The sequence below is a fragment of the Strix uralensis genome, chromosome 2, assembly GCF_047716275.1.
Source record: "Strix uralensis isolate ZFMK-TIS-50842 chromosome 2, bStrUra1, whole genome shotgun sequence".
In the NCBI taxonomy this organism is placed as follows: Eukaryota; Metazoa; Chordata; class Aves; order Strigiformes; family Strigidae; genus Strix; species Strix uralensis.
The window spans coordinates 136,003,082-136,125,788 of record NC_133973.1 but is presented as its reverse complement, the minus strand read 5'-3'; the positions used below and the strand labels follow the sequence as shown (position 1 = coordinate 136,125,788).

At 41.0% G+C, this 122,707-nt stretch overlaps 1 protein-coding gene and 1 pseudogene across 10 annotated transcripts; both read left to right on the top strand.

Moving 5' to 3' along the window:
* The first annotated feature begins 2,135 nt into the window (after window positions 1-2,135).
* On the top strand, window positions 2,136-6,202 carry LOC141940030 (uncharacterized; annotated as a pseudogene).
* A 16,818-nt stretch (window positions 6,203-23,020) lies between these two features.
* UVRAG (UV radiation resistance associated) lies at window positions 23,021-121,141 on the top strand. 10 transcript variants are annotated; one of them, XM_074860510.1, is made up of 16 exons: window positions 23,042-23,244; window positions 24,891-24,956; window positions 25,638-25,754; window positions 40,043-40,160; window positions 43,923-44,084; window positions 46,200-46,274; window positions 52,327-52,412; window positions 65,848-65,953; window positions 68,229-68,355; window positions 69,320-69,404; window positions 69,882-69,969; window positions 70,544-70,604; window positions 72,559-72,724; window positions 88,401-88,479; window positions 105,623-105,714; window positions 117,428-121,141. In XM_074860510.1, the coding sequence occupies exons 1-16, from the start codon at window positions 23,222-23,224 to the stop codon at window positions 118,128-118,130; spliced, it is 2,154 nt and encodes a 717-aa protein (XP_074716611.1). In that variant the 5' UTR covers window positions 23,042-23,221; the 3' UTR covers window positions 118,131-121,141. The 10 variants fall into 10 exon arrangements, with proteins under 10 accessions (XP_074716613.1, XP_074716617.1, XP_074716611.1 ...); XM_074860512.1 differs by lacking the exons at window positions 24,891-24,956; window positions 25,638-25,754 and adding an exon at window positions 41,580-41,614 and having other exon boundaries at window positions 23,021-23,244; XM_074860513.1 differs by lacking the exon at window positions 25,638-25,754 and having other exon boundaries at window positions 23,044-23,244.
* Window positions 121,142-122,707: the final 1,566 nt, after the last annotated feature.

The following is a 122,707-nucleotide window of genomic DNA, read 5'->3' as shown; positions in this document are numbered from 1 at the left end:
CTATGAGCTATGGAAGTGGTCTGTCAGTGCTGGCTGACTTTCACAGGCTGGCACTGCTGCCCTTCAAGGTGAAAGCCAAATGTACTCTTTGCCCTTTTCAGGCTTGACCAGGGGAGTTTGAAAGTCCTGTTCCAGAAGATAAACCTGCTGTGTTGTTCACTTCCCCTTTTCTTCACCCCTGATAGAACTGATTTGGTTCTCTGTTTTCTGCTAGCAAAAGTTAAGGCTGGGTTTCCAGTCTGGAAATGTGTGGCAAGAAAAGCCATGAATACTCTGCCCAAACCATTTTTGACAGTTTGTGACCAGACAAGACCCCAGAAACCACCCTTAGCACAAACTGGTGGAGGTCAGTTCTTGCGGAGCTTTTTCCAAGCAATGTTTTCAATTATCAAGTCTTATATCAAAGCACAGCTGCTGCTTGCAAATGCCCCTAAAGCAGAGGAGGGAGGGAGTTACTTCAAATAAAGATCTACTCCTGCAAAGACCTGCACTAATGCATGTCCTGTAATTGTCCATATTGCAAGGTCAGATCAGCTCTGCCCAAATCTCTTGCCTGTGCTGAAGTCCTATTAATCAAGATCTAACAGGAGATTGCCACGGAATATTGTTCTTTTCTACCTATTTATCACCACTCTATAAAAGAGAAATTTTCCTTTGATCTCATCTTGTGCCCAAGGTAAGAGCCCGGGTCTGAAAATATTCGTATTTGTTAAAGATACTGTTAACAGTATCTTTATTGACTGAAAATTTGCCGGAGAAATTGTTTGTTACTGTGTTGCATGCTGTTTCCACCCTTTCTCTCTCTCTTTTTCTGTCTTTTGTGCCCCCAGAAGACAGCAATATCGAGCCATGGGGTGGTGTGAGGGGCTGTGTCAGCCATTTTGTCTCGGCATTGCTGTTACGCCATTACCCGCCCCCGAGCCATGGGGTGGTGTGAGGGGCTGTGTCCGCCATTTTGTCTCGGCATTGCTGTTACGCCATTACCCCCCCGAGCCGCAGGGCGGTGTAAGATGGCAGCTGTCTGGTTCAGCACCACATGCCATTTCCTAGGCCGGGCCTTGACATCTCATTGCTGGGAGGATGAAATCAGCCCGGAGCTAGAAAGGCTGCGGGTCCGCGCAGGGCCGGGGGATGAGGGGGACGTGCGGAGGCTGAAGGTGTCAATGGCCGACCCCCCCCTCGGTACAAGCACTGTGGGCATCTGGGCATGGGCACGTGGGGGAACACGGGGCGGGATATGAAATGAGCTCTGTGGTAACGTGCGAACTGCTGGTGGGGACTGGATAGAGGGGGCTGTGTGCTGCTTTCTGCTGTAATTTTTCACTTCACTTTATCGCCTTCCCAAGCTCTCGCCTGCTGAAGTTTTTCTCTTGCTTTCTCTCCCTCGCTGGCCGAGCTTTCTCACTTTCACCTGCCGAGCTTTTTCCCCATCTCCTGCACCGGAACCTAGCCAGATGCCGCTAGACTCGTGGTGGTGGTAACTGCTCTTGCTGCATCTCTTTTGTTGCTTGCTTAGGTATTCTGACTTTTCCTTTCTTCTTCCTTCTGTCCTGTCGCTCTTATCTGTTATTTCATGAAAGAAAGCTTACAAGGTTTGTGCAGCATCTGACCTCATTTGCATCTTCATCTCGCTCTTGGGATCATTTAAGAACCATCCCCAATATTGGATGGGGACATTTTAAATTGGCGTCACAGACAGGATCCCCCAAAGTGAGAGTGCCCCACAGCCTTGCTGAAATTAAGTGGGAACCTCTGAGTATTGCAATCAGATGAGCCCTTGAAGTGTTGTATCCGTAAGACGACTACTCCGCCTGTTAGTGATTGTAAAAGTGTTTACTTCTCGGAGACGTAAGGAGTCGAACCCTGTGCTTTGTAACTTTACGTGCTGCCTCTCCGAGACGACCACTCCAATTTTTCGATTGAATAACATTAGGCGTTTACCTCTTAGGGACGTAAGGAGTAGAATACTGTGTAACTGAGGGGCTGTTGTTCTGCTTGGAAGAAAAATGAGTATTGCTTTAGAAAAATCCCCGAAAGAGGAAGAGACCTGCTGAGAGAGAAAAGGGGGAACTTGGATACTAAGGTGTGACCCTCTCAGGACGATAACCCCTTTTGTGTTAGGGAAAAGGAAAAGAATGGCCGCCCAGAAGGCAGCTGAGGCTTGTGACTCTGTGCCCTCACGGGTTGAAGGGATAGATAAATTACATGATCTTTTGAAGGCGCACCGATCTCGCCCCTCACTCCAGGGACAAGATTGGGTGAGAAACCACTGGTTTCAACCATAGAGTGTGGTGGATAGGATAAGAGTATTGCAGAAGGAATTTAAGGTTAGGAGAGGGAAAGGAAATCTATAATTTGTGCAGTGTTAGGAGTGAGTCTGGCAGCTGCGGTGGAAGAGAGAAAGCAGAAGTCTTGTCAAGCTGATACTGTAACAGACTCCCTGCAGATGGTCATACAGACTCTGCAAGAACAATTAAAAGAACGTAAACAATTGCTAGAGGAGGAAAGGAACCAAAATATAATCTTAAAGGAGGAATTGAGGAATCAACTTTTGAGGGAGGCGGATAGACTGGTGGAGGTAGAAGTGAAGCTTTCAGAGAAGGGGATGCAGCAAATTTACCCCCAAGGAGATTTGCAGAAGGCAAAAGAAAACGTAGAAAGCACCCCCCATATGTATCCGCTGGTTAAAACAGAGTACGTGTATGAGGACAATAGCGCTAACCATCCTCAGGTTATCACCAAAGAGGTCCCATTTACAGCAACTGAATTAGCAAAGTTGAGAAAAGATTTTGCAAGGACTGCAAAGAAATTTGCGACACAGTATGTGTGGAGAGTGTCTCTGTTAGGAGGGGATGGAATCTTGCTGTCAGAAGAAGAAGCAGAAGGATATTGGGGCCCGGTTGTGTTTCTAACTACCAGTGGTTGCTGAGCCCCAAGGTCATGGATTCAGAGAGCTGCGTATTGGGCCAGAGGGCTGAACCCCTTGGAGAGGGGCGATCCCCTCGCCATAGCAGGTATGGTGGATCAGTTAGTGGAAAGTGTGCAGCAGGCAGTGTGTCTCCAGATGATGTATTATCGGGAGTGCAAACCCAAGCAGGGCTCCCCAGTGATGATGCCTGTGGACCCAGAAAGGATGGCTCCCCTGATACGGGGACTTCCCGACTCCCTGAAACCCACTGAGGTTCAGCTACCTGATTCAAAACACCCCCAACGGAGAAAGAATTACGGCCGCTCTGGAGGGGATAGTGACCCCTGACCATCAGCGGCGAGGGAGAAAAGTATGGACATGGGGAGAGATAGCCCAGGAATTGATCAATTTTGGGAGAAAATATGGCCCCGTTGGTGGATTTTCCCAAAGGACTGAAACCAGGGTCATACGGGCTGCAGAGCAAGTTAGTGGGCGACAACCACCCATGAGGAAGGGCCAAGGCTTGGAGTCACCCCGAGGTCAGAATTCTGGGAGAGAGAGGCCCCTAACTCGACAGGGACTGTGGCAGCCAGGGCTTCATGAAGGCATTCCCAGGGACCTGGTGGACGGACTCCCGACCCAAAAATTATAACAACTTGTGCAAAAATGGTCAGGGCAGAGGACAAACGGCTTGTTAAAGCGCTTCCTTAAGCCACACAAATCAGGTTGGGCTGAGCAGCTACGTGATGCAGTGACCAGTGTTAACAATCGCTGGGGAGAAAATGGATGCCCAAAGATCACAGCATTCTGCCCAAACGCTCCAACCATCAAACACAACTGCTTTGCTGCCCCAATAAGGGTAAACCAGCTTCTGCTGCAACCTGAACTTGGAGGGAGGATGTCTTGTGACGCCAAAGGCAAATGTTTTAAGCACAGAAGAAAATCCTTGCTGAAGTCTTTTGTGTTAAGGGCAGCTTTTTGAGCTGCTGCTGGTGGAACTTGTCTGTGACCAAGTCTAGTGCTGTCCAGGTCTGTTAACTGCTTGTTTAGTTGAGGAACAGGTTGCCCAAAACCACGCCCAAGCCTCTCTGACCACAGGGAAGCTGGACAAGTCCAGTTGCAATCAAGGCACAGAGTTTTTGGTACAAGTATGGCAAGTGGTGTTTTCGGGGTGATCTTAATCTTGCAGCTTGAGCCTTGTGTCTGTTTGCTGGACATGCAGGTATATGTCCTGTGAACCGCGACAGCATAGACTACATCTTGTCCAAGAACGGCAGTGGCAACGCCATCATCATCGTGGTCGGAGGGGCAGCGGAGTCCCTGAACTGCACCCCAGGGAAGAACTCTGTGACACTGAGACACCGGAAAGGATTTGTGAAACTGGCTCTACGGCACGGGTAAGAGACAGCCTCAGTACTAGAGCAGTGCTGCTAACACAGGAAAGGTGCTCTCCTCCCCTGAAGCAGCTGATGTCTTGGATGGATTCTCCCTTCTGCAGCCTTGCTGTGTAGTGTGGATGTATGCCCAGAGCACCAGCGACAGGGGCCTGTCCTCTGGCTTCTGCCCCTGAGCAGGGGACAGGGTAGGAAGGTGCCCAGGAGAGGCAGGTGTCGATCACCTGCATGGGGCATCCCCTGTGCAGCCCGTGATCTCCAGGGATGCTGTGTGTCTGAAATGGGATGTCCACCAAAATCAGAGATGAGAATAGAGGGAAGCATGTTCATGGCCTGACTGAGTAGCGTTTCATGGGCCCGTGGCCAGTACGGTTCTCTTGCATGCCTTAAAGTGTCTGCTAGATCGTGTCAAGTTTGGCTGACTGATGTCAGTACTGTGTGCTGAAAACAAAGCTCTGGCAAATGTGCAGCCTGCAAGAGTCCAGGGCAGCGAGTGTGATGCTGTAGTATTGACTGCAGACCAGGGATGCGGGGTGCTAACATCTTCCCATCTTTCTAGAGCGGACTTGGTTCCTGTCTACTCCTTTGGTGAGAATGAAGTGTACGAGCAGGTGATCTTCGAGGAGGGTTCCTGGGGAAGATGGGTTCAGAAGAAGTTTCAGAAGCACATTGGCTTTGCTCCATGTATCTTTCATGGCCGTGGCCTCTTCTCCTCCAACAGCTGGGGGCTGTTACCTTACTCCAAGCCCATCACTACTGTTGGTAAGGTCTTGGTATAAACACGCTGGGTGCTTCTCTAGGTAGTGGCATACTTGAGCCTATGCCATAGCCCTGCTCTAGCTTGGTCTTGGAGTCTTGACTGTAAAACTCTGTTTTCCCTTCTATATAAAACCTTCTAGCACAGCTGAGACTGAGCTGGAATAGTTTCCATGGGCCACAAGCCTCTGATCATGCTCTACTGCCAGCCAGTTTTGCAAGTGAGCTCTATGGAGGAAAAAGTGCTGTAGCTGCTCCCTTCTCTGGTCTTGGATGGCTAAGTGAGAGGCAGCAGGCCCCTCCACACTCCTAGGACTGGTAGTGTGGTGCTGTCTGACAGCTGAATCTTAAAGCCACCGCTAAAATTTCCCTTTAAGTCTTTCCAACCCAAAGCAGCAAGGCTTTGAGGGAGAGAAAAAAAAAATGCTGCTTTTGCTTTGTCAGTGTGTGCAGGGGAATACACTAGAAGTGCAGCTTTTAGTCTTGGTTCCTGTTAAGCGAGGAGGGGTTTATCACTCTGTAAACAGAAGCAAGTGGGACTTCCCAACCCCCTTGCACAGTAGAGGCTCTGCACTGCTGGCATTTGTGTAGCTAAACCGGATCTGAGTGTTGCTGCAGATGGGATGAGGGTCCTGGTGGTGGGACAGTTTTGCTTCAGAGCCCAGCAAAACTGGGAGGAATGAGGCAAACCTGCTATAATGGCAAGCTGTGCTATGCCGGGGTGGATGTGCTGAACTGCCTGTGGCCATGGAGGATAAATCTCCAGGCTGTACTGGAGCGTTCACCCTAAGATGTGGATCTTTCCCTCTTTTTATCAGTTGGGGAGCCCATCACCATCCCTAAAATCGATAACCCGTCCCAGAGGGAAGTGGACTTCTACCACAGCATATACGTGGACTCCCTGATCAAACTGTTCGACAAGTATAAGAGCAAATTTGGCCTGCCAGAGACTGAGGTCTTGGAAGTCAACTGAAGGGACTGGCTCAGCAGCACCTCCTTCTCTCGGAATCAGCTCATCTTCTCCAGGAGTCCAAGCTGTCATCGTGTACTTGAAAGCATGTGTGGGTGTATGTGTCTCTCCAAGAAAGTGTTTAAAGTATTGCTAGACCACTTTTAAAAATAAAAGGCTTTATTTTGGATAAAACCCGTTACAAATGTCTTTCTATCCAAAAAAGCACAACTCCCCGTTGCCTGAGCTTTTTCCCTGTCACCTGCACCGGAACCGGATCAGCCAGACACCGCTAGACTTGTGGTGGTGGTAACTGCTCTTGCTGCATCTCTTTTGTTTGCTTGCTTAGGTATCCTGACTTTTCCTTTCTTCTTCCTTCTGTCCTGTCGCTCTTATCTGTTGTTTCATGAAATAAAGCTTACAAGGTTTGTGCGGCATCTGACCTCATTTGCGTCTTCATCTCGCTCTTGGGATCGTTTAAGAACCCTCCATGATGTTGGATGGGGACAGCCTGATAAAGCTGTTCTTGCAGTCCGTTTTGAGAAATGGTCATCTTTGCTTGCCTGTGGCCCTGTCTTCCCTTTAGCTCAGCAACCTCCCCTTCCTCTGCTGTTGTTTAGCTTCATATAAGTGCATTTGGACATCTCTAGTGCTTTAAGACCTCCCCATCCTCCTAACTTTTCTCATTATACCTGCAAGAGTCCTGATAAATCTGTCCTTTTCTCTGCACTGGGCTGTATCAACCTTTTCAGGATTCAGTCTTCCTGCATTCTTTTATTTGCCCCTTTCTGACAGATGCATTTCTCTTCCCTTCCTGCTGGCATTTGTCTCACAAATTTGCCTGCTAAAAACAAGGAAAGTAGTTTGGGGTCTTTCGACCTGTTCTTGTACCTGTTTGTGCCCCCTTACAGGCTGGAAGAGGGGACTTTCTACTGTCGCCTCCTCTTCCTGATGTATTTACATAGTTTCTGTCCTATTTTGTCCTCTTTGCCTCAAATCAGAGCTCTCCCTTTGGCAAACAGAACTGGAACAAAAGGGTAAATGACTAAATTTATGGAAAAAGCAGGCCACCTGCGATGATTTATTCCTTCCTCGACTGCCAGCCATAGGGCATCCTGAGCATGTTGCATAGGTTTACTTGCTGCTTTTTCTCTCTCTGTGAAGCAGGGCAGCAGTATTTTCTCTAGCATCAGCATGTCGTGAGGTGAGATGTCACCTGCTTGCTTTAAGGCCCTCGTTAATTAAAGTAGTATAAGCAGAATAATGCCATTTGTAGTGCGTACACAGCTTTTTTTGATTCAGTCTGGAAGCAGAGCAGGGTCGAACGAAAGAAATGGAAAAAAAAATAAGAGGACATGCTGCCCTCGTGAGGTGCCTGTCAGTAACTCCATGATAAGAATTAAAAAAAAAAAAAAAAAGTGTTTTTGGGGAAATGCCAGGTAGCAATGCCGAGAAACCGCTAACCCAGACTGGAGCGACCTTGTAGGAGGAAGAGGCACAGAGCAGAAATGGATGCATTACCCTCTGGATAAATATTTTGTCAGTTTAGCCCAAGCAGCAGTACCACATGGAATAACAAATTAATTTCTACAGTGCAAGTCCTTCTAAGCTTCATGCTGTAAAATGATCGTCAGGAAAACGGTGCTATTTGGCAACAGCTCAGTCAAATGAAGTTTTTCCTTCTGAAGGAAAATACACACCATCAGAAAAATGGGCAATTTCTTGCCTACTTCTTCCAGGGGTTCAAGGGACCACCTTTTGCAGCTGAAAAGGTGGGAAGAAAAATACCAACGTGGAGCTTTTTCTACTCTGCTCTGTGGCTATCTTCTGGGCTGCAGGACTTAGGGGTGAGGATGTTTTAACAGGTTATAAAAGGCTGTAAGAGAAGTCTGGAAGGAATTTGAAGTCTGTCCATGGTCTGATCATTCACCAGTTCCCTGTTTCTCTCAGATCTGATCTACCCTTGCTAGCTGATAACACATTGGGAGTTTTTACCGAAATAGTTCCTGGCTTTGCTCTACACTTTCTGTTGTGATTTGATTGAGGTTACAGAGTGCAGGATGGCCCTCCTGTTGTGTTTGACCAAGCCAAATATTAGCTTCTCTGCCAAGATCTCATATTCCCATTGTGTGGCATCCCAAAATGACTCTTACTGTGGATTCCTTAATACAAACATTGCTGCCTAATAACCTTCTCCAAGTTTGGCATCAGAAAGAGCTGGACTGACATTTATTTCTATTCTCCCACCCTGAGAGCATGAGTTCTGGGGAAACTACCTCAGTTCTCCAAATATTAAGTTCTCTGACTAGAGTTTGCCATAGACACCGATAGCTGCCGTCCAGCTGTTGCCCATTTTCTCTACCGTCAGATGAGCTTTTCCACCTCAAGCCTATAAAGCCAACAGAGCATGAAGACATCGACCACCATCCTGATCACAGGTTTACCCCTGACTGCTCTGCTAAATATCTTGAGACACGTCTTGTTCAATGAACTGACAGGAGGGTTAGGGAGTAGCATATAGCTCTCCTGTATGACCAGTTGGAGGTAGTGGATGGCAGATATCTTATCCAAATAGGTTGTATAGCAGCAGCAACCATAGTACCCATCCATTCTCCCTCCTTGTCACATCAGAGGGCCTGGATGTCCCTTCCAACAAATTCTTTCTAAATGGATGTACAGCTTTCATCGGTGAAGAGTCAGTCAAAATGTTATGACCTACAAACGACACCTAATAAGTCAAAGATCAAGGAAGTCTTGACTGTTTGGTATAATGCTGCTATATTGTCCTGGAGGCGCCTATAGCTGATGAGAGTACAACGTTGTGGTACAAATGCTGTCCTGGCGAGGCTTCCCAGCCAATGTGTATATTGATTTTATTTTCTCCTTACGTATGCTTAGATTTCATATTCATTAATGGATCTTCCTGCAGAGGCTTTCCATTCAAAGGGCCCTAAAGAACTCTATAAATATTCCATAGAATGATTTATTTTGCCTATTGGTGAAATGCAACCACTTCTGGGGTGGAAAGCACAACCATTACACATCAGATTAAGTGAGGAAATCACAATACCACCTCTGCAAGATGAAAATGCAGATGCAGTAAAGGGTGGGACATTAAGTCAAGCAGAATTCAGAGATAAATTTCCTTCAGGGACTTCTGGCAATGTGACAGGGGATATTTCATGGCCATACCTATACAGCGGCTTTGGATTTTTGCATCTTGCTTGGAAGACAGTCCTTTCAGCATCTTGCAGACCCAGTGCTTATTCAGTGGTGAACCACCAGCCTTTGGCCTTGATACACGGTCCACTGAAAGGAGAAAACATCTTCTGGTTGATTTACATGGGCTTTCAATGTAATATCCAGCGAGAGTGAGTGACTGGTGATGACCACGTTGAGGTGGGTGGGTGTGGTGGACCCCATGTGCTAAATGGTCACTGAGCTGCTTTGGTGTGGATGGTCCTGGGCAGACTCAGTGTCTTGTGAGCAAGCAGAAAGCTGTAACTGATTACATTTTTCTGACATAAAAGATGCTTCGGTGGCTGATCTGAGGTTGTAGAATTACTTTCAGAGCAAAGGAGTTGCTTGTTGTCAGTTCCTTCTCCAGAGCAATGGCTTGTCTTCCTTTGAAGTTAGATACACTGAAACTTTATGTTAAAAAATAATGATCCCAAGGGAAAACAACATTTGAGCTAGTTCTGTGCCATACACTTAGGCTATCAGAGGCTAACACTTCAGCTCAGTGTATGATCTTATAACAGATTTTCTAAATTTTTTTCCAACTTCTATAATTAAAAAAATACAACACGGAAGATGTAGACATGTTACTGACAGTCCAAGAAGCAACATCAACGGCAGAGAAAGCAGAGAAAGAGAGATTCAGTACACCCCTAAGACAGTCCCCAGAAAGATCAACACTGTGTTACAAAAACTCAGGCCTGTAACAATTATATCTGGAGTAATCCCAAAGCAAACAGTTTGGTGATGTAGCCTTCTCCTATAACCAACTGAAAACTCTGGGAAAAAAAACTTGGAAAATACAGTTCCTTATCCCAAGCTGATTAATCCTCCTTTTTTTTTCCTCCTCTGCCTTTTAGCTCAGGACATGTTAATTGTCTGTATAGTCAAATAAATTGGTTCAGCCGCCTCTGTTCACTTACAAAGCATGTTCAGTAATCATGTATATTTACAGCATCTTCCGTTCTAGAGCACATTTAATGACTTGGGGTTTTGGTTTTATATCTGATCTGAAACATTTTCCCAACTATTGCAACAGCAATTCAGAGGGCAAAAGAGCACCTTGCCACTTTAATCAGGATGCAAGCACTCCCTCACTCGAAGCTCATCTATAGTCCCCACAAAGCCAAAACCTCCCGTGTTTAATGCAGACATGACCCTGAGTAAGCACACTGCGGGCTCATGGCTTTAGTCCCAAAGGTCATTTCCAGGAGGCCTTTTAAAACATCCTCATTCCAAACTATCTTGGCCTGATTCTGCCTCGCTTATGAAACCTGGGAAGATCACAGCACGACCTCGCGTGGCAGCAGTTCTCATTTACCGCACTCAAAACATAATGCATCGAGAAATAGCTCATGTTGTTTCCAAACCGAAAAGCTTTTGTGAGGTTCTTTGAACATTTATTGAACTTGTTAAACTTTTTCCTGGTAAAAGCTTTTCTTTATGGCCACAGTGATGAGGTAATAACATCCTTCTGAAGGCAGTTTTTACAACCCCCTGCCACTTGACCCCCCTCCAGTTCTTTTGGACAATAAGTTTTTGTTTGCATTTTTCAACAGGCTAATTCAAACAACTTCTAAACTAATTGGCAACCCTCTCGTAGAAGTAAACATGCTGAAATATCTTTTCCAAATAAAAAAATCCAGGTTCACATACTCAGGTTACACTATAACCAGTGGGTGAGATTCCTGTAGCAAAACTGAGTGAAATTTCCCTGAAGTTTGCCAGTATCTTAGATCCAGGAATTCATCATTCCCTGAAAATAAGGCAAGTAACAATAGATTTTTAAGGCAGCAGGAAAAAAAAAAAAGGGATTTGCTATTAAAGAAAAACTTTCTAGGATAATTAAGAAGGTTGGAACAGACTGACTCCATCACAGGTTGGTGAGAAAAGGTTTAGAAAAAGTGGGTCTGAGCTAATTCAGGTACAGTATTCATCGCTGAGCAGAGTTGCATCATGGTGTCTTGACCATTTGGCAAACCTCATCCCAAGCCAGCATGACTTGATAAGGGTTTTTTTTTTGTAAACCCTCACCATAAGCTTGATCAAAAATCCACCAAAGATGCTGTAATCTGTTGACTTCAGTGGATTTGAGATCAGCCTGGTTGGATGACTCCAGTCTACCAACACGTTTCTCAAGCTACCCAGAAAAACCAGCAAAACAAACAACACCCTTCCCCCCAGACCACAATGTTTCCGTATATTGAAGGCTTTAGAGAAATAATACACACGTGGTTTTAAAGCAATATGGTTTAAAGCAATAAGCGTTTTCACAGAAGCCAGGTTTGTTTTGTGGGCTGTTACTCCATATTTTGCAATTGAGCTGTGAAGACACTGACAGGAGAAGAGCCCACGTGCCAAACGTGAAAGTCCATGCAGCAAAAAGACACTCGGTGCCTAAAGAAATTACCAAAATTGCCAATGACTTCTTGTACAGCCTAGTCGTTATGGGAGTAAAGCTGGTTTGTAAAGGTTGATATGGGGATGACCTTGCTCTGAGACAGTGCTGTTCTTCTCCTTCACGACTGTATCTCATTTAAAATATATTTTGTTTCCCTATCACATTTAAAATACATATTTAAAATAAAGATTTGAGTCCAAGAAGGAAGTTTTTTCCATGAAAATAATAGCTCTTCCTAGCACCAGGATAATAATAGATGTTCTAAGCATCATTTGCACTCCAAAGCACCGGGAATCCCCTTCCGTGTCCTCCGTTGTGAGCTGACTTGAAGATGTCTTCTACTGAAAGGGGATCTCCTCTGTGCACATAATGTGACCAGAACCACTTGATGATGTGTCAAAAACACGATGAAGTCTCTCTATTTGAGGTAAGGTTTATCTATATTGGGACACGCAGGAAACTTATGATATATTAATGAAATCAAATAACAAAATCATTTATGCAGCTGACAGCAATGGTGAAGTGCAAAATATGGCCAATTTACTTTCAAATTAATAAACCTCCCTTGGAGTCTAATGTGGTATAACTTGAGCACATGTTTTCAACATTTTTTGGAACATCTTCATGAGACCATTACTTTTATAGCACCAGCTGATACCTTAATGGCTCTTCAGCTGATGCTCACAGATTTATATTGCTATTAAGTCAAAACCAAGGGCCTTCATAGAAAAAAAGATCTGACTTTTATTGTGCTTTTCACTGTGAGCCTCTGATATATTGCATAGGGATGACTAGAAAGTCTTAGGCAGCTGCAAGTGTCTTACAGCAGTTTAAAAGAAACTCTGGGGATAGAGCAAACATATTCACCTGCACCTAGAAATACAGACACTCAGAAATACCTTGGACATAAAAGGGTCCAGGGTTTAGCACCCGCAAACCCAGTCTCTTATGTTAAGTCGCTGTTGCTTGATCTTGATCTCTCCAAAGGCAAAGCTAAACAAACTCTTTTAACCCCACATCTGTTACTGTAAATTACATTATTTAATAGGCATTCAGTGGTAAAACTTTTTCCTCTTCTTTAAATAGCTCACAAACTTGAAGTATTTTGCTCTGCGCTTGGAATCCTTCCATCCATCAGTGAAGTACGTTTGCTCATTTGAGTGATTTTTCAATGATCTCATACCCCAATAAGGAGCATATTTGACCCAATCTGTGGCAGAAGTAGGAATTACCACTAGCCACAAAATCATTGCTTCCTTTCCCAAAGCTTCTAGCATGCCAGAACTTGCAGTAAAGTCTATTAAATAATCTCCATAATGACCTGCCAGCAGCATCTCTCCACCACATGTCATTTGAAAGGACACTAGCCCATGTGTCTCAAATTCAGTGCCACCAAGCAAAAAGAGCACTGATACAGTAGTGCTTCAAGAAATGGCACTTAAATTTTCAAACAGCATTTCTGACAATTCCTGAGTGGTATTTCATTCAGCTTTCTCCAGAGATTTTTCAAAAATATGCTTTATTCTTCAAGACTGTTTAATTTGTTAAAACTGCATTTTGAAATTCTGTTAATAATAATTTTAGTTATTTTCTGGCTTTGCTTTCCACAAAAAGTGCTCAGAAGAAACTGCTACTGGATTTCCATAAGGTCAAAATGAGGAGCTGCTGGTGTGAGTTTAGATCACATGTGAACACAAGACATGCTCAGTAATCAAATGATGTTTTTGAAAACTTTTTTTTCCTGTTTGCCTGTTGGATTCACTTGAAGAAAACTGAAGATCATAGAATCTTAGAATCACAGAATGATTTGGCTTAGAAGGGACCTTAAAGATCATCTAGTTCCAATCTCCCTGCCATGGGCAGGGCCACCTTCCACTAGCCCAGGTTGCCCAAAGCCCCGTCCAACCCGGCCTTGAACCCTTCCAGGGAGGGGGCAGCCACAGCTTCTCTGGGCAACCTGTGCCAGGGCCTCACCACCCTCACAGGGAAGAATTTCTTCCTTACATCTAATCTAAATCTCCCCTCTTTCAGTTTAAAACCATTACCCCTCATCCTATCCTATCCCTCCCCTCTGATCAAGAGTCCCTCCCCGCTTTCCTGTAGCCCCTTTCAGTCCTGGGAGGCCACTCTGAGGTCTCCCCGGAGCCTTCTCTTCTCCAGCTGAACCCCCCAACTCTCTCAGCCTGTCCTCACAGGGGGGTGCTCCAGCCCCCCGAGCATCTTCATGGCCTCCTCTGGCCCCGCTCGAGCAGGTCCGTGTCCTTCTGCTGTTGGTGCCCCCAGAGCTGGACCCAGCACTGCAGGGGGGTCTCCCGAGAGTGGAGCAGAGGGGGAGAATCCCCCCCTCGCCCTGCTGCCCACACTGCTCTGGGTGCAGCCCAGCACACGGGTGGCTTTCTGGGCTGCCAGCACACGTTGCTGGCTCACAGGCAGTTTTCCACCCCCCAACCCCCCCAAGTCCTTCTCCTTGGGGCTGCTCTCCAGCCACTCCTCGCCCAGCCTGGATTTGTGCCTGGGATTGCCCCGACCCATGGGCAGGACCTTGCCCTTGGCCTTGTTGACCTCCATGAGGTTCAGAGGGTCCCCCCTCTCCAGCCTGCCCAGGTCCCTCAGGTTGGATCCCTTCCCACTGGAGTATTAACCACACTAGTCAGTTTGGGTAGAGGGGCAGGGCGTGGAGGTAGGAGCGCTGCATGCATCCATGCACTTGCTGCAGCCCCAGGAATTTTATCTTTTATGATAATCAACTGCAGGAAAATCCACTGGGACGTAATAAAAGTCATGCTGTGATCTTCAAAACGATGCAGACGATAACACTGGCCTTTTTATGTGGTTAAAAAATTCAAATGACAACTTACTAGGGCATCAGTAAATTACATAGGGTCCTACATAATGCCACGTATAGAGCTGAGATAGGCAGTACTGCTCCAGCATTACTGCTCTGACTGACTGTTCATAAACCAGGGATGAAAGAAGCCACAGTTCTCCCTGACTGCAGCTTGCAAATACTCTGGTTAAAATAATCCACCAATCCTTATTAAATTAACTCATTATTTTAAGCCCAAAAGGGATATTTATTTTGCTCGAATTCAGGCACAATCTGGGTTATTAAATGATTCTCATTATGCTGAATGGTCACTGTGGTGAACTATGCAAGGGATGGAATTAACCTCTCAAAGCTGATGAAAATCAAATGTAAAACTGAAACCTTATCCCTAGAAACTCCTCATTTTATAATGCTCCTTGTCACGCTAAGACAGCAAAAAGCAAAGATAAGTCTGAAATTTAGAATATGAGGCTAAAACCTTACCTAGCATGAGCTGGAAATCTGCAGGGACTTCTTTGGAGCTGTATCAGTTCCACTGCTACAAAATCATTAATAAATCAACATAGAATTTGGGGTCATATTTGAATTTTCCTCTGGGGGAAATTTTGTTTTTTAGGCCCTGAATTCTGGGTTAGAGCTCTCACTGTACATTAAGCAGCAAATTAAATGCAATCTCCATATATAGGGCATGCGAGCTGCTATGTTAAGTAATTCATCTGACTTTTCTAAACATCATTATTTTAAGAAAGTTTTGAGATAGTCATCTGCTCCTGGGGAAATGAAGAAAAATAGGAAAACCCTGCTACGGTAGTGTCATATGGACTTTAAATTCAACAAATCAGCATAAATTAGTCACAGAAAAGTCACGTATCATCCAAAGATTGATTTTTTTTTTAAAAAATCTTCTGATGTTTTGGGCAAACAAGCAGTGGCATCTTCACGCTGTTTCCATAAACTGTTTGTAGTGATTCATCTCAGGAATAACTGTTCTTACAACTGTGATCCTCTCTGATTTTATATATAATTCTGAGCTAGAATTAGTTTTGCTCACTGGAGGAAGCATATCTAAAGAGTTTCAAATTCAGAGAGCATTCCCAAATCTCTTGACGTTAAGATAATTTTTGTCATTCCAAATGCATTTTTCACACCTTGGGCACAAAACCTCCAAAATTTCATCTTAAAATGCAAGTTTTGATCCTCCAAGGTGAAGATGGAAAGTTCAAAAGGAAGGAGCACATGCATTGTAATGAACCAGAAACGACGAGGTGAATCAAACTGATATAGCAAGTCCAAAATTACTATATTTGAAACTCTTGATGTCCTGCATGCTTGAAAATAGCACATTTTGCTGTTGAAAACACTGAAATAGCAGAGGTTTTTTTCATGAGAAAAAAAAAATGAAGATGCACTGGTTTTCAGAAGATCTTCCAAAAAAAGGCCACTGTTTTGGAATAATTTTCCTGATCGGAGACAGTAACATCCAGAACTCAAACACAACTCCAGGCTCACGATGCCCAAAACGTAAGCTTGAGTTATTGAATTTATTGGGCACTCACGTGGAGAATCACACAACTTGGTAAAAAAAGCCCACATGGACATGTTACCATATGGTAAACCAGGGAATTACCGAGGGGAAAAGTGGCAGCTCCATTTTCAACTCCTAGGAATTACTTTGGAGAAAGGCAGACCATGGTGAATGGCTGCAAAGGAGGGTAAGGATTGAAGAGGATGAAGGAGAATGGAAGAGGATGACTTCTGTGAGGAGGGCAATCAAACTCCAGAAAACTTGACTTTCCACTCCACCTTTCACTGTTCTTCCTCTTTTGTTTTTTCAAATTTCTAATGAGTTCACCATTGAATACTCAAGACCAAAATGCATGCTGAAGACAACACCGGTACAATGCATGTCAACATAGCATGAATATTGCAAAACCATGAGTACTTGTTGCATTTAAGGTGATGAATAAATTTGGTAAGAGATAAATCCCCTTGCGTTCCAGCCGGTCCTCAGAGATTAGAGGGGCTAGGGGCTCTTAATAGGTATGCCAATGGGGGCCGTAACCATAGGTCTGACCCAGACACACACACCAGCCCATATGCTGCAAGTCTGGTTGCATTCAAGAGAAGCCGTCAGATTCACGAATAGTACGGTTTATTGTTATGCAACACCTACAGATTCTTTAAGATTGCCTACGATAAATGCACAAACTGCAGGTTGGCTCTAGAGCACTACACTAAAGAAAAGGATTGCAATCACCCACACACAGTTCCTGGGTAAACACTCGGTGTAGCCGAGGGAACCTTACCAAAAGGCATCCCTTGGGGGGGGGGCGAACACAAACCCATCGATCTGTCCCTCCAATTTGGTGTCGGATTATCATCCCTCCAAGTTAGCTACAAACTTGGGGTACTATTTATCTTAGTAGGTATGGTGAGTGGGTGGGACTGCAGTCAAGTCACCATCTTTTAAGTAACGACACAGTACTTTCCCTGGTACCAGGGGTGCAGATGGTTTTTTGGGGAAAAAAGGGAGGATGAGGAACAAGGTCAGCTCGATGCGAGGGGTGCAGCTGGGTTTTGTGAGAAAAAGGGAGGATGTGGAACAAGGCCGGCAGGCTATTGCAAAAATCATCCCTTGAGAGAAAAGGGTAGAGCAGGAGATAAATCTGTCCTTGAGACGAGTGAAAGAATGGGACCGTGTGGCCTAGACCCCGCTTCGCATCCCTGCTTGGCGCCACGACAAGCACAAATCACGGGGACCTCCATCCCGTCCTGTGTTTGCTCTGGGCACCCTGTGCCAAGGAAATGTGTGTTTTACAGATTTCTCACTGTTTTGCTTTTCTCACGCTTCCAACACCTAACACTTCCACCCCGTGACTACAGTCACACCCACACACTTGAATGTCGTCTCTAATTAAGGTCTTCAGGACCAGGGACCTCGATTGGGTTCTCCCCTTCTAAAGGGATATAGTTAGTTTGCTGAATCATTCTTATGTTAACAGTTTCATTATGGTTGATTAGCAACTTATTGCTATGCCTAAGACAACTATAAGCACAATGAACATTAATATATAGTGTATTAGATTTTGGATCCAACCGGTAATACCAAGTCCAAACGAACTGAACAATTTTGAAAGCCAGCTGTCATTCATGGACTCTTGTAGCTCGCAGGTGTCTGCTACTGCTTGCCGTATCTTTAGCTGGAGGTTGAGGTCCTGTGTAACATTAGGGATGTAAACACAGCAGTCAGTACTGGAGAGGTTCAAATAGACACAGAGTCCATTTTGATGTATTAGCATTAAGTCTAGTGCCATGCGGTTCTGCAGAGCTAACGTTGAGGTGGCTTGTAATTGATTGTTGAGCAGATGCAGACTAGCATCGGTAGCATTGGCTAATTTCTCTACTTGATAAGCTAATTTGCTTAACCATGTTCGTGTTCGTGTGGTGGCATATCCAAGTGTCCAAAACCCTTCCAGTCCCCAGGCTAGGCGAGTGGCTGCCCCTGGGTCTTGCCATCCCTCCACATTTCCTGGAGTTCAGGCAATCCAGCCCATAAAGAGGTGTACATATTGCCATCATTACAGGCCCGGATCAAACCAGCTGGAACATCACCAGAGGCAACGTGGCAATCATTGCGAGGTCCAAAATCTGCACTGACTGCTTTGTCACCACTTGCATACGTTACCATCATCCAGATCTGCAGACACTGGGGAGCCCCAGTTGCAGCGAGGATTTGGAGAGCCTTTCCCGGCAAGTGGGGAGTCCTACGGGGTGCGTCCACCCGTAGGTGAGGCTTCCAAAGTCGCTGCAAGCGGGTCCAGCCTCATATACTAAAAATCAGCAAGTCAGAATAACTGACACCTTTGTTTTGAGCGGAAAATACCTGGTTTCATCCTCCTGTTGGATTCCACCCAAAGCCTGGCCAGGGCCCGGGGGGGCAAACCAAGGGAGTTTCTAACAAGGCCAAATACTTGGGTTCTCAGCCTTGAACAAGGCTGAGCAAGGAGAGTTGGACACATTCTCTGAGCATTTCATCCTCACTACTGATTATACTCTGTCTAAGCTGCATCTTTCACTGTGAGCATACATACTTTGTTAATGACTACATGCTAAGTGAGCAGCTTCGGCTCGGGGCATGTTGTTCAGGCTTCAATACTTCAACACTTGAGCACTTTTTTACATCAGCATAGGTGGTTTGTTTACACAAACAGGTACAACTACAAGATGGCTTACATGGACGCTTACAGGACAAACACATACATACCACAAGGGACAATATAGCAAGAGCTAACAGAGCAACCGCCACAAAATTAAGTATCAAAAGGGTATACATTCTGGTGGTTGTTGTAGCTGAAGATGGTGGTCTGGCTCGCTGGAATGGGGGGGGGTTGCCTATGCAGCAGGAAAATGAATTTCCACACCCCCAGTCTAGAGCACATGTGTGGTTTAGGCCTTGGTACTTCCATCTCACCTTCATGGGCCCAGTAATGACCTTTTAGAGTCCAGGCCCCATTAGCAAAGGGACCTTCCCCTGATTTGGTGTCTATTGTTTGCTCATAATATTGGCAACAGAATGACAGAATAAATCCACAAATTCGTTTTCCTCCCATTCTTGGTTAACACTTAGGAAACCAGAGCTTCCCCCGGAACCAAGGGAGAGGAGAACGGTCACCCAAAGCAATTTTTGCAATGATAGACAATACATCCTAAAAACATTAATAAGACAATGAACATTGACACTATACAAAAATTTAGATTTACATCAGGATTCCCCATTGTGACTTAGGATATCTGTCTCCGGGGGGGGTTTACCTGCAAGAAAAAGAAAAGAAGAGCTTCTCGGTTTGTTTTGAGAACTGGAAGTGGGTTATAATTAGAAAGATGGGATAATCCACCTTGTATTAATTTTGTGCTCCTTTCCATGAGCATCTTTGGATTTCCAGGTGTACTTGTTTATTGGGGTATCCAATACGAATGATACTGCTCCCACTGTGGGGAGTTCAGCTAAGACAAGTTGTCCTGGAAAATGAGATGGATTTCTGGGGTGGTCAGGGCCATGTGGGGCTGGCATGATGGTTGGAGCTTTTGGATAGAATGCTGTGATCTTTGGGCATCCATTTACTGACACATTTAACTCCCCTTCTCCTTCCTGCAGAGGCCATAAATCTAAAGCCTTTTAAATGGTTTCTTTAGCTAACTCAAAAGCAGCTTGTTGTTCATTTCCCTGTTCAAATTCATATTTTTTCCGTGTCACCTTATACAAAGGGGTTAAAATTTGTCCCAAATGGGGAATACGTTGCCTCTAGAAACCGAATAGCCCAATAAATCTTTGAGCTTCTTTTTTATTTTGCGGTACAGCAAAATCCAAAATTTTGTTGTCGGGCTTTAGAAGTGTTAGGTGTTGGAAGCGTGAGAAAAGCAAAACAGTGAGAAATCTGTAAAACACACATTTCCTTGGCACAGGGTGCCCAGAGCAAACACAGGACGGGATGGAGGTCCCCGTGATTTGTGCTTGTCGTGGCGCCAAGCAGGGATGCGAAGCGGGGTGTAGGCCACACGGTCCCATTCTTTCACTCGTCTCAAGGACAGATTTATCTCCTGCTCTACCCTTTTTCTCAAGGGATGATTTTTGCAGTAGCCTGCCGGCCTTGTTCCACATCCTCCCTTTTTCTCACAAAACCCAGCTGCACCCCTCGCATCGAGCTGACTGTCCTGGTTTAACCAGGATAGGGTTAAGTTTCCCCAGCAGTGGGGGGGAGCTCTAGCCGGGTTATTCAGATACCATGCCGACGTCACATCCTGGCAGGTCACATTTTTCCTGGCGCGGAGCGCGGTGCACTCGTGGTCTTGTACATCGTGCTTCTCACTGCTGTATTTGGTAGCTATTTTGCTCTGTTCATTGCTATCACTATTACTGTTATTGTTATTGTTGTTGTTGGTTGTGTTGCTGTTGCACTGTTGTATTAAACCTTTCCTTATTTCAGTCTTGGGGCTTTGTATTTCACTCCCTTTGTGGGGGAGGGGCAGCGGCCGCGTGGTCTCAGACCCCGGCAGGGGCTAAACCACCACACTGACCTTGTTCCTCATCCTCCCTTTTTTCCCCAAAAAACCATCTGCACCCCTGGTACCAGGGAAAGTACTGTGTCGTTACTTAAAAGATGGTGACTTGACTGCAGTCCCACCCACTCACCATACCTACTAAAATAAATAGTACCCCAAGTTTGTAGCTAACTTGGAGGGATGATAATCCGACACCAAATTGGAGGGACAGATCGATGGGTTTGTGCTCTCGCCCCCCCCCAAGGGATGCCTTTTGGTAAGGTTCCCTTGGCTACACCGAGTGTTTACCCAGGAACTGTGTGTGGGTGATTGCAATCCTTTTCTTTAGTGTAGTGCTCTAGAGCCAACCTGCAGTTTGTGCATTTATCGTAGGCAATCTTAAAGAATCTGTAGGTGTTGCATAACAATAAACCGTACTATTCGTGAATCTGACGGCTTCTCTTGAATGCAACCAGACTTGCAGCATATGGGCTGGTGTGTGTGTCTGGGTCAGACCTATGGTTACGGCCCCCATTGGCATACCTATTAAGAGCCCCTAGCCCCTCTAATCTCTGAGGACCGGCTAGAACGCAAGGGGATTTATCTCTTACCAAATTTATTCATCACCTTAAATGCAACAAGTACTGCAGGTGAATGAAGGCTTGGTGGGTTTCCAGCAGGGAAGGTCTCCATGGTGCAGAGCTTCATGGGGCTGAGGACAGGAGGAAAGGAGGAGAGGCAGAGAGGAAGAGAGGAGGACAGGACTTTCCAGCACTACACGCCACGCTCAACCCTTCCAGAGCCTCCCAACCCGGTGGGAACAGGCATTTCCAGTGTCACAGCATGTGCTGGGGACAGGCGTTCCCAGTGCCGCTGCTGGGGTGGTGGGATGGGCGTTCCTGCCTGTGCAGACGGGTGTTTCAGCACAGCCCGTGCTGGTCCTTGGCAGCGCTATGGGGACGAGCATCTCCAGCGCGGCCGCCTACGCCGGGCAGGTGCTGCAGGGCACCGTGGGGACGGGTGGCCCCAGCAGGGCGCAGGGACAAGACTGGCGCTCCCGGTGCTGTGCGGTACGTGGGGATGGTGTCACCCCGGGTGGGGATGGTCCTCCTGGGTGGGATGGACATTGACTGGGTGGGGTAGGATGGAGGTGGGTGCTGGGAGGGTGGCTGTGTTGGCATCAGGGTTGGCCTGATGCGGCGTGGACTGGTGTGATGTGGGATGGGTTGGCATGGTGTGGGGTGGGTTGATGTGGTGTGGGATGGGTTGGTGTGATGTTGGGTTGGTTGGCATGATATGGGGCAGGTTGGTCTTTTGTGGGGCAGGCTGATGTGATGTGGGACAGGTTGGCCTGCTGTGGGGCAGGTTGGTACAATGTGGGGCAGGTGGATGTGATGTGGGGCAGGTAGGTGTGATCATGGGGCAGGTGGACATGATGTGGGGCTTGTTAGCATGATGTGGGGCAGGTGGATGTGATGTTGGGCAGGTCGGTGTGATCGTGAGTGAGGTGGACATGATGTGGGGTAGGTTGGCATGATGTGGGGCAGGTAGGTGTGATAGTGGGGCAGGTGGACATGATGTGGGACATGTTGGCATCACGTGGGGCACGTTGGTCTGCTGTGGGTCAGGTAGATATAATGTGGGTCAGATGGACACGATGTGGGGCAGGTTGGCATGACATGGGGCAGGTGGACATGATGCGGGGCAGGCTGGTCTGCTGTGGGGCACGATGGTGTGATGTGGGGCAGGTAAGTGTGATCATGGGTGAGGTGGACATGATCTGGGGTAGGTTGGCATCGCATGGGGCAGGTTGGTTTGCAGTGGGTCAGGTAGACATAATGTGGGTCAGATGGACATGATGTGGGGCAGGTTGGCGTGACATGGGGCAGGTGGACATGATGTGGGGCAGGCTGGTCTATTGTAGGTGTGATGTGGGGAAGGGAGACATGATGTGGGGAAGGTAGGTGTGATGTGGGGCAGGGGGACATGATGTGGGGCCGCTTGGCGTGCCCTGAGGGTCCAGCCGAGGGACTGCAGCCGCTCGGGGACGCCGGGCCCAGCCGCCCCTCAGCAGGCCCCGGGCCTTGGCGGGGCCAGGCCGCTCCCCGTTGCCATGGCGACAGCGCCCCGTCCCTCCCTCCGCGCCCCCCCCCCCCCCCCGCGCACCCACCCAGCAAAATATTTTCGTCCCACCACGTGATAAAAACAGCTCCCCACACACGTGACGGAGGACGAGAGACGTCAATCAGAACTGCTTTTCTCCAATCATCAGCCGCTTCTTCAGGCGACGTCCCGCCTTCCGGAAGTCGACGCTCCAATCGGCGCCGGCTGCCGTGCCAACGGTTTGACAGAGGCCGCGGCGGGGGGGCGTTGATTGGCGTTCCTTTTAACCAGTAGTGTCTCAGCGACGCACCAACCCTCCCGCCTCGGTGGAGCGCGGACCAATGAGCGAGCGGGACGCGCCTTCCCTCCCGCCCCCCGCCGCCCGCCCCTCAGCACTGCGGTAATATGGCTCCGTAGCGAGCGGCCCGGGCCGGTGCTGCTACCGCCATTAACCCCTGGGTGCCCGGCGGCGGCGGCGGCGGGGGAGCGGCCCGCGGGGCTCATGCGCAGGCGCTGCAGCCGTTGCCCGGCCGTTGCCCTGCCGTGAGGATGAGCTCGGCCGCCGGCCCCGCCGCCTTGCCCCCGGGCTCCGCCACCCGGGCCCTGCATGTGGAGCTGCCATCGCAGCAGGTACGGCGCGTACTCAGGGGAGGGGCGGCCCGGAGGCAGCCTTCAGCTGGGAGGGAGGGATGTGCGCCCTGGGGTGAAGGGGGGTGCTCCCTGAGGTGTGGGGTGCCCTCAGGTGAAGGAGGGGTGCTGCCTGAGGTGCTGTGGGGTGCCCTCAGGTGTAGGGGGGGATGGTCCCTGAGGTGTGGGGTGGCCTGAAGTGAAGGACGGGTGCTTCCTGAGGTGTGGAGTGCCCTGAGATGAAGAGGGAATGGTCCCTGAGGTGTGGGGTGCCCTGAGGTGAAGAGGGAATGGTCCCTGAGGTGCAGAGGGGGTGGTCCCTGAGGTGTGGGGTGCCCTGAGGTGCAGAGGGGGTGGTCCCTGAGGTGTGGGGTGCCCTGAGGTGAAGAGGGAATGGTCCCTGAGGTGCAGAGGGGGTGGTCTCTGAGGTGTGGGGTGCCGTGAGGTGCAGAGGGGGTGGTCCCTGAGGTGTGGGGTGCCGTGAGGTGCAGAGGGGGTGGTCCCTGAGGTGTGGGGTGCCGTGAGGTGCAGAGGGGGTGGTCCCTGAGGTGTGGGGTGCCGTGAGGTGCAGAGGGGGTGGTCCCTGAGGTGTGGGGTGCCCTCAGGTGAAGGGGTGGAGAGGTGCTTCCTGAGCTGTAAGGGGGAGTTTCCCCAAGGTGTGAGGATGCCTGAGGCATTGTCCCTGAGCTGATGGAAGGAGGGTCCCTGAGGCAAGGGGTTTTGAGCACCCTTCTCCTGCACTGGTAGGAAGATGAGAGTGTGAGGTCCCCTTTGCCTGTGCCCCTCTCCTGGCAGTACCGGAGAGTCAAGGGGTGGGGGGTCCTTCTCCCCGAGAGGCTGCTGCTGTGCCCACAGAGGTGCTGGGTGCAAACTAAAGCTGGGAGTTGTAGCATAGAAAGTGTCAGGATAAATTGGCTTTAAGTTTGGGGAAGTGATGAGGCAGGAGCAGCTGGGGTGCCCTCTCCCCTCCTGCAGTGTCTCTTAATGGGGTGGAGGGTGAGCACAGATAAAACACACACTGTGTTCTGAAAAGTGGTGAAATGTTCCCTTCCCATCACATCCTTCCTTCAGCTAACTCTGTTTTTCCTGTTTGCTGATAGTTGGCTTTTGGTTTACTGGGCAACTGTCCCACATTTTAATTTTGGAGAGCATTAGGAGCAAGGTTAAGTGAGGAAGTCTAGGCTCTGCGTGAGGGTTTAGCAATCCATATCAAACTAAGTCTGTGCCCTTTCCCCTCCTGCATGCAGTGACTTTTATTGTCTGGGAGCTTAAGCAGTAGTGGTGAGAGGGGAATAATTACTTAGCAAAGGCATGTTCTTCTTCAGAAATACTATGAGATATGAGTCTGCACTTGGAAGTTTTGGTTCATTGCCTCGGTGCAGCCGACATTAAGAAGTCGACATACAATCTGAGTTACTTGAGCTATGTGTTACCAGGTGTGAAAATGAAGAGTTACTAGAGAAAAATCAATAGATGTCAACTTGAGATGAAGATATAACTGTGTGTTGGATAAACATGATTTACCAGACATCCACTGAGGGGCAACGGGAGGGAATGGAGATGGCTCTTGGCCACCAGAGCTGTGCAAGTATTGACCCTAATTTGAGAGCAAGTACTTACTCTAAAATGTGGGCCTGTTCTGTGTTAAGGAGCATAAACATGAGCACTGCTTGGGATGAACTTTACAGGGAGCAGTGGATCGTTCAGGAGATCAGGTATGGCCTTCTCCCTGCTGAATTTTTGGTTTTACTCTTTCCCAGGTTTGTGCAAGAATCAAGTGAATGCTGCAGGGAGAAGCCTTAGTTATTAGTCATTGGACTTCATTTGTGACAGTGAGACCAAAACACAGTCTTTTTTTCTAGGAGCAGAAACTTTGTAGGAGTTCGTAGGAGCAGAAACTGAATCATCAATTATAGGATGTTCCAGTCGAGTAAATATTTAGTTTAAACCATGTAGGATGCTTGTATGTGTGCTGAAGAGATGCTAATTGTAGCAAGCGTGAGTCTGTGACAAAGTCTGAGGTATTGTTTTGCTGTGTGCTCTGCAAATATAAAGATGGTGTGCTGAGGTATCTGTGTGCTGTGTCAGTGCTTGCAATCAAATGAAGGACCTCTGAAACTACAGTCGGATACACTGATAACAAATCATCTTTCAGTGTATTATCTGAGCTTAAAAGTCTGTTACTGAATTGCAAGATACCTTACCTTGAAGGGGCTGATCACCCTGGAGATATTTTACTGCAGAATCATGAAAAAGAATGGAGAAGTCATTCCCGGTCTGTTGTACCACTGCCATAATGTAAAAATCTGACTGATCCAAGTGTGGTGCTACATAACACAAGGTAATTGTTTGCTACCTGCCAGGACAAAAATCAACTCGGTGATTTGTTTTAGTAGGCAATTTTCTCTAGAACACCCAGTGCTGCATTTTATGACTATAAGGATGAGAGTAAGATGGTCTGAGTCATGGCTACAAATCTCTCTAAAGACCAGATTCTCAAATGTGCACTTAAGGTGAGTGCTTTTAATGACTGAAGTGACTTTTTTAAGGACTGAAGAGTTGAGGGTGTAATTTGGGTTTAGTCTAGACTTAATTGTGCCACTGAAATTCACCTTGATTAGAAAACAAAGCTCCTGCTACTGACGCATTTGCAGGAGTAAAAAGTTGTGTCCAAAACCTTTTGCGAGTGTGACCACACTTGTGCCAGACTGACTAACTTATTCTTTAACTTGTTCGTTGGTGACAGGATGACCTGGCCTAAGAATACCTTTTGCTGTTGTATTCTACATTTTAAGTTGGGGAAATAGAGGATATGGCTGTAAAGAAATGCATCTGGTTAAGCATAAAATTCCAGTTTATATCCCTAAGTAATTGTGCCGGATGTCATTTTCTTTTGCTGGAAGAGTGAGTCTACTGGAACTGAAAATGGGTTGTGAAATAATAAGAGTTTAAAAGCAGAGATTCTCTAGCATTATCTCTTCCTAGTTTCAAGAAAGCCAGGAGTGTCGTGATAGCCTACTGATTTCTAAACGCTCAAACCAAACTTTTCAGTCCTGTCATTATAAGCAGTTCAAAGCAATGGGGGATGGGGGAGCCAAACCTTTCAGGCTCTTATATTCTTGATGGAAGGGTTTGGACAAAAAAAATTCAGTCTTAACTTAGAGAGCCAGTCACGCTGCAGTCAAATGATCTGTTGAATGTCACTGTGCTAATTGCTGACCAAAACAGATGTCGTGTGTGGTTGTCTAGAGATAGGAAAGCACATCTTTGTGGACTCCAGAACCAGTGCCTCCTGCACTTCAAACATCCCTGATGCTGAAATCAATATGCTTTTACTACAATTCCAACATTAGAGAGACTGAAGCTTTTAATGAACTGTGAGATAGTGTTTGAAGACCTGCAAACTTTACCTTGAACTGCAGGTACTGTTGTACAAACAGCTATGCAGATACACAGATTGTAGTGAGTGACTCGGGAGTTGCAAGGAAGTAAAAGAACCCGTACTTTTTTTTAAACAAACGATTTCTATTCAGTCTGTGGTTCAGGCATTCAGTCAGATCCATGTCCACAGACTGAAGCATCTCTCTTGTCTAGATGGCTAACCAAGGCGTGAATAAGCTATAGGTGTAATTGGTTTTGGGTGGAGCAGAGGAGGATCCATGAGAAATAATGGCTAGAACCATTTTAGAAAAATGACAAAAATGTCCCCTACTGCTTCATTGTGATAAAAATAGATGACAGAAGAAAAGCGAACGAAACCCAACATAGATTCCAGCCTAGTAGCAGCTCATTCCGAGGTGGTTTGACCGTACACCAACCCCAGGGAAAATGCTTATCAGCGGGTGCATCTCTGCCACCAGTACTTGCCAGTTGTAAGCTAAAAAGTTTGGTCTTCTCACGTTGTTAAGTTCCACTGGCCTGACTGATGATCAGTTGCAAGAAGCTTTCTTCTGAAGATCATCTGTGGCTTACTTCCAAATTATAAGGGGAAGACAAAACGTGATGTTTATACTGTACATAAGGCAGCCCTATAATGGGACCACAGATCACCTCCATCTATATATGCTTTTTTCCTCTGGAAACTGTTCAGCTTTTGGACCCATATTATTGATACCTTGATGTAAGCGATCTTCTGGAGATAGCCTGAGTAATGGGGGGGAAAAAAAAAGGTATTATGGATATAGGGGATACACAGAGAGCTGTACACCGAGTGAGGTCTTTTCCATCAGAAGTTTTAGTTCCAGTTCAGTGTCAGTCAATCATGTTTCCATATGCTCCAGTGTAGTCATGTCCAAGGTGGTTTTCCAGGACGAGCTGCTCAAAGACTTGGGATGTATTGCATGGGAAGGTGCATGTGAGGGAGTTAGATATGCTCTGGGGAATGTGGATGTGGTGGTAAGAAGGGAAGTGGTAAATCTGCCGCTGTCACAGCCATGATCAGTATTAGACCAAAGTCCAGGTGACCCCAATATCTTCTGTGTCTTTCAGTTCACAGGCATCTCTTGTCAGATGGTGAAAGTTTCTGTGGAAAGAGACAAGAGGTAATGGCCTCAAGTTGCGCCAAGGAAGGTTTAGACTAGATGTCAGGAAGTATTTCTTTACAGAAGGGTTATTAGGCAGTGGAATGGATTGCCCAGGGAGGTGGTAGAGTCCCCTTCCCTGGAGGTGTTTAAGATTAGGGTCGACATAGCGCTGAGAGATATGGTGTAGATGGGAACTGGCAGTGTTAGGTTAATGGTTGGACTAGATGATCTTCAAGGTCCTTTCCAACCTAGTTGATTCTGTGATTCTGTGAAAGGAGCAGCAGGGAGTTTTCAGCCACAGACATGAGAGGTGTTTAGGGCAGAGAAGTTAGTGGAACTTCCCAAGGACACTCTGTAGCCTCCATTCACTTTCAGACTGGGATTCATAAAGAACCAGTTGAAGTTTGATGGATTTTTAGGAGCCTGAGAGCAACACTCAGCAAACATGGCTCCTGTGGCTTCCCCAGTAGCTTAACTCTGGGAGCAGTTTAGCTCACATGGTGTGGGACAGAGGTTTGAGATAAGGGCAAGGGACCTGAACTGGTTCTATGAGAAGCCATTTGAGGCTTCCTTGCACTCTGATTTCAGCAAACTGCAGAGCATCCCATGTTTATATTCAGTACAGATACAGACTTGTCTGACTAGATGCATGTTGGCTTCATGAAATGCACGTTGGCATTTCCAGTAGCTGGTTTAAAAGTATCATGTGGCCAAGATATGTTTTCTCCCATCCCACCACTGCTCAAACAATGGATTATCCCTGTCCTAAACCTGTTTGGAAGGGAAGGGTCCTTTGTTTTGAATACTGAAGATGAAAATCTTACTTAGGAATTGAAAAACTTCTTTCAGCCAAACAAAGTTCTGGAGCAGACCCCTAAGTGGTAGGAAGAAAATCCCCCAAAATCTACTTTGAACATGAAACCACGCTGTAATGTTTACCTTCCATGAACTGGTTGACTAATAAAGGGATTGAATTAAAAAACTGTGAATGCCCTTTTCAGGTTTATACTCTTATTGCATGATCCTTCCTACAAAGAAATGTGAAGTTGATGACAAGATCTGAATATCTCACTGATGACCATAAAAGTGAAGATTCTATCCATTCTGGATAGATTTCTTGTGCAAGAAAGTTCACACTGAGCTACATTTAAAGAAATGTTATATACTAAACATTCAACACTCTCTGAGCTTTTGGGATTTTAGTAATTGCACAAGCTTGATGTACGTGCTTCAGAAACTCATATTGCTGCTCTGTTTGAACCCAGGGTACAAAGGAGTGGAATTGTGAGTGAAGTGAACTTTAAAGTGGAAGAAGGTTGTTTTTTCTTTTGAAAGTGCTTCTGGAAAGAACTTCCCAGGAAAGAAAGAAAAAATACTTCTGGACTGCAAGTACTTCCGGATTCAAATAATAAATGAAACCATACTTTTAGCAGTTGGAAGTGACAATCTAGTACCTTGGGCATGTGTTTAGATACTTGTGGTGCTCCAAGTGAGGTGAAGCAACATGAGAAGATTATGGGTGGATTAGAACAGGCTAAAATTTCATAGTTACCATATTTAAAGATGCATACCACTCGTACACAACAACTTGAGTAACATGGCAGAAATGGGTGATTCAGAGTGCTCTGGCAAATGAGTTTGAGAGGTCTTGTATGTGGGAGAAGTGAAGAAAGATCTTGTACAGGCTCAGGGCTGCATGGGAGCCAGTTTTTCAGCTAAAACAGTGTGAAAAGCATCTTTTTTTGAAATAGTGTAATATGCCTATTGATATATATTCCACTGAGTAATATGAAAACAAAGACTGACTCTTAAATATTTTACTTCCTCTTTCCTACTAAATATGCTGGGGGAAATCAGAATAGCAGATGGAAAGTGTCGTATTTGAATATTGCTTTCACTTCTCTTTGACGTGCACTGTTGTTAAACGCTGAGTGGGGAGGGAAGTGCTGCTCCAGTAAAACACCATCATGTCTGTGTTGACCTGGTGATCTTACACAGTTGTATCCCTGTCCAGCTGTGTCAATGTCTAGGGTTTGTTGGAGGCAATTAGGAGGAAGTAGTTGTTAAAGTTACTGTAAAATTGCAATTGTAGCCCAAAAGGCCGGCTGTTGATCTGGGGCTAGATTTTTGCTACCTGCAGTATACTATTTTTTTTTTTTTTCCCCTGAAAAGTGCAATGTGTTTTGCAGAGGGAATGATCTATCGATAAGTGAGAGAGAGACAGCTCTGTCAGAAAGCTGTAGTAAATCAGTTTTAATGCTTTGTTCAGGAGGTTTGTGGGGGGTTAGGGAATATTCTTAATTGAGTGAAGAAAAGGTATTGGTAGCTGGTAACTAGACTCATCCCTTATTTATGGAGAGAGGCTTACTGGTTTGCCCTTGGTTTGTAATCCAGTAACATGATAAACATTAATATGCTTCAGGTTATTAATCAGTGTATGCTGTTTGCTTGTGCAACTTAATGCAGGCTTAAAATCAAGTGGTTGTTTAACGTCAAAAGTGCCTTGCCTTTGATTTTTGTTGATGCTTTATTCTGTAAGGTCCTGTAAACTTTTTGGGTCATTCTGAGCATCATCTTGTTTTCCATTGCTTAATTGTACTCCCAGGTCATTCCCACAGCTAATATGGACTAATGCTCTCTTGCCCAGGGTGGTGTTAAGAGGCTTAAGGGACTTCTCTGAACTGCTACAGCATGTTATTAATGAGGTGGGACTTGCACCCCGAAGTTCCCTTTTCTACCCCATGGCGTAGTTCCCATGTTGTGTCAAAGAAGCAGTTGTAGCGTTGGTCTTTCATCTTGCAAGTGAGTAAATATTTATTTAGACAAACTCAGAGGAAAACAGCAGCAAGGAAAGACAGTATTTCTAGCTGCTGCTTCTTAAAGGTCTTGGTTAAAGATGGAAAGACATCTAGTTTATTGTTATTTGTATCTTATGTAAACACCTAGCAGGAGGAGCTTGGTCTGGCCAGTGGTCAGTGCTTGTAAGATTTTTCTTAATCCTGGTTTAGAGCAATTTTTTTTAGGGTGTGCTGACAGGTTTTATTCTTCAGAGTTGTGGAGTTTGCCAGCTTGCTTGGTCTGTCGCTCTTGATGTTGTAGTGACCATAACCAAACACAGCTGTTGAAACAATACACAGAAAGAACTTCATTTGCCTAAGTCTCTGCATGGGGTTATGATTTTGCTTTTGAACCCTTCCTGCTAACATTACATTTAAGTCAATTCTATGTTGTGAGTCTTGTTTTGTCACACCTAACCAGCTATCCTGTTTGTATCCTAAGACTGAATACCCGTGTCTTCTGTACCTGTCCCTACCTTATGTTTTAAATAACAGACTCTTTCCAGCCTTTCTGCAGAGATGAACACAAATTTGGACGTGGAAAGAAGGACGAAGATGCAGAAAATTAGTGAAGAGTGTGAACATTGTGGGCTTGCATTGAATATCAGTTTTGTTCTTGGTTGGCTCATTGGTTCTGAGCTCTAAAAAAGCAGTGTAGATTTTCTACATGTGATTATGGTGTACAAAGAGAAGATTTCTTGTGCCTGCTGAACAGTTACCAGCTGTTTACATCATCCCAGTGTAAATTTAGTTATTTAGTGAGGAAGGAGTGTAGTGGGCTAGCTAGTAAAGAGAGGGAGAGCGCAAGGGAGGACAGACCAAAGGACATAGCTACCTTTTAAGAGTAATATATAGCTGTATTGTTTTTTTTTTTCAGTTATTATGTAATTAGATATCTTATTTTCTGATACTACTGTTGCTGTTTTAATTAGTATTAAAGGAGCAGGTTGTGCCATAGACTGACATATTTTGTGAGATACAACATTGACTTCACACGTTGCATTCTTTGACTCTGGGTTGAGCTAATGAAGGGCTCTTGCATTGAGGTATATGGAGAACAATTATCTTCTGCATGGGCCATGTCAAATACAGAGAAGTTCCTTATTCTTCCTCTTTCACTTTCTCCCTGTATGAATTAGGGAAGACTCAATGCCTTTTGGTCAGCATCTTCCATCTGCTGATTGTCCTTGCTGAAACTCATTGCAGTACAGAAACAGGAGCAGTTGTGCTGAGTATGGGAGATTAGAAACCTGTATTGAGCCTTAATGTGTTCATGTGAAAGCTTCATAGGTGTTTTCTGTCTAAAGTGAACCTTTCAAAAGCCTTTCAGATGCCCAGAAGTGTAAAGGAAAGAAAGGAACTGTAAACTAAAATCCACAGTTGCATGTCTGAAAACTTTGAGCCCATGTTGATGAAAGTAATTTTGACTTTTCTTGTCATTTAGTCTGGGTAAATCACACTGCACAGATTCAGTGTGTCTCGTTCCTTGCATCAAATCTTTAGGAATGTGAGGGAAGAAGGTGTGGATGTATGTATGCTGCATCTTCACAGGAAAAAAAAAAAGTAGTTACATTCCTACTGTGCATCTTTGAACTGATGTTGGCCTCAGGTATGATTCATACCAGGCATAACTTTTGAAAGAGTGTTCCCAGAAAGTAGCTAAGCCTTAGAAAGGGAAATGAGTTACTGTTGAATCCCATGACTTGGCATGAGGAAATTGAGATATGAAGGGCGTGCAATTATAAGGAGATCCACAAGCCATTCATTGAACTAATGATGGTTGTGTAGCTTTGAAGGCCTTACTGTCTTCAAGTGTGTGCTGAAAGGACATTAAAATAGAATTCCAAAAATTCCTTATGGTGTGTCCTACAAAATTGCATATCAGATGCTTCTACTTGCTTCTGAAATAGATCTGAAATCACGTGTGATTCTCTTGACTCTGAGCTGTCAAAAGCTGAACTGTGGAAAACTGTTCAATTACAAAACTTCTAAATAAATCTTCCTAGCCAGTGTGTAAATTGAAGTACCAGCATTTTCTTGTCCTTCCTCTGGTTTTAAGTAACAACGTATCTGAATAGTATCTGAACTTCCCACTGTACGTTCCTTTGCTATTAAAGGCTTTACATACTGCACCAGACTTGACCCAAACCTTCTGTGAGGTACCTTTTTTTTTTGTAGTGGAGTGTATCAAATTGAGAAACAAGGCAGCTTGAAAACTTATATAAAATTGAATTAAGTATGAAATCTTGTCTACCATTTGACTTCCAGGCACTTGGATCATGTGATTGCTACTTAACGTTCAAACAGGTACAGATAGGTAAAAGCAAGTAGTAAAAATGTGAGGAAGTAGAAAATTGTAGTAACGAGGTGTAGGGCAGTGCTGTGATGATAAATAATGCTCATGTTTGCTAAATACAGTTCATATTTAGATAGATTTTTTTGAGCTAGAAATTTTATGCTTTTTAAGAAAAAAAAATCAACCAAACAAAAACTCAACCTGACTGCAGAGAGCTACAAAGCACACAGAGCCTTGTGTTTTTGTGACTTAATTATGACAAGTATTCAGAGACCCAAATAGCTGCCCTTGCAAGCTCAGTTCTGTTAAGTTCGAAGCAACTAGATTTGCTGTAGTGACGTTTGTGTTGCTAACTAATCTTTGCACCCCGCTTTAATGCTAAAATAGTTGGAAGGATTTTGCTTAAATTGTTCCAGAGCTACTGTGGGTCATAAAGCAGGGAAGCTTGGAAACTCATGTGAAAGCCAGGTAAAGGCAGAATGTGTACCAGCTTGTACAGAGGTCAGAGCTGATCCTGACCTGAAAAGAGTTTATGGAATATTCTCCCTTGAAACAGGAGGAGGGCAGCAGTCTGAAAATCAGAGATGAGGACTATGGCTTGGTGTTTATGTTAGAAACCATCTGAGAGGTAGGATGCTCCAGCTAAGTAAGGAGAAGTGGTGCTGGAGTTGTAGCTGGTGTTGAAAGTCCTGTACAGTGTGTCTTCTGGAGAAAAAGTGATTGCTTTCCAGGCCTCTCTGAGAACCCTGAGTGGTGATTTGCTTTTGGCAACTTTAGGCCTTTAAAGGAATTTCTGTAAATTTTGACTTTGTAGATGATTTCCCAGCCTTCTTACACTGGTTTTACCCTTGTATTTACAATTCAGGCAAAAGTAAGGTTGTCTTTTTAAATTTTAGTTTATACTGCCCCCCCCACCCCTTGTCCTTTGTTGAATCAGAAACACTCTCTTGAACCTGTATGATGCTTTGCAGGGGTTATGTGGGATTTCACCAGCAGTGGGAGGGTGCAGGGAAAAAAGCCTCTTTCCAATCCAGCCACCGATTTATAAAAATTTCTTCCCGGCCAATTGAATTTAGACTTTATTCTGGAAAATGTATTCAAATTTATAAGTTCTTTAAAAATTAGACTATTCCAACAGAATTTCTGAAACTTGCTCATGGGCATGGATGCAGTAGGCCCACTGTCACTGCTTTATTAATATCTGAAAGAGTTTTCAGCCTAACCCTCCTTTCGGGGGGGGGGGGATGCTATTTGACAGTGTCTTGGATGGCTGTTGCTGAAAGAAACTAAACTGCCTGCCTTGTTTAAGTTTAGATGCTCCTTTGACACCTTTGCAAATTGATTTAACGTGTCAAAGTGCTAGTGTTTCTGCTGGGCGCAAGAATTCATGAATAGTTTTGCTGAAAGAGCCGGTGCTAAAGAGGGCAGACCATGCAACTGGGAGGGAGGATGGGGGTGGCAGATGTGGAATGAAAAGAAGACAGACCTTCCCAGCAGTGAGCCATTAGATCATCTAAGCTGCTAATAAAATGATAGGCTCCATGTGATAAAGAGTAAGCTTAGCTGTTGCCCACATTAATGACTTGAGCTTCACAATTTATATTTGGAGCATGAGCTAGGAAGTGTGGTAGATCAGTCACAAAGATAGAAAAATGGGGTTTGGATGTGTTCTCATCCAGCTTGGATATACTTACATTATTTTTTTTTCCCCAGGATCATCAGATTCTTCTAAGAGAATAATAAAGTGATTAAGATGGAAGAGGAGTCAGAACTCTCTGTGCTTATTTTTGCTACCTATTATGTGACCTTGAACAAATAACTATGAAATTCCACAAATACTTCAGGCTGTTGTAGGTAGTCACTGTTCTTGTGGTTCCACGAACAGTCCAGACCTTACGTTAACAACAGTGCCCTTCTCTCTCTTGTTTTGTCTTACTACCTTCTCTTCCCTTCCTCCCTCCCCCCAATCTCTGAAGTGATTTTTATTAATCGTACCAAATTGCTAGGCAAAAAACCAGTGGATAAAGTGAATAGCTTTGTCACTTCAGTTTCTCAGGCCTGGAGGGAAGCAAAGAATGGTGTCTGGATCAGTTTAAGCCATCAAAAAACTGCAGTGCTTAAAAAAAAAATCTGTCTGCTCTGTCCTGCTTTTGTGGTGGGCACATCTGTGTAGCTGTAGTGAGCTGGATTGGAGGAACTTACTCAAGTTTCAAGCTAACTTCTTTTTTTGCCAGCTTTACCTTGGTTAAATGTCCTGACCCTCACCATGAGACTGCACAAATGCACGAGAAAACATGGTGTGGGATGGGAATGAGTGTCTAGATGCAAAAGGTGGTATTTTAAGCAGAGGTAGTGAAAGATTGTGGTATCTTAGTGTTGAGAGAACTAAAGCATGAAGGGACCAGGCAGTTTCAGTCCCTTAAACCTCAGAAGACTTGGTAGACTGTAGAGTTCTGGGATCATCTGATGAAAAAGCAAAGTATTAACAAGGTTGTTGATCAAAATACTTTATTCTGTAGCAGTCTGACTTGTTTATAGCCTGTGGTAAATCTGGAGAGGTTCCCAGAAAGTCATTGAATGGGAACACTAGATACATTAAACAACTGATAATGGTTCTTCAGAATGATGAAAACTGAGTGCTTTTCTTAAATGAGAAAAAAGACCCCTGACTTCTGAGAGGAACTGGTCATTGCTGAGTGTGGATGGTCTCGCTGCACTCCAGCTCTGTCAAGATGCTGCTGTTGAATTCTGGGAAGCCAGTTTTGTGGCTCTGCAGGCAGGAGGGATGAAACCTGATGGTAGGCTCTGCTCTTCCAATCTCTTCAAAAGCTTTCCTGATCTGCCTTTCTGTGTATCTTTGGGATAGCTGTATGCTTATAACCTGTGATATTTTTACCTCCAGCAGTGTTTTTAAAATATAAGCTGCTACTCAGGATTTCTTCTAAGGCAAAATTGGTGGCTCTCTTCTGGTTTGTAGTCATCTATCCTCAAGGTAGAGGGAAGCACTGATTTCTTTCAGGTAGGTCAGCACAGAGTTGCTATATAGCAATTGCTTCTACTCAATTGCAACTTAGACTGGCAATTAAATCGAATGATAACAAGGCCTACAATGTAATTTCACTGCTCCATTGACTTGCTTGGGAATTGCAAAGGACGACGACAATTGTGGTAATCAAAATAGCTTCTGTGTCACAAACCCCCTAGAATGAGCAGTTAAACCTGCTCTACTACTCTGCTAAGCAGTGATCCAGATATGCCATCATTCAGGCTGCCTGCACTAAATTCAGAGCTGTTGGAAAAGTTAAATACCCTTTTTAATGGTATCAGTTCTGCTTGTCAGAGCTTACCGAAATCAGTGCTCCGCTGAAAAATAATGTTTTTTTGCAATAGGATATCTTATTAAGATGCCTGGTGTAGTGTCTGAAATCTTCAGTACTGTGTTACTGATAGACTGTCAACTGTTTGAGGAGATAGTGGTGAAAATTATCTGTACTCGTCTGCATATTTTGCTTATCTTTTTTATGAAAGCAGGTCCTGCATGATCAGCTTGCAAACACAGCTGGCCTTTTTTAAGTTAGGTGACTCATGAGGCTGCCAAAGCACTTGCCACATTTTTTAGCACTTTGATTTTTAAACTGGGCTTTTTGGAACGGCTCTTCTACTTGAGCAGCATCTCATCTGTGGGGATCCCTCCTTGGGATGAAGATTTCGTGATACTTTTACAGAAAGAGCAAATAGCTAAAACTTATTTCTAATGAGAAGTGATCGCTCTTTCCCACTTCATCTAAAAGAAAAAGGAAATGAAAGAACTCAGGATTATTTGCAGCTACTGTATTCAGTGTAATGGCTTACTTCTCCATGAAGAGTTGCTTTTGCAGTTTGAAATGCACTGATACCTCATTGTGTTGCTTATAGAAGTGCCAGGCTGTACGTAGCTCCACACATACTTTAAGCCGACAGTTTCACTTAAGCGGCCCCGTCTGCCTTTGGCTGCTTGTTGCTGCTCTGTCCCTCTTTCATCCGCACAGCTGCTTGTACAGCCACATTGTGAACCATATTGAGGAACTGATCTGGTGAAACTAACCCAGGGAAAGCGAGAGGTGGTTAGTTTTCATCCAGATCGCTTCCCCCCGTGCGATTCACTGAGCAGCTGCACAAGTGCTTATTTATGGTGGTACAAATGAGGGGGGCGATGCAGCCCTGTGAATAAGCAGCGGGGCTGGCAGCAGGGCGGTTTGGCTGATGGCACCCATAGCTGAGCTGCAACACAGTGGGGTTTTTGTTTTGTGTATTCTAATCTCTTGAGAAAAAAATGATGTGAAACACATAGGTGGTAACACTTAATAGAGATTTGAAAATTCCCTTGCATTAATACTTATTGTCACAGAACAACTGCAAGCCCTTGATGAAGGATTTTACAGCCTCTCTCAATTGTCTTTAGGATATGTCTTTGTAGCTGATGGTCTCCTGGCTAAAGCTAATTATCTTTGGTCAGGAGAGGTTAATTAACTCTGAGTGCTACCTCTGTAGAGTTCTGAGGAAATCTGAATAATGCAATATAATATCTGCAACGGTGCAGTGAGCAAACTGGAAGGTTTATTTTCAGGATCCAAGTCCCTCTGTCATCATGACGTCATGCTAAAGAATGTGAACAAGAAAATTGTCCATATAATTGGAAACTTGTTCCCTATCAGCTAGGCTAAATGGACAAATAATGGGACAGAAGGGAGGAGGAGAGTGATGGCTAAGTTGGAGATTTAAATAGGCATTCATTACCTGTTGCATGTTGAGTCCTGAACTGTGTTGTGGTCTCACAGCCCCACATTTAATGTTCCTCTTCCAACTGGTTTGGGAGAAGTGAGACTTTAAACTTCAGGATAAATTCCAGGCTTTGAAGGGTGCAAAGAAGTCACAAACCATGGAGATAAGGACTCCATTCTTGTCCAGAAAGGCAGGTGTAGGTTACGAGACACTACACCTTTTTCCAGATCTCACTGCATGTACTGAAAGACAAGAAACCTGTTTGGCTTTGCGTGAGGGCTACTTCATTGTAACGTGCTACTTAAACCAGTCACACAATTAGTTTGCAATCCTAAAAGGACCTGGAGAAAGTTTCCTTCTTTGTTAGATGCTATGTGGGCTATTCTTCTTAGGTTGTAAGGGATTTTTTTGTTTTTAAAAAAAAGGGGTAACGAACATGGTAGAGGATTGATTTGTATGCTACTGAAGTTAATTAAAGGAGAGAGATAGCACATAAAATGCTTGAATCATTTTTATAGGGAGTGCAATGTATGGACAAAGCTGTTTCTTAAGGAGTGTTTAAGTTGCTCATAAAAATGGCCAGCAAATCTAAACAACTTTAAGGTTAGATTTGAAATAATGTACAAGGTCCATGTAGTTTTTTAAGTGAGGCTTAATCTTTCTGTTGACATTCTTGATACCAATTTCTAACAAAGTAAGACCATGTAGTTCTGCAATTAGGCAGCTTAGAAGGGGTTTTTTGCGTTGTTTTGTGGTTGGTTTTGGATTTTTTTAATTTTGTATTGCATGTATATACTAGAGGTATCTGCGCATTCTGTCTCAGGCTCTATTTTTAGTCTAACTCAAAAATTTTTAAGTCTATCATGTGAACAGAGATTTATTATTCCTCTTATATATTTCCAGGAAGGAAAACTAATATATCACTTAAGTGATAACAAGTGATGTAAAGTGTCATACTGTGATTCCAAAACAGATGATGGCCTTTCAACTCTTGTTAAAAGCCTTTTAGGACAAGCTGCCAACAGAAAAGTTGTCTTTTGGTTTCAAAAGTATTTTAAATCCACTTTTGGTCAGTGTGAGAGTGTTTCTTTTAAGGTTGATCCAGATTTGCAAGTTAACAAGCTTTTGGGAAAAGGTAGTATTCTGCAGAATTAACTTTGTGGTAAAAGGATGCACTGAACCAGTTGTTAGTGACTTGTAGGTGGTTTGTGGTGATCCAAAAGGGATAGGGAACCATTTGTCAACACCCCCGTGGTACATGGGTGAAACACACTGGTAGGTTGAGAGACTAATCGGGAGAATATGTTACTTGAAGGATTTGGTGAGAACTTTATATGTTTCAAGTGGGAGCTTGAGTGCCAAGTTCATGGTAGTCTGTTTTAAGCACACAGGGGTTTTCAAAGTTAAAATAAGAACCACAGCTAAGTAATGATTTAAGAGTGACTGGTCAGTCCTACAAAACTGCTTTGTTAACTTGTTAAATTTAACAATAAGCTAGTGATGTTAAGTATTTGTCAAAGACGAAGGGTGTAGTATGCTTTGAAGCCGAGGATTTTAGCCACAGCTATTAAAGCTGTTTGGCACTTGGAGAGAAATTGATTCAATCTGATGATTTTCATTCAAGATAAAGTATTGTAGAAAACTAACATAATGTTGGAGTTGGATAAAACCACTTAAACTAAAGATTTTAAGTGACTCATTCTAGTGTATTCAATCCAAGAGAAAAGTACCCAGTTATCCAAACAGAAGGTAGCTGACAGACATCACAAATTTGACCGTGCCCTTAATTTTCCTTGAAAATCTAGATGGGTCTTTCTGATGTATTTTATTTAAGGTTGTTACAGCAGTTTCCAGGATTACTGTGAATTCAGGAAGCTTTGTTCAGCCAGTTATGTATGGCTCTGGATTAGGTGGTGGTTTATTTTGGAGCTCTGGGTCCACTAGTGCTTGTTGAAAATAGCTTTGGCTAGGAAGTGTTTCCAGTGTGATGAAGCAGAACAGCTGGTTGATGGTGCTGCTGTTTGATGCTAATAGTGTCACATATTTGCTTGAAATTGCTTGAGTAGTTGAGGTGATTTAGACATGTGGAATAAAAATTACGTAGAGGACATGAGTAAGAATAGCTTGTCTTGTATATTGGTGTTGCTTAATCCGATCTCGTCGGAGCTAGTTGTTGCTTGTCCAGTCGGTTTCCTATGGCTTTGCTGAATGGGTGGTGTTTACACTAGCTCTTTGCCAAAGAAAATTGAGGGTTTTGGTGGGATTTTTTTGACAATAGTGCTTTGGAAGTCATTAAAATGCTTTAACGCAAAAAAAAAAAAAAAGAGTTCCATTTCAATCTAAGAAAGTTCTTTAACTATTTCGGGTTTTTTTCTTATTTTTAGCGCCGGCTTCGTCACCTTCGGAATATCGCTGCACGTAACATTATCAATAAGAATGGTTATCGCCTCTTGGATACGTACTTCACTCTTCACTTGTGTGATAATGCCAAGATATACAAAGGTAAACCAGGCTTGCTACCAACTTTTTTACATTTTGAATTCTTATGATACGAATTCTCTGTCCTTTTTTTGCCTTGACAACCTGTTGCCACTACTTGCGTCACGTATACTAACAGCGGAAAAGAGCTCTTTAGTTTCCTGAACTTCATAAAAGCTTTCAGCAGCCAAGGAAGCAAAAGAGATGACAGATTTGGTAGAGTCTTTTAAATCAGCCTATTTTTGTTGCTTTCCTCTCCCCCCACCGATAATTTGAGAAATTTGGGAACTTCCAAGAGCACAGAAAAGTTAAAGCTTTTGGAGCCTGAGTTTCTTTGTGTGGGGGAGAGTGTTCCACTCTGTGTGTACCAGTTATTTTACGGAGCATAAACCAGCACTTACTATTATCAAAGTTTTCCAAAAATAGCATTGTCAGCCAATGACACGAAGCATCCAGGCATCTGTTCTGCTTTTGATAACTGTTTTTGAGTGTTAGATCTCATTTCTCTTTAATGCTTTGCTTCCCACTACAATGTATAGTTCTTCACTGTGGAGAGATGCTATTAAAAATGTATTTTTATGCTCCTTTTGATATGATCGACAGTTGGAGCTTTGCAGGCAAATGTTTTTTCTCTGGATTTTTATTTTCAGCTAGTGTAGTTGAACCTTGTTTTTTCCAAGGTCGCTGGTTTAGAAGAATAAGAACATGTAACTTGAGCTTGCTACCTGCACTTTCTTGTGGTGGTTGTTTGAACCTGTAACCGATCACTGTTTCTGCAGTGTTTGGTGTGCAGAACTGTTCTGTGCTCCATCAAAGCTTTATCCTTGGACCCCAATGGACTGAGGGATGTTGTACAAAATCTGTATTCCAGCCCCCAGAGCTGTCTACTTAAAGACTTTAAGCTCTTACTTTGGCTGGGAAAGCCAAGGTCAGTGTGTCAGCAGTTGCCTATTTCCATTTAAATACAGGGTTCTTGGCACCTCTGCAAGGTAATTTGGCTGTTCACTTTCTAAGCATCTGGAACAGGTCACCCTTGCTCTTCAGGAAAGCAGTGCAGTTTATCCCTGCTGCACTGCTCCAGGAAGATGTCATATGACAAACTAGTCACCTTGCAGATGTCATCCAAATACTGTAAAGTACCGGCGCGTGTTCTTTCCCCAGAAACCAAAACCTCAGTAAATCTTGAGGATTATCTTGGGTATAAAGATGAAATGCTAAATTTAAATAATGACTTCTAATAATTAAGTGTGAATGAGTACTTCTGGTCAAAAGCATGATGGCATTTTAAAATGTTTCTCCTGAATCTGTTACTGATAAAGTAGACCCACTAGCATTTGTCTTCCATGAGTGTTACTTATTTTAGCTCTTTGTATTTCAAATATGAAGATTTGTATCAGTGTTTAAGCTAATCTAAAGGTGGTTTTTTTACTCATTTTTCTTTAGAATTTTATAAGAGTGAGGTGATCAAGAATTCTCTGGTAAGTTATTTTAATATGGAAAAACTTTCTTTTTAAAAATTGTATTGTTACTGCAGCATGATTTCTCTGCTGAATACCATAACTGTTAAATGTATTTCTACTCTTCAGTTCTGCTAGGAGCATCACGTGCTTCTCCTCCTTTTCAGGTTCTTTTCACAAAGGTTGGAATAGTGAGTTATTGAATAGTAGAAATGCAAGTTCATTTTAACAGCTGTGGAGCTATAATCTGTCAGGCCTTCTGCAGATAAGACCAAATACTCCCAAGGGTAGGGCAGCTTCAACAAATGCAGTGCTCAAGTTAAGCTTTACAATATATGTACGTTTTAAATATTGAAAACACCAAATAGGCAAAGTCATGTTAGCTGGATTTTTACTGGTTTAACTTCTTTCAGTATCTGAGGATTGTGTGTATCATAACTCAGGTTTGTTTACAGTTCATCTTTTTTTTTTTTCCTTGCTGTTCTTGCTGGCGTTAGCAACAGAAATAGCTGCTTTTACTTAAATGTCTGCAAATTGCTTATTCAAGAGCACTTGTATATTACTTTTCTGAGTGTGCAGATGTATTAGAAGCTCAGTTTAGCAACCTTGGTGTAGAAGCAGAGGCCCTGCTTGCAACACCCCAAATAAAGGTAGAGTCAGTGTTGCAGAATATACCACTAGTTTCTTTGAACTTCTTTTTGTTGTATAGGTGAACAGTAAGGAGCATGTACCTGCGTATATATAAATGTGTATATTCTTTGAAGATTTAACAGCTTTAAGAAACTGAAGTTTGAAAACATTGTAAAGATTCTAAATTTTCCAATTCAGATCAGTGAAGGGACCAAAACTGAGCAGTTTATTACAACTGAGAAGGGGTAGGTCTCTTTGTGGGTGTAGGGTGTTGCAAATGTTGGGTAAGGAAGTCTGAAAACCTGCTAAACAGACTTTTTAACGTCTGCATTAACGAGGTAAACTGCACCATTTATAGCACACTGGGCTGTAAATGCTTTGAAAACCTCCTCGATGGAGGGAAAGCTGTCTACATCCTCAAGGCTGTTAACTTGTCCAAGAGACAAGTTCCTTTTGACTTTAGGAATTTGAGTTCTGCGTATTCTAAATCAGGAAAAGGAATAACAAGAAGGGAGTCTAACCAAAGGAAATACCAGATGGAATGACAAAAATCTGAATAAAAGACGTCTTGAGCAAATTCCGTACATCATCTATGGGTATTTTAATGGCCTGGTATTCCTGTGTTTGAATAGCTACCAAATATCCCTTCTCCTTAGGAAAACTTGAATAACGCATTCTTCCTGTAATACTTACTGGGTAACTTTGTCCCTCCCTTCATTTCAGAGTCATCTTATTCTGAATTGCCTAATACCAGTTCAGAGACGCTTGTCCTGTTCCTAGCAGCTTAAGCGATAGGAGGAGAGGCCTGTTCTTTCATGGGGTGGTGGGTTCCTACCTCTTGTTTTGGAGGAGCTACCATTTCTGTGTGCAGCAGAGGAGGGAGGTACATATAAAAATCACTTTCCCATTTCTGCATTTGGACACCCTGTGATTTATGGCCTGTGGAAGTCCTAAAGTTGATATCTGGCTCTTGGATTGACTTGGTTGGGTTGCAGATTGGACCAATTACAACAGTTTCCATAAATCTTTAAATTAAAAGTTGTCAGAGGTGAGTGCAAGTTCTTGGAATGCCTCATGTTTGCAAATCTGAGTTCTAGTGGAATAGATGTTTGCAGTTTAGCTTAACGTATGCTGCATTTGTAAAGCTTGAGATGCAAGTCTGATCTCTTGGAGTGAGGAGGAGCTCATTGTAACAACATTTGAGGATTGCCATCAGCATCAGTCAAGGAGGAGAAGAATGTGAACAAACCTGTCAATAAATTATGCAAACTTAATTACTGGGGAATAGATTTAACTTTTGCAATGTAAGCTATACCCTAGATTTCAGAAGTTGAATTATAACTTGGAAAGGAATGTTACTTCCACTTTTAAAGTTCCTGATTTGGCTAAACTGAATTAGTAAATTCTGAAGTAAATTCTTCAACATCTTGTAATGGGAGAAAGCAGAGTCCACTCTGAGTTTCTGAAGTACTTTATAGCATGTAGCTTTTAACCCTGGAATTCTGTCTAGAAAACAGAATAAGGAAGCAGCAGAGCCTATTGACTTCAACTCTGTGTAAACCTTGAAATGACGGGCATTTATTATTCTTAAGGGTTTTTTTTAATCTTTGACGTGGACTTTGGTGCTTTCTGAATTGTCACTTTTAGGACTACTTTCAGCTTGTTTAAGTTGTTTTTATCCCTCTTTGAATACCTACAGAATCCGACATGGAGAAGTCTGGACTTTGGGATAATGCCTGATCGTCTTGATACCTCTGTTTCTTGTTTTGTCGTGAGGATCTGGGGTGGCAAGAAGGAGCACTTTCAGCTTTTGATTGAATGGAAGGTCAATCTAGATGGGTTAAAGTACTTGGGCCAGCAGGTGATGTGAAAACAGTTTTTCCTTGCCTTTTTACTTACGGAAACAGAACATCTGGATGAACAAATATATAGAATGCTAAGAAAGGAAATTAATGCATTTGAAGGGTGTGTTTTAAAGTTTGATTGCAGAGGTTCATGTTAGCTTATTTCAGAGCTTTAAATCTTGACTAGCTGAATATTTTAAGCTACCATTGTTCATTGAGCCTCTTAAATGATACTGCTAGCACTGGGTGCTTTAAATTGCAATGTCTTGATTCAAGGAAATGGCAGTATGATTGTACAGATGGTTAAATGAACATAGAGCATAAAGTCTGTGTGTCTTAGTTTTAATCCATTCTCATGGTAATGACATCCCATCGAAGATGTTCAGTCCAAGGAGCTTACTCTGTAAGATCTGTTTTAGTTCTGGTATTTGTCTCCTACTAGTAGCCTTCAAAGAGGTGAGAAGTGAGGTGTTTTCTGTACTGTGGACTTATAGTACAAGTGGCTCAAAAAGACACCCATATCACATAAATAATAAAAACACCAAGAAATAAAGTGTCTTTTGAATTAAATAGATTCCAATGGGCACTTTTTGACTGAATAATTGATAGGATCTATTTAGACTAGATCACAGTTTATTTCTCACTTTAAAACTAAATATTTAATTTTTAAAAAAAATTGTGATATTTTGAAGCCTGGAAAGGAAGCTTTATAGGGAATGAACGCTCTAGCTTCACATGGTGCATTGATCCTGGCCAGGATCCCCTGCACTGGTGGGCTGGGAGAGAGTCAGAGGAGCAAAAGTGAGGAAAAACTCATGGGTTGAGATAAATACAGTTTAATAACTGAAAGAAAAAAAAATATTAAAAAAAGGGGAGGGCGGAGGGAGAACAACACACAAGTGGTGCAAAGGTAGTTACTCACCACCTCCCATCAGCAGACTGATGCCAACTAGTCCCCGAGCAACAGTTACCTTGCAAAGACTGACCTGTTTTTTACTGCTAAGCATGATGTTATATGATGTGGAATATCCCTCCTGTCAGTTCAGGTCAGCTATCCCAGCTGTGTCCCCTCCCAAGCTTTTGCACACCCTCAGCCTACTTAGTGCAGAGGCAGAGTGAGAAACAGAGGAGGCTTTGATGCTGTGCAAGCACTGTGCAGCAATAGCTAAAACGCTGCTGTGTTACCGACAGTGTTTTAGTTGCAGATCTTAAACACAGCACCGTATGGGCTGCTATGAAGAAAATTAACTCCATCACAGCCAAACCCAGTACCCTTCATATTATAGCTTTCTTTCCATTTGTTTTTACTGGACAGAAGAAATGGCTCCCTAAATAATATGCTCTGGTGCATGGTTTTAATTGAAATAATGATTAATAGCAGGGTATTAGCTACAGTACTGCACGCTAATTTTAAGTCTACCATGACCACAAAAGCCTAATTTTGAGTATCATTTTAAGTAATACCATGTGAAAGCTAATTACTCTTATCTCTGATTAATTTCGTGGTCTCTTAGTTACTTTTCTCAGCTGTAAATGCAGCAATAGGAAAGATGCTCTGGCCAGCGGTTCTGATTTCAAGGTAGAATGGCTGAACATAGAATCACAGGCTGGTTTGGGTTGGAAGGGACCTTAAAGACCATCCAGTTCCACTGCTTCTTCCATGTGCAGGGCCACCTTCCACTAGCCCAGGTTGCCCAAAGCCCCGTCCAACCTGGCCTTGAACCCTTCCAGGGAGGGGGCAGCCACAGCTTCTCTGGGCAACCTGTGCCAGGGCCTCCCCACCCTCACAGGGAAGAATTTCTTCCTCATATCTGACATAAATCTGCCCTCTTTAACTTTAAAGCTGTTACTCCTTGCCCTATCACTACATGCCCATGTAAAAAGTCTCTCCCCAGCTTTCTTGTAGGCCCCTTTAGGTACTGGAAGGCTGTACATACTCAGTGACTGTTATTAAAGCTGTGAAGCAAATGCATTTTCTATGGTTAAATTCATTTTTCTTAGGTTTCATGTGTGTCTAGAATTACAGGTGCTGAAAACCTGCATCTGACTATCAAACAGAGCAATTTATGCCCGTTTGCAGTGTAAAGTCACAGTAAACTGACTGTAAAATAATTTAACTTCTCTTCCTACAGATACATGCAAGAAACCCAAATGAGATTATTTTTGGTCTCAATGATGGTTATTATGGAGCTTCATTTGAACAGAAGGTAAGGGTGTATCATATTTGTTCTGGCTTGTTAGTACTGGTGACAAGCTGAGATTCAACTCCTAAACTTAAATTCTCACACTTGGATGCTCAGAACGTTAAAATGTTTAGTTTTGAGAAGAAATACTTTTTTGACATGATGGATAAGAACTGTTATCTCACCTCTGTGCTTGGACATCTGAGCTGTTCTGGGAAGACTTAAAGCACAGCATTTTACATCCAGAAAAAGCCTGGTTACTGAAAATAAGCCTTGACTTTATTCTTTGAGGCAGACACTTCATTCAAACGTAGAACATTTTGAAAATGGTGTGGCTGTTAAGACTCACTTTCATGCCAAATACAAAAGCATGTTATGTTTTGGTTCTCAGTCTTAAAGCCAGAGTTTGTAGCTTCGAAATGGGAAGCTATTTATTTGCTCTGTGTTGCAACTGTTTTGCCCTGTAGTTAGTTTTTTTTTTTCCCAAAGTCTCCACTGTAGTATTTGTGCTTGTTCAGCCAATATGGAGACTACAGCCAAATTAATTAGATGTCAATGCTGATTACAACATCAATGATGGAAAAGTTTAAACTTACCTATTGTAAATAGCACAGTTGACAGGGTTTGTTTTTTTTTTTTTAATCCCAAATTGCTGCTGGCAGTACTGTGGTATAGATAGGTTGTGTAAGGAGTCCTTGGCTGGAGAGAAAATGACTCTTGACACACAACTACAGTTTCTGTATTAGCCACAACCAGCAAGTCCAGTCTTGTGGGGATTTGAATGGAGGCAGTGGCTTTACAGTCAGCAAACACGGGTAACCGTTTGTGGGGAGAGTGGAGCAAGTGACAAGAACTCCGACTGTATGCAAGCCTCCAAACTGTTTGGTATTTTGATGGTTATCCTTCAAATTACAGACGGTTTGATACACAGCTCAGACTCTGCTTCCTGGCGCTGCTAACTCAGTTTTCCTGAAACAGGATGCAATTCTAGTTTTTCATTATTTCAGTATTAATAACCTGGACCTGAATTCAATGATGGTAGCACTATCCATTTTCCTGATTATTTGTTGTCAGGACTTGCTCCCTAGCTCATTAGGTGTAAAAGTACATCTTGGTTTTGGTTCTTGTACGTGCTTTGTAGCGACGTTGCAAATACAGTCGTAGCACAAATAATCTCCTTCTTTGTACTTCCCTAAAATTTATTCAGTTCTTTCTGGCTGCAAGAGCTAGGAATTTATTTTATAACCCTGCTCTGGAGCTTCTGATTGCTTTCTCTCAGTTTCTTGACCTAAATCACTTTGTCTATAGTACATACCTCCTGCTTTTAAGTGACTTGTCTGCTATTCAGACCAAACTAGTTAGCCCAAGCAAACTTCAGAAGCTGTGTGCATTTAAGGGGTATTTCTGCTCTTGGTTGGTCTTGCTTTATAATTTTCATGCCAATGCTGGATATTCTAAATATTATACTGCCCCACTTTGGTGGTTATACTAAATATTATTTATGAAGCACCATCTGAAACCTGTAGGAAGTGACTTTTGCTGTCAGGTTTCTGATCTCCTGTGGTGCTTCTTTCTTTCTGGTGGGTGTGGTGGTCTCTGTAATACTTCAAGACATCTTAGTCATAAGTCTCAATTTTTGAGATAATACATGGATGAAATAGCAGTTTTAGTTTCTTTGTGCTGGCATGTATGAAACTTATGAAAATAGATGCTTACAAATATAATTTTGGAAGTCTAATGAAAATCTTGTTCACAAAGACACTTCAGTCAATGTTGGAAGTGTCCTCTATTTTTGCACATCTCAGTATGGACAAAGTTAAGGTATGGTACTTTTTTTTTTTTCCCCATTGCTCAAAAAACCTCTTGTTACTTTAATAATTCTCTGGACTGTGAATTAATTGCCAAAGTAGATTTATGGAGTCTTACAATAGAGTGCATTTTGTTAGTGTGTTAAATGTATTTGTCATTAATTAAGACCACTTATGAGCCAAAAGAAGAAAATTGTTGGAAGCTGACTAAGCCATTCTGGAGATAATTCATCAACTTAGAGCTTCAAAACACACTGTAGAAGTATTTCTGAGCATAGCTTGATCCATCTGGAACTAAAAGCAAATTCCTATTTTCTCTCCTGTGAACTTACCTGTGATAAGAGCCTAAAAAGATCTTGCAGCAGAATAAACTGAAGTAGGGCAGGAACATTAGGGACTGCCACAGCTGTTGTTTTTATTGATAAAAATTGTAGATTTATTGATTACACGTGTATCTCCCTGGTAAATAAAACCAGCCAGAGCAACATGCTCAAATAGGAATATTCTAATTGCTAAATTGTTTCATTTAAAATTGAAGCACTGGAAGCTTACAGCTTCACTATGTGATGCACTTTAGCTGCTGTTTTAGAACTTCAAGCCCACTTGCATATAAGGTAACCTTCAAAATGTAGGCTTGTGCTCAAAATGCTTGCTTTGTAGGAAGTTCCTGTCATATAAAGGAGCAAAGTAGAAAACTCTAGCAACAATACCGGTGGAGAAATTCTAGGTAAACCAGACAATTTAGTATAGCAATTATTGTCTTAATAGAATAAAAGAACCATATCCAGGGCCTCTTTATTGTTGTTAATATCATCACTGACTCTTCGCTTTTTTCCCCTACTGATGTCAAAAAGCCTTTAAATTATTTATCCTTGACAATATATAGGTGTTAGGGATTTTTCCTTTCTTCCATCTCTTCTGTCCAGCAGCAACAAAGCTGTTGCTGATATGCAATGAAAAAATGAACATCATCTTTGGGTAACGTTTTTATTCAAGTTGCAGTTTTCTTGCCACAATGGATACATAGCGCACAGCAAGAAAAAAGTCGGAAAATAAGGTTTCAAAAGCCTTTGTGTGTGCCTTCTGAGCCCTGAAGGGTATTTACTGCTTTGCTGTAGGTGTCTGCCAGTGGTCATGTAACTCCTCTTCCAGCGTTTACAGCTTTTCTTCTCAATGTAGTTACAAATGTGTGCTGCCACTGTAGTTAACTTTGGTCATAACCACATTTGACTTTCACATAATTGTACCTCCCACTTCTGTTTTTGTTCAAGCTTTTTTATTATTATTTTGTAGTAAATTGTGCAGCAATCTTGCTAGAAGATTTCAGCAGGATTCTGTTTCTTTCATCGCAACCATGTCCAGTTTATTTTCCTGTTTCCTTTCTGGCATGGGACCACCGAAGCACTTGTTCCTCTCTTAGTTTCATCCTCTCTAGTAACCACACAGTGAATTGACTCTATTTGGATTTGCCTGAACTGGGCCAATGTTTGAGTAAGGTAGATGTGAGCTTCAAAATAAAATTATTTTTTTTTTAAGCTGTCAACCAGGACTTAAAGTATTCCCAATCCTTTAGCAGTTTTCTGAATCTGCTTGGTTTTGTCTGAGACTGCATGCTTGTGTGTAAAACCACTTTTTACCCAGGTTTAACAAAATCATTACTGGGTGCTATACAGGCTTTTCAAAAACCAGGGTCCTCCTTCTCTGGTTTCCTCGGTGCCCTCCTGGCTTTCAGGTTTTCTTTCAACCATTTTATGCTTGCTGCTACTAACTGATAAGACTTGCCCTTGCTCTTGCAGTGATGCCTTTTCAGAAAGTGTGTTTAGGGAAGCAAGTGTAGCTTTTAGGTAATGGCTAGCATTCTGTTGTCTCCTTAAGAAATAAAACCAGTTCTCCACAACCCAGAACATTTGGCTGTGGTCAGGGGTATGGGGGAACAGAAGAATAATTTATATTCTTCAGGGATACTGAATTGTAGCTACTTTTTCATCATCAAGCAGGAAGGACCCTTATCTTTGGAAAGCTGCATCTCTCTCTCCACTGTGTGGTCTCCATCAATGCAGGTAGAATCTTTCCCTGCATATGTTTGGTTTTTTTCTTTAAGCAGCTAGATGCCGGCCACTTTGCACAAGCAAAGCCTTTTTGTGTGTTGACAAATACATGTGTCTATGTAAGAAATGCTGTGGCAAAGAAGTAGACCAACTCCCCTTTCAAAGGGCAAACTTCTTCAATAAGTCTGAAACTCTTCCATTACACAGTCTGCAAATTTCCTCAGAGCAGGACAGTTTGTATAGACCATTTGGTGTCTGACTCTTTGGGAATTTCAATAGTACAGGGAAAAAAGAAAAGGCTAAAATATGTTGCTGTTCCAAATTTTTTCCCCTCCTGAAACTCTTGGCCACTCCACTTGTTCTTTGAAAAATTTTTCACTTTGCTTTCTGAAGACAGTGTTTTTTGAAATGACATCAACTTCATGCTGTAAAATGGTGATGCTGGTAGTTGTGCATTTCCAGTTTTCCACCATCCTAGTTCATTCAGGCATTAAGATGTCGTTATTTTGGTATTTTTTCAGGGGATATATGTGTGGACTTCAGCATGTAGGATCCACATCTTGAGAATGGAAATGAGGAGCCAAGACAGCTGCTGATATGGTGCCTCTATTGCAATATGATGCATAAAGTATAGATATCGTGATTCTTTAGGTGGAACCTTATTTTTGGTGGAAAGGAATGTCTGCTGCGTGGCAGTTGTGTCAGTAGATGTTGACATGTAACTCTGCATTTCAACATCCTCTGTATGGAAACAGCCCATTGAGGCAGGGAACAATATGGCCAAGGTGGCCAAGGCGGCCAACGGTATCCTGGTCTTCATCAGCACTAGTGTGGCCAACAGGGACAGGGAAGTGATCTTGCCCCTGTACTTGGCACTGGTGAGGCCACACCTCGATTCCTGGGTTCAGTTTTGGGCCCCTCACTACAAAAAGTACATTGAATGACTCGAGTGTGTCCAAAGAAGGGCAATGGAGCTGGTGCAGGGTACGAGGAGCGGCTGAGGGAACTGGGGTTGTTTAGTCTAGAGAAGAGGAGGCTGAGGGGAGACCTCATGGCCCTCTACAGCTACCTGAAAGGAGGTTGCAGAGAGGGGGGATGAGTCTCTTTAACCAAGTAACAAGTGATAGGACAAGAGGTAATGGCCCCAAATTGCACCAGGGAGGGTTTAGACTGGATATTAGGAAACAGAACAGGTAGTTAGGCGTTGGAATGGGCTGCCCAGGGAGGTGGTGGAGTCCCCATCCCTGGAGGTGTTTAAGAGTAAAGTTGACTTAGCGCTTAGGGATATGGTGTAGTTGGGAACTGTCAGTGTTAGGACAATGGTTGGACTGGATGATCTTCAAGGTCTTTTCCAACCTAGACAATTCTGTGATTCTGTAAACATGTAGGCAGGGACTGTGGTACTTGCTACCTCGGTATCGCTGCTGGAAAATGAGCTGATCACATGTACTAGCTGGGGCTACTTCATACACTAAAATAAATACCTTTTTTTCTACAATCCGTAAACTTTCTGACAATGCTGCCAGGTGATTTGACCTACTTAGAATTTGCTTTACCATCTGAAGAAACAGTTATGAATTTATGGTGTTTATAGGAATTTGTGTGACTGCCTGATATGGAAGAGAGCTCGATATCAGACCTTTGCAACATGAAGAATTGCTGGTTTTGTTACTGTTTTCATGACTTTTGTGCAGAATGTACACTTTGGTCTTTTCAGAATGATATAAGGGTTTTTTTGTAACTTCCAGAGACTTGTTCACATCATTCAAAACTAAGATTACTTTGATCTTTTAAATGTGTTACAGCACAGATAAAGAATAGAGCTTTATCACGTGGTCTTGTACATCTCTGGCACATTACTAAATAGACTCTCAGATCTGAAGCTGAAGAATGGCAGTACTGTAAATTGTATCGTGCAGTATTTCTGTGCCTAAAATTTTGTGCAGTAATACATTACAAAGTTCAAGAAAACACACTCCATGTCTAGAGCACAGATAAAGTGATAGGTCGTTAACATCTTTATAGGTAAGTGCTGTTGTAGACCAGACTTGAACTTGGTGTTACTGCCACCTCAGATTGTTTCTACCTACCATACATAAAACTCTGAGACAGATTTAAAATACATTAAATGCAAGATCATTTTTTCTATGAAAAATGCATGCTTTTAGTCAAGGTGGAAAATTTTTAATTCTTAAATTAACATTCTTTCTTTGCCTTAAGGATCACTCAGGTACCCTGAAGAATAGTCTTCTCCAGGTGGATCAGAACTGTGTTCGTAACTCTTATGATGTCTTCTCTTTGCTTAGGTAAGGTTTTTGAGAATATTCTGTGTAGCTGTTGTAACTTCTTCAGTGTGTGTGGAAGGAGCCTTTCCAAATATAAAAAAACTTCTGGACTGGAATATGCAAAGGAGATATCTAGGTAGTGCTAATTCACTGATGGTAGCAAGGAGATGGGTCTTGATGTATGTGCGTGCCTTGGTGGTCTCTAGGCCTCTGCATGTGGATGCTTGAGTGCTCTGAACTAGAGCTGGCTGTGTTGGGGAGCTTCTGTGGAAAGCCCCTACTCTGCTCTTCTCAACAAAATTAAAATGTAAATAAATTAGAACAATGGAAAAAAAAGCAACTTGCCAAAACTTAACTTGGTAGAATGATGCTGTAGTTGGAACAAACCACCTATACACCTAAATGTGTGGGCTTTTTTTGTTTGGTGTTTTTTTTTTTTAAACGTTGAACACTAAATTTCTTTTGCATAATTCTCCTTTGTAATCCAGAGCAGAGGCACTGGGTACTCAGGACCCAGTTACTCCAACACATGTATGGCATAAGAAAGGTATGGTGACTGCACTTTTGGGTGGTTGCTTAGGTGTCTCTGGTGGTGAAAAACACAAAATGGTAGTACGAAGGTAAACAGGAAGGCCTTTTTGAGATCTGCTTTAATTATAAGAGTTCAAGAATGTTAGTTGTGGGGAAATAGAGGTTTTAAACACTGTCAGTAGGTTGGTTTTGAGGAATTTGTATTTAAAAGGCATTTTACAAGACAGGTTGATAACTTCAGCTCTGCAGTAATAGCAATAGATGTGCTACAAGGGAAAACCTCGAAAAGGAGAAGTTTATTCTTTTAAAAGTCTTTGGAAAAATGCACTTGGTTTTTTTATCAGTTGTAGAAGTTGAATCCATTCGATAGCGTCACCAGTAGGTGTCACTGTTGCCTGCGTGAAGCATTAGTTTAGGTTCTGTGGCGAAGAAGCCGCGGGAAAAGTTAACTCTGGGTTGCTTATTCAGAAGTCTGTATTTTATAAGCTCTCTTAAAATTTAAACGTGCTGCTTCTTGATTCTGTAAAGCATATTGAAACTAAAGGCTGCTTTCTAAATGTCTGTCTTCTGTACTTTTCATGGAAAACAACCAGGGGGCACGTTATGAAGATCTGGTTATGTTCTGGCACAGTCCATCAGAGGAAAACTCTTACTCTACCTCACATTAAGTCTTTGTTAAATAGAAAGAAGAAAACGTGTGCCGGTCGACCTCATTGCTTTATTCATGCTTTCCCCCGCGCCCCCCCCGCATTTCCTTTGCACTTCTTCGTAGTATGAAGCGCGCTTCAGAAAAAACACTCACTGTTATACCAGCTGGTCATGAACTTGACCAACTAGAGCCCTGTCTAACCCTGTCTATTCTGAGCTGTGGTTCTTCTTCTGAAAGCATCTGACTGTCTATCATAGAGCTGACAAGACATGAAGATGTTGGCTTTGATAAAGCTCCCCTTGCTGGATGTTCACCAGTGCTGGTTTGAAACCTGATTACTGGAGCCATGTGCTTTGCTCAGTCTTGGGAAGGTGAGAGTCCAGGCACTGTCTCTTACAGTTTCTAGGCATGCTGTTGGGTGTAGCTCCTGTTTAGCTCTGCATCTGAGCTAAGACATCCTCCTTTCTTTTTGCTTTGTCCTAAAAGGAACAGGTTTTTCTCAGGCCTCAGCACCAGGTCCACTGCTGATTATACTTCAGTGGATTCTACATACCTTATCAAGGAATATATATTGCATGGTCTAGTTCCAGCAAAAGTTAGGAGTTATAATTTGTGACCATACCTAGGTGATATTTTTGCCTGTTTCCTTCCTAGCTAGGGAAGTTCTTTGGGAACGGAGACAAAGTCCTCTGTGTAGACCAGAATCCTTTATTCCCTCTCATGTTAACTCTGCTTTCTTACAGGTACACTTTCTCTACAGCTGCTTACCTTTGATACCTAGCTTAAAAGACTCGTAACAGCATTTATTTCTTTCAAAATAATCTCTAGTCTCTTTTTGTCAGGTGTCCTTTTTCTCCTACCAAGCAGTCTGGTTTGCCACCTCCAGGAGTCCAGGCTTGAGTAACTAGCCTGTGAACTCTTTCCAAAGATAGTTTTTGTGAGAGCATGTTCCACTTACAACCAGAAGAGAGAGATGGGCATAATTCGAGTTGTGATTCATTTGACAGGACATGTACTTTGGGAGAAAATGAATTGCTGTCTGCCTGCTTCTGTCCATTGGCTATAAAGAGAATAGGGAGGTGTCTACACCGTAAAGGTTTGCATCTGGTGCATAAATCCTGCATTTTGAGGACTTTCTCATGATGTGATGCTTGTCTGTAGTAAAAATTGACAAGCTGCACATGTGGTTTCCTAATGTTTTCATGAGACATGTGAATATGAAGAACAGCTTGTACTGGCTTCGTTTAAACTTCGCAAAAAAGGAATCAAGTGCTGGTGATGGTGGTATCCCCATCCCAGTTATTCTGATGGTGCCGGGCTGCCAGGTGTGCCATAGCCACTGTCATCAGCTCTACAGTGTGAAAATCGATTGAGAGAGCAGGTTCTAGCTCAACCCTTAAGTCTTGGAAAAATTGCAGACTGAGAACCTCTGTGGTTGATCTCCACCTAACTATCAAAGCTGCCTTTTTGGGGAAGAAATTATTTTTTTTTTTTTACTTCTCAGAAGAAGTGAATAGCGAAAACTTACGAAGCTTGTGAATAGGCCTTAATGAAAAGCACGTTCTTGGCTCAAATTATGTTGATTTAAAAAAATTAATTAGGAATTCCAAAGTGTGTGAACAGTAGAAAACTTTTGGAGTGTTGGATTAAAATAGTGCCTGTGTGCTCAGATGCTTAATTACATGGATTTACAAGTTAATTAAGCAGGAGGAAAAGTTTAAGTACCCAAACAGCTTCGCTTTACACAAGGAAGTTCTCAGCACCTCTGCAGCTCATGAACCTTCTTGTTTTGGGGCAGGGACAAGATCCTCAGGCAAATAGAGTGCTGTTAATAAGTTGTTCATGCCATATGGAAATGACGAACATTCTTCCAGCCATTTGTTTTAAAAAGGCTAACTAACAAAAATTAACCACCCCAACTGGAAAGCTAAAATTCTGAGGTTTTTGTCCCTTGGCCATATTGTCAGATTTCCTGAAAAGAGGTCACTTAAAGGCTTTCTAAATATTATGTAGCTGGTAGGAATAGGTTGTACAGTAACACGTTTCACCTTTCACATAACACTCAGGATGGGCCAAATTCATCTGAGGTCATGTTCTGGACATGTCTCCATAATCAAGCTCTCGGCACGTTTGCAGCACTAATGGGAATAGGTTTATATTTAGTATTCTTACTTTTCTATCCTTTCTTTCTTTAAACTTTGAACAATAGACCTTTCGGTATTAAGTGGTGTTGGGAAGATGGGATGTGCTGGCAATCACTAAAGAAAAGGCTTAAAATCCTGTATGTTAAAGTTTTACTTCAGTTACTAAATACAGAAAATAATATCTTGTATTCTACAACAGCTTTTCATCGTATTGTGACACTTAGAGCAATTGGCCTGCCAATAGCTTTTGTGCCTCTTCAGTATGTGAGTGCCTGAAATCCTCCCAAATTCTGCCTGGAGATAAAAAGTGCTCTAAGAACTAGTGAAATGTGCCCCTTTGAAGTTTTGCTTCCTACATTTTAATCTCTCCAGTCAAAACTACTTCCTCTATGGTTTAACCATTCCTTCAGCGGATGGGATGGCACATTTGTGCTATTTAGCCAACTAGTTAGTGCAAATTGAAAACATTTTTGTTGTATTTTTGTTGAAAAAATACTGGTTTTTAACAACATCATAATCTGATATTGGTACAGTTTGAGTGCTGGAGATGAATAAAAGACCAGCTCCAGGCAACTGCTGTAATATTGCTAATACCTAATCTGTCTGAAGTTGATTTAAATAATACTTCTAGGTGTTAAAGGGCTTCCTCTGCTACTGCCACATGTGCATCTGATCTAGTGGATTAAATCTTGAAAACTAGAGCAACTTCAGAGACCACACAGGCTGTGCTTTCATTAAAAGCAACAAGTTCTTGCAGTTCTGGTGATAAGCAAATAAATCTGGCTGCGGTGCCCTGGACAAGTAAACATGACTTTTTGAACCAAATTCTAACACTGAGCGAACAATTTCCCTGTATTTCACATCCAGCAATGATGGCCCAGGTTCAGGGACTTTAAATGGTCCAAGTTTGCCAGTGGCAGGACACTGCTCAGAGGAGGACCAGAGCGCAGCTTCTGAACTAGTTACTACTAGTTAGCTCAGAGAAACCTGCAGTGCACTGTTGACCATTGGGCATGGTGATACATTACCAGTAAAGATATAAGTTACTAGAAGTTGTCTTAAGTCCCAGTGCCTTACGTATGCCAGTATTCTTCAGAGTTCATAATCTGTCATAGGCCAGGGGTATGTGTCAAGTAACAGGCTTTGTTTCAGGATCTGCCATTCATAATATAGCTGTACATTTAAAGAAGAGTGCATGTCTTATTGCTGAAGAGATATTATTTAAGAATACAAATGTAGGTAGTGTTTGTCTGCAGTCTGAAACTGAGATGTTGGTAAAATCAACTATTTTAAGTGACCAGAACTAAAACATGGGGACACAATCTAAAATCAGCTTTTGTTTAGCTCTACCTATCTTAGGAAATAAGCTTTTTAATAGATACGTTGCTTCCATCTTTATTAGCAGTTTTATTAGACAAACAGGACTCACACACGTTGATCTCTGAAACTAGAAATAGAGACAAAAGTACGCAGTCAACATAAGCAATTGTAGTGTTGAAAAACTCATTAGTAGCTCAGAGTAATTTCTCTGAGACTATAGAGTCAGTGGAATTGCACGTGCCAGATGTAGTAACTACCTCTGGGCAGCTTTTTTTAACGCATGGAAATTATGGTAAACTTGAAGCTGTTTTTCATAAGCTCACTGAGTGGACAGTGATGGAGCGAGCAAGGTCATCATGGGCTTAAACTGCTTTGTGCTGAGGTGTATCTCAGGAGTATATTGACCTGCTTACAGCTAAGGAGAAGCACAAGACAAGTCAATTTTGAACAATGTCAGTGTCCTGTCTTGACAGCCAGTACCTCAGTCAGACTTTGCTATTGTATAGTTGCTGTAAGCAGCAATTCCAAACTTTAGGCTTCCAAATGTTTGGTGGGGTGGAAAGGAGGGAAAGCAGGCAGAAAACATGCTATCAGCTGCTCTCTGACTTTGGAGGGTTTTACAGCATCTGATAACAAACCCAGAGGTGAGCCACACAAAGCTGTCTTCTGAACTTCCCTGAGGTTCCTCTATTTCCATCCCCACCTCCATGAAAGAAGTGAACCCCGTGGAACTGTGCAGTAGGCAGGAGTCAGCATCTGGCCTCTGCAGTTCTGACTGCATAGGAATAGAGAGTTGCTCCTTGCTACCCTGTTCCTTTTAGCATGCTGGTAGATGCACAGAGATAAGGGGAGGTAGGAAAGATTATGTTTTTTTAAATTAAAATACGCATTGACAGTAAGTCTTTTGGGTTTGGCTTTTTCCTTTGCTGTTCTTTCCTCAGGAGAAGGGTCCCACTCATAGCTGCAATAAAACCCTTCTAAATGTTTCAGCTATGGATGTTCATGCAGTAGAAGCAGCGCCACATCCTGAGAAGGTGGCGTGTATGTGGCAGTGCCTTGTTCTAGCTTTTCCTGTGAGTATCTTAGCAATCATATTGCTGGCTCATGTTGCAGACTTTCAGACTTTAATGTTGCTACTGCTGCTGCCATCACCCTCTCCCAGCAGATGTGGAAATACACATGAAATGGGTAGTAGGATTCCTCTTAGCCTGACTTGTGCTCTTAAATCAGTAAGTCCCTCCGCTAAAACTTTCCTTTGCTAGTGATAAGTGTGATTGTTTTCCTGTGATGGCCAGGCTTGATGTTTCTAACTAGGAAAGATTTCCACCTGGAAGACTTGGCTCTTTGTACTGTATAGGCAGCCAAGACAAGGCAGGCATCCCCTTGGCTTTGGATGTGAAAACCCAGGTGGCCTAAGGCCAGCATAAATAAATATGAACTGTAATCGGACCTCTTGAGTGCCTCTGTATACTCTAATAAACAGTACTGAAATGGATGAATAGTATAACAAGTGTCATCTTTCTTGGCCTAAAAACCATGTGGGTTGGAGTTGTGGGGTGGTGTCTTCCTGGGAAGTAGCGATGGAGATGGAAACTGGGATCTGCTTTTTTTGAGAGAGGTTCCTTAGGGATTTTGATCTGTGGAATCAGACATTCGGACAAATCTGTTCCCAGGCATTTTACTTGTGTGGTGCTAAACTATATGGAAATTGAGGCTAATCAGTCATCAGAAGAGTCAATTTACAGGCCTGTCTTTTTTGCCAAAATCTGTAGAAGAGAGCGGCATGGGTCATAGCAAGTTGAAACAGTCCATGAAGCATGAGGGAGGGGTGGGGTTTTTTGTATGTTAACTGCAGGGTTAGTAGTCTTCTGCTGCTGCTGCTCTTATCTTCAGCTTTCCTAATATGCCATATGGAATAAAACGCCCCTACAGTGGCAGATTTTTAGTGAGCATGATAGGCATGTTGCTAGCTCTTGACCAAATTCGGTTTCAGAGCACTGTTTGAGAGATTACACAGAGCTGTGCAGAACTTCAAAAATAGCCTTATTCTGCTTTGTTTGTGACGGCATGTAAAAGACCACATCAATGAAGCAGTGTTCAATTAGATTAGAAGTCATAACCCAGTCCTTCTCCTGTTTCTGGGTTTAATAGAGTTGATGAAAAACAGAGCATGTCACTTAACTAAATAATTTTCTAACAGATACCTGAAAGTGTTTAAGAGGGAGGATTTTCTGAACAGTGGCATTGGGACACCTTATTTTTGGTATGACTTTGTCCTGGATATGGTTGTAAGAATGGTGCTGCTACCTGCTTTATCTTTCAGCCTGGGCAGAGATTTCAGTGAATGCAGTCGTGTCTCCAAAATGCTCAGAAATCCCTAAGCACATCAGGGAAAGTCAGTGCTGCGTTTTGACTGGGAAGAAATAAAATGGATTAAAGGTCTTGGGTTGGGGAAAATGCTCTCATGTCTTTGATTATGAAAAAGAGGTCAGGGTAGGGAATGCACCTGTGACTGAGAAGCTGCAGAAGGTTCCTGTGAGTGTTATGACCATCCTGTTGTCTGGTGGGAGATCTCACTTCTCTACTTCAGCTGCAGTATTCTGCTTCTCTTGGAAGTAAACTTTGATTTGAGTTTGGGGATGGCTTCCAGGAGAAAGTGCAGCAGTATGCAGCTTGAAAAAGTGAGTCACCTGAATATTGATTGGTGTTTCTCCTCCTTCTCCCTCCAGTGGGTAAGGCCTGTGCTCAGTTGTCACAAACACCTTATCAGTTGTGTGGACTACAATTGGAAGAACACAGTCAACTTGAGAGCAGCTGTTTCCCTTTTTGGGTTGAGCCCTTAACCCATTCAACCTGAATTTATGCATCTTCCTTTACAGTTGTGCAGGGAACTCCAGTCTTAGGCTTGCTCAGTGTCTCAGAGTGAGAATTGAAACTTATATTAAGATTTGTTGGCAAGTTACATGTCAGCCAAAGGCTGTTGGATTCTATTAGTGTTGCTGTCCTTCTGGTAGGAGTTGTCTTTACATGTTTATGTCCTTTGGAAATTTGATTTGCATGCCATTTACCTTTCTGCTATATACAGTGTCTTGAATGTGATTCTGTCTGTTGCCCTGGCAGCAAGGTTTCTGTAATCACAGACTGATAAGCACCAGTATAAAGAACAAAAATAAACTTCCTTTGTTATTTGTCATAAATACATTTGTTCTTTGAATAAAACAATTAAGCCATAAATCCATCTCGGCACTGGAGTTAAATCTGTGGATTGAAATAAGAGGACTAGAGACACCTCAGGTTTTGTGACTTCATTTCTGGAAAAAATTGTTTGTGCTTTGTGTTAAGACTCTTCTCTTCTGCTCATGCCCTGTGTGTATTAAAGGTGATCTATATACTAGCTAGCTCCTTTAAATGTTCCTCACACTGGAGGCCAGGACCTCCCCTGCTGCCAGGCTGATAGACATATTTTTTCCTTCTCCATTTGCAAATAGCTCAAAGCATTCACTGTTGCAGTGTCCACATGGACTTGATTATTCCAAAGCTTAATTTGAGTCTTACACATGTAAGACTCAAATTAAAGCTGTTTGAAAGAATGATGGAAAGTATCTGTGCTTCGACAACACTCTTTTGTTGGAGTTTCTTACAGCACTGGCTCTTGTAGAGCTTTAATGCCATAAATGAACAAGTCATACTTGCATTTTATTCTGTTTTTACTCCCTACTGTCTTCTCTCGCCCTACATCTGCTTTTGACAAATTGTAGGTATAGGTTTCTGAGGAAATTGGGAAAGGGAGTATATGATTATAAATTTAAAAAAATTTTCTTGTGGGAAAGCAGATGTAGCAAATGATGGTTTAAGGGGCTGTGTAAAAAATATGTTATAGCTGACTGGCACTCTCCATAATCTGATTTCTGGACTCATGTAAAGTAGTGTGCATTCCATTTTTTGTATTTAATAGGAAAGTCTTGGATTATTTTTTTTCTTTAATAATAGGTTTGGATATTTTACTTCCAGGATCCTACATCTCACTTATTGCCAGAAGTGTTCTGTTCTACTTGCTAAATCCCTGGTAGTAATTCTCAGTTTAAATTTAGTCTCATTGTAAACGAAGGTTGTTCTGGCAAATAAGACCATAGGCATTTATTTCTCTTGTGAGAAGTAGCTGTAGTATGTGACTGCTGTAATTAATTGATGTATTTATGGCTTAAAGTTCTGTACATGAAAAATCCAGATGTGTCTGATAGAAGCAAATAGATATTTGGAGTGTATGACAGAACTACAAAATCATGTATCAAATGTCTAATAAAGTTGAGAGACTTTCATTAATGTAAATATAAGCATATGTTAGCTTAATAAGCACAACTATCACTACACTCCAGCTTGCATTTTTTTAAAGATTGCAGCCAGGAATGAACTTGCTATATAAACTAGTAAATCACTTGACTAATTCATGACCAAGAGGGATATCTCAGTTGCAGGGTACTGCAGCGTGTCTTAAAGGAAGGTGCTTCAGCTGAACGTTCAAACATGGCCTCAAACTTACTGCAAGCTGAAAGACTGCAAATGTGTTGTTACAGCACATTTCCAGGTTGTAAAGTCAAGTTATATTGGACCGCTGCATTGTGCAGTCTTGGGAAGTCAGAAAAACTGCTGGATCTTGCAAACAAGACAAGGATGTTATTGCAAAGAAATCCTGTAATGGTGAAGAAGTCCAAAACTTGGCAAGTTTTTTTTTCCCCTCCAAGGGGGTACCCAAGCTGAATTGATTGGCAGAACATTGTATGCTAGAATTGTTTCAAATCTTACAGCCAAAGTAGAAAGTAGGGTTGTTTAGTTTTTTTTTTTTGGGGGGGGGGGGGGGGGGGAAATAATTTTGTCAGACTTGAGAAGCCTTGAAGAAACACCCCAAATGGCCTGTATTTCAGCAAATAATTGGGAATAAGCAAGCAAAGAGGAGAGATGTTGAAATTTTGCCTGCTGGTTCTTCCTAGGTCAATTAGAGATGCAGCTTTTGTTGATCTTGGCTACTTTACATGACTAATGTTTTTGTATCTATCCCACTGTCTTTTCATCTTCCAAAGGAAAGGAGAGTATTTTTTTTTTTCCTCTTAGTCTTATTTATCTCAGAAAGCAGGTGATACAAGAATGGAAGTAGAACAGCAGCTTCATGGGTCTCCATCTCCAAACTACATTAGAGTGGCCTTCCCCTGTAAGGAATTTTAATGTCTGTTTTGCTTTCCAGTTCTTTCCCAGGCAAGAGCGTGCGACTCACCTGATGTTGGACAATTGCACAGCAGCTCTCAGGGCCCCAACCAGCAGCAGTAAATCTGTCACACTTAACATTTGTATTACTCTGCTGCTGGCTGGCAGTGGCTGTGAGCTGCTGCAGGGACACCAGAGCAGCCTGCAGACATGGGATGACGACACTGTTGGCTAAGCTATCTCTTTGAAAAGGCTTGAGTTTCTGCTGTATCTGGCTTGGCTTTCCTGACCGCTGAAGGAAATTTGGTAGCAGGCCAGTGGCCTCTTGAAGCCCTGAATTAGCTCTTAAAGTGCTATGGAAGTGCTAATTTTAATAAAGGATAATAAAAAACCCTCAGACAATCTAGGAAGAATCCTACATTGGCTGATAGCTTGTAGATTATGCCATCAGTTGGCTCATCGTTGTCGATTACTAAACCAAGCCAGATTGTACTCTAAGCACAACTTGTGCTAACTTTAGGCTGTAGCGTTGGACTTGCATTCAGACTAGAAATGGAAACAATATGCAGTCAATTAGCGTTGAAGTTTCTCTCCATTCATTATGTATAAATTTTAATCCAGATTTATGGCCTCAACTTGCTGATCTCCATTCATTGGTGCAGTCATAATTGCCTCCACCGAGTCTTTCTTGTGCGTGCAGAAATGATGGACAGAATTTCCATGCTGATGTTCTTATAGCTTAGTTTGTATTCCCCTTGTTGAATGACCAAAGATTTCCATGTGGGTGCAGTGGGGGCTTTTTTGGCTGGGGAAGGGAGATTTCTGTTGATAGTTGCTGCCTTTGTAACATGAAGTCCCCAAAATTTTAATCTTGGAAGGCTTAACTTCGGATGTGGTCATGATTTTACTGTTACCATTTTAAAGTTCTTGGAACAACAGTGAACATACTGGGATTGAGTCAACTAGTATCAGTTAGTTTTCTGTCTTGCAATGTAAATGGCACTATTTGACATCAAGGGAGCCAAGTTTAAGTGTAGGGGGTTTTTTTTATATTGCAAGAAATATCTGGATGATGTTTGCCTTAAAAAGATAACCGTTTCTTATTAAAAACAGACTTAATTGCTGAATTATTTTATTTAGCAGTCTTTATAGGTTAGGAATATACCTTTAGATATAGATTAAGTAAGTGGAAGTATTCTAAGGTGCGTACTGTTTTGAGAAGTCAGTCTGAAAGATGTTTGTTCCTTATACTTGGCCACAGGTAGAAGAACTTGAAGCTATTACAAAATGTGTAGGTTGTTAGCTGACTATTGATCAAACCACCGTGAGGAACTTGCATGGCAAATGACCCTTCTAACAGTTTATCAGTTCCATAAATACTCTTTCAATGAATAAAACACTTTTCAGCAGTCAGGTTTTGCTACCTAAATGGCGTGATGTGAGAACTTGTAAAACTTTTCTTAATCACCTAACAGACTAAATGAAGAATGTTCTTCCAGTATAAAATTAGATGAAGGGGAGAGAAGGGTAAAGGGAAATGTCACTCAGTTATAACCCAAAGCTAAAACTTACAGGTAAAGAGTAAGGCTTTCTTATGTCTGGAAAGAAAACGTTCCAGACTTTTGGAAAGAGGCAGGCTGGAAACTGTTGAAGTAGGAAACTTAGACCCTGCTGTATGACGTTCAGGATGGTCAGCAAACCTTGGCTTTGACCTGCGTAACCATATGTTACCTAGCTAACAGCCTCGAGATGCATTCAGGAAGGTGGGAGGTATAAAGTAGTAGTTCCCAGTAGGAACTAAGTGTTTCCAGGAGGTTTCTACTCTGTTAGGGATGTGAGACCAAGCCCTTGGGTGACCCAGTGCTGTTGGCTTCAGCAGCCTTACGCCCCCTTCCCACCCCTGGTAGCAGCCAGCAGAGCCATGCTGCTCGATGGTGTAGTTGAGAATGGTCAGTGTGAGGCCAATGGTTGGACTAGGTGATCTTCAAGGTCTTTTCCAACCTAGATGATTCTGTGATATGTGATTTGGATGGGGTACAGCTACCCCTAAAAAGCTCTTGGGCTGTTTGTGCTATGAGAAACCAAGAAACCAAAGAAATGCCTCAGACTTTTGTTTCCAATTATACTATTACAGAGAGTGGTGTTTAGGAGAAGCAGTAGTGTGAAGGAACTAAAGGTGTCTGATGGCTTAAATGTATTCACATGTAAAAGTCCTTAATTGCAGTGACCTTGTTTAACCTTACTAGCACTGCTTGTTCCCTGTTGTCCATGTATAATCTCCTCTCTGTGTGTTTGTTTGCTGGGGTAGGTGCTGTAGGCACTCTCCTCACGCTGAATATGTAGTCCATGCTGTTGAGTTGAGATGGGATGCTGAGGGGAGGTGGTGTGAGGAAGAGTAATGCTCTGTGGTCACTCATACTTGAAGCATGTAGCCTGGTTATCTTGGTCTAGCTGCATACAGACGGTTAAAAACCGTTAGGCAGAAACTTTAAAAACCAATGCCTCAATTGCTTATAAATCTGAAGAGATTAGAGAATGCAGAAGGAAGGAGCCGAGTAGCCTCTTTGATGTGCTCTAGTGCTTTGGTCCTGGGTGTACAGCAAATTTGTAGCATTGATTTAGTAAAGTGAGGCATTCCTATGAAGAGGCAGAGATTTTTAGTTTTGGCAAAGTGGAGATGATCATTAAAGCGTGCGCTGGAGCAGGCTTGGTCTTTTTGTTATGTTTGCCTGGCAAAGCACGTTATCTGACCATTTTTGCTGTTCTGGCAAGACCTTAGTGGAGCTAAGGGTTCACCCCAGCAGCAAGGCTGTCTGAAGAATATCCTTACAAAAGAAGCAGCCATAAATAGTGAAACTTCAGATGGGTCTATATGCCTTAAAAGACATAGTCCATGTTTGCAGACAAACTCTTAATTTTTTCTAATAAATATGTTCATTTCTACTCCATGTTAATTCTAAGAAAGATATTAATGTCTCTCCTAGACCTGTTTTTGCCATTGCATTCCTCTGCCTGACTTTTTTTTCAATAAATATGGCAAATAATCAGTTTTTCTTCTTCATCCTGAAGCCAGGGCTTCATCTTTTCCATGCTTCAACTGTGATTCAATTAAGGAACCCATGTTTTTGTTACAGAAGGGCCCACAGCATATTTGGGGATACCGAAGGGTGTTTCATGCCTTTGGCCTGGGTAGCTGTGTGTTATCGAAAGGATACTTGTACTTTTTTAAATCTGGCCTGTGTTAACAGTGCTCATGGTAACGGTCATGTGTGGATCTGTCTTGATGTTAAGTGTTATAGCTTAATTGTGACGTGACATCCCTATAACTACCTGCTTTCTCATCTACAGCTTTGTCTTATTGGCATCTATTGAATTTAACAAATGAAAAGGAGATTTGGTACTTGATGGAATTTAGAGACTTGCTGGTTTGCGTTGGATACTCATTTCTTAAACTGTGCAAGTTATGATTACTCTTTTAATGTTTTATTTCAAAATAGAAGCTGACAATCTGAATTTGTATTACTGCTGCTGGTTGTGAGGCAGCTGGCACGTTCATCATTAGGACACGTGTGGGGAACCTTTCGTACAGCCGTAACTTCTCTTCTCCTTACAGGCTTCACAGAGCCCAGTGTGCAATTAAACAGACTCAGGTAACTGTTCAGAAAATAGGAAGGGAGATTGAAGAAAAGCTGAGATGTACATCTACAAGCAACGAACTGGTAAGTTTGATTATCTTAAAACTTTTTTCTACAGGCTGGCTGAAGCATCTGGCTGATGTCTTGAGTATAAGCTTGTTTTTTTTAACACTTGAACTTGAAATCTTTATTTGAACCTGTCATTTTAAATGGAACTCATCTGAGAAGTGTAATGTCAATGGATTTTAGATTGTGTGTGTTACTCAAATGGATTGATAGATCGCTTACCCTGTTTTTACCTTTATTTTGGATAATTGCTTTTATACTATAAAAGCATAAACATTGCACGGTGCATGAAAGAGGTTTATCAGGAAAACCAAACTTTTAATGATTTAGATAAATCTTGACAGGAACCTGTGGTGGATTTAGAGTGAGGTGAGTCTACTGGCTGTATCTTCTTGCACCCCAACTCCCTTTGGGTGAACAGAATTAATGCAAAAGCTGTCACTCAAGTGGCACATTCATTTTAAGCAGGAATTATATTAGATCTTGCAATAGCTTTTGACAGTTTGTTTTGCCTGTCCTCTTCCCCTCTCCAAAAAAGTGTACTGGTGCTAGTTTCTATTTTCTGCCCAGAAAGGCTGAGCTCAGTTCAAAGCAGTGAGTTGACAGAGCAAGAGTGGCTCATGGTGATTTCATTATATTGGTACTCACTAGCACATGTCTGGTACCTCCTGTAGGAAGGCACAAACTTGTGATGTGAAGTTCCTTTATTGCTGTAAGGTAGATTCTGGGCTGAGAGTACTCAGCTAATTTCCAGAAGTGTCAAACCGGTTTAAGGGTTTGACAAAATAGAAAAATGGGAGTTTGTTTATCCACTCTAATCACAGGGCTGCATTGTAGTCGAAGCAATGAAGTCAACTCCCTTAATGGTCAATATAACATCTCCTTCAAGTGACTCCAACCCAGAGCTGCTTTGCCCTCTGCTGGTATCTTGGCCATGAAAAGGACTTTTACCATCTTTTTTACAGTTATGGATATCCTTGTCCCTCTATGCAAAGGCTTTTCCTTTATAAATATGTGTGAGCAAAGCTATATGAAGAACACATGATGGTACATGTGATGCAGCTTCGTAGCAACCATGGTCTATGGTATAAGCAAAGGATTACCTGATTTTCTTTTCCTTTGTTCGATAGTGGAAACTCTTGTTGGGCTCCCATTCCCCTTAAGTGTGTGAACTATAGTTTCATTCTTTAATATTGAGTCCTGCTTCCTGCTGAAGTCTTGAACCAGAAGGCTGAGCATACATGTGTAATTGAAGGAAATATGAAGTGGAAGGAACTGTTCAGCAAGAGCTGACTTTTGTTTTTTTAGACAGCTAGTGTTGAAGTAACATTATCTTCATTAACTGCTTGAAAAAGTGAAAGCTGACAGAGTTGTGACAGTGTTCGGTAGCACTTACACAAGGCTTGCTCACGAGTATGATTCCTTCAGGCTTTGAACTCTATCAGGGGTATGATTGGACTGAAGAGATGTAACTTCACTTTTCCATTTGGAATCTGTCTTCAGGTATTCTCAATAAATATCTATTAAACATGGTAGGTGTTTCTTCCTTAAAACAATACAAAACAATACAAAACCCCCCTTACAGTAGAAAATTCTGCTTCACTATGCACATGGCTGCACAATTTCTTAGTGGAGACAGTGCATCAAAAAAAACCCCAAATTCTTTTTAAACACAGGAATAGATTTAGAGGAGGTACAGGACAAATCCTAAAACTTTTAAAGAAGGGATCCTTCAAGTATAATTGTGTGTAATGATGTAATCTGCTCCCCGCTCTGTGCTCTTTCCTTTTGTATCCTTTTTTTCCTCAGCACCCTGAAGCTGGGAATTGCATCTAATAGTGCAGCTCAGACATCTTGAACATTTTTCCAGCTCCCTGCCTCAATTTAGTATAGACTGCTCACTGCTCATCTTCCCTTTTATTGCCGAACCCTTTGCTAGGGAATAGTGAATTCTCACTGTGTTGCTAATGCTATGCTGTTAGTTTCTATGTATTTGTCCTGCAGAAACTTCCTCTCACCTTTCCTTCCTCTCTTAATTTCTGCCCTGGGCCAGGTTGCATTGCTGAGCCACAGGAGAGGAGATGCATCCCACAGGAGGAACAAGCACTGTGGGACACAGCTGAGTTTCTCTCCTTCCCAAGCAGCAAAATGATTAGGGTCTTTGGTAATCTATGAACTCAGCCTTTAGTCTGGCAGACACTAGTCTTGTCCTATTTTTCCATTTTATCGTGCCTTTTATGGAACTGCAGAAAAACTTCTATTTTTTTTTTTTTTAAATCTATTCTTCCAATAGAAAAAGGAGAGTGAATGTTTACAGTTGAAGATCCTGGTGCTACGTAATGAACTGGAGAGGCAGAAGAAGGCCCTTGGTCAAGAAGTAGCTTTGTTGCATAAGGAAAAAAGTACTTTGCATGACAGAGGTAAGTGTAGAAACATTACTGCTTCTATTACAGATATTTATAATCCTCTGATCAGAAGAATAGTAGCCTAACTTACAGTCATGGTGACCAAAATGAAGGAGTTGGTTTGTTTTTTTCAGTCTGTCTCTAACGTGCTTGTGTTTATCTGAAGTTTGCAGCCAGATATAATCTCTTCACCATCTGTGTCATACTGAATTCTGGACAGCACTTTCTGGTATCCTGTCTCTAAATAAGGTCTTACTATGACATCTCTCTAAAGTAATCTTAAATCTGTGTTTAATTAAACTTTTATGAGAATATCAGAACTGCTGCACTGTAATATAGTAAACAGTGGCTTGATGCAGTCACATTGTAATGTCATGAGAGATGTTATTGTACCTGTGATTAGGATTCCATTTTAAGTGTTAGAAGACAAAAATCCCTCTTAATAGCTTATTCTGTAAGTGAAAGATGAAATGCTCAGTCTTCTTGGTATTTTCTTTTACTGGGAAAGTGTCCTATAATAAAATGCTGTATCGCTGTCTCTTTGGAGCTCACCAGAGACCAAACTACATGGATGTTTAATCTTGTTGCAGGACTTTTTTTTTTTTTAATACTTAGTTGAGTCTAAAATAATTAGTCACTACTAAAAATGACTGTTTTGCCCCCCCTTAATTCTGGCTGTGCAATTACTGAGATGCCTTAACTGAATTACTCCACTACTGTGGACATGAGGGGACTGGGTGTTAACAGAGAACGAGGATTTGTTGGTTGTATTTGGCTGGTGGATGGTGTGTAGTGCATGAAGACTTGTGTTCCTCCTGCACTGTCATTCCCAAGTTTGGCAGCATAAAGTGGAAAATGGGCATCTACGAGTAAGTGGAGGATTACTGCCAACATTTGTGTCAGTATCTACTTTTAAAACTTCATCTAACGAAGAAAACATTTGATACTAATTTTTCTCCTGATGCTACGTGTTGTTTAGGAAATGCATTTGAGACTGAATACCAGAAACTTCAAGAGCATAATGAATCCCTCCATGAATTAAGAAAGGAATGCACTGCTAAGAGGTAAAAGGACCTATGCTTTTTCTGCAATTGGAAAGGAAATACAGGCTTGAGAGTAGGCCACTTGAAGTGGGGATCCTGGCACCAAATTCTTCCTAATATCACCCCAAAACTTCTGTTAAGACATCTCTGCTACTATTTGTAGATATATAAAGTGATAATGAACAGTGGCAAGTCCAGAGAGAGGAAAACAGATGCTTGGTTGCATGTGTAGACTATGATAGCACTTTTATGTCTGTTTTACTGTGACACAACTTTGTAATATTTAATTGTCATAGTTAAAATACGCCTATTATATGAGGTACAACTGAAAATGAAAAGTTAGCTTTGTCTTCTATACTTTTTTTTGTGGTGGAATTACCTAGCTTTTTGGGGAAGGGGAGGTGATACTTGGGAATATGCAGAAGGGATACGAGGGCTTGATATCTTTACTTAAAGCTTTTGAAGAAACTAATTGTTTTGGGATCTCTTTCCCCAAAGAGAACTGTTTTTGAAGACAAATGCCCAGCAGACTATTCGATGCAAGCAATTGCTGTCGGAGCTATCCTATATCTACCCCATTGATCTGGTATGTTTTTAACATTCTAAAAATCTGCTTGATGTGAAATGAACTTCCTGTTTATTATGCTGTGAGCAAATATCATGTTTTATTTGTGATGAAACTTGCTCTTCACTCATGCTGGTTTTTCCAGCTTTTTTCTGGATTTGGTCCTCAGATTGCAAACCTCATGGGGAGAGGACTTATGCCAGCATCTCTGATAGTCTCCACTATAAAAGTAGAATAGCTGTAGCTGTAATTTAATGGATACTTTCCATTTTGTTTACAATTATATAAAGTAACCCTGACAGTAGGCTAGCTGGACTTTAATGGGGTACATATAAACAGATGTCAAAATACTGAGCTCCAAAATCTTTTATGTAATGAGTTAAGATGAACTCTTCTTTTAAAAAAAAGTTGCATTTATTTCTGAATTATATGAAATGTGGACTAAAACACTATGTCAAAGTCACTCTGGGTTTCATTGAATAGTTAGGTTTTTCTTTGCAAAAATGCTTTGTTGTCATCGGATTTTGTGCAGGTTTCTGTTTTCTAGACGTTATTGTTCCATTCTCACTTTCCATTGTTGATTTTAAACTTACAGAATGATCAAAAGGATTACTTTGTTTGTGGAGTCAAGCTTCCTAATTCTGAAGACTTTCAAGGTAGCTGGATATTCTTAATTTAGTTGTTACAGTTGACACTGCTTCTAAACTTCATAAAATTAAGTAAACGGATAGCACTGGCTTAGCATCCAAATTTCTGACTGGAAAGGTCTAGACTAGAAGAAAACTTATGCATTATTTATTCCTACTTCCTAGCTAGTACAAAGGTAGTTACTGTTGGCTCTTAAAAAAGTACCTCTGTATTCTGAGACTCCATACTGAAATGCTGGAACAGGCTATGGAATCTCCATCCCTGGGGATGCTCAAAACCCAACTGGACAGAGTCCTGGGCAACCTATTGTAGCTGACCCTGCTCTGAGCAGGAGGGCTAGCACTACACGGTTTCCAGAGGTGCCTTCCAAACTTAGTGATTCTGGAAAATACTTGTGTCTGACCTAAAAGTCTGTTGTGGCTACTTTCAGTCTGTAAATCTTGATGGGGCAACCTGCACGAATCCCCATTCAATTTTCTGTAGTTGCTGGTGAACTTAGCAAATATCTTGCATAAATAAGACTTTAAAGCTGCCTGACAGTATGGAGTATTTTACAAATCAGCTTCTACTTTAGCTGTCTACAGTCATCTTATTGCAAAAGCAAATATATAATATGCCTGTCTGTATAACAGTTGTACAGGTAACTGCATGCATTTATCTACAAATGTTTGACATGAATTGGAATTTAATTAAAATCCCCTTCAGAATTTCTTGCTCCCAGTACTTGCTTGCTCTGCAAGGCATGTGGTTCTTTGGGCAAAAACCTCAATCAGTTGCCTAACTCTTTAAAGCCATCCCATACAAATTAACTTGTGCTAACAACATGTATATTGGATGCTAGAATAATGGAGGAATAATCTTTGAAACAAATTCATTTGTCAATATGACAAAAATCAGTCTGTTGCTTTGTTTTCCTGATTGCACTAAATGTGGTAATGCACTCAGTTTGGTAAATCTTGAGAAATCAGTGGCGTGCATCTTTTGGCTTGTTTTCAGCTTACTGGTATTAATTCCTTACAAAGGAATTACTTAATTCTTTATGAAAGTCTCTAGAAATATTGTATTACGAGGAAGAAGTACTATGCATTCAACTTAGTGAAATATGCAGTTATATTTGAAAACCAGCTGTCTGACATGTGTATCTTATTTCAGACTCTTAGTAGATAATATTAAAAAAAAAAATCAGGCATCTGAAGTATCAAAAAAATTTTATTCCCTAAAAAGTCAGTTTTGTGTTGATTTCACAGGACTCCCTTGTGCATCAGAAGGGATGATTCTGTCATGTTGTTTGTATTGGTGTGTTCACTTACAAAGAAGAAAATATAAGAGAAAACAGAAGGGAAAAGCCCTTACTGGCTAAAGAATATAATTTGAATCACAAGACCTGTGTGTATTCCCAGCAGGTGAAGCTTTAAGGTTGAAACCTGAAGTGTCAAATTGAAAATGATACTTTAAAACAATGGGTTAATGTGAGTTCTTCCAGTTATTGGCAGAGAACAGAGTTCATACCCTGGGGTCGGTGTGTCTCCAACTGATCTCACTAATGCATAAAGTTATGGAGGAATGCAGCTTTTCCCTGACCCCGGTCATACATGTCAGCTACATTTAGAGAAATGCAGAACGTTTAAGACTTGAATTTTGTCTTGGGAATTTTGTTTCACTTTTCCCATCTCTTCTTTACCCTCCCCCACCCAGCCAAATGTTGAGACTTTTAACTTTGAAAGTGTAAAATTGGAAGGAGAAAAAGCCATCACCCATTTACATTGCCCCTTAATGAAAGAGGCAAATATAGTGAACTGCAAACAGTTGGAAAGCAGTCTAAATTTATTTCAGAATTGCACCTATTATAGCTTCTGATAGCTTCATTAATTGTGTCATTCTCTAAGCAATAAGGATGAACTTGTGCTGAGCCTGCAGTGAGATACGATTGATTAAATAACGGAATCTTTTTGTTATTGACAGCAAAAGATGACGGAAGCATTGCTGTTGCCCTGGGCTACACCGCTCACTTGGTATCAATGATATCCTACTTCTTACAAGTGCCACTCAGGTATCCTATAATTCACAAGGGCTCCCGGTCTACAATCAAAGATAATATCAATGACAAACTGACGGAGAAAGAGCGAGAGTAAGTATGTCATAAATATGCTTATGTACTTTCTTCAAAACAACAGATCGGCAACTACAAAAAAAAAACCTTGAAGAGTTTTGGGTAGTCCGAAGTGACGTGGAGTTTCAAGTTATTTGTTACTTTTTTCAGTAGTGGTGGGACAGTCATTTGAGTTTCTTATGTTGGAATTTAGTGATCTAATAGCGTAGTTCTGTCATTCTAGGTCTGTTGGCACACATTTATTGTTGATTTGTCTTCTAATAATGCTAGAAAAACTTACAAAGTGGGTCTTAGAGGTAAGTTTTGGCTGCTGGTTGGAAAACGTGCCTTTCATGTTTTGCTACTGACCATGGGAATAAACTGCAGATAGCAAGCGTAGCTTCACTGAGGAGTTACTGCCAGTACTGGAGTAGTGGTTGATAAACATGGGAAAAAAAATAGCTTTCTTTAACACAGAGGATTTAAATCAATTGAAAAAGAACGCTGTAAAGTGTTATCTAGTATAAATCAACTTAATATTCAATGAGGAGTTTTTCATTTGTTCTGTAATCATTGTCTTCCAATATGTAGCCACGCTATTGTTATTGTTGTACTACTAGGAAACTGTCTTGCTGTCCTTAAATTCACTGACTGCCTTCTCCTGCATTTTGGCACTTTGCCTGTTTTCCTGCTGTCTTTGCACCTGTGTGCTCTAATATGAAAATAGTGGCAATTATTGGTTTTATTCATTTTGTAGCCTTCAACCACAGAGCTCAAAGGAATGTAACAGTGACCAGCTGTGGGAGGCCAGCTGCTCTGCTCTGATCCTGTGCACGTATGGGGGGGCTGCAAAGTCAGGCTTGGAGCACCAGTAACTTTGATTTTACATATGCAGGGTTTGAGAAGGGAGCAAAGTAAATGGCTGAGGGGAAATGAATTTGTGGAAAGTAGCTGTCTTTTGACATGAAGCCTGTAAAAAAACCAAAAAAAACCCAAAAAACAAAACAAACAAAAAAAAACCACAAACAAAAAAAAACAACCAAAAAAACCCCCAAAAAAACCAACCAACCAAAAAAACCCCAACCACAAACAACAAAAAACCCCCACAAAAACCAAACCAACCCAACAACAACAAAAAACCCCCACAAAACCCCAAAAAACCCCACAACAGCAAAAGAACCCCAACAAACAAAAAAACCCTAAAAACCCAAAAAATCCCAAACCTCTTCTCTCTGGAAGTATGCAATCAAAGTACTATAATATTTTAACACTAATTCCTAATAATCCAAATCAAGATGGAAGGGTCTTATTGTATATAGTTGAGAGGATTAGGATGCTTGGAAGTGTCTGATTTCTTTTTGAAGCTCAGTGACTTTTGACAACACAGCAGAGGTACCTTGCCTCAAGAGTTAAACTCAATAAGGTCTTTCTGTTTTGACACAATAAAATATGACTACAGCAATTATGTCTTGCAAGTTAATTTTGATACCATTTTAATAACTTGTCCAAACACTTCCTGGATAACTTAATAGAACATTAATCTGGTTTGCTTCATTTTGGTTCTCTGAGCATATGATCATACTTCTCCCTGTACATCAAACTAGGTAGCAAATTAGAACATTTATGTCTGGAAAACAAATTTCTGAGGAGTAGAGCTGCCTGTGTGTGGGTGTATAAAGATTAAACCAATTTCCTGTTGTCTGAAACAGATTGGAAGGTTTAGTCCTTCAGGCTACAGCCTTCCAAACCCTCATGACTTAATGCTTTATTTCACAATAGATTTTTGAAAAGGAGAAAGTTTAGCTAAGTATATGAATCCCTGTTGGGCCATTTACCTGTGTTCTGCAAGATTTTTTCAGGATTAGCTCCTGCCTGAGATCTTCTCTTCCCAGCTATTGGAGAGTCAATCCTACCAACTCTCAAAGGACTTTGGTTGCTATAGAAAACCTCAAATGTCTTAACTTGAAGTTTTCTTTCGAAGCTAATAGTTCATGTTTCTCACCTGCTCCTAACTTAATTGAACATAGCAATTAACAGGCATTATTAAATTTATTTGTCACCTGTCCTTTAGCAGCTTTTCAAACTCCAACATAAACTGTTGAGTAATTACAGTGAGGTTTTCTCCGTACTGGGTCTTTACTATAACACATAGCATCATGATTATTGACTAGGTTAAACATTTTACTTGGCTTCGTACTTTTCTTCTGGACTGCAGGGTTGCCCAGAGATCTATATTAAGAGCTTCTAGAACTCGTGCATTGGGGGAATAGCTGATGTTTTCACTTGAGAGCAATTTCATAAGTACATGTGTTTGTTTTTAATGTTATACTGTATAAATGTGTTACTTCACTTTCAAGTTTCTTCACCAGCTTTTTAAAGCCCTTAGAATAAGTTGGTTAAATATCTTGAGAGCTTTCAGAATGTAAGTTACGTTTGGGAAATACTTTATCTGCTTCAGATTCGTTTACTTGGATGATCCAGGTCACTTAAATCTCAAGGTTCTTGTAGAAGTATTCATTCTTTTCTGCTGCAATTACTGTTATAGTGGAACTTAAGAGTGTACAAAAGAAGTAGGAGTCTGTGGTGAGAACTTAGCACTTGTTTGGCTGCATTACTGAAGGCAGAATGGGGTATAGAATACGTGCCAGTAGCATACAATATATGGTCAGCTTTGTAATTCTAGAGATGCTAGTGTTTATAATCTATTCAATAACTGTTCCCTTCTTGTATTCCATAAAATAGTTTTGTTACCACTAAAAGGCTGTAAGTTTTCTCCCATAAATCTGCTTTTATGACTTTCTGAACCACCAAGGTAAGGCAAGAATATAGTTTTCACTAAGTATCTCATTAATGCACTTCAGTGGTCCCTTTCAACATCTCCAGAATGCATCAAAGATGTAGGAAGAAAGAGTACTATTCCTCAAACATTCTGGAGTCTGAAAGATTTCAAAGGAAATGATGGATATATAGCTCCCAAATTTAAGCCACTTAGGACAGCAGCATGTTCCTCTCTTCAGTGACAAACAATCACATTTGCTGAATAAACCACCTAAATTCTTTGGCAGTCTTCCTGCAGAATGGAAACCTAGCACTTCATCGCATTCTCATAAACATAGTGAGAATGCTGAAATCAAACTATTTTTGATATGTTCTGACACTGTCTGTCAAGCCCTGAATTTAATGCTTCTGTTAGTCTGCTCCCAGATTTTTAGATAATGAATAGCTTCCAGTTTAGAGCAAAATAAGGATTGTTATGTCTGAAGTGAGACATTGTGGAATTGCCTGTGTTGGTGTTGCTGCTATTGTAGTGGTTTTTTAGATAGTCTTCAGTTCTTTCAGTGCCAATAGAAGCTAAACATCTCACAACGTAAGTGCCTGCATTTTGCTGACTGGAAGCTACTGAATCTTTTGAAACCATGTCAGTCTCCTTGTTAGTTAAAGTGAGTACAGGAAAGCAGACATGCCATCTGTTTGGGAGTCTTTTGGCATCTCTGTTAACTCAAAGCTCTGCTTGGTTGCTACTTTTTATAATTGGAACTTCACATGACACTTCTACAACCTGCTAGTTGAATATTTAAGAATAGAATACTTGTTTAATCAAATCAAATTAGACAGCTTGGAAATATGTATACTCTCCTAAGGAAAATAAAGTTCTTTGGAGTTTAATTACCTTTCTGGTACCCTGTGTGTGCCTAGACAAATGAAATGCATCTTCTGAGAAATTATTTTTGTTGTATTTTTGCATTCTCATTCATACTGTGTCTTTTAAAAGATTTTCAAGAAATCTTCCCTGCTAGGTAATTTGGAAACAAAAACAGTTTCAAGAAATAGTTTTGCTAACATTGTTTCACTGTAGTAATAGTAAGCAGAAATCAAATAGTACATGCAGTCTATTCTGGCTCATTCTGCATCTTCTTCCCACCAAAATGTGTTAAGGAGGGTTACAAAGCTAGCAGTAGTAAGAAAGTAACCACCTCAAAGTCATATTTCAGGTTAGGGGAAAAAAAATGAAGGGGTAGAATACATAATCTAAAAAAGTTTTGTATTTAAAAGACAAAAAGAACAGTGACGTTTCCAAGGCTAGCTACTGGAGCACATACAGGCATTTCAGAATTGTCTGATCTTGAAGAAGTGATTTTTTTTTTTTCGTTGTGTTGTATGTTTTAAATATTGAACTTGTTGCCACTTAATGTTATAAAGATAAAAAATATAGATACATTTAAAAATAAAATAAAAACCAAACAGGCACTAGACAGTCATGGAAGAAGCCTGATGTAGTCTGGTGTGTTTTTTGCAGGAATATTTGGCATTAGCTGATCTGAGATAACAGTAAACTACTGTAAAGTTTTCCTTGGCATTTTATAATTTATAGAAAGATTTAAGGTCTTTTCCACTCTGCTTGACAAATACAGACACCGACAGACTGAAGGATACACAAAGAGCTGTGATGCAGTCTTGGGCATCTGACATCTTTGCAGATGTGACTTTTATGTACCTCAGGAACCAAATAGTTGTGTGAAATGGCATAAGGAGGAGTGAAATGCTGCCATGGCCTTTTAAATTATGCTGCTACTTGTCCTGTCTGAACACCTTCTATTGTCACTAAACATAGGAAATGTCTGTCTGTTGCATTACTGTGTCCTCATAGAAAACAGGATCAAAATTGTATGCTTTGTTTGCAGCTAAAAGTGATAGGTCTGATCCTGAAGTAATTTCCTGGAAACTATTTCTGTGATGTGGAGTTATACCTTAAAATTGTCTTTTTTCTGGAGCTTTGCCTCATCATTATTGAGAACTTCAAGCATGCCAGAAGATTGTAATTATTAGTCAGTTTTTGTCTTGATGCTTAATTTGGGTAGGGGTTCTAGAAGTGGCTGGTTTCAGTCAGGGTTGTGGAGATCTGCTGGCATCAGACTTGGTCTGGGAACAAAGTCTGAGTGCATCTGACCTCTTATATCACAAAGGCACTGCAGCGCTCAGCTGTGATTCTTTGTGTGCTGATACCTTAAAGGCCAGTTTCATTTCATTGCCATAACCCATGTGGGAAGTGCTAAGGTATGAATAATTAAAAATCCAGGTCATTTTTCACTGGGATGAGGCAGTCTTTTAGCAACTGAAAAACATATCAAGCATGAAATGCAGCTGCCCTTGTTGGATCTTCAAGAGTACTTCTGGATTCCTGAAGGATGTAAAGCCATGAGTGAGTTTATCCTCACACAGCTTCTGTACAGCTAAAGCCGACACGCAAGTGCAGGGCCAAAGGGCCGCAGCACTGTGTGTGGTGAATGTTAACATAGCTGCGTGGCTTGTTGATTGAGTCTTGAATTCAAACCAGCAGGCTGGTTTACCCCAGATTGGGATGCTTTTAATTAGGTTAGGGAGCCAAATTTCAGAGAAGTGGAAAAGTTAAGAGTAAGTTGGGCCAGATGCACTTTTAATCTGCACATGTTCAAACAGTTAATTTGATATGTTGGTGCTGTATTTTTAGACGTACTCATTTGCACTGATAAAGAAGACTTCCATTATCTTGTGTGTGGTTCACACAGTATTAAGTCATGCAATATGAATTACGGGCAGCATAAGTTCTGATGTAAAAAGTTTCACTTCTCAGGCCCGTGAGTAAAGCAAAGTTTATATCAAAACCAGTTCTGCTGCAAGACTGCTTCCAAATTACCTTTCTTGATGAACTGTGGTGTCTTTCAATTCTTTTAAGTGTGACAAGCTGGATTTGCAAGTAAGTGGAGGTAAGTATTGCTGAACAGGCATACGGATAATTTTGGAGCATTTGGAAACCACTTGTTGAATGAATGTAGTCTAAAAGTGGTCCTCACTCCTGTGGCGTTGCTCCTGCTTCGAAGAATGGGAAAAATCAGAGTTTCAGTTCTAGCAGACTTAGTATAACTGAAGGTGGTTATTGCTTTCTGCCTGGTAACAGATAAGCCACCTACGACAAAGCAGTCTGAAAAATCGTGACACAAACAAGTGAAGAATAACTTTTCACTGACATTAACATCTTCCAATTCAATTGAGAAGTCTTTAATCATATTTGGTACTCTGGCTGAGATAATGAAATGGCAGCTTTGGGAAGAAATCTTGGCAAACTTAAATCAGATGGAGGGAGATGGTTTGTTGAGAAATCTAATAGCTGTCAAAGCAAAGTTGATTCTTTGTGGTAGATTGAGTGTGTGTTAAGTGTTCAACTATATTGCTTAAAGAATGTTTTTTGCCATGAACTTATCTTGAACTGTATTTTTACGTTCCACATTCTTGAGAATATTTAGCTAGAATCCTGGCTTATTTTATTCTTGATCACCAAAATAATGCTTTTGCCTTCACTGGGTCAGCAAATATTACTGTGCGTAGATTAAGAATTAGATCAGGTGTTCTTTAATAAATTTAGATACTGTTAACATGATTCCTGGGAACTAGAAGCTTTTACATGCTCCTGGCCAGTCTGAGAAATCAGACTTTGTTTACTGCAGTAGATGAGACCACTGACCCCAGACATCTACAGCTGAGAAGTGTTTCTGTGAAGACATACTAGTCTTAATTTACTCCCATTGGAACACTATTCTCCTGATGAGATTATTTTTCAAAACATTACTTCATTTTTCAATAAGCGGGGGCCTGACCTGTATAAAGTGTCCTCTAGTTAAAAATGATCCTTCAGTGGCAGGGAGATTTAAAGTTGTGATAGCGAGGTTGTCTGCTCTGTCCTTACAGATAGTCATTGCGTTGTGATATCCATCGTGGCTTGTATGTAGCAAGCCTTGAATTCACAGAAATGCACAATTTACAAAAGCTGTCCGTGTTGTGTGTTCCGTGGATTGCTAGCTGTGTTTCAGAGGTGTTTTGAAAGCGTTATTTGCTGAAGTAGTAGAATATACATTTATAAATATATAAATGTATAAATCGGTGACTGTTTTATCAAGAACTGCCTGACTTTCATAATCTGGGTTTTTTCTCACTTTTCCTGCGTGTAGCCTGTACATATTGAAGCTATTGTACATTCTCCAAGAGCAAGGTCACAGCAGTTACACTTCTTAATAGAAAGATGGCAGTGCTTCTGCTTTCGATTATCATCTTGTTGAGCTATTCAGATAGGCATTTTGAAAATACATTTCATAAAGTTAAACTGCCAATATGTTTTCCTTTCCCAGTAAACTAATTATCTTTGTATTGTGTAAAGCTTGAATGAGGATATGCTTTTTTCCCTTGGCAGTCTGTATTTTTGTCATCAAGTTTGTTTTACAAGTGTAGCTCTTTCTCTCAAGTAGAAACTAAAAACCATATAGTAATCAAATCTGAATTCACTTGTGATTTGTGATTCATATTCATGTCTTAATCTCATCTCTAACAAAGCAAAGTGCACGCTTGTAATCCTTCTTTTCTGTCTTTTCATTTGATTTCGGCATTGCTCACCAGGTGGGGATCTTAACTTTTTCACTTAAAACTTTTCCAGTTATGCTGATTGTTGGCAGACTAGTTAGCTGTTCCCGGTAGGCTAGTAGTCACCCAAAGGTCAGTTTGCGGCCTCCACCATCAGCTGGTAGCTTGATCTAAAAAGGATTCAAAGTGCTGTGTGTTGCTCTCTACTTGAGAAGTTGGGTGGTGACGGCGGTTTCATACTGCTGTGTTTTAGTTGTGTTCCTTCCAACAAGCACTCAGCTGCTTAAGATCTGTGCTGGTCTCTGTTCTGAAGCTGATAGAGCTGTGGTGCAGCTTATCAGAGAAGGAAACAGGTTTTGAAGCTGTGTGGCCAAAGCTTCTTGTGCCTTGGTCTTCTGGTGGAGTGGGAAGAGGTTGGAAGTGCTGCGTATTTTGGTGCCTGTGACTCTTTAGCAGCCTACTTTTCCTAATACTTGATTCAAAGTGTCCTGGGGAACAGTGATTTCAAGTGAGCTGGCTGGACAGTGGTAGGCCTTCTCACTTAAAAGGCTTTCAAGGTTTGCTTTCTTCAGGTTCAGAAAAGTCCCAGCACTTTTAAATAAGGCAAGCTTTCTCCTCTGGATACAACATTCCTTTAGAATGAGCAAAGAGGATGTGGTTAGGTTGGAGGGAAAACACTAGCTCCTTCCTCCCCTGCCTGCCCCCCTCACAGACCCCCAAAAGGGGGGTGAGGTTGAAATAATTCAAACTTCAGTAAATATTTAAACCTTGTTCTTGTATACGCCCCATACTTCAGTCATATCAAGCAAGAACTTGTGACTTTTTCAGGTCATTATCTTATCTGGATTGGGCTGGTTAGTTCTGTCCTTGTATAGGGTGTCCTATCCATGGGCTTAAGCTTGAAATTCATCATTTTGTAAAGCGTCCTATGTTTTGGTAGTGTTGTGTGAGGCACAGTTGTTCCCTGGATCTGATGGATGACCCTGCTATCACACCAGTGACTGTTACAGTCGCAGAAATTACATCAGTTCTTTATCTGTATAATAGTGAATAATTGGGTTGCAGCTGCATTCTGCCAAGTCTGCTCTACAGTCACCTCCCTGCAGCCATTCTGCTTACTGTCCTTGAAAATAAGAAGGGAAGGAAAAGGCTGAGTCAAATTTGTTCTCTGACAAATTCAGGGATGCAGTTGGGCAGGAGCTATCAAAGGTACTTCAGATATGGCGATGTGAAGATACAGCGGTATCGGCTTCATTTAATCAGTGGGCTAAGTCTCTGATCTTCAGTTAACTACTGGATAATTAAGCATTCTTAAAACGTGAACGTCCTTGCTGTTAATTTAGCTTGCAAAGTTACAAATATTAGTGGTCCTTGAACTTCTGCATCACTTTGATAATGAAGGTTATCTAACACAATTTCAAACTCGATTTTAAATTTTACTTACATTTGCCAAATGGGATGTAATAGCCTATTTAAATTAGGCTACACTTCAGCCTGTGGAAAACAGTTAGATGTGATGTGTAAAAATCATTATTTTACTGACTTCTTCCCTAAAGAGCTTTCTGAAGTAGAGACTAAAGTTTGAGACTTTAATACAATTTGGGATATGGCAGAAGTCTGAACAGAAGAGAGAATAAAAGATCTAAAACATATGGTGTAATACCAAAGTAGAAGCAGGTGAAAGCAGTTAAAAATGAAACAATTTCTAAAGCTTTAAAAATAGTTTGTATTAAAGACAGGCGGTTATAGACAATAAAAATTGGCCACCAATATATTGGTACATATGTGATTTTTCTGGGTACAGAGGAGTTCATAAATCAGAACACAAGAGTAAAAGTATTTGGACTTGAATTCATAAGAGATACTTGAGGTCTGAAATAAACGTATGGAATAAGGATTCTTTCAGCTTTTCCTAACAGTTACCATCTGACTGAACCAAGAATCCTGGGGTGATTTACTGCATGTTCATCAGACACTGAAGTTACTATGTAAAACAGCTAAAGATTAGCTGAGGATATAAAATTAAATGAAATCTTGATGGCTGCTAAGTACTTGTCTAAGGTCAGCTAAAAAAGGTGGGACAGTGAAGAGAAGTTCTTAGTGGTTAGAGTAGAATATTTGGCACAATTTATGAGTTGTAAGAAGGATGGTCTAATGCTTCAAACACTGAAATTAGGCTAATCTCGTTTTTAGCTTTGAAACAGACCTTTAGCTTTCCAGAATCAGTATCGGTTGGCAACATAAGCAATCTTTAAAAGACCTTTTTTCTGTAGTCAGTTTTCTGATTTTTAAATACATCAGTATTAGTGAGCAGTTTTGGTTGGAGACACTGTAGTCACAAACTTCCCGCCCGTGCTGTCTTATCAAAGCCAGTGGTTTAGTCCATATATTCAGAAGTCAGTAAGAGATGGGTTAAACCCCTTTTATTAAGAAGTAACTAATACTTTTTATAAGGCAAAACCCCACCAAACCTGACTGATCCAAACTGTAGCCATCTCACCTTAAACTGTAAATATGAAAGGGAAAAATCCTTGCAAGAGGCTTTTCTCCACTGTCTACCCCTGAGATTTCTCAGACTCACTTTCAGCAGCACATAAGCACAGTCTCCTTCATTCTGCCTTGAATCATAGAAAATAAGGCTGAAACCAACACTGTAATTTAGACAATCTTCCTACCCCAAGGAAGGATGAAGTTTATTTAGAAGGAGAATACTGAGTGGTTTGAACTTGCCTTAGAGACGATACATTAGATTTTCTTTGTGCCTGTAGCTTTATGATTATAAGATGATCTGCTTTTATCTGGATGAACAAGTAGTTTCAGCAACATGGAGTGATGGCTGGTGGTCTCGTGGGGCACGCTGCAGCTTTTGGATCGGATTGCTGCAGAGATGTCGGAGAGTCACAGAGTCTACTTCCAGCAGAAGTGTCTTCAGGCCCCTGGACAGGTACAGCTGGCAAAGGTGCTCATTGAAACTCCAGTCTGCTCATCCTGTACGGCCCCCAGACCTCAAATGTGTTTAGCCATAGTCAAGAATACATCTTGAACTGAAAATTGAAATGGTTTGATTTAACACTGATATTTCTGTTCAGCTGTTTGCATCTTAGTGATTTAGCTAGAGTGGAAATAATGGCAGCCAGCCACCGTTAGTTTTCCATATTGACTGGAAATGCATATACTGAGTTTCTTTTTTTAATGAAAAGACATTTAAACCAGAGTTGACAGTTTAGTACTCTGTCTGCAGCCTTTATAACCTTAAAAATGTGATCTACTGTAGTAAGATGATACTTTGCTTTTCAGTTTTAGAGGTATGTGTGTTTGTTATGTCTAAGATGTTTCTACTTGACTAAATACCATGTGAGAAAAAAAATCTCATTAAAGACTAACTCCAAAGTAACAGCTCCCTAAGAGTCGTGTTGATGGTGTAGTTGGGTATCTGTAAGCTTGATACCCATCAGAATGGTATTTCTTATGCAAATGTTCAAACTACTTTAAAACTTAGCGTTTGTGAAGTGCTGTGAGATCCTTGAAGAACTCAAAATCTAATTCCATTGTTGATGGTAGGATGATAGTTTTAATTTGGAGAATAGGTAGACTTTCAGCCTTGTTTTTTATTTAAAAGGCTGACTCGAGGTTACTTTTCCCCATCAGAGTAACTGAACAAAGCATGTAACCTTTGCCTCGCTTTTTCCTTCTCACAGCTCTTGGGAGGGTTTAATGAGGCTTAGTACCCTAGAAACTTTCACATGGAGTCTACAGTGTAAAATAATACCAATGTTGACACTTGACTTAGCCACTCCTTTTAGCTGGGATTTCTTCCTTTTCCACCTCTGTTTGCCTGGGCGGTTTACAAGGAAATTAGAGATTCTTCCTTTCAGGCTTGCACTAGTCTGTATTTGATACTTGAGTGCATGCTTTGATTTGTCGGTCTCATTTGAGTTTCTTACAAGTAGATATATTTGGTTATGTAGATCAGCAGTACTCTAAGCCTTGACCTGCTCATACTTGTTTGCTTACTCATTGCCTATCAGCAAAACCTGCCTATGTGTAAACAGACTGAAAGTTGGTTGCCCTGTGTACTTCAAAAACCCCTTCTTTGTTCCTAGAACTGCTCATGGTTAGTGGCATCCAGTTGTGTTAAACACAGGATTTCAGTGCTAAGAATAGTATCCGATTTGAATATTAGGTGCCTTTGATGGAAGAGGAGAGTTTCATGACTAGCTGTTAATAATGTGCTCCCTTCCGACTTCCATGCCAGCTTTTTCTTGGCTGAGGTTTAAGCTGAAGAGTTCTTTATCCAGCAGCTGACGTCTGCTTAGGAAGTGTGGCAGTAATTAATAGGGGATAGGCTGAAATAAAGCAGTTGATGTTGACTTGGAATTAAGATTGCAGGTAGAGAGGAGATGCTTATTCTTGGGAACCCTCCAAGCAGGAGAGATGGGAGAGAGGTATGGTGGGGCAGATGAGTTGCCATCCCTACTCTTTATTCTAAGCTCTGCTAAAATTAAATTATCCGGAGATGATTGGAAGTACCTTGTAACTTCTTCTATGACTTTTTTTTTAACTGAGAAATAGCAGTCAAAAACCTCTTCTTGTGAGACTGGGAAAACTTGGGTCTTGAATGTATTAGTATAAACCTCGTGTGTGTTTTGAGGATGTAAGCATGATATTGTTCTGGTTAACTATGGAAAAAACTGTTCTGTCATTGTGGTATCACAAGTGGAAGAATACAACTTTTGTCTAAAGTAACATGTGATGAGACGGGCGGTGAGATACGTGTCTAAAAATGTTATGCATGCGTATGTTTTGTGGTTTATTATGGATGTGCCTCTGTTCCTGCAGTGTGGTACAGCTGGGTAATGCTGGTCATCTGACTTGTATCCCAGGGAGTCCTATAAAACAGGGTACATGACTCAAATTAATAAAAACTTCGCATTTGTCACAGTCCTTCAGGATGAAATAAGCAAAACATAGAACTTCCAAAGCAAACGTAAGCTTTTAAGATCGAGAATCCTCTTTGTTATCTTAGATCTTAAAGGCACATATTGACCATCTGGTTAAAATCAGTCTGGTGTGCAGTTTGGATCACTCTTACACAGAGTTCTCCACCTTCTGAACTCAGAGTGGGTCTTGTTTAATTTCAGCATCTTTGGCACAATTGCCATAGATCCTAAAGCCACCTTTCCACTTGCCTGCTGGCTTGTTATTCCATTCCCTTCATCACTACTAGTCCTTGTGCTCTTCCCCAGCACAGGCTCTCGTCATTGCTGACATGTCAGATGTCTCAAGTGAAGCAAGAATAGCCTCGAGTACAGTGGAAACACGAGGTGCAGAAACACCTCCAAATGGAGTTAACATTTAGTAACTTCTAACAGGTTGTGGTTTTTCCTTGCATCAAGTGAATCTTCTCTGACCTAAGATCATCTTTATGAGTCACTGTTAAAATTATTCCTTCTGTATGCCAGCTGAGCCGTGTGCTCTTTTAGACAGAAATAGAATAGCTACTGTAAACCCAGGATGTATTAGGGCTGTGTTTTAAGAAGTCTACACACTCTTGAAAAGTAATATTCCATAGTCATAAGATAAATATCAACATATTTTTACAAGGGTACATTTAGAACCTCACTGAGCAGAAGCTGTGTTGTTCATAATTACTGCGTGCTAGGATGGTAGGTGTGTGGCTTTCGTACAGTGTGTAAGTACTGCTCTGAGGAGGACCAGAGCTCAACTTCTGAGTGTACTCAGAACAAGTTTCCTACTACTTGGTAACTTCTCAGATGATGTGTTTTAGTGATTATACAACAGACACCTGTAGCTTGTTCTTTTTCTTCTTTCCACTAAACATATATCACACTTATTCATTTGAGTTTGTCATCTTAAAGTTGAGTATCTGTGTTATGTTTTAAAGGAGCTTAATAATTTTTTTTTCCCCAAAACATATCAGCAAGAATGGAAACAAGGAAGGTACATGTTGGAGTAGGATGGGCAGGCGGATGCTATTTTCATTTTATTGAGTGCTTCATGATTATAAAAATACTAAAATAGTAGTTTTCAAATGCATGTTTTGAGCAAGTATAACTAAAACCTCACACAGCAGACTTAACTTTTTGCAGCATGCCAAAGTGAGAGATTTAGCTTACAGTTGTGCTTTTCTAAGGAGCAGGGAAGAAAAATTTCATGTTGGGAACCAGCAGTTAAAGTTGTGTTCAATTGTATTCAGTGAAGCACTATATAAAATGTCGTGGTTCCTCTCCCTTAAGTTTATTGCTTGTGACCAGGCTTCATGGGCAAGCAAGATAACACACAAAGAAGGAGACATAAAAGTTGGTAATACTTTTCTCTGAGTCATAAATGTGTGTACACAGACATCCACTGACATTTTTCAAGGCTTTCATGTAAATGATTATGTTATGAAAGCTGACACGAGGATGTATGTAGTTTAGAGTCTTTCAAGATTAATTAGTGGAAGTTACAGGACAGAAATGTGAATATTAGCAAAGCAGCAGGCCCATTGTGATAAACAGAAAAGCTTAATTTTTACCACTTAAACTGTATGTGGGAGATGGTAGTGAGCACTGTAAAACACTTTTTATACTCTTTTCTATACTGCATGTATCGAAGAGCTCTGTGTCTAATAATAGAATACATGGTTCCCATTACTAGTGACTTAATGAAATATTATCTTCTAGTGAAACATGGCGTGTGTTCCTAATGGTGCTTTTATTGTCAAGCTTGAGTTAGTTTTACACTGTTAATTGTAAAGGTATCCTTTAAATCTAAATGCTGCTCTGTTTGTGTAGTGTAATTGTAGATATTGAAATGAATTCTTTTTGATTTGTATTTTACACTTAGGGTAATGCGTCGTGGAATTTTTGTAGCATGTGTTCATTTTGGAAGGTTTTATTTTCTTGCATGGGGAACTAGTTGGATTTATAGATCTATTAAGCAAGGTGAGCTAGATATATACTACTCACAGTGATTTTTATATTCCTCAACTTGAAGTGACCTAGTGAGTTTGAAAGTAGCATAAAACTTGAAGCTGACGTCTTAATATTTGATCTGCTGTGATCATGACCTGTTAACCTTTAGCTTTAATGGCGCTATATAATTCTCCTTAAAAGTTGCAAATGTACTCTGCTGTGGGGCTGATTGATGATAAAATACACTTTGCGTAATCACCCCTCTAGAATGTGTGTTGTTTCTAGTAGATATTGATCTCCTATATTTGTTATCTTATATTTGAGAGACTTTGGTTTCTGATGTAATGTGGGTTTTCTGCAGATAATACGCTCACCATCTTGATGAGGAGCTACAGAACATACAGTTCCTTGAAAAGGCAAAAACTTGTTTCATGGTGTAGGTCCCATAAACATAAATTTTAGATTGTACTAAGATTACCGATTGACCGTGATGATCTCATAACCTCTGGTGGTAAGGAAGAGTCAAAAGACAATCCTAAGAAATACAGTCTACAAATATTAAAACTGTTTGAGAACTGCTTCGCTTAAGGAAAGATTCCTAGATCATATGCATAAAATTATATTCTTTAATGCAGTCTGTCAAACAGTTTCAATACTTTAGGAACTAAAGTTTTGATTCTCTGATCTCGTGTAGCAGTTAAGACAGAAATAAACTGTGCTACTTTCTTATAAGCTACATCTAGTTATTTAAAATTGTGACAAATGCTTTATTTATTAAACAGGAGATAATCATTAAGAATATACTTGCAAGGGCTGTAGTGACCGATGATGCTGTAACAGACTTGAGCCTTTGGTGTGTGTGAAGCTTGTTGAAAGGAAGGGAATCACTTACACTCTGAGTATTGTTCTGGTGTGGTAGTAAGTGAGCCTACGAGTGTCTTCTGTGTGTGAGAGATTTGTGCTCTTTCAATCACAAAATAACAATCAAAAGAAAGCACCTTTCTTAAAAGGTTATTTCGGTTTGGAAATGAGCTAAACCAATGTGAATGGCTGAATACAAATGGATAACGTGGGATCTGGTATGATACTGTATGCTGCTTAAAATATGCTTCACTTAGTGAGAGAAATGCTGCAGCACTGGGAGAGTCATAAAGCATCCTTTAAAACCCTAAAATACTTCAGAAAATGTAATTTATTAGCTGAGTTTTGACATCAGTTTTTAAAAGGCTGGTTGACTGGAGTTGCAGAGGGTTCCTAAGTACGTCCTGTGGAGGGGGTTTCTGGGAGAAGTCAGCAAGGGAGGCTTTTTAAACCTTTACCTTCACAGAAAAGGAATCTGGGGCTTTTTAAAGTTAAGCATCTGAATAATTTTACCTTAAATGCTTTTTTCTTTTTTTCTTTCCCATCAGATTTCCTTTATATCCAAAAGGAGGGGAGAAGCTTCAGTTTGAATATGGAGTATATCTTCTCAACAAAAATATAGCACAGGTTGGTATACAGAGGTTTTTTTTAAATTAGTATCTACCATCTGCTTAGTGTCAGTATGACATGAGTGTGCATCTGCTGTCTGGTGTGCATCTCTGTGGCGAACACCTGAACTCATGGAGGCATTCTTCAAATCCTTGTCTTCCCTTTCCTTACTCCTTTGTGCTCAAGACCTTCTCTTGTGGTCCTTGGAAAAGGGTTCGCCAGCTAATAATGAATCTTTTCCTTTTCAAATAAATACTGTGAGTCTCTGCACACTGTTTTGAAAATTGTAAATGTCTTCTGTTGGGTTTTTTATTTATTCTGTCATGCTTAAAGATCTTTTTGTGTCATTCTCATTCCTCCTTTAATTTTGCTGTATCATTACTTTAACTAGTATTCTACTCCTATACTTATGATAAGAAAAAGCAACAAGCTGGAAAACCTTAAGTCTTGCCAGTGCATGACTTTAGAGGACTTTTTTTTTTAAATATAATCATCCTTACTTCCTTGTTCTTAATGTATTTTAAAAAATCATCCTTTACTTTGGCAAACTCATGAAAGTTTACAAGTTTATGAACTTGTGTTTGAGATGATACTAATACCTGCTGCGAACTCATTTAGTATGGAATTCAGAAAACGTGCAGAAAGCTGGTCTGAAAGGGACCAGAGAAGGACAGATTGGGGAGGAGTGGCTGGAGACCTGCCAGTCAGAGAGGGACCTAGGGGTGTTGATTGACAGCTGGCTGAACAGGAGTCAGCAGTGTGCCCAGGTGGCCAAGAAGGCCGATGGTATCCTGGCTTGTATCAGCACTAGCGTGGCCAGCAGGGACAGGGAAGGGATCTGACCCCTGTACTCAGCACCGGTGAGGCCGCACCTCGATGACTGTGTTCAGTTTTGGGCCCCTCACTCCAAAAAGGCCATTGAATGACTCGAGCGTGTCCAGAGAAGGGCAACGGAGCTGGTGCAGGGTCTGGAGCACAGGTGTGATGGGGAGCGGCTGAGGGAACTGGGGGGGGTTTAGTGTGGAGAAGAGGAGGCTGAGGGGAGACCTCATGGCCCTCTACAACTTCCTGAAAGGAGGGTGCAGAGAGGAGGGATGAGTCTATTTAATGAAGTAACAAGCACCAGGCCAAGAGGGAATGGCCTCAAGTTGCACCAGGGCAGGGTTAGACTGGCTATTAGGAAGTGTTTCTTTCCAGGAGGGGTTGTTGGGCGTTGGAATGGGCTGCCCAGGGCAGTGGTGGAGGCCCCATCCCTGGAGGGGTTGAAGAGTAAGGTTGACTTAGCGCTGGGAGATATGGTGTAGTTGGGAACTGTCAGTGTTAGGTCAATGGTTGGACTAGATGATCTTCAAGGTCCTTTCCAACCTAGACGATTCTGTGATTCTGTGAATGTATCCTTAAAGATGCACCTTTTTCTTCTTCATCGTATTCTGCTTTGACGTAACTCTGGAAGATGAGGAAAGGTTAGATTGAGAATTCAATCTCAGCTTTCTGCTGTCTGCATCAGTCTATTCTCTATCCAGGTCACCTAATTAAAATATTGAATAGAACTGGGGTAAAGCCTAGACCCAGGTGGAGCCCCACTTCACCAGCACTTCCATTTACAGCAGTGAACCATTGTTTAACTACACCCAAAGAGTACTTACTTGTTCTTTATTCATTCATACTTCATCAATATCCCATTTCCCCAGAATGCTTGCAAGCATATTACACTGTAAAGTGCCAAGAGATTTATTTGAATTCCAACAGAAATCCGACGTTTCAGTTTCTAACCTGTTTGTAAGGCTTGAAATTAGATTGGTCTGACAGTCTTATTCTTGAAAATTCTGAATTTTTTTATGCTTAGTTTCTAGTTGTTTGATTTGTTTTTCCAGTTCTCTCTTCCACCACTTTTTCCTCATTCCCTACCCCAAATTGTAGTAAAGCTTCTGGGTCTTTTTATGTTGTTTGTTTTTTAAGCTTGGATTACATTTACCATTTTCCAGACTTCTGGTATCTTGCCCATGCTTAGTGTATTTTGGAAGATAACCTCCAGTGGCTTTGAAATTACTTAAAGGCTAAAATATCTTAAGATGAAGTTAATCAAGTCCTGCTAATCTTGGAAATTCACTTAACCAAGCTGTTAATATAACTTAGACTGTGACTCTTTGTTGCTAGTATTAATAATGGCAGCCAGCTGTTCACACTTGACTTTCATATGGAAGACCAGTGAGAGAAAGGGATTAAATACTCTTTCCTTCAAATACTTTGATAGCTTTCTCTCTCCATTACTATCAAATCAATGCTTTCCTTAATCTTTTCTTATGTAAATACATTAGTTCATTCTGTAATTTGTGAGTCGTGATGCTGCTTGCTTTGGTTTTCTGCCTTTCGTTTTTTATTCCTATTCTGGCTTTTGCTGTTCAGTTATGTGATGCAGGTAGTCTGTGCTTCTTCCTTGATTGAGATTATGAACTCTTCATTGAGCCCAAGTTTGGTAGTCTTTCCAGTTCTTGTAGTCTGGGTTAGCTGACACTTGTGGCTGTAGAATTTTTCTATAGGAACTGTCACCACTTCACTTGTTTCCCTGTTTTTCTCTTTGACTTGTCATCTCTGAGTTGTTACCACTGTTGGACCTACTGAAATCTCTCATTCTGATTTTGTTCTTGTCCTATTTCTGAAGTTGAACACGTGGTCACTCACCCATGTTGCCTTCCAAGTCCTTGCAGTTGGTTTCTGAAATCATTGGCATGTGTTTAAACTCATAAAAGTAAATGAAGACTTTAAGTACATATTTGTATAAAAAAGATTCCAAGTGTACATGGGGTCACTGGTGCTGGTAGAAGCTGGAGTAGTCGGTGGCCACACTTTGAAGTGGTTTGTACAACACCAGTGGTTCACATGTTAATGCTTGAGATTTTATGCTATTGAATAAAAACAAAATAAAAGTAAATTGGAATTTTTGGGGGGCTTCTAGTTCTTGTTTAATCAGGAAAGTGTTATTGAAGTCCATATAAGTTGTCGTAGTCACCTTTGTTTTGATATCCTTGGTCAAATATTGCACCTTTTTATAGTTCTGCCAAGGGGAAATTCCATTGTGAAAGCAGAACAGGTAGATAACGTGCAGAAATGTGTCACAAAACCTCTCTACTTGGACTGACTTGATCTTAAAAGCTGAGATTGTTTGAATCCTTTCTGTGTTCCTTTGGAGGCTGGAATTGTTGAATTTAAGCAGCTTTTAGAAGATCTTAAGGCTGCTTCAAGAGAAGTGTCCAGATATGCTTAGTTCAGGTAAATATAATTAGGTTTGGATGGAGGATGAGCAGCTGCCTCTTTCTTATCTCTAGACTGTCACAACCTGTGAGGGAATCCTTTTAAGGCCCAAAGGTGTTGGCCTTAATTCAGAGAACCAGTCCTGCAAATTATTCTCTTGTGAATAAATGCAGATCAGTTGCTTAATTCCCTCGGGGTGCTGTGGGAAGATTGGAGGTGCCTAGAACGGACAGTGCTGACTACTGGGGCGTTAAGAGAAGAGATTGGGTCTCTGTCACCTTACTCAAATCATTCATGCAAGTGGATCACTGTGGGTGAGAAACAAAGAGCCCAAAAAAACTTCTATCAACTTAAAGAAATACTTGAAAGGATTTGTACAAGCTTCCCTGATTTCACAGATTTTATTTTTTTTTTTCCTTTCACAATTACCTGGAGTTCTGGCGGCAGGGAGAAATGTGAGTGGGGAAGAAGTGAGACTGGATTGATACTAAATAAAATTACTGAAATAAAAACTCTCCTAGAGATAAAGTGGTACTGTTTTGTAAAACAGCAGGATAATAACAATGAAAACCGCATCTTGCACTCGGGAGAATTCAGCTGGAATTAGAAGCAGTTCAGTGCTAGCTTGATAGAGCATTTATTTGGAGAAACTTGCTTTGCTGTTACATTCCAAAGTCAAAACAATGTGTGTTAATTCCGAGAGTTCATAATAACTTCCATCTGTATGCGCGCACAAATTGTTTCAATCCCTGTATTTTCTATTTGTAAAATTGAATCCCTTACTAAGTTCACAGAGTAGCTTTTCAAGTTGGATAATATTGGGTAAGACCATAAATTTCCAGTTAAGATTTCAGCTCTTTGACTCTAACAAATATACAAATGTGTGATTTTTTTTTTTTTTTTTTTTTCCCAAAGGGAAATTAGTGACTTATAATATCAACCAAAAAAATCACTGTCATTCCAGACTGTTGTCAAAGGTGAAGCACAATACAGTTGCTAAAAATGGGAGTGAATTGCTCAGCTCTCGGAAGCTTTAGGCACTGGTAGATCATTTAGTAGGTAGCTGGCCCCACAAACTCTGCAGCTGCTAAGTTATGGATGTGTGTGGAGTATCTGAGGAAGATGAGGCTTTAGTATGAGAATGAAATGATCTCTTGCATAGATTTTTCAGAGTAGAAGAGTTGAGATTACACCGTGAAAACCTCCTGTTGTAGGGAATGAATGTTAGGAACTCACTGAAGCGTTGTGAGGGGGTTTTTTGTGGGTGATAAGCAAACACACAGCATGGGTAAGCTCGCATCTCTCAGCAAGTTCTCATCGCTCTGGGCATAATGCGTGTAGCACACAGCTCAGCTAGGGCATAGACATGGACCTTGCTAGGCTGAGCTCTCACAAGTCCCTGAGCAGTGGTCTTGGCACTCCAGGTTTTTTCCTCTCAGTTCTTGAAAATATTTTTTTAACCTTAGAGCGTGTGGGGGTGAGAGTACAGTGGCTTTGAGTTTCAAATCTATAGAAAGAAAGAAGCTTTATTGCTGCTTTACTGGCTGTTTTGCTGTCTCTTTCCTTCATTCCCAGAGCCTTGATTGCTTGGGCCTGACTTCAGTGTAGGTTCTTCATTACATATGAAGAGATGATCTTATTTTAGTGACCATCCTTCTTGAGCTGAGTCCTTAGTGAGTACGTACAGTGTCACTACCAGAGAATGCCTGGCCCGAAGTTGTATACAAGGTGATATTCCACGGTTTCTTTCCTGTATCGGACATTATTTCTAACCCATGTATACGTGATGTGTAGCCGTTGAAGAGAGCATGACCGTCTTGTTCATGAAACTCCCAATTCCTTTAGGTGTTCAAGAGGTGGTCTCTTGCATGATACTTGACAGGCACTATTCCTCGTCCAGTTGCAAGATTGCTTGGAGAGGAAATAATTGCGTTGTAGCTGTAGAGCTAGTTTCCTCTGGTCCTGGTCAGAAGGGGATTTACTGCAGCTATTTTCTTGCATGGGACCATCAACTTATTTGCAAATCTGAGTATCAAATGATGATTTTTGTATTTCAGTCAGCCACTGAAGGGGGTAAAAGTTAATTTGTCTCTTGATCTTCTGGATTTCTTATTCTGAGTCTCAGCCCAGCTTTGCTGTAGAACCATAGGCCAGAATTATGATCACCACGAGACCCCTTTTAGTCTTGTTGCTGTGACCTTGCTCACTACTTCCATCTGGCTTTGGTGGACGTGGCATCAGAAATGGTGGTGTTCTGTGCTTGTCTAAATTACTGGCTCTTGAAAGGAGACTTGCAAAACTGACTATCAAATAATTTGAACTGTTCTACAACTCTTTGATTTCCTAGAGCCAAGCTAAGCAGTGAATGTGTCTAGTTTTACCCCAGTTCATTGCTGGTGTTTCTCAGGGAGGCTCTGCAGTTGGTGGCAGTCAAAGTATCGCTTCCAGATTTTGTGAAATCTTTTTGATTTGTTACACTGCATGAGTTAAGGTGGGGTTTTTTTCTGTTCAGGCTGAATGCGTGCTCAGGATCACCTCACAAGGCAAGGCTTCTCCTCTGATCCAGCCTTGATTTGTTTTGTCAGACAGCTATTGAGTGATGTTAGACTGATATTCCTATTCACGTTGGCATGATTTGCTGAGCCCTGGCCAAAGAATAGTTCTGCTTTCATCTGACAGTCATTAGCTACAGATGAACTTGCTATTTGACATGAAAAAACTCACTCAAACAATCTTTTGTCAGCTCCCCCAAGGATGTTTGTTTTCACATCAATACAATACAGATCTAAGCAAATAACTTGGGTCTAGCCCTCCTTTTGTGTGTCCAGAGTTGCTGTGTCCACGTGGTGGCAGACATTTACATGCTTTTATGTAACCTGCTGGAGATGTTGATCAGCTGGTGCTACTCTCGTGGGAATGGTGCTTTTTGGTTCAGTTGCTTGTCTAATGCACGAGGTAAGTAACATTCACAGAAGCATAGAAGGAAAGCAAATACTTCTTGACGTATTTGAGTTGCAGTCAAACTGATATCTTTCTAATAGCTGCGTGGAATAGAAGTTGAATGCTTATGTACTAATGCCATATGTAAGAAATTGAACTGAAATTCAGCTCTTGAACGTGAAATGAGGCAAGATGTTCAGTTTCTGGCTCTATTAGACTATCAAACCTGTGAGAAAATCAACTTTATAATAGAAACTATTAAACTTTTCCATGGGAAGTTGAGCGGCAGAAATGTTAGGAGTAGAAATTTGTTTTGGCAATAAACACTAGCGAACAGAAGTGTCTTTAAGAGTTCTGTGGGTATCGGTGTAGATGCAGTGGTTATGACCCTTTGAGTGTAGGATACTGTGACTTGCACACTACATCTTTTATGAGGCCCCTAAACTAAGATCATAAAACGTACAGTTCAGAAAGAATGCACTGTCTGAATTTGTGGCCAATTTAACTGCATAGGGAAAAGTGTTCTTGAAAGAGCACAGGTTGAAGCCAGAGTCGAGTCCTCATCTTGTAAAGTGCCAAGCATTCATTTTAATGTTAAGAGGAAGGGACTGCACCTGAAAAACCACAAAGTACCTTCTCCAGCTGCGTAGAGCCAAAAGCTTTTAGGAGAGGTTTCATTCCTGAAAGTCTCCTAGGGTAGCAGTGGGCTGATACCTAGCCAGATCATTTAGAATTGGGGAATTTACATATGTTTTTTGCAAACTTGTTGGAAGGCGTTCTTTTTTTCCTTTCCTATTGCCCATGCCAAGATAAAATAGGTTGGAATGAGGCTGGATTAGCTGTAACAACAGTCACCCTTTCATTCAGATGAAAGCCTGCCTATCCTCGCCCGTAGGCAATCTGTACTGATCAGCCAACGTTAACTTGCTCTGTGGAGGAGCAGATCTGGTCTCTCCAACCTGTAGCAGTCACGGCACCTGCAGCTGAGCCCAGGCGGTGCTGGAGGCTGTGCTTCTTGCTGCGGAGAGTCCAGAGCAGATGTGGTGGGGTGAACAACATGGTTGGGTGAAATAGGAGAGGTGGCGTCACCAGATGGGCCTAGAGTCACTTCTCCAAAATAATTTTGGGGACCACCCCCTGCAAGCATGTTCTGTGTGTTAGATCACTTGTGTACTGTGTAGCTGTCATTGTCTCTGTGTGTTAACTCCTCAGCCTGCTAAGTTGTTGGTTTTTTAAATGAGTACGTGTTTAAAATGGAACCAAAATTTACTAATCAAAAGGAAAATGGATTCCTGATATAGTTAAGCTGACATAAACACATGTGATTTGCCAACTTAAACTGCTTTATAGTATATATAAGCACTATATTTTAAAATTGAAAGAGATAGGAAAGTGGGAAGTCGGTTATCAAGCCATGACACAATGTGTTAGTATAGCAAAAAGACATAGTGTATAATTTTTCCTGATGAGTAGAGTGTGTGCTCTGGACACAAAGCTTGACTTCCATGTATAAAGTGTTAACACCTGTGGAATTCATGGCCCTCATTTGTGAGCCAGTCTCTTCCTTCAGGAGCTTTCTCGCTTTCTGCCATGTTGCCATCTCTTAATGGAAAATAAAAGTATTGCTAAAATGCGTATAGTTTCCTGAAAACTTGCTTGCTATAATGCATAAAAATTACCCTTATCTGTCATTAGCAAGCAAGTGACAAGCTGTGAATTCTCTTATTTTTTGCTGAGCTGCTGTTATTTTCACTTCTCCATCCACCCACATCCTTTGTTCTTCTGTTGTATAGTTTAATATGTATGTTTTATGCTCCATGAGACAGGGTTTGTCTCATACTTCTGTGCATAGGATTTAGCACATCAGGGCACAAATCCTGTTTTGAAAGCTTTGGGTATGACAGCTGCTTAATCATCCATAAATGCCTTTCAGGCTTATTATATACTGTGGTTGAAGTTTAGAGCAAGTTGTTCTCCAATAAAAGGAATAAAAGTGTCTGATATATATTGGCTCATTTACTTTTTTATCAGTCCAGAATGCTTGGAAATCCAGAGCTTTAAAGTATTTTGTTTTTCAAGGGACTGGAAATACTAAAGGGGCTGTTGTATCTTTCTTTGCTGGTCTTGTGCATAATTCATGTGAATGTTTCTCAAGTTAATATTGTATAAATAGTAAAAACAAGCTCTGGTTCAATTTAGCCAATATAAGTTGCTAGTTGTTTTCAGGAAGGCCATTGCTGAACAGAGCTTGGTTTAATGTTCCTTGACTTCAGCTTTTAACTTTGAAATATCATCCATCATTTGAGAAAAGATGTCCAGTATTGGTGTGTCTTAGTGCTGTTATGTGTTCACTGAATGACGGTGTTACCCTGATAGGAAGCAAGTCTTACACAGCTTAAGCTATTGATTCCGTACTCCTCGAATGGGAGGTTTTCCCATTTGATTCAAAATCTAATCTTTTTTAGAGGTCAATCTCCTTTGCCCACTAGAAGTATCATAATGGGTACCTGGGAAGCAGTTCAGCTTAAGTGAAATGTGGGGCTGGGAGCTGAAAATCCCCAAATTCTTCCTACATTTAGGCTCTGTGACATGTGCCACCTGAGTAATGCTTTCTTGAAGCAAGAGCCTTTTCGCTTGAAGGAGCAGGTTTCACAGACCTGGATGAATGCTTTAGAAAAACTGCCAAAAGCTCAATTTTTACCCATTTTAAAACAAGGGCTTTCCCAACATAGCGTGAAAGAACAAATAGCTGAAGACTTTGTGTTTGCAATACCTAATGAAGTGCATTGTTTGTGCATACTGAAATAGTTCTGCAGGTTCCTTTCTTGCAACATCTTAAGGTACAAGGTAAAGCTGGACTGTTGCCAGATGAGAGAGTTGCCTGGTTTTGAAGTGGATTTATCAAAATATGAAGGTAATGAGTAAATGTAGGAGGAGTGAGTAGCACCATATACAAATTTCCAAAAACTTACTTGAAAACTTTACTATATTGCTCTGACTTGTCATCAAGTGATGAAACCTCATCACTAGGAGAGAGGATTTTGTTTGCAGGCTTGTGCAGATGGGTGTGGGTGCTCGTCCACCCCCTGAGCTGATGGACCAGCCGTGGTGTGGCCATGCAGCCTTTCAGTCTGTCTGATGAGTTTGGACTCTGTGCTATAGTCACTCTGATTTCCAGCCAGGACGAGGTGGGGGAGTTCTCTGTACCTACCTGTGCACTCCTCAGACTACTGCCCTTGGTGTATATAGGTAAAAAGCAAATTTCAGATGTTCTTGTGCAGTGCAAAATTACGCTTGGGGAGCTAAATGTGTAAAGAAAACGTCATGTTCAAAATGGAGGTACAAAATGTTACTTGACTTTCTCCTTCTGGCTTTTGCACATCTGACCTTTTGTTCTCTGCCTGATGTAATGATTTTTAATACAAAAGCTCTGGATGAATGAGGTCATAGGAAGTAAGTGTGCCCGTGCCTTATAATCCAATAAACATCACTTTGTGATACCGAGCCATTTTAAGAAGTTCTGACCTGAACCTGGGAAGGTTATGCTGTATAGTTTCATCTCATCAAGCTATAATGCACCAAGACTACAGCCGAACAGTAAACATGGTTTTAGTTATTTGAGTGCTTCACTGGGGAAAGGGGGAAGCTTTTCTGAGGCCAGTAACTGCTCTATCTTCTAAATTGCTTTTTTTTAATGTTCTTTTTGTGAAATGGTCCTGGTATATGAGAGGCACCTTTATGGGCAAGGGGGCCCATATATGTTATTTTTATAATGAACCCACTAACCACCAAATTTTACAGGAATAGTTTACTTATGTAAGTGGCTGTTTCCCCTAGCCTGCCTTTGACGATGGTTTCCCATATCCTTACTGGGACACCAGACTCGAATCACGAAGGCTAATGTTTGAGACCTCTCTGGAGGGATATTGTGTTTACTCTCAGGAAGGGTTTCACGAATATGAGCGAGAGGAAACGTGGCTTTTGGCTCATCTAAATGTTTAGTTCTACAGTGTGTTCTGCATGTACTCAAACACGTACTCCTATTTCCTTATTTTCTTGTGGTCTATCTCCAATAAACACTATTGCTGTGAAACCAAAAGCCAGTATTAAATATTGCCTATTATCACATTTCAGTTTTAAAAATTAGAAGAAAATTACTTCATAAATGTTTGGCAGAATATTACAAGTTGCCGAGCATTAGTGTCCAGGCTGCTGCTGTGTTTGAGTAATGATCAGACTTTGTATTTTGGTGGATGTGAGGGGAAGAAGCAGCTTAATGTAATTCTAAAGCAAATTAAAGAAGATAGAAGGGAATTAGATCTGTTATCATAGGAGAATATAGTTTCCCTGCTCACTGCTGAATCATTCCTGTACTTCGGTTTCATACATGTATTTCCCCTGCCTTTCAGATAGAAATGAATTTAAAATCTTCAGGCTGAGAAGAGAGGAAAGGAGACAGACTGTTCTTGGGGCAGCAAGAACCAGTGTGTGAGAAAAAGTTACCATATGAATTTGATGCAGTTTGTGAGAACTCAATCAGTTAGAGCTCCATGCTGATCTAATGTGTGCAGACACAGCCATAACTTAGAAATCAACATTTCCTAACTAGCACTGGCTGTCTTGGACCAGTGACTCTGCAGCATCTCAACTGCTAGTTGTCACTGTTACAGATCAAATTAAAAGAAGAGGAAAGTATGTCATTGATAGCAGCCTCTACCTTGTAAATGGGGGGAAAATCAAGCTAGTTTAGACTATGAATATTTTAAAAATAACAGCGTGATTGTAAGCAGCCTTTGATGGGACAGCATAAAATGGGGGAGTCGTCTCCTGCTACTGCTTTGATTGCTGTTGGTATGCCTTATTTGTTACTGCTAAATCAAAATTGTGATGGGAGTCCTTTAAGATGGTTTTAATGAAGGCTTTTTTAAGCACATTGGGTCAGCTCGAAGAATTTTAAAGCGTGTGCCCAATGGATTAATGAAGGACGTGGGTCGTCAAGGCTGTTGATGTAACTTGTTTTTCTTGTTAGTTTAGTACTCTTAGAAGAATTGCAAAGTAATCAGCTGCTTTTCAGGGTGGACCTCTGAACAGCGTTGAAACACACTTGGGAGAAGGAGGCAGGCGTTGGCATATCAATGTACAAGTCAGCATTTTCATAAAAATAGCTGTGTATTTGAGCACTTCCTCTTGCTTGGATGGGGGCTGTCACTTCTGTGGCAGTCCCCTACATGCTCCTTCTGAAAGCAAGACTGAGGACTTGAAAACTTGTTATAATCACAGTGCTTTCTATGTTGCTTTTTTCTCTCCTATTACCCCAAGAAGCTTTAAAAAAAAAAAAAAAAAAAAAAAAAGGTCTTGGTTAGATTTGCTTCCAAACTGTGATAGATGTATACTGACAGTATTTTAAATCTGAAAAATAAAAATGAATTTCAAATGTTTAGTTTTGAGATATGCTATCTAAAGAGCTAATTGATACCACAGTGTGCTTCACTTATGTTGCAGCTTAAGGGTTTTTCAGTAAACCCACATAGCTGTTCAGAGCTAGAACAACTAGCTAGATGTAATAAAACAAAGGCAAGCAAGATGTTAAGAGTGCAGATAATCTGAAATTTTATAATTTCCCCCAAAAGGTATAAACACATACAACTGTTTATATAGCAGCAGGCACTATTTCACTGATCCCCCAAGGTTGTTTATATAGCAACAGGCATTATAACAACACTTTCTGTTTTCATTATTGCAGTGCTTAGTCATCTGAATCCCAGCCAGTGCTCCTTCATACTCTGAAAAGTCATCCAGGATCTTGTAAAACAATTAACTATGTCATTTTATTAAAACTTGCATTTTATATTTCTGTCCCAGCATTTGACATTCTCTGAAAACCTTATGTAAATGCTTGGCTTCTAACCAATACTGCAAATTTGATTGAAAGAACACTTTTGCTTCTATTTTTGTTTGTGGGTTTTCACATTTGTGGAGCAGATGTCATTTTAAATGCTTGATGCTATCAAGAAAAACTCCTTATTGAACTGAAAATAATTCAAAATTGCTCTTGACTGCTTAACAGTGCATATTGTAGTAGTGTCCACCTCTTGTATAGATACATCAAAGATCAGTTGCCTGCAGTACAGACAGGAAAGTGCAAAAATACGGAGGTTTTTGTGTAGACTTGAGTATTATGCATAATGTGTACTGAATTGTCTGGTATTTTGAACTTTATTAACGTAGTCTGAGCTGTAAGACTGCTTCCACATGTCTTAGAACAAGATGAATATGGCTGAGGAAACAATATGGTAAACGATGAACAGATGAGTTCAGAATTGGAATCATTCTGCACTCCCAAAAAAGGATATTCCAGTCCAGGTACTCGGTGGTTTCTGGCTGGGAATAGATGTATATGCTTGTATACCATTAGTCATTAAATACTGTTACAGGAATTAGTATGAGAAATGGGCTGCTATTCTTTCAATGTAAATGGAGGATATTGTTATTGTTCTTAAGAGGCAGTCCCTTAGTGGCAAAAGCCCTAATTTTGATCTTGGGTCCAATCTGATGCTACCCAGAAATAGAAAGATAGCTAAATGGTTTCTTTTTAAGGCAAATTATTTGAAAAACTTTTAACAGTTCTAGTACTTCTTATCTCTAACTTTATAAGAGAGGAACTGAACCTTTGCAGGTTTGTATTTTAATATTAGCAAGTGAAATAGCTACACTTGTCATGATTTGGTGAACAAATGTTTTATCATGGAATTGTTACCTTTAGGAAGGTGGTAACCTTTTAGGTTGTCTGATATGATTTTAATTAAGTATACTTGTCTGGTTGACAAACTAAATTACCTGGAAGATGCTTGGATAAGCAGGAGTGGTTTAGAGATGCTCAGGGTGGAGCTGATTCACTGCTGAGAACTGACAACTTCCTTCCAGCAAAAGTTCAAACCCTTGGACAGAAGAAAATGCAGGTAGAAACAAACTGGAGCAACTGAATTATTTTTCTTTTTTTTTCCTAAAGAGTCTAAACCAATTATGCCCAGCTTGTTATGAATTAACTTTAATTTGTTTGTCATGTCTCACCTACAGCTACTGTGGTTGTGTTGGCTGGAACAGTTTTCTTAGTCTTTGATGGAGATTAAGTGTTTAATTCTTGCTAATACAAGTTTTAAGAATAAATCTACCTTTTGGTCTGAGAACCATTGTTTTAAATGCAGTTTATTTCAATATTTATGGTTTTCTGTAATGTTGGAATAAGTAGCAAGTGTAATATAAAATACCCACTAGTATGATAGGCTGGTCTTCCACAGAGGTGGAGTTGGCCTTAATATAAATTTAATATCCTTGTTCTTCAGATTCTTCTGTACAGGTACTTCCTGAAATTGTCTTAGGATAAACAAAAAAACCTCAGGTTTTACAAAAGCAGTCCTATCCCCTTTTCAAACTCTCTTCATAATGCTGAGATTCTTAAGTTTATCACACTGGCTTTAGAGTGTCAGAGGTTTGGGGATACAAATTTTCTGAGAAAGTAATCAAATTGGATGAATTTGGAGTTGTTTTCTAAAATCTTGTAGAAACAGAAACATTACTTTTTATTTAAGTTACATTTGACTAGCTACTTCTTTACATCTCTAAATAACTTGGAATGATGTCAGTTAACGTAAAAGCCAAAGTAACAAAGAACAATAAAATGTTGAAACTTTCTCTTTGAGTCTGTAAATGAAATCAATTACAAAGTGAGGGTTTTTTTTTTTTCCTTAAATATATCAGTACCCTTAAGTTCTTTGGTCTTGAACTATTCATAAAATATGATGGGTCTCATCTGCTACATCTTGTTTCTGTGGGGCAAGTGTTGCTTATAACTGGTATGAGAGCAGACTCAGACTCCAGTCTGAAGTGTCTGATGTTTTTAGCTTATTTGTTTTCCCCTTCATGTTTACTACGTGTTTTTGTTCAGTCAAGTAACATTTCACGCAGCACTTGGGAAAACAAAGCTGTATATAGGAGCTAAATATTAGTAAGGAAATGGCAATTAATATTTTATTACTTGAACATCATTAATGATTTACTCACAGCCCCATGGAGAATACACGGTCATAAATGTGAACACGAATCTTGGACACTTGTTCACTCAAATTAAAACAGGCACGTTTTCTTTGGATGGCCGGGTCTGTAATATCCTGAAGGAACAATCTAATCTTTAAATAAAATGCTGCTTTTGCAAGTGATACCTGGTTCCTTTGGAAGCTTAGTGTGGGGCAGATGGAGATGGGTGATGTTTAATAGCAACAGTTGAAATGTGAACTCAGTTTCTTAGAGACTCAAGACAGCACATGGTCACCTCTTTCTGCTTTTGTTTTCCTACCCAGATGTCATGTTTCACTGCCCCCTTCTTTGCCTCTTTTCTCTTTAAATCTTCCATAATGCTAAACTCTAAGGTCCTTTTAACTCTCATGAGCAAAGCAGCTGTCTTCTCCCTACATTATTCTCTTTTAAAAACTGATTTTGATGTTAAAAGGTACTTGTATGAATCGTACTGCAGCAGGTCACGGGTGATGGTTTTTATTGTTGCTCAATATCATACTTTTTATTGGATGAGGTGCGGTAGCTATCCCTGTATGTGTGGTGTTGGCTGTTAAAAAATACTAAATTTAAGGGAAGGTGTATAAGAAATGTTTTACGGTTTGGGGAAAAAACCCCAGTCCTTACTAATGATGCAGCATTGTCAGAGAGCAGGAGTATGAGGAAGAGGAGTTTTGCTCTTTTAAGTAAAAAAGAAATCTCATTTTTTTCTCCCTCCATGCTCCCATTTGCTGTGCACTGTACATGTTGAGTGTTCTGTCACTCAGTAGAGGCAGAGAGATTTCTTTCTTGGGGTATGAGACTCCTGCAGACCACTGCGAAGTAGGAGTTAACCTTGTTGCAGTAATGGGGAGAGAATTTTGGAACCAGACTAAAACCTGGGAAGTAACTCATGGCTCTGATGCTTCAACTGATTTTTTTTTCCCTGTCACTAGGAGGCAGATGATTTTTTCAGCAGCTTGTGGGTTTACATGTAGGTTTGTTTTGTACGTACATCGTCATCAGCTTGTGTTGATAGAGACACATAAGGCAATATTGCTATAGTTTTAAGCTATTACAAAGCCAAAATAGAATGCAGTTTATAAAGTTAAATCATATTTTTTTCCAGAGGCTTCACAAAACTTACATTCTAAGTTTATTTACCATGCATCTCTACTATTTGCAATATGAAAATGTGTTTTAGCAGAAACAGTGTTTGTGCTCATGTTTTGATACAAGATTCTCACATGCGTTCCTCTGATCTTGGCTGTTGGAAATAGAGAGATCCCTTAATCCAATTCTTTTCATGCTCTGAAACCTTAGAATTTAAGGATGACTATAAAAAGGGGTATTCTATGAACATTTGATTGTAGTAGGAGGAACAAATGTAATGTTTTTGATTTTGTTTTTCTTATTTATTTCTTTTACCCCAGGCTAGTTCTTTGGTTAACCAAATCCACTGTAATCCCATCAGGAGAATGTGGTGATCGTTTAATAATTTATATTGTATGGTTGTATTAATCCAGGTTCTGTCATTGTAGCAGAAAATATGAATCCAAGCCCACCATATGACTTGGCTGTGTCCATATGGAAATAATAAACTCTGTAATAAATGGCCTCCTGTTGTACAATGCAGTACTGAGGATGATTTTCTTCCAAAGCAATTTTTCTTTCTAAAACTCAACAAGCATAGAAATCATTCCCAATTTCAAGAGTTTTTGCTGTTAAAAACTGATTGGCCCATTGTTTGGGAGAAGTCAGAAATCTTTCTAACTTTGAGGATGCTTGCCTGCACCTTTAATGAATTACAGGAGTGTGTGTAATTCTAAAAAACAAATTTAACTTTGAGTGGGATTGTTCCATGTTTCAGCAAGTAGCTCTATCAGTATCAAATTTGTGCAGTTACTGTATGTGTATATTGGAGGCCAGCTGTGATTTCTAGAAGCTGTTAACATCTGCTGAGAACTGCATATTAAGTTGATACTGCTTCATTCCAATAGTCTTAAAGATATTGGAATTTAGGGATTTTTTTTTAATATATTTTAACCACACAAGGGATAGATTTCCCTGCAAAGTTTCCCTGAAGTTGTGAGATTCAAACTTGAAAGAAAGAAGGACTTTCTCCCTTCCATGTGCCATTTTCTTCAGAGGTATTTTTAGTTTGGGGACTTCTTAAATAAGTAGTTTATAATTACCAGCAGTGACAGTTATGTCATGTGTACTTCATTTGGTAATCTGAGGGTAAAAGCAAGTTGCGGTTCGCATGGAGTCAGTGTCTTGAATCTTTTCATTTATGTTTGCACCCACATAGGTGTTAATACTTGAGTTAAAGTACGTCAATGTTTGAAGCCTTTCTCTTAGCTACATGGCATTTTATTTGAATACTGGGTTTAATTATGAGAATAATAGCAGTTTAAATGTTGATGTAAACGGTATAAGGAACACAGATTTAGATTAGTTGTGTGATAGTATGTATCATTACTGTAATTCCACTAGTGATTCCAGCATACATCGATCCACTCAGAACGATAGATGACACTTGCACGCAAATAAATGTTTTGAATCTGTGAATATAGAACATTGTGTTGAAATTTGGTGTTTTCTCTTAATGGCTGTATTTTTATTGAGCTGTGAGTCTGCTCTCCTGTTACAGATAGGAAATGGAAAAAGTGTAATGAGGTTTAACAGTTGGATTGACTGATTATTTTGTCCCTGTTCTTGGGTGGGTTTCACTAAAATGAGGTTATGAGTATTAAATGGAACATTTCCTTAAGGGGAATAGATATCTTGGAACTGCTTGATTATCCTACACTTTCTTTGAAAACCTGGTAAATTAACTGGCCATAATGTTATATTCATTGGAATCTGGGATTTGGAAAGCAGTGCTAACTTTTTTTTTTTTTTTTTTCTGGTTTTGTAGCTTAGATACCAACATGGGCTGAGTACTCCAGACCTAAGGCAAACTCTTCCTAACCTGAAAAACTTCATGGAGCTTGGCCTAATGGTTAGATGGTAAGTAATTTTTTGTAATTAAAAAAAAAAAAGAGGTGGATGCTACAGAAAAAAATAGATTTAATGATTTTTCACAAGCAAGCAGCTCCTCTTCACAAGAGTTAAGCATGCTTGGTTGAAGATTGTGACTTTCCCAAAATACAGACCATGTAAATGTCCACAATATTCTACTATTTTCTTCTGCTCTTCTAATATCTTCCCTATGATGGGCCTGCAAACACTTCAGAGGTGTACTGGTTGAAAAACAATGTTACTCACTAGAGGGAGGTGATTTAATCATTCTCTTGAGACTGTATCTAAGAGTTGGTAGCAGATGCACCTTCTGTATTATGATAGTCCAGGAGAGTGGAAAGGTGTAACCACCTTAGAACAGATCTTAGCCTGGTCAGTACCTGCCTTCCCACTGACTTAAATGTGTAATTCAGGTGAGCTATGTGGGAATCTTAATTACAATCAACACAGTTTTGTGTTGAGTATAATTGCTGCTAGTGAAAACAGCTGTTGCATGTTGAGTGTTGTTGCTAAATGGGAAGCTACATTAATAAGTAACTGAAGGTTGTAGTAACCTTCCAGAGAAATGTTGAGTGCTTCTGCTCTGATTCACTCTGGAGGATCCAGGCTCACTCTCCACTGTGTGCAGAAAACAAAAGCAGACTGGTTTCTATGTTCTAAGACTAAAGTTAGTGTAGGCTTACCTTGGAGCAATTGTTTGAGCATGAGGCTTGACCTGTTCTCCTGAAACCCACTGAGATAAAGTTTAGTAAATGTGGAAGGCACAATTTACTAGCAAGTGTATTTCTGCGTGTGTTAGATGCTTTGTATTTGCATTTTTTTTTTTTAAATTTATGGTCTTTAAATTGTAGCCTCTCATTGTAGCCACTCATGCAGCCTCTTACCTTAAGCAATTATTTTGTCCTGCATTCTCATCTTCATTTTTTGGGTGCCAGAATCCCACCCAAACATAGCGTTGTGCCACTTTAGGATCCCTAGGTTAATTATTCACTGCTCCAAAGTTGCAGAGGTCTTGTGTGATCCCTGTGTCATGCCCAGCCCCATGCAGATGCCCTGGATACTCCAAGGTATTGAAAATATCATCCAGTCTGAGGTAACCCCACCAGGTTTTGCTGCCAGATGCTCTGGTGATGGATGTGGACTCCTTCGCTACTTCAGTTGGTCTAAGAAATCGCTTCTTCTGGCAGATATTATGCTAAACTGAGGTGAAAGAGTGTTTCCAGTCTTCTTAACAGAAACTAGTTATTCCTAATAAGATAACAAACTACAAAGCACTAATAGCCTAATCTTAATATTTTTTTGGGCTAGCATATGGCTTTTAGGGGAGACTCAGACCCAGGCTTGAACTAGTTTTTAAATCTGATGTGAAATGACACTAAACATTGTGACACTGGCCCTTCTTTAACAGTGAAGTTAAAGCTTTCTAGTGCTATTCATATTATCTGAATTCCTTATGTGTTAAACCAGCAGAAATAGCAAAGCCTTTACTAGCATAATGCAGAGTAGCCTTGTGCTCTGCGTGACAATTGTAGAGGCAGCATAGCATAAGATGTTTTTTTGTAGAGATGGAAATATTTGTCTGAAATTAATGCAGAAAAAGTGTCATGTGATAAACAGTTTTGGGTTGAAAAACAGTGGGCAAAACCCCCTGATATACAGCCTTCTGTTATGTACCCATTTCTGCAACTTTTAAAGGATTTTACTATGCCACCAGCATTCTTACTGCTGTATTTTAGTAGGGTCCTAAAACGTTGCTAAGTTCTAAAAGTTTCTTCTTTCTTTATTTTTTTCCTGTAATATGCAGAACATGGGAAGAACAACACATCAGTTCTAAAGACCATATGTGATCACACATCCTTCTATGCAAAACCAAACCCAAGCTTTTTGTTATTGCTCCATTTGAAAATTATAAGAGCAGGCTCCAGAGTTAGTGCCTCAGAGTAGCACAGCTCCATATATCAGACTTTTGGGACAAAAGTTCTACTTCAGTGGGTAGCAGTGATGAAAATCCTGTGGGACATCATCAAGCCACAGCTCTTACCAGCCCTTATTTCTGTCATTCTTTGCCTTTATCTTTCATTCCTTGCACAGAAATTCTGATCCGTGTGAACTCTAAGCTAGTGTCCAAATCACTTATTCTGGGAGAAGAGTCTTGGCAAAGGAAAACAGATACGGGAGTAGAAAAAGTAACATCTTTCAGCAATACTGTAAAAAGTGTTGCCTGATGGAAGTTCAACTCAGCCAACAAAACAGTGGAAGTAAACAGGCCCTGAGAAAAGGAAGCTCAGTCCCTTGTGCAGTTTTATTCTGTCAATAATTTCAGGCGCAGCTGAAAAGATTCTCCCTGCTTTTCTTATCCCTTAACAAGATGTATCAAGAAAAGCTTTCTTCATCAAGGAAAATATTACTGTGAGTTTTTACAGGTTATCCATCACTGTGGTGTAAAAACCCTAAGATGATGTGTGGTCCCCTAGGCAAATCTGAAAATGAAGGGCCAAAATACCTAAACTGTGACTTCTGTAGCACTCGTGTGTCCCCATCAGCAGAGTGGGAAGGGTACAGGCTGTGGATGTCTCCTTCAGTCTTGAGTAAGCAGAGGTGGGATGACTGTGGGATATGTTAAATGGGAATCATTTTCAAAGCATAGGTATCTGTTCTTCCCTTCTGGTGTGTGCTGGATTTGAAGAACTGATAATAGAAGCTTTAGTTGTGCTTTAGAGGTTTTGCCATCATACAACCAGGGTGTTTTTTTCCCCTATAGGTGATACACAGTCATTAGCAAGACAAAACACATTTTTTTGGCTGGATAATATTTCAAAACATGTAGGAATATTAAATGTAGTTCTCTGGGAGTATCACATTCCCTCCTTCCCCCCCCATGAATGTCTATGCCTCATTTCCTTCTCACCTCCAAAACTTGTATGAATAGTTGTTCATTTTTAACTTTTTTTAAGGCTAATGATGCTAAACAATGCTTCTTAGTACTTCCTAATAATATAACTGGAAATGAGGCTTTACAGGGAGTCTAGCTCAAGGGGAAAACTGGCTAGACTTTCATAATCGGGCATTGCAGTTGAGCGCATACATAGAGTACAGATGCCCACTGTCTTGTGGATAATATCTGATTACAGATATTTAAACAAGCGTAAAAGCCACCAGCTGTTAAAATGAAGATTTGAAGGATTTTTTTTGTTTGTTTTCTGGATACTGCAGGTGAGTCATCTGATACCCTCTGCCACAAACCATAGTCAGTAAAGCATTTCCAGGTTATCCTTCATTTGCAGAATGAGGGCAGGAACATACGAGGCAGTGATGGGTTTTTCTTATCTACAGATTCACCTGCACTGCCTGGTTTGCTTGATTTTGTTGTTGCTGGTCTTCGGTTCCCTTTCTTAGCACTGCAGCTGGGTTTTGCTGAATTAAAGTTCCATCAAATCATAATCACACTGGTAAAAACAATACTCATACTGTACTTAGTTTCTCTTTGAACAGGGCTGGTTTTAACTCCTAGCCCATGCGTTGTCCTCATTTTTGCTTTTGACTCTGTATTTCTCTGCAGGCTGGAATGGAACTGAATCCCCTAGGTATTCAGGGTAACTGAAATATGTACCTATTTCAGGCTTAAGTGCTTTTTTGGATAAGCATCAATTTAGATTTGCATACAAAATTAAATTATTTACCCCTTCAGATTAAAAACAAACAAACAACCCCCAGAGCTTTTGTAGAAGAGCTCACCTATTTTGTACTAATATCAGAGCAAATTCGTCCTTAAAAGTCTCTGCTTCAGGCTTTTGTGAACTCCGTTGTTCTGCCTGGAGCTCTGGGGCAGCCCTTGGCCCTCTTGAAGGTCTGCAGAGTCCAGTGCTTTTGCATCAAGGTTTAATTGCGTTGCTGCTGGATCCCTCTGCCTGGTGAGATTTGTGTTGTTTTGGTTTCTCAGGCATGACACTTAAATGATTAATACATGTTTTCACATCCCAACACACGTGATTTATTGCAGCAAGCTTGCAGGTCTACAAGCTCTGCTTCCCTCTTCATATCTCTCCTGGCACCTATATTCTGCTGTGTTTTCTTTTCTTCCCCTTTACCCCTACTACAAAATATTATTTGTACTGTATGTAGATGAAATCAAGACAGATCTCTTAGTTCCTGCACACTCTGTTACGGAGGCTGCAGAACTGCAAAAACTTACTTTGCTGATACCAAGTCTGGATCTTGACTCTTAAGGTGAAAGATGATGAGCCCAAGTTGTTGTTGATTTAGACTGTCTAGTTGTGATCCCCCAAATCTTTTCTGTTTTCCTTTTGGGAATAATTCTCTCTGTTCCCAGTTTTTCAGTCCTGGAATATCACTGGCTTCCAGAAAAGCAGCTCATTTTTAAGATTAGCTTTTGCTGATGCAAAAGGCCCTGTGCAGTTTTTCTCTTAAATTCTTTTTCTTTTGAGTGTGCAGTTTATTCCAGCATTTGAGACTAAACCTCTATTTACGCCTAGCCTATACATTTTGAACATAGTTTCATTCCTATTTGCATGTTCAGATTTATCTTTCCTAAGGCAGGAAAGATCTAAAGATCATGGTTGCATTAAATCAAAGAGATTCTTTTATTTTCTCTCCTATTCTTCAGCTTAAATTTATTTACTCTGTGTAATTTTTGAGGGATAGCATTTGTGATTATTAATGGCAAGTAAAGAGCACACTGCAAACTTGAGCAGTCCAGCGAGAAGGAGATTTTTTTCTTAGTGAATAGATTAGACAATAGGCTTATCTAATGCTGGCAAATATGAGATACTCCTTTAGAAGGCCTTGTCTGTAGTCAGGGAGATGTCCTTTTGAGCCTGCATTCAAAAGCTTTACTCAAAAATACTTGTGTGCCAAGGCTTAAATTTGTGTTTCAAAGGTATGTCTTGAATCATATACTGCTAGATTCAAGAGGAGCCTAAAACTTAATGTTTGAGTTAAGAAAACTCTGGTAGCTTAATTTATGAAGATTATTTTTTTTGGTTTTAGAAGCGTGGGTCAGAATTTCTTAGCTGCCAAAGGACGCAATTTCACCTTAACTTCATATTGGCAGCCTCCCTTTGCAGCCCTGTCGCTATTGTGCGTTATTTAACCAGTAATCTCTAAGAAGGTGAGAAACTATTATTGCTTTTTAGCACAGTTGACATGATATTGGCTTGGAGCTGTGCTTGGAGCTTCAAACATTTCAAATGGCTATAAACCAACTTAAACACCTTCATTTAGCGTTCTTACTGCCATGAGGTCATAGTTTGCAACAAAAAAGATCAAATGGTGTTTAAGTTTGGGTTTTTTTTTTTTTTTAAAGTATTCTCATACCAAAGAGCTGTAGCTGTGGATTTTGGCTTTTGGCCAGACAATCAAGATTTAGTGTTTTGACCAGCTGTGATCCAGTAATGTTCCTCAGAGGAAACATTTTGTGGGGAGGAAAAGATACATATTTGAGCCTGTGAATTGTATTCTGTCTCTCATACTGCTTTACAGTTTCTCTGAGCCCCTTGCAGACAGATTAAATAATCACAACTGAATCTGACTGAAGAAACTATTTCTTATTATCAAAACTGCAAACAGATTACAACCAGAATCTGTTCACTAAGAGAATAACTTTAGAAATATTTGTGTCCTACTTCAATCACTTTATCTCGCCTGTTTACAGCATGGACTCTATGTTTTGTGCCTTAGGTCTGTAAGAATACCCAAATGGACTAATTATTAACTAGTCAAAACTAGTATTTTGGGGAGAAAACAGCTACTTTGTAATTCTGCTGCCAGTAAAACTTACAGCTGAAGTTAGACTTATGAATTGGCTTTTGAGATTTGGATGCAATTGAAACATTGAGATTGGTGATGATGTAATTCTCTTATCTATAATGTCCAATAAATCTGAGGTTTCTCTTCTTTCCTTTTTTTTTAACATAAGAAATCCTGCTTCCTGATAGGAGCTGTATCTACTTCTATATGTAATCAGTTCTAGTGTGATCCAACTTGATGACTTGAGTCATTAAGGCCTGATGACAGTTCATCAAATCAGTTTTTGTACTCCACTAGTCGCAGGCCTTTTTTTGGACAGGTGTCCACATCTGTTTGCTGTCTCAGAAGATGGACCATGGCTGGAAGCTGAGCCAGCTCAACCCTAGTAACACAGGTCAAGGTTGTACCTTGGAGTAAGGGGCTGTGCTCCTGCAAGCCAAACTCTTTTCACTAGCTACAATACTTTACAGTCTCTAAAGTTTCTGGGCAATTGGATGTTAGTTTTCTAACATGACTTGCTTTTTTTAATATATTTTATTAATTCCATGGGCTGTGAAGCTGATAAAGCATCTCCTCTGGACTTTGCCTTGATGCAGTGCTGTGAATTCTGGTAACAGTACAGCCTTTTCCTCAAGGAAAATGCAAACAGAATAGAGACCTACTATCAGCTGCTTGTTTTCATGATTAATAGCAACCTAGTATTTCTGAGCTCTGTGCCTTTCTGTAAACATTACTTTTGAACAAAAACCTCAATTTGATTTTTCCTTCTCACCTGGAGGGAGGTGATGGAACAGGAAAAGACTCCTTGACTTAACTGCTTAATCCACTGTGCCTAGAGCTGTTTTTTTGTTTTACTTGCCTGCACGACTATGACCATTGTTCTACTTAAAAGTATACAGAAAGCTGTTCACCTTCTCGTGTTTGCCTTCTGGACACTCATCACTCAGCCTAAACTAGTTGCCTAGGTTGCCCCTGTGGTCAAGAGGAGGCATCCTGAGAGGGTGATTTTCCCACTGGTCATAGGTGGCTCTCAGTGGGGTATTACCCACCCTTCTCTCCAGTGCTCATTTTCTTTCTCCAGTGACCGTGGAAGGAGCCTAGGCAATGAACTCTTAGATGGCTGGTCTCCAAAGTCCTTCATGCATATTTACTTTTATCCAAGTGCCTTAGATAATATTTGATAAGCAGTTAAACCATTCTATTGACTTCATTCCTGCCTTCTCAGATTTGGGCTGTTATCCCCATATTTATTCCTGACTTGAAGCTAAACCCATCCTATTCATATTTATTGGCAGCAATGGACACGTTCAGAAATCTGCCCGCATATGTCTCCAGCAGCTTAAAACCTGCTTTTGCAGTCTTAAGTAAGGTCTGTTTCATTGCAGTTTTAAGGAACCTGGCTGCAAGTGCTTTTTGTTCTAATTCATTAGTTTGAATGCTCGCATGATAAATGAAGATCATTCCTGCTTTACTGCCCTATGGGGCATCCCTTATGTACTCTATTAACTGGGAAGTTATTTTGTAGATGAGGGAGATTAGCTTTGTATTGCTGCTACATTTATCCTGTTAGATCACTTAGTATAGATCATTCTGCCAGTTTAACTTACTAAGGAAGGGAAGATTTTTTTTGGCTGCTGGACTAAAGAGGTATTGTTCAGTCATACATAACATGTTTGCTTGAATAGCCTTGTCATAACAAGCTCTTTAAAAACTCTCCTGGTCCTGCAAACTAATTAATTTCTCAACCATTTGTCTGTAAGGCCTAGATTTAGAAAGGAATTCAGGCATGTTTCTTTTTAGGAGGAACTTAAATTTACATGCCCATCAGAACAGTTTATAAACCTGCTTCTCTTGAGCTAGTAAGGCACCACAGTTTTCACGTTGGTTTACTCAGACACTTAAATTTCTCTCTTCTGCTACATGGAAAAGTTGTTGTTGTGCCTAAATTGGCCTTATTAGCACTTGTTGAAGGTAATTTGGGGTTTGCCAATTATGCCATGCTTAAGTCTTTGCCCTTTAAAGAGTCCGATCTAAGAGAAATGAATTTGAGCAAGTCTGAAGCACAGTCCGGCACAACAAATAAGAGTAGCAGCTGCTACTCGTTCAGATGGTGAAGAGGCTTTGCCTCGAGTTTGATCTCTCCAAGAATTACTTGCGTTTTGCATGATGGTGTGCCTCTGCAACTTCAGGAGCCAGCATTAAACCTAGGGCTGCTTTCGGCTCTTCTTTCCCTACATATCCTCCTCATCCGAGATGGCTCTTACTCTTGTGAGATCTTGCATCTTGTGCTGCAAGGTGGTACCTTCAACAGAAGAGCCCACTCCAAACCTGTCTGTAGGCTGGTGTTCAGACCACTGTGTTTGTAACTTGTCTGGATACTCTTTTGACTGCTTGCATTTTCAGGCAAGAGCTTTTATTACTAAAATATATTGTAAAGAGCAGATAGCCTTGTGACTATTTTGAGAAACATTCATCTGTAGTTAAATCCACATGGTATACCTTGAAATCCTTCCCGGATTAGATTTTAATCTCTTAACTGCCTATTTCAACCTGTGGATGGTTGAATAAAATCCAGAGAAATGGCAGAATTTCCTAGAAACCCTTCTTGTCTCTGTGCCTAGTTGAGGAGATAGGAAGCCCTCACTGCTGTACGGGCATCAAATTCTTCCTTTACTTTGCAAAGGATACAAGTATCTTGTACCATAACTACTTCAGGTGGCATATAGACCGTCCCAACTGTCGCTGCTGAAGTTGTGAAGATGTGTCACTAACGTGACACATCTATATATCTGCCATCTGCTGTACACAGGGGGGAAAAAGTTATCCTTTTCTGCCTGTAATTCTTGTGTATTCCTAGTCTTGCTTTTTTTATTTTAAATGTGTCAGGTTGTTTCTCTGGAATCTGCAGCCCCCCTGTGTTCCAGTTCAGCGGAAGTACATTCCCATTTGACTCATCCCTGACTTCTTGAATAGAAACCAAGCAGAATGATTTTTATCGTTACTGTTGAGGGGATGTAATACTGGAATTGGTTCTGGGAGTCAGAATTGAATCAAATTAAATCAAAATTTATTTTGGGGAGGGATGGCAATAAGTGGTGTTCGTGTTTGAAGAGGAGCTTCTATGGGAGTGGTGTTCTCATACACCCCATCTTCTCTTTGAATTGTGTACACGCCCACTATTTTAAATGGTATTAGGCAACTGATTTGTCAAATACATACAGACTTAAGAGCACATTTTATACAGCTCATTCTAGAACTGCAAAAAGCAAGCGTGTTGCCCTTTGGGTCTTGAATGGACGATACACTACAAACAAAGCAAACTTCAGCAACAGGGTTTTTTTCCCCAGCCTAAAATACTAGACTGAGTAGAGAACCCATCTCTCCTTTTTGCCTGTCTCTTCTGAGCCTCCTGCATTTAGAGCCACAAAGTGGTGGATCACCACAGTGCACATATCCAAACCCTTGTAGCACAAAGCTCATAGCTTTCCTGCCTGGAGGTTCCCCTTTGTACTCCTCAAGACTCATGGCAGGCTTAGGCTCCTCTTAGTGGCAAGACTCATCATAGCCTGTACTTTGGGCTTGGTTTTGTAAGGAAGAGGGATGGAGGGAGGCCTTCCCTGCCCAGTTCCATGGCACACAGCCACTGCTTGTCCTTGTTTCTGTGCCTCAACGTGGGACATGCATCTTGCCCCATCTCTTTGGTAAGAGATGCAAATCATCATGTTACTATCTTGTCCAAGTAGGAGAGAGATAATTCAGCTGTGCAACATCTCTATATCTGAAATGGGAAAGGCAGCAAAACCTTAGATACCTTGCATTGAAAAACACCATCTGCTTAATTTCTAGAGTGTCTTATAATTTGAACAGTGATCTGTATAATCAGTTATCACTTGTCCATGAGGAATTAGTTCACATAAGCATAGGATGATGTGCCCTTGGGCCCAGGGAAGTGTCTTGAATAACTTGTGGCTTTGTAAATATCTGCACATCTTGGAATCTGGGTAAATTCCTAAAATTTACCATTTAATTGTAAAGTTTCTAATAACTCAAAATACCTTGTTTTCCTGCATTTTGCTGTTAAAGCTGAAAACAGCTTTTTCTGTGCTTGCTCTTAAGGAGGATTCAGCAAACCTAGTGAAAATGTGAAAATGTTTCGTAGCTAAGATTTAAGATAAAAGGAATTTAATCAAATAAGTAATACTGAGTATTTATTTATTGTCTGAATCAAGGCAGAAAGCGCTAAGCAGGGGGAAGGGGGAGGGAAAGCAGACTATCCCAAATATGTTTGCAGTGCACATTGCCTGAGTAAAGTTCACAAGTGTCCTGTGTCACATTCTTGTGTCTGTTGTATTACATCATTTTAAAAATAAATGGTTGGTTGTGTAGGGGTCAGTTGAAGTATCTTTAAAGTCTCTGGTCAGTAAGGGACTTGAAGGCTAGTCTCCAAGACCACGTATACAGCACTTATTAGCATCTGTGGCACATACTGCTCTGTTTTGTCGCCTCTGTTAATGCTCCAAACCTTTGCAAACAAAGCTGCAAATGCTACGCAAAGTTTGCATTAAAAAGGTCTGAAACAACAGTTGCAATCTAAGAAGAAAGTTGATGTTTTTGCTGCTAGCTGCGTGTGTGGTGCTTATCTCTCTACTTCACTGTCCACAACTGTAAATTCTCAAAAGCAACTTTTCCTTAAGGTAATTTGAGGTTTTTATGGAAGAGAAGGAAGCCCTACACATGTATTAAGGGGCAGGCTGAGTGGAGGTAAAATGGGAGAGGAAATTAAAGAGCGGTAGTACTCCACACTGCCCTCCCGTGGGGTTGCTTATTTTTCACAGAGGGACTTCTTGCAATCAAGCTTATCCAATTTACAAAGGGGAGCAAAAAAAGAAAAGTAATGTGGAAAAGGATCCACGCTAGGGACTGCTCATAACTACTATTCCAAGATTTTCCCCTGCAAGACAGATCCCAAAATGTATCAGGCCTTGAGTAGAAGGGAGTTTCTTTTAAATGGAGTTAATGAAAGAGACTCATACTGACAGCAGTTAAATCTTGGAGTTATATATTCAGCAGATTCAGTAATAGCTGTATTTTTAAATTTTTTTTTTTTTTAAATCTGGAAGGAAAATGAAGCGGTTGCTTAAGTTAATGTACAACATACTATTTGCATATAGAATGGTGATTATATTTGGATAAGGATTAAGCCGATGAAGGAAATTTCACATAACACACCCCAGATGATGTAAAGCGGATGTTCCAAATCATAGACCCTGAGACAGTGTAAGTGGTTTGTGGAACTGTATAAAATAGTAAAATCAAACTTGTAAATTAAGCTTGATTAGTTCATGTTCCTCAAGAATCCAAGGCTGACATTTGCCCAAAAAGTTTTGGAATGATTGGCACAGAGAAGCAGAAGATCTGGCAAAAATAATCCTCTGCAAATAGCAAAGTTAGTGCGTTTTTTCTCCTTTGTGCAGCTGTCAGGAAAGTCCACTGTTGGAAGAAGTCGCTCTTAGAGGATTCGGCCATTATTATGCACTTTTGAAGAGTTTATGATGGCCCAGTACAGGCCATAAATACATAAATATATGGTCAACAGTAATAATTTCTAAAGTGCAGCTTGGTCCTATAAAATGGTGTTAACAGTACGAATTAACGTAATGTGGTGGTTTCTTGGGTGATTGACTCTTCAAACCATAGAGCTTTGTAAATGTTCCTACACGATCTTACAGGTTTTCAGTAAAGTTGTCCTCTGGGGTGTCTTCTGTAGTTCATACGGCATTAAACACATTTGGGGTTTTAGCACTTTAGGATACAAGTAGTTGGCCAAACGGAGCCCGGAGTTGTGATAAAGTAATTGCTTCAGCCTTTGGTTAAACATCTGTATTGCTCGTGAGCATGCCTGACAGCTGTGATTTATCCTTTCCTTCTTTTATAGTGATCGACACCACACATCCAGTGCAATTCCCGTTCCAAAGAGACAGAGCTCTAGCTTCGGCAGATTGGATATTGGCTTTTCCAGTGGGCTTCCTTCTCCAGATAAAGGACTCCGAAAACGAGCCAGCACGGGAAACGAAAGACTACAGTACAAAACTCCTCCTCCTAGTTACAACTCTGCTTTAACCCAGCCTGTTGCCATCACAGCCCGTGTAGGAGAGTTAGATAAAAAACCTGGATCGATATCTTCTTCCTTGGATACCTCTATGGACTCCTCGAAAGGAAATACCAGGAAAGGCGAGGACTTGTGCAGCAGTTTAAATGGAGAAAACGGGAGCCTAAACAATGCCCAAGAGCAGCAGGAGTCTTTCCTAGGACATAGTAGTGCAATAAACGGGGCGTTTCTGCCTGCTGAGTGCTCTGGCACTGCAAGCAACGAGCAGCCCTGTGAGTTCCGACCCTCGCTGGGCCCTGTCCTTTGCTGCACCGTGGAGCAAGCGGAGGAGATCATGGGGATGGAAGCGACGGGGTTCAGCACGGGAGACCAGCTAGAAGACTTTAACTCCATCCCGGTGGAGCATGCCGTGGCAGTGGAGTGCGATGAACAAGTCCTAGGGGAGTTTGAGGAGTTCTCTCGAAGGATCTATGCACTGAATGAAAACATGTCCAGCTTCCGCAGACCGCGTAAAAGTTCGGACAAGTGAGCTTGGACAGGGATTTGATAGCAGACATTGAGGTGAAATCAGTGATCTGGAGTAGAGATAAAATTGCACTTATTCTTTATATTAATTATAAAAAAAAAAAAAGCTAAAGCTATTCCTATGGTGTTAGACAAATGGACTTGAGCACGATAACACAGGATCATGGTATATTCACAGCCCAGGTAAATTTTGATTCTGCTTCCAGTCCTCTTATGTCTGGTATTTGTAATCTGTTGGAAATTTTTTTTAGGGCTTGGAATCCATTTATAAAAGCTTTCCTGGAAACAACTTCTAGTGCTGATCAGGCCCTTCTATGAATATTTGTTAATTTCTTAATTATTATTTAGAGTTAAATTTATTCTAATCTTTTCAGAAGGAAAAAAACCTTAATTTAAAAATGCCATAAATTACCATTTATGGTAAGACCTCTTTACCTTCTCCCATGTTCTCCTGTGTTTTCTTGAGCAATGTAGCCAGCGTTACAGAAATACCATGAATTTGTTATAATTGGACAGCTTTCTCTTTGGCTGTGCTCTGTAGCCTTTGAAGTTCTAGTTTGCACTGATGGGTCTTCAGTTGGCGGCGTAAACTTGCCAGAGAATGAGCACCTGTGTGATATCTGCAGTTTCCTTGCACCTGATTAGTCAGAAATTACTTTTTTTTTTTTCCCCCTCCCTGCCCTCCTTTCCTCCATACTCACTGTTCCTACCAGTAGAAGCCTTGAGGACTAAATTGCCTCTATGGTTTCGTATAAAAATCTCAGCCTGACCATTCCCTGCTTCAGTTGGGCACAGACCTCATCAGAGACCTAACGAAGGCACGACCTAAGAGGGGTTCAGCTGCCACCCTCCGCGGTGTCCAACGGGGACAGCGTGCTGTGAGGCACTTCACAGATGTCTTCATAAAAAACCCAGACTGAAAATGCAGTCAGCACTTTGGAATTAGGTGAATTTGTGGAATCACTCCACCCTCTGTAGAAAGGAGGCACTTAACATTATTCATCTAAATTAATATCCTTTTAACCATCTGTACCTTAAAGGAAGAAACTTCCAGCAGTTCGCTGGAGGTGCGGTTTGCTGTTCGGTAGGTTACCACTGGCACATGTGTTCAGCTGCACTAATGGGAAAGCAATTTGCAGCCTGCTTTGTGATTCCTGGTATTTGTTTCAGTTTGGATTTCATTGCTCTTGCTTTCTATATTGTATACCCAAGAATTTGGGCTCAGTTGTGAGCTCTCAAATATAAAAATATATAGCAGAATAAAAAACACTTCATCATGCCTGGCTTTTTTTTTTTTTTTCCCTCCCTGGTCTATGCTTTCTTTTGAACCAATGACCTAGTCTTTTTCCTAACTTCACCGTAAGGCTAGCCTAAATTAACTTTTTAAAATGTGGATATGTGTAATCTCAACTATCTGTTGTCGAAACAAGACGTGTATGTGAGAACCAGTATACATAATAGCACTGTTCTAGAATATGCATTTTTCCAGGTAACACCTTAATGATTGTATTAAAATTATATTCACATTTCTTCTGTTAGCTTTTAACGGTTGTGTCTGCAATTGAGTTGTTGGATCGAGCCTTTCTACAGCCATTTGTTACCTTTGATCTGTCCCAGTACGATGTGCTAGATAGAAGCTCTCAGAAGCAGAGACCATGATTCTGTAAGACGTTGAACATGATTCCAGGTGCAAATTTGGGCATGGAATTGGACACATTCACAAGTATCTTCTCCCCCGAATAAGCTCCTCTGTTCCAACCTCATGAAAAGCTTCCCTAAAGGAAAGGCTGCAGCAGCTTAAAGCACTGCCATCATCTTTGAGAAGAGATAGGTTGGAAGCTCTTGCTGTGCTTGGGCATCCCAAAAGCCAGAAATAAACACCTGAAAGCATGGCACTTATTGATTTAGTAGGCATAAGATACTCTGTCCTGTGACTTTATCTTACTGTCTTCTGATAGCACTCTAATTTTAGGTGAAATTTGGTAACGTTGAGTCAGTCGTGCACCCTGCGGGATGGGATCTGGCACGCTCGAAGCAGCACAGACCTGTTTGTAGGCACACTCGCTTTCCTTTATAACGGAAAGGCAGTAGCTTGTGTGTGGTGGTGACTTTTCAAAGCAACCCAAAGAGTAGTTGTGCAGTCGCTATGTTTCGTACGCAAACACGGAGCGTCTCAGTGCAATTAAGCGACATGTGAAATTAGGTTCGTAGAACATCAGCGGGACTTTGGATTTTTTGTTTTATTAGTTGCGCGTTTTCTCAGGTTGCACCCGACCAAATGAGGCCTAGTTTTCCTCCCTGATGTTGTGTTGCTGTTCCTGTTTGAGCCCTGTAATTGTTAATGTGTCAAACACGATGGTTGATTTCTGCATCTGTCGCACAAAGCTTCTTTGACGGGCTTTCTATGGATGTATCTTTAATAGGCCTTAAACTGTCCCCACATTTCTTTTCCACTTACATCGCTGTCCGTATGGAAGGTGGTGTGAAGGGGGGACGGCATTGTAGGGCTAATTAAAGCATTGACAAACTTCTCGTTGCTGTGAGGATGGGGGATTGTACAGACCGCAGCCACCTCATAGCTTTCTTTTTTGAGTTTATTTTTTTCCCCCCTGTAAATTACTTTGAAAATAGCATAGTGGGAGAGAAACAAATAGTAGGTTTGAAGGTGAGATGATATATCACAGTGTGCTTTAAACTATCAAGAGCCTTTCAGTTCCTGCACAGCTGTGACACTGCTAAATGTCTGCAAATGTCTTCAAGTGGAGAAAACATTTCATTGCAATCTTTTCCCCTCACTAGGAATTCCTAAGATTTTTGAGAATATTAGTTTTGGAAGATCATATCCCACTATATTTTTATAGCAAGCACAACAGCATTGGCTTATCCTTGCTTGACCAGGTATTTAAAATAAGCAAAACCAGAATATCCCATAGTAAATGACACATTAAAACTATGTTGGTAATTGCGGGAAAGCTCATCTGTATTTATAAAATAAAACTGATTAGTATCTCTCAACCTGTGTGTGGCTGCTTTGTGTTTGTTTTCTTTACAAGCCTGATTTGAACCACAACATCCTCCTCAGCCCCCCAAACTCTTTGGCTTATTGTTCATCAGGCCTGTATTGATCAAAACATGAATATTTGGGCAAGAGGGTTTGCTAGAAGACTCCACCGCCTTGTTGGCGCCAAATCCTATTTCGCACGAGATGGTGCTGCAGTTGTTTTTCATGCTCCTTCCAAAAAGATGGCACACAGCTGGAAAAACAGCGTACGGTGGGGCTGGGAGGCAGCTGGGTTTGCAAAACTTTACGGATAGTGGAAATGCCGTCTTCCCTCATCAGGGAGGCATCGCTACTCATCCAGCACCTTCTGTGATCCGAGCTAATAAGCAACATCTGTCTGCCTAAAAAAAAAAAAACTTATGTTCCCCTTGAACAGGAGTCTACTGCACGAGATCGGGAGGAGACCGGCCACGACACGGACTCGCTGGTGCGAAGCACTGTGATGTGAAGAGCTACGGGGACTCTCCATGCATCATCAGAACAACAGGTTTTGTTGGGTTTGTTTTTTCTTTTCTCCCACCCAATCTGTCTGTCAGCAGAGAGTAACGTGCCAAGACACCAACTGTATAGTCCAGGAGCTCAAGTGGGAAGATACAGGAGAGAAATTTTACTTCAAGCTGTTTTGCAACATTGAACAGCATTGTTGAAATATCATTGCATTAAAGTGAAGAATAAGCTATGAATGGGAAAGGTTTGTATTGAAATGCAGCTGGAGGTGCTGCTGGAGAGAGTAGACTTGTTCTAGATAAACCTTGCGCTCTCGTATACCTAATTTTGTCACCTTTCAAATGACCAGAGAGGGTATTTCTCCTTGCTTTATGGATTTTGACCTTTTTCAGGTGGAAGTGTTTGCATATGCTCTATGTCCTCTGAAACAATCCGGTTTAGCTGGTAACTTTGGGCAGCTGTGAGCACCTCCTGTCTGCAGGGAAGGTCTTCTTGACCCCAGGTGAAAAAACATTTTCCAAGAGAAAGAAAAAAAAAAAAAAAGGAAACAACTAAGACTTCTTTTAATCGCTGGTTATTTTGGTATCAGCTTATTTCGTGTATGGCAGAACGCAACACTGGTTTACAACTTTTCATTAAATAGTATGAAAACCTTTTTCCACTAAGTAATTGATTGTCAGACATCAGTCTGCTACTGGTGATATTTGTCCTATATGTATTGCATTGACTAGCTTGACATTTAATCTGTTGGACTCTTCAATCTAGCTTTATTAGGTTACTTTTAATAGGTTGTTTTGATAAAGCCATACTTGAATTCCTGAATTTCTCACTTCTAGAACAGCTGTATCCATTCTGGTCTTGGTTTTAGCAGGGACAGAAAGTCCTTTTCTGTGTTGCACTGACTTGTTAAAAGAAACTAAAGCAGTGGCCATCAAAAACCTGAAAAAAAAATTAAAAAAAAAAAAAAGGAAAAAACTGCTTTCTGGTAGTCAGGTATTACAAAAGTTTCATTGACCTGGGTCTGTTAAGCCTTTAATTGGCTTGAGTAACGCCTGCGAAGTGGCGCTGCTTTC

Coding starts and splice junctions, on each gene's coding strand:
- UVRAG (XM_074860509.1), top strand. CDS start 24,757: ATGATTTACCAGACATCCACTGAGGGGCAACGGGAGGGAATGGAGATG. Junction 52,413..65,847: donor GATGTCTTCTCTTTGCTTAG/GTAAGGTTTTTG, acceptor TTCTCCTTACAG/GCTTCACAGAGCCCAGTGTG. Junction 105,715..117,427: donor CTTGGCCTAATGGTTAGATG/GTAAGTAATTTT, acceptor CTTCTTTTATAG/TGATCGACACCACACATCCA.